This window comes from Dermacentor andersoni, chromosome 1 (assembly GCF_023375885.2).
Source record: "Dermacentor andersoni chromosome 1, qqDerAnde1_hic_scaffold, whole genome shotgun sequence".
Classification (NCBI taxonomy): Eukaryota; Metazoa; Arthropoda; class Arachnida; order Ixodida; family Ixodidae; genus Dermacentor; species Dermacentor andersoni.
The window spans coordinates 119,646,181-119,790,359 of record NC_092814.1 but is presented as its reverse complement, the minus strand read 5'-3'; the positions used below and the strand labels follow the sequence as shown (position 1 = coordinate 119,790,359).

At 45.3% G+C, this 144,179-nt stretch overlaps 3 protein-coding genes across 4 annotated transcripts in view; 2 read left to right on the top strand and 1 right to left on the bottom strand.

Annotated features, from left to right (window-relative positions):
• Positions 1–41,160, top strand: part of alpha-Man-Ib (alpha-Mannosidase class I b) — a 63,160-nt gene extending 22,000 nt beyond the window's left edge. For both annotated transcript variants that reach the window (XM_050193718.3, XM_050193717.3), the window contains exons 5-10: positions 2,520–2,708; positions 9,183–9,370; positions 11,994–12,117; positions 15,734–15,931; positions 29,002–29,133; positions 39,417–41,160. In XM_050193718.3, the coding sequence (XP_050049675.1) occupies positions 2,520–2,708; positions 9,183–9,370; positions 11,994–12,117; positions 15,734–15,931; positions 29,002–29,133; positions 39,417–39,623 (1,038 nt within the window). In that variant the 3' untranslated portion in view covers positions 39,624–41,160. The remainder of the gene's footprint in view (positions 1–2,519; positions 2,709–9,182; positions 9,371–11,993; positions 12,118–15,733; positions 15,932–29,001; positions 29,134–39,416) is intronic.
• Positions 41,161–82,662: 41,502 nt separating this feature from the next.
• LOC126545759 (dorsal root ganglia homeobox protein-like) lies at positions 82,663–138,548 on the bottom strand. Its single transcript, XM_050193732.3, has 3 exons — positions 137,649–138,548; positions 87,744–87,931; positions 82,663–83,067 (listed from the first exon to the last, which is right to left on the bottom strand). The coding sequence occupies exons 1-3, from the start codon at positions 137,749–137,751 to the stop codon at positions 82,861–82,863; spliced, it is 498 nt and encodes a 165-aa protein (XP_050049689.1). The 5' UTR covers positions 137,752–138,548; the 3' UTR covers positions 82,663–82,860.
• LOC140215243 (prenylated Rab acceptor protein 1-like) lies at positions 123,361–124,494 on the top strand. Its single transcript, XM_072285905.1, has one exon. The coding sequence runs from the start codon at positions 123,467–123,469 to the stop codon at positions 124,061–124,063; it is 597 nt and encodes a 198-aa protein (XP_072142006.1). The 5' UTR covers positions 123,361–123,466; the 3' UTR covers positions 124,064–124,494.
• Positions 138,549–144,179: the final 5,631 nt, after the last annotated feature.

Genomic DNA, 144,179 nt, shown 5'->3' with positions numbered 1-144,179 from the left:
GGATGGCACACACTGCACTTTCCCTTATGCATGGGCCACGCGCTCCGCTGTTCACGTTTCATTTGAAGCTGATAGTACATCATTCTGCACATGTGTTTTGTTCTGCTGCAGTGGTTTATAACTAAAAATGTGGCTTTCTGCTGCAGGGCATCACTTCAGAGGCTTCATATCTAAACTTCATCACCATTTTGATTGAGGGTAGGCTGTGGATAGGCCTGTGTACTGACGTTATGGCTCATGTTAAGGAATCTCGGCTGTTTACCTCTCATATCCTGCAGGATTTTGTATGTAAAAATACAATTTAAGGGCATAGTGGGCATGTTGGTCTACTCTTCAGATTTGTTTAGAGTTGGTTGTGAGCTTTCAGTTAGATTTCAGATAAATACAAGTTATGTTTACAAGTTTAACTCTTTTGTTACCGCACCTATAGAAATCGATCAATTTGATCGACTGTTTTTCTACCCATTCTTAAACGTTTCCGTTGGAATTCTTTTACTTGCAATGTCATGCACCGTATGAAATGATGGCTGAACTTGAACTATTTGTCAGATTTTACAGTTTCTGACAGACTAGGGTGTCTGGAAAAATAACATTTTGACTGGAGGTAGTATTGTCGAAACCATCCTCCAGTACTTCTAGCACTTCTTCAATAAAAAGACGCAGAATTTGCGCTTTGGCCTACTTGGCAACATAATCTTTAAATGACAACAGCATTGAAGGCGCAGACGCTTCTCTCTGGTTGTCAGTTTTTCTATCCGATGTATAGGCTGTTTTATTGATGTCTCAAACAATGGTAGATGCTCATGAGTACGTGTTATGTATGCTGATAATTGTGTTAAACTGGCTAATATCAAAGGCAACTTCATTTTCACCACCGTGGGTTGCTTTTATCCACGAGTGCTTTGACAGCATATGTACAAATGATCACAAGCATTCCTTGTCGTCGTGTGGGGTTTTCACTCGCACAAGAGCACGCAGTCGATTTCAGATCAACCTTCGACCGAAGCTTGACTAGCTGTTTAATCTCTTACATTTTGAACACCACTGGTGCAAGTGCCCTCATTGATTTCTGTACAATATTGTGAAACACTCCACATTACTGTACACCACTGTACAGGAACTAAACAAAGCATGTGGAGGCTCCAGTGCCAGTTGAATGCACGCTAGGCCACATTGCTTGCAAAGAAAAGCTGATAAAACGCAATAATTAACTATGAGAAGGGCTTCTGCACGCTCTCTGACTTGACAACCATTGCTTTGCGAGCATCAAGAATGCAGGTAAGAGCAAACCAGGTGCTTGCTTCAGTGACTAAAAGCAAGTGTGCCCTGTACAGTAGCAAGTTACGTGCTTTCACATTTGTGGAGCTACAGCTTTTTCGTTGAGCATGGGCATCGCTATGGCTAGTATTGATGGCCACAAATCTTCTTAATATCTTTTTCGCGTGATCTGACTTAAAAAAGTTGGGAACTAGGAACCAGCTGCATATTTTGTATATTTCATATCTGTTTTACTCTCAGTACTTATACTAAAAACAGTAAATCATTACTTTCATTCGTGTTTCTTGGGGTCTTCTTTGAAGTTTAACATAAGAGTTTTAAAAAATTGTCTGAAATTATTTCTGGTATACATCCATTCAAGGGGGGGGGGGGGGGGGGGGGAGGACTCCAGTGATCAGGCTATAATTTTATGTATAGCAGTACCGTTGTACCGTTGCGACTACTACATCTTGAAATAAAATGTCAAAACATGAATCTACTGAAAATGAGCGCATTTGTAGCGGTAATGAAAGAGTTAAGAGCATGCTTTTATGAGCCACAATGTCGGCAGACTTTTATTAGGAGGCATTCTTGCTTATGTTTCAAGTTGATTGCAGATGGCTTGTATTGTTTGATATTTTCAGCACTAATGCATCACATGAAGATGGTATTGCAGACTACAGGAGCTGCATAGGTGAAAAGATAATCCTGAAGTAGCACTGACAATTAACACAATATGCGTAGGAAGTCTACTATGCAAACAGTTCCATTGCTCTTACAGCTTGAAATTTAATGGAGAGTTTTAGATTAGGGGGACGCAAGTGTTAAGGTCCGCTAGCGCTTAGGGCCACGGTACTGCGCATACGCAGTACCATGGCCCCAAGCACTAGCGGGGCCCAATGATTGCGTCCCCCTAATCAAAAATCCCTACTGGATGTTGAACTAGTGGTGGTGAACTAGTGGCTTTTCTGGACAGGTTCGAGGGGTTGGATTTGACTTTTAATGTGTACTTTTTGACATAGGACTCTTTATTTATTTAGTTATTTTTGACAGGGCTTTGCTCAAACATGTGGCCTGTGGGCTGAGTGATCATCTTGGGTTTTCTGCACTTCCAACCTTATATATTTTCAAGTCCTTAATCTGCATTTTTCTCCTTCTCCCAAACACATATTGTGTTCCACAGGAAGCCGGATACTACATATGTAGCACAGCTGCCTGTAGCATAGTCTCTCTGATGTTGTTCATTGTTTCCTGACTTGTAGCTGGAGCTTGGGCGCCGCCTGCTACCTGGGTTCCGGTCGGCATCGGGGGTACCTTACTCTGACGTGAACCTTGCCTCCGGAGTGGCACATGCCCCTGTCTGGGCTCCAGACAGCAGTGTCTCGGAGGTGGCCACACTGCAGCTCGAGTTTCGTACTCTGAGTCGTGCCTCAGGGGACCCGCAGTTTGAAGTATGTGGCACTTTCTTACGCTGCATACTGCAGACCATTTGCAGCTGCAGTAGTGGAAGTGCTGTTACAATTGTGCCAGTCCGCTTTGCTTTGTCATCCTGCTCCAAAATGGAAGTAACTCAGCCTGTAGATATGTAATTCAAAGGGGACCAGATATACTTGTTCTACTAATACTTTATTCTATAAAATTTTGATAATTTAAACTCAAGCTGATTGATAGTTTGAAGTTATTCTTTGGTCACATCACAGCTGCATGCATTACAATAGAACAGTCTCACCAGGCAGTGAAACCTCGTTACTATAAACACCCCATTAATGAATTTGTCAGATTACGAGACTTTTCGGAAATCCCCTGCTTACTGCTTATAGTTTCAATGTAAAAATATTTCAGTACTACAAACTTCAAAATACGAAACTTTTCATATTCAGTTTTCATGTCAGGTTAACAACGCCTCAGTACTACGAAATAATATTCAGATCTGGGGATTCTTAGATTTCCATGTATCCTTCATAGCAGCCAGAACAGTAGATTAGCAGGCGACAAGGCACAGAAAGCAGCCGCCGCTATGCATGGGTTTGGAGAGCCTGAGACAGCGCCAGAGGAGAAAAATGCAGGAGCGGACTTTTTTTTTCTATTGCGGAAGCAACGACGCATCAGGTTCTGCTAGCGCATGCTCCGCCCAGACAAATGTCACCTAACAATGGAGGCACTTCTCTTTCTTTTTTTTGCCCTTTTTTTCTACACATGCCTCTTCTTTCTTTCATGCTTCTTTCTGTGGCTGTACCAGCTACGTGCGCAGAGATATGTAACCTCCATGTTCGCGGGGATGCCACAGGGTTACACTTTCGAATATTTCAGGTGTTTGCCTTGAGTGAGACAGTTGTGGTGCCCATGGCAAGGAATGTGAAAAAGAAACAATAAGATATGTTGCGCTTTGGAAGCAACATGGAGCTTCCTCGTTGCTGGTTGTTTTCTTGGTGTCCACATCTCTTTTGCGTGCACCACTGTTACTATAAGGGGCTTTAATGGTGCATGATGGCAGAATATATGTTGAAAATAGCAACAGCTATGTTTTCGTTGATAGCTCGTATGGTGCCATTTGATGAACTAATGGGTTGATGGGCGGAATGGTTCATTTTGGGGCGTTCACTATAAGGACCTTTCAGAATAACAAACAGTTTGCACAGTCCCCTGAAGTTCGTTATATGGAGATTTCACTATCAATACTTGCATGAGCTTTCTGGAAGTTGCTCTTCCAACACATTAGTTGTATCCTTCAGCTGATTGCAATAGGGCTCTTTAGTATAGCTGTAGTGAATATCAAAATGTTGAATTACAAATTGAATGCAAAAAGTTAACTTCGAATGTTGAATAATGAAATGCATATGCTGTATTTTTGCGCGTATAACACGTGCCAAAATTTCAAGAAAATTATCCGTAAAGTGGAGGTGCTAGTTATGTATATGCAAAGTTCACCTCGAAGTGTGTCTTCACGGCAACGCCAGTCATACTGCCGTGAAGCCACACCTCAAGGCAAGTTTCTCAGCCAGTCAAAGTTTCATTATCTCCTAAGTAACCCCACCCTCTCCCCACTCCTGCATGTTAAATCTCCCTTCTCCCCTCGTTGATGGTCACCAATTCTCCTCCCCGTTACAGGTAGGCATGTTGCATTTAGTAGTTAGCGAATAGCGCACATGGTGCCGGCAAACTCATGCGTGCAAGCTCATACGTTCTCACGGCGTTCCCTTGGCTCGCACAAAGCTCTTTGCAATACGGCAGTGAGCCAAACCACTGGTGGGATTTTCGGCTCGGTTGTGTTTGCTTCCTCGCCATTGCCCATGTGAGGGCTTCTCCATCCGCACTGTCATCCGCTGTCATGTAAGTGCTAGTTGCGAAGCACTCCGAATCATGTCACATGTCATGCGACTGATTCGTCCGTGAGAATGTCCGACGTGTGAATCCAGCTTTCACAGTATCGCGGAAGAATGGGATACTGAGCTACTGACCAGATATGACGTGGATGAGTCATGCATCCGCTAGTGGAGACTGATTTTGCAAAAATGTGAGCATTGTTGTATTCAGCTGTTTCCACAGATTATGCGTGAGAATATTTTTTTTCTTTCCGGGCTGTTGTAATTGGGGGTGCAGGTTATACACGGTGGCAGGCTATACGCACAAAAATATGCTGCATTCATTAGCAAGTTTCGTTATGTTAACATGTTGGAACATCGAAATTATGCTGTCAACGGTAAAAAAATTAGACTAGTGAGACGTTATACTAAAAGATTGTGTATTTGACTCATGCTAACTTGGAAAATTGGGTAATTCCCACTAGTTGTCTTTTCTCGCCAACGTGTGTCTTATTTACAGCTTCAAATGCCCATAAACTCAGAGGCATTTGACGCTGTGCCAGCTGTCAGTCATCAAATTTGCTATCAAGCAATAAGCTCAAGATAGCGGGCGGCGCTGCAAAACTAATAAATTGCAAGCTAAAAGTTGCGCTCACACCCAACTAAAACAGAGTGGTGTTGTACTGTTTGCTATGACCGTTGTTTAGAAATAAACTGCAAGAACATTGTCTTTACTTTTCGTATGTTTTATGCCACTGCAAGCAGGACTTTTGCAGCACAGCTTGTGCAGCAAGCCCCTACTGTTGTTTTTCGTCACCTGACTGACTCACTGTTGTCAAGGTACTGCAGTTGCAAGAATATAGCATAACCACTGATATCATGTTAGTTGTACTACATTATACTGCAGGAAGTAGGGAGAGAGCACCTTTGATTGCATGAAATAAAAAGGTCGTAGTTTCACCGGAAAGGCGAAGCATAGATTGCAATACCAAATTAGTATACAGCTATACAAAGTAAGGATAGTAGCTTTATCAGCCTTGTAAACATTTGCTTACTAATGAAATTAACAAGCATGGTGTTACGCGCTCGCAGGCAAACATGAACACATCTCACTCGATGACCGCGTACACTCGCTCTCAAAATGCTGGGGTGAGGAAGCATGGCATCAGCAGCCAGCAAATTGACTTTCATGCTACCTCTTGCTTCAACACAAACTAAGCGGCAAGAACACAGTGCACACGAAGCTATCAGCATTCGGTGCACACTGTCCCTATCACAGATAATTTTCAAGATAGGGCCACGTCATACGCAGTTTCCACCGGTGTAAAACGCCTCCCCCCTCCCTTTCTGCCCTCCCCCCCATGCCTTGCATGCAATGGAAGATGGTGCGATACCTTCCTTTGCACGCGCGAGATGGAGCCACCATTGTCAGTTCACCCCCACACACTTTCACTCGCAGATACAGCATAAGCATGGGGCGACGATGTTATCGCTCTTGGACTTTATGTGGAATGTCACGGCAATGCCGACGGCAGCAGTGGAAATCCGCCTGGAGTGTCCATATAATTGCTATTGCAATAAGAAATGTTTTGATTATAAAATCAAGTAAGCACGTATAATGCACCCATACTCGTTCAGAACAATACCTTTTAGCATACCGTGATGCATGCAGGCATCGTGTTGATCATGTTCATGGAACGCCCATAGCCTGCGAGATCTGTACTGCAAGTCTCGGCTCTAGCTAGGGCGCATATTACGGTAGAGAATTGGCCATTTTTCTATCCTAAAATGTTGTAACAGCATGTGATATGCTGCACAGAGACTCGGCATGGGCATACGGTGGGGAGCTGGCACATTTGCATAGTGAGGCCACACACATAGACAGGAATCGCTGCTGAGGTTTGGCCCGTGCAACCTACACTCGCACATATAGCATTCTTATTGCAGTTGGATTCTTTTATGCAGTTTCCCCCATCCACTTTCATTGCACTCTAAGTGAACCCTTGCTGTCTGCAAACCCACGCCCCTTGCTGCTGGGATGCTGGCTTTTTGCCAAATCTTGGGTGTCTAGTGGCTGAGCTCTTTTTATAGATGAAATTCCGCCAGCAGCACGAATTTGTTGCAATATCCAGCACGAAATCAGACACATATTCTTAGATTACACAGAAACAAGCGCTAAGAACTGTGTTTGCTCCTGCACAGCCTGCAGTATATTCGGTTTGTTTTGGATATTCGTATCCAGCTGCGTAGTCACAAATTTTCGAATATCTAGTCTTCGAATCAAATACAAATATGAAAAATATAATATTCAATGGTATTTTAAATTTTTTAATATTTGCACACCCCTACTTTTTAATCATCTGAGGTTTCTTGCATGTATCACCGATTAGGATGGCCACCAAGCTTGGTTGAAATCATTGCTCACATTTCTGATGTATGTTTATCAGCGTAATGCATTGAATAAAATTGTTTCCATCCATTTGTGACAGTGTATTTATATAAGGAAATAAGTATTGAAATTTGCTTGTTCTTACTTTCTTTCACAGAATCAAACCGCTAGCAGAAATAGAGCTTCCAGGAAGCGTGTTTCCTTGTTCTACCTTAAAGCACACACATTCAACTTTAGTGAATGGCTACTTTAGTCAGGTACAACAGGCGGCGAACAAGTTCTGTCAGCTAAAGATAGCTGTGTGATACAACATGGAGCTTTCTTCGTGATATTCAAATGAATACTTTCATTTTACTCAAGTGCAAAACTTGTAAAGTCCTCTATCCTGCTCAAAGGCCTGCTGCATGAGCCAGTTTTGTTGATGTATTTCATACACCTGAACCTTTGGTTCTTTCGGAAAGGTGCAAAGCCGGAGGCCTTTTCTTACATGCTGCTGGTGCTATTTTTGCATATTGATGCACTTAGAGTGTTTTTGTCTATTGAATGTAATCAAGAGGAACAGAATAAGTCAGACAGATTCTTTAATTATTCTGCTCTCACATTTCTCAGCTCAGAAACAAAGCGACGGCAATCAGGGAAATACAACTGCAGCATCAATGGTGCAGCACAACTCCTGGCAAAATCAATATATTGGATTACAAGACTGCTAGTAATTCAAACAAGATGCAGGACAGCCAATTTTTACAAGGTTCTCCTGTTATGCTCACTGCTTAGCACAAAAATCTGACTCCTGAATGCAAATTTAAAATGCCGCATTATTTTGTTGTACAGCCTGGCATATGCAGTACTGGCATGTTTTCTCCACACTGTGTGCACTCTAGCTGATGTATCATGTATCTTTTCTTAGCTTGACTTTTCTTAACAAAACAGACTATCAGCTCCTTTAAAAAAATCAAGAAAGCTTATCTGTACAATGAAAAGTCCTCTGCAATGAAATATTCTTTATTATGGCAGCATGGGCCGTCTTCAGAGCCACAATTAGTTGCAGCGTATTGGGGTCTGACATGCAGTCACTTTCTGCAAGAACCTGTTTGAATTAAAAAATGCTGTGCAGGCTTGCCTTTCAGGCAAAGATGAAACGGGCCCTGAAACACTTTTTGAACATTGTAAAAAAACTTTCCCAACCTGTTAGCCAGGCTCCTGGGAATATGTAAGCTAAATATTATTGCACTGCATGCAGCAGAGAATTTACAATCTCGTGTAAAAAATAATGAACAGATGCTTTCTCTCGCCTCCGCAGTGTCGTCGTCAAAAGCTGATTAAAAGCATTTGGCCCACCAACGCTGGTTGCTGATTTCATTATCGCGAGAACATTCTCAATAATACATAATTTCTAATTTTGTGTTAAATGAATGAAAACTATATGTGTCTGTGATCTCAAAAACTGAAGAATAATTTCATCTTTGCACTGCGCGTAGCTGCATCTGCTGCACATGGCCTCTGCGATGGCAGCGGCCTCCAAGTTCAGCAGGCACTGTTGTACTCAAATTGAGCCTGAACTTCTTCACCATAGTGCCTGTGAAAAGGATTACCGCTGTGCAGGGCAGCTGACTTGGTACAAAGCTTTGCATAGGGTGAATTTTTTTCTTTGCACAGTGTTGGCATTGTTCTAGTCGTAGAAATTGTGTCTTTTTCTGTAGAAGAAAACTTATTGTGTAAATAAATGTATTTTTTAACCATGAGTGAAAGTTTTGTGCGTTTACAAGCAGGCTGCTCCTAGTAGATAAACAGTTTGCACGAATTTATGTGCAAACATACTATCATGAATAGTTCCAAGATTCTAAGAAAGGAGGGACCTTATTTAGAGAAAACCTACTGTTCATACTCAGACTTGAGCCCTTTCTTTAAGTGAAATGTAGCATTATTCTTGATAGACATCATGTAAGAAGAACTTTATTATAACTTTTATGGTCCCTGCTCTAGTTTATACCATGAGAATGGCATGTTCGTTTATTTGTGCACAGACTTTCATACTATGCCAAAGTTCAGTATTTTTACAGGTTTACATTTTACCCTTGACTGCAATTGCTAGCTCCAGGGCTGTTCAGAATTTTGACCTGTGGATTTGTTGCAGTAAGCACCTAGACAAGCATTTATGACACACCAGGCACACACCTGTGGGATGTGTACGTGGTAGCTTAGTACATATCGCCATGGTAACGTTTCTTTTGCAGAAAAAGGCCTTTGCCGTGTCAGAGCTGTTGCACCAGTTGCCTAAAAAGGAAGGCCTAGTGCCCATGTTCATCAATGCGGAGACTGGCCGCTTCAATGCTGATTCTACATTGACCTTGGGGGCTCGAGCTGACAGCTACTATGAGTACCTCCTGAAGCAATGGCTCCAGACAGGAAAGACCATTGACTGGTGAGCAGCTAGATGCTGTCCTAGATGCTGTAATGGCCTACCTTAAAAAACAGTCATTCTGTGAGGCGCAAGGGCTCATATTTATAACACTAATCGCAGAGTGGACATCCTGGAGTGCTCTGAAGGTCTACAAAAGTACTGATTGTTTGGTTGCACAAGTAGACACTCTGTTACATTCATTTCCGCCCCATCATTATCACATATCCTTGCAAACACTGCCGATAGGTGTACAGCTAAACCCGGATGTAACAAAATTGAAAAAATTCAAAATCTTTCTTTATATCCAGGTTTTCGTTGCATGCAGTTTTTGAGTAAAGACTAGCATAGATCATGCAAAAACAAAATGTGACGGATGCTAATCCTGATTAACTCCCTCTGAAACATTTATTTAGCAGAAAAAAACTGTGTGATTTTTGCTTGCTGTTTCCGCACAAGGAATGACATGACGCGGTGCTCCAATGAAACTGAACCATCCAAGGTTGCCTCATTGTCCTCTGAGCAGACGTGGCGGTGGAAAACTTTCATAACCTCCTTCGTGGTAGGCATCGCAAACAGTGCATCTGCCTCTGACAAACCATCACCGCAATCTTTGGTTTCTACAAGTGCCGCTTCTGAGACCTCTTCCATAGATACAGCACCACTGTCTGCCCACAAAAAGTCAGGAAGTCGGATATCGTTGGCAGCTCCACCACTCGCGTGTAATGCATCCCACGCTTCGGCGACATCAGGTGGGTTTGAAGGTACCTCTTCATCTTCGCAGACTCCAGCTTGGGTGACCGTACATATCTGGGCCTTCACAAAGCATTTAGAGACTGTCTCTGCTCTAACTTCTTACCAGGACGCAGCAAGCATCTTGATCACATGATAGATATCAATTTTCATCTGCTGTTCAAAATGGATATCCAGTAGAATCTTGTCCATCAAGCGACAGCGATAGCAGCACTTAAAGCTGTTAATGACCCCTTTGTCTAAGGGCTGAAGTAGGGATGGGCAGTTTGCACGAAAATACTGCAGCTCGATGTTCGAGTGCTGAAGGCCTTATGCGTGGTGCACAGAGCAATTGTCAAGCAGAAGGCAGGTTTGGCAGCCCTGTCGCTTGACGTCTTCGTTGACTGCTTCAACCAGTCAAGAGAAAATTTCCCATGTCATCCAGGCTCTCAAATTAGCCGGACATTTCACCAAATAGGGACTCTCTTATCACTATCATCACTATTGGTGCAAAGCAAAACCGTCATGTGGAGTTTGCTTTGTTTTCCGCCGCGACAGTCGTCTCCTTTGAGCGCCAGCTTGCGATTTGGCAACATCTGATAGAACAAAACCATCTCACTGGCATTTTACAAGTCCGCGCCTCATAGCGGCTGATGATGTCAGGCAGCTTCTTGGTCATCTACGAAGCAGAGGCTTTACAGTGTGCAGAGGCACACTCAACGCTAATAACTCTACCGATGACATCGTTCCGGCTCTTGAATCCTTGTAACCAGCCCTTACTTGTCTTCAAGTCATCATGGCCAAGGATGCACGCAAGATCCCTAGCTTTCTGCTGCAGGATCGTGCCACTTGTGGGCACGTTTCGTGCCCATGTGTCCAGAAACCATGTAAAAACAGCCTTTTCCGCATCAATGTACATAGACGGCTTCAGCCTTCTTTTCTTGCAACTTGTACCCTTTTTGTACTTGTACTTGTAACTTTTTTCTTGCAACTTGCATTGCGGGTCCTGTCTCTTGAGCTCAAAATTGTCAATACGCAGGTGGCTGGGATGTAAACCGGGCAGTGACATTCTTCTTCTTCTTGCCTGCGGAAATCGCATTCACAGTGGCAAGTTTGTCTTCAGGAGACAAAGCTTTGCGTTTTCTGATTACAGAACTCATATTCGCAGCGAACCGACATGGCCAACAATGAATGCATGCCCAGTGCCACGCTGAGACAGGAGTAAGCCTAACACAGATAAGCGCCAAACTGAGCAGGCATGGTAGTGCCACGTGATGTCACAATTACATAAGCAAAAGCTGCAGAGCATAGCCTTTGAGATGGTCCGCCGGCCCCGACGCCCGACGCAGCAATGACACGCCGGTTGACAATCTCGAAGGCCACGTGAGAAGGTTGCTCTGCTTACCGCTGAGCGGTGCTAGCTGTTCTAGCGGCTGTTGTGTTATTATCACAGTGAGCAATCATTCGTGATCGTATGCATTCCTCTCGCAGCCTGCCCATTATCTTACATATCTTTAATTACAAATGCACGTTGTGCATACAAATTTTCAGTAAAGTTGCGGCTGTAAATAATAAATGATCGTTGTCGCAAATTCGTTAGATCAGGGTCAGTCACCGCAACGCCTTCGTTACATGGAAGTCACAAATACATGAGCTTCTATGGGAATAGCATTGGGGATTGAGAAAAATGCGTAAAATACAGGAATTCGTTACATAGAGGTTCATTACATCCGGGGTTTACTGTAGTAAGTATAAGTAATCAGTTGCCTGAAGGTTAATGCTACATTATCCATTACTGTAAATCTGTTATTCATGATGAGTGGGGGGCTACAGGTGTACGTTTAAAGTTATGCTTCATTTTATTTGCACTCTCCCTTTTTTTTTTGCTAATTGAAAATTTTAATATTCAATGCAGGCTAAAAGACGACTACCTGGCTGCTGTGGAAGGTGTGCAGAAGCATTTGGTTAGGCGTTCAGAGCCTAACAAATTGCTTTTTATTGGAGAACTTGTGCGTGGTCGGACCTTCTACCCCAAAATGGTATGGTTAATTAAAGTTACTTTTCAGGGAGCATAGCACAAGGGAGCATAGCACATATTGGAAGCTTCAGCGTGAATTACATATACAGTTGAAACCCCCAATAACAAAATCAGTGTGTCAAGCGAAAAAATTTTATTTCGTGAGAATTTCATTGTGAAATTAGACAACGCAGACATCAAGATGTGCTGAGAAATTAAAGTTCACTGTGAAAAACCGCACTGCCAACAGCATAAAGTATGCCCCATGCATAAGTTAGCGATGGCAGCTGAGGCGTGGAGTGGTATCTCCATCATATAGAACCACACTGCCAACAGCAGAAAGTATGCATCGCGCATCAATTAGTGATGGCGGCAGTGGCATGGAGTGGTATTCTCCATCACTTTCGGGGATATAATCACTTTTGTGAAAGCTCCACGATTCGACACCATACATATCAAGGTCTATGAGCAACAGCATTCCCGCATTGCTAAGCACACCGTCTTGGCATGCTGTTAGGAATGCCAAGAACAGCAGGAATGCTGTTACCCATGTGCATGAAACTCTCCCGTAGACACCTACGCATAAGGTGCAGAGACACGGAATACATTGAATCCTATAAGCGTTTACTGCGGATACGAAAATATTTCATTTGAGAATTTTGTTCTCTCTGGCTTTCATTATCACAGGGTTTGACTGTAATCTATTTTCATCATTTTTGTTTGGAGCAAGTGTGTGGAATCCACAATCTGATATACATTATCAGTTAATCGCCAGTCTGATGTACGTCAGTTGATGCCATTATTGAGAAGGTCCCACAGTAGCCGACTGATTTTCTGAACCTTGCGGGGACTGAAATATAGTCCTAAATATCGAACAGTCAGAAAAACTCGGTTCACCGAAAGAAATGAAATTTTTTAAGGCTTAGAGCGGCTTAAGAAAATCCCTAATAATACCCTGCCATGGAAGGCAGGGCATCGCTTGGAGGCGATCAGATGTGCTTAGATTTGCGCAAGAGTTATGCCGTCTCCGTATACAGTCAACAAGAGCGTCACCACATTGGCAATCTCCGTTGGCGGAGATCGCCATGGAGATAGAAGAAACGAGCCATGTTTCTTCACACCACTTGGCCCTTGCAAAGGCACAGGAGGTGGCGCTGATCACACAAACATGAAGCCACACAAGCACGCACAAAGATGTGACGTCTCCAAGACACGAAGAAACGAGCATGTTTCTTCGCACCACTTGGCTCTTGCAAAGGCACAGGAGGTGGCGCTGATCACGCAAACATGAAGCTGCACAAGCACGCACAAAGATGTGACGTCTCCGAGACACGAAGAAATGAGCATGTTTCTTCGCACCACTTGGCTCTTGCAAAGGCACAGGAGGTGGCGCTGTTCACACAAATGCGAAGCCGCACAAAGATGCGCAATGCCTCTGAGACACACCTGCTCTGTGGACACCGCATGCAAAATAGCAATTGAAACTTAAAAAAAGAAAGAAAGGAAAAAAAAAACGGATGCCAAGCCTGGCCAAGCTAGCAGAAAAACCAACATGGCGGCCTTTAAGATCAGGTAGCGTGGCTTGGAATGAGTGATTTAGTCTGGAAAATCAAACTTTGGCACCTAAATTCGTCTGAAAAATTCGTCGCAAAAATGCAATAACTCATGGGAACCCTGGAAGTGCATATACGAAGTCTGGAATATCCAACAAGTCCGAATTTTTGGAGTCCGAAAAATTCGTCGGCTACTGTAAACTCCCGTTAAGACGAACCCGGTTAAGCCTAATTTGCGTATATACAGTGAAAGCTCGTTAATTCGAACTTCAATAATTCGAATTTATGGATAATTCGAACTGTACGATTTGGTCCGGCCAAGGTCCACAGAAGTCTATGTATAAAAAAGCCTGTTAATTCGAACGCGAGAAGGTTCCGCCACGGATAATTCGAACTACGCGCCACGGTGCCGGCAGCTTGGTGCCTGGCACACGGTTAGAGAAACGCGCCTACTGCCTACACGCAAGGCTCGGTCGCCTCCGGAACGGAGACAATGGCGAGAGAATGCAAAATCGGAAAAAATCTAACTGGCGTGGGGTCGGCCAGAAGGCAGCGGCTGCTGCCTCCTCTCCGTTCTACATGGCCTCCGATACTTCTTGCCCGTCGGGAATCTCGGGGGCTTTGCAAATCTTGTGTAGCTGCTAATGTTGTGCGGCAGATGGTGCGGCAAGCACCAAAACACAGTGAATCAAGTGCGTCGCAGCTGCGCTTGCAATCAAGAACTGACGAATCGGGGCCTTCGCCACATTCACATGTTCAGCGTCTTTTGTATCAGCAGCCTTCATCGGTTGTGCACGTCTGTTTTCAGCTTAGGATGTTCCGGCCGTCGCGATTCTTTATGATGGTGTTAAACCTCGGCTAATGTTTGTTTCGGTGGACGTCGGTGGTGTGGCACAGTCGGGCCCAGAGCTGCGACTTGAAGATGGCGTGTGCCCGCAGCACATGCCATCACTTTCTGGCACGCCAAATTTCTGACATGCCCTACTGCTTCCAAATCGCAGTGTACTGTTCTCCTTCACTTTCGTTAGTTCGAACTTTCGTTAATTTGAACTGAAGCGGCTTCCCCTTGCGGTTCAAGTTAACGAGTTTTTGCTGTATAAGGAACACTGTGTGAACGCTTGGTTGGTTCCCCATAGGTACAGTGCAAAATAAATGCGCTAAATACAAACCACTAAGTCGGCTAAGCTGAACTTTTGCTGCCATCACAGATGCCTGCTACTTGTCTCAGTTAGAAGGGCTTGGGTTGTCAGACTTTGATGAGGCAACTGTGATAGCTACATGAGGAGAAAATGATGTTTCTGTGCACTTAAACAGCTGCGCCAGCATTGACGACAGCATGGAAACCCACAGGGTTTACCATGCAGACAATTGGGAAGGTTTTTAAGTTTCTTTTGCAGGCTGATCACTTATGGTCACGACACTGTCCAGTAGCCATAAGAACCAGCGGTGTTCTCACATGATGCAGCTGCAATCTTTTTCTGCATTTTTTTGTCAATGTGAAGGTCTTAAATTATGTTTAGCTAGATAGGTGAAATGTCAACTTTTGTGACAGCGCACAGGTTTGCACAGTACTACTGACAAACAACAATTACTCAATAGAATAAGAGTGCATAATGTCTTGATCATTGTGCTGAGCACAAAAAATTATCAGGAAAAGAGACTCCATGCCAACAGAACAAAAGCAAAGCAATTGTTTTGCAATATGCACATCTAATAAATCTTTCTTTTCTTACATCTGCCTTTTGGTTTTAATGATGTTTCGTTGATATTTTTGTATCATTAATATGTGGGTTCACCAAGAATAATACATTTTGACATGTTTAGATAGCTTTTAAGGTGAAGTTCTGGTTATGTGAGCAGATTTTTACTGTTCCTACAAGAGCATCTTAACGGAAGTCTACTGTACTTAAAGAAATAGAAGCGATAAATAAATCTTGAAAATGATGCTTAGACAGTCTTAAAGGAACTCTGACAGTGATTGTTAGGCAAAGTTACATTGCTAAAGTGTTATGTTGTTTGGTGTCATGTTTGTAGAGTGGATCAGAGAGCACATTTGCTCCCTTTATGATGTATTGGTAATTGCAGGACCACTTGGTGTGCTATTTTCCTGGGACGTTGATGCTGGGCCACGTTGTTGGAGGAATGCCACAAGGTCACATGGAACTTGCTTTAGACCTTATGGACACTTGTATACGCATGTATTCAATCAACCCAACATTCTTGTCACCTGAGATTGCCCACTTCAACCTGAAACCACAGGGCACTCGTGATATCTTGATAAAGGTGAGTTGGTGGCTGTTCCCCTTTCTCTGCTGCATAAGGTCTGTTTCTTTCTTGAATCTTTCCATGTTGTATACAACACTTTAGATTAGGTGGTTACACTGAAGACAATATCCTGCTTTGTATAATGGCATCCAAAAATTCGAGTTCAGTGTGTCTTGCATCATGCTTCATGAGTTCAAGGATCATTTAAATGCATTTTTTTTAAAGAAAAGACGTTAAAGGGACTCTGAAACAATTTTGGCAATTTTGTACAAACTTACTGAGTCGTTAGAGTAGGTCCTTCTGATCATTAATTGATGCATCTAAGTGCTCCGCATAAAGCTTGTAATTCATTATAATGTTTTAAAAATGTACATCGCTGCCGGTCGCAGCACACCGCTCGGCTGAATTTTTAGCCAGCCCCTAACCATTTGACGTAAATTGTCCTAATCACGCTAGTAGGGCAAGCAAATGTTTATCGTAATAACTGGAATGTTAGTTAATTTGTTTTTATAAAAAGAAAGTAACAGAAAGAGAATGCACAAGAAAAATTTCTCACTACATTTAAGCGCATTTCCGGCACTCAGCAATTGTGGTCTGCTTGTGCTACAACGTGCTCCGTGTTGACGAAAGCTCCGCGGTCACTGTCTGTCTCAGTCTTTTTGCGAGCACCGTGATTCGCCTTTGTTGCATTGTGGGCTGCAAACGTAGCGACTGGCAATATATCAGGCTGCAACATTGTGTCCCTCTGCAAGGCAGCAGACGAGTGGAGTGGCTGCAGCACACCGGACCGTCGCTATCCGATAGGAGCCAGGACTTGCACGTTTGCGGCCGTCACTTTACACCAAAATATTACTACCACAATAACGTTTCGCGAGTCAGGTATTCGGATAAATGCAAGCGTAAGGGGACAGGGCCTGTCCGTTTGACTGTGCCATTTAACAGGATGAGCAGAAGCACAAACGTAAATGGTCTGCACGGTGCAGCCACCTGGTGGCACAGAGCTCAACCAAACACAGTACAGTCGAATCCGGCTATATCGAACTCGCAAAAAAACACCGATCAGTTCGATATAGAGCATAATTCGATATTAGCCTGCTGAATAATTGGATGTCATAAAAGCACATACCATATATAAAATCACTTTATTGATGAAACTAGCTTAATTTCACATGAAATAGTCCTGCATTTCTTTCTTCTTGGACAATTTCGCTGCCTGCAACACACGCACTTCTCCACATTGTCTAAGGAGTCGGGAGCAGCTGAGGCCGCAACATTCCGCATTCGCGCAGAAGCACTGGACTAGTGCGAGCGCACCAATCACTTCAGAGGATGTAGGCAAAGGACCGTCGTTGATTTCCTCATTGTGCCCACTTTCACTTGTGCTCGGTACGATGTCGGCAATGTAGTCTTCGTTTTCGGGCTCTCCCGTGGTCGCGACACTATCATTTGCACTCACAAACTCGTCCACTGTTGATTCATCAACAGCTTCCGGAAATTTTGACAGCTCGCTCCAAGTTTTGGCAACACCGGCAACGGCTGCGTCGCATTCACCAGAATTTACAGTCATCACCGAGCACGCGGAAGCTGGCACGGCTGAAGCAATTTCGGATGAACCACTTGTACACGGCCGTGTGTACGCGTTGGGTGCCATGGGCACCGGGGCGAGAGTTTGGCCGCTTTAGCCCTAATTTCCCCCTTATTCTTCAAGATCGTCCTGAGAGTTCCTCGGAATCATTCACGCTGCGGGGACACATCCGACTTCTCACCGCGTTCAACCCGATTTATGATTTCGAGCTTCACGACGAAAGGCAAATTCTGCCGCTTCATCACGGCAACACTGTGGTGTAAGGCCCACAAGGCACAAACACAATGGAGCAGAAAAGGGCAGAGACAACTCGCACTTTCGCCATTTTGCACGACGAAGGCACAAGAGCCTCTGATTGGCTGTCTGAGCAAGCACTGCGGGCGGGCCAGGATAATTATTTGCAGGGGGGTGTCGATGGCTCGTCCGAAGCAATGCGGTCACGGTAGGGAGAGCGGTTGGATGGAGCCGCGCCGTCGGGTTTCCATGCAACCGCGAGGGAAAGCCAACTTCTGGGGGCACTTTTCCGCCGCTCAACGTTCGATATATCGGGAGTCGCTGCTATTTTTGTTCGATGTAAACATAATTTTTGCTATATATACTCATTGTAACTATACCGTGCCCAGAAATTGTTCGATATATAGAATAATTCGATGTAAACGGGTTCGATATAGTCGGGTTCGACTGTAGCAGTAACGAAGTGTATTCTTCTTTGCTGCTGGTTAAATTTTTCTCAGGAGCGTAATCGTTAACTCATTGTTTTTGTAAATGTTTAAAATGTTTTATACTTGGTTAGAGCAATATTAGCTCTTTGTTTGGCTGGTTAAAGGGACACTAAAGGCAAATACTAAGTCGGCATGGACTGTTTACATACCATTCCAGAAACATCGCAACACTTGTTTCGTGCCAAGAAAATACTTATTTTACGAGAAAATTGCATCTGAAGGGTCCGAATACCTTTTTCGAAATTAAGATCTCCCACCACCTAACCGGGGAAGTGATGACGTTGCATACACCATCACCACCCTTTGCTGCCGTCAGTGAGTAAAACAGCACTCGACAGACGGCGGTACTGAGCCAAGAAAGAGTGGCGAATTCGCCGCTGCAGCTGCTTTTTGGTCAAGTGGCATGGACCGTTCGCGCATCCCGCGACATCACTTGAAAGTTGAATTCTCTGCTACTTGCAGTTTGTGCGAGTTTCGCGAGTCAGCAAAACCAGCGCAGCACTATGCAATCAGGAAAGTAGTGAAACACGAAAGCACGGGCGACTCAGGGTCGAGCAAAAACGAAACCTGTCGACCGCCTCCGTCGTTGTCAAGAGTAATTTCAATTAGTCCTTTTTTCTAAAAATGAAATCAAACTGGACAGGTAGCATTTTATTTCATCTTATAATACAAGGATGTTTTTTTCAACAAGTAGTAGAGTACTAGTGACAGAATTTAACTGAGGAGTGCTTTTGTCATCGGGAAGTGCTTGAATGTCCCGGGGGAGTCTCTAATCATGTCCTGCATTTACCTCAATTTCTCTATTAGTAATGCTCTGTTTGCGATAATATTGGCATCTTAGAGATTCTCGAGCACTAATCTATCACTTTAGCTTGACTTAGTATTTGCCTTTAGAGTCCCTTTAAGCTCTGCACCACCAGGTGGCTGGACCGTGCAGACCGATCAGGCCGCTCACGTACGTGGACGCTAAAGTTCCTTCATCAGCTTGAGTTTATGCCTCTGCCCATCGGTTGAAACGCCAAGCTCGCCTTTGTTTACCCGAATACCAGACCCGTTCAGCACTGCGACAGAATGCTCGCAACGCACGCTGCTTCAATAGCTCTCGCTTGGGGTCGACTGCCAAGTAGCTGGCGGAGAGGTTGGAGAGGCTTCACGCACGCGCTCCTAGACAACCGGAAGTAGACGACATGATGTGCCATCATGACGCAGAGCCAGTGAAGGCGGAGCTTAGCCCCAATCACTCGGCGAACTAGTTGAAGAGAAAATGCATGGCTCTGGAGAAGGGTAACTTGTAATCCTCCGTAACTCTCTTAATATGACACGCTTCACACAAATTGCGGGGCAACTGATTAACTTTAGCTGTACCCTACACGTCTACAAAATTTGTCTGAACTGTTTCAGGGGCCCTTTAAATGTTGTTATCTGTGGCACCCCGATAATGTGTGATAACTACAAGGGTAGTGCAAATATATAAATTGGTTTGAAGCGAAGTCATGACAAATAGTAATTAGTGTCTAATAATTTCAAAGTGAACAGTTTTAATATTTGTGGATTTGGCATAAAACCTTGACAAGTGCCATAAGGTGACAAAGCTAAAAAAAAGGTACCGTATTTCCACGATTGTAAGTCGACTCGGATGCAAGTTGACCCCCCCATATCGCATGTGACAGGGGAAAAAAGAAGAGCATACCCGAGGGCGCATTCCATAACGAAAATTTATTAGTAGCTGGCATGGTCACTGGACTACTTGTCTTCACTTGTGCCATCATCCTCACTAGTGCTACCATTTTCATTGCTGCAACGGTCCCGTAGCGCATCGTCTTCCAGCGAAATTCCACATTTGGCAAACGACCGCACCATGACATCTTGTGGAACAGCAGCCCACGCTGAATGCACCCAACCACAAGCACCCGTCAGGAAAGCTCTTTTGACAGGTCCGGTTGGCATAAGTTCGCGGTCTTCTGCCGCCAGCTACTCGTACTCACGGCGGAGCAGGTCTTTAAAACGCGAAGATCCGGGCTTGTTTCATGACCATGTCGCACTTCACTGGCAGGGACCGATCACTCATACCGAGCAGGGACCGATCACGTACACCACAAGCTTGGCCTACAGCTCCGGAAAGCGTCCCGACTTCGGCTCGTGGGAAATTCTTCGCTTGCCATCACAGATGAAAATTTTGCTTCGCTGCAGTTGCCACTCTCGCACCACCCGTTCAGAAATATCGCACTTGCTCCGCGCTGCGCAGTGATTTTTTTCTTCGGCGTAAAGGATGGCAGCCCTCTTGAACGCTGCATGTTTATGGGCCTGGAGCACTCATGACACGAGTCATGACGACCGAGGAAGCGTGGAAGTAGCACGTAGCCAGCAGTCAAGTCGAACACGTCAAACTAAGAGCTACAGGGAAAGAGAAACACAGGAGCGGTATCTGCTCTTCCACGAACTATCAACACTCCAAGCAAGCGCCACCGTTCTGAGGGTGCCGCCGCAAATGGAACAGCGGCACTTCCATCAACTATCAACACCCGCCTCCCCATGAGTGTTGCGTGCGCTGTAAAACTCTCGAAAATGTTGAAAAACCCTTCCAAAAGCGAACAAACGCGCAGGATAGTAAAAAGCTATGGGTAGGGCCATAGAGCAAACATAAAATTGTAACTACGTTGTAGCTCCCCTGATATCTCATTGGTCTTGCTTTTTTGGCGGTGCCATGTTTTGGTTTCGTTTGTAAGTCGACCCCCCTCTTCAGATTTTCAAATTAAAAAAAAAAAGGTCGACTTACAATCATGGAAATACGGCACTTTTCTTGCAAAGAATAAAACAGTTTCATCCCTGGAATCAGTTCAGTTTCAAAGTACTGCTATTCAGATGTTTTCATGCATTACAATACGAACAGCACAGAAAATTCATTTAGTCTTTTTCTCCATGTTGTCCTTCAGTCTGAAATTTCGCGATGATTGAGGCTGCAAAAGTGTTTTCCATTTGGCCGACGCGATACAGGCGATGGCGCCAAGTGTGACCTTGACTATGCAGTGCCAGCAGTAAGCAAATTCAGGGGCGGTATTCTTGGGCGATCACTCTCAGAGGTCACTTTTGTGAGATTTCGCGTGACTCGGCACAGGATGTGTCGAGCAAACCAGTCGGCCAAAAGTGTTCCTTTCACAGAGAGTGAGTGAGCTTGGCACAGCAGCTGAAATGCTGGCAGGCGTAAACAGCACCACGTCCAGTGCCAAGTTGTGCTAAATCCTGCGAAAGCATCTCCGAAAGTATCTATGACAGTATCTCTGAAAGTACTCGCCCGCCTACTTGCGAGCTTATCCCATTATATCTAGTGAGCAGACAGAAAAACTTGCTGGGCACTCTCGCTGCTTATCAGCCTAGCCTGTGTGCATGATTTCGGGCCCAATCACCGATTTGCGCCAAATGACCCCGACATTGTGCTGCCCACTGCCACGCCAGCCCCAGCCATTAGGTCCACTCAGCGCTGCTTCACCGAATGTTGGCGACCAAGGTTACTGTTTCACGCTGAGTCGATGCAAGTTTATTCCTAGTTGCCGTATTGCTCTTGGGAAGCTGAGAAACCATCTCATCAGCAAAACGGGAGTATGGGGGACAGCCTGAATAATGCAAGGTTTCTTCATGGCTGCTATTTTCAGAGACATTGTTACATGCAGGTCATATCCAAAAAATCGAGTTGGAGAATTTTAAGCGCTCAGGACATTGGTTGCTGTCGTGCATTGATTCAAGAGAGAAGGCGGTGGTGCCACGAGATCGATATTTGAATAATCGATCAGCCGCAAAAGTCAGTCAGCAACTGTAAACGAATTCTTGTCTTAGCTTGTCATAACTATGAGCGATGTTATGGCAATGAAACTTGCTCACTGAAACCTACCAGGTTTTTAAATCTATATTTATTAGTTTCAAATACTTCAAAAAATGAAATTTGAGCAGAAGTTAATGTTGAATACATTAATACAGTCAAATATCGATATAATGAACTTCAGTATAACAAAATTGTCTATATAAGAAAGTATTTAACTTTTCATAACCTCTTGTCCATAGAACATGTGGGATTCTCTCCCGCGCTCTTGGGACAAAGGAACGACATCACAGTAGTGCGAACAATCGCAAGGGCATTTATTGCACCTTTCATAGATCAATGCCTGCTAGCCGAGTTGCTATACACAAAACATGCCGATGGGCGCGCGACAAATCTAGAAGTACGACTCACCGCGACCAAATTTAGTGAGCGAATATGTTCGCCCCATGCTGGATCCCAACGCCTGGTCATTCGCGCGTACGGTCACGCGAACGGTGGCGCGTTCGAACGAGGCCGACTCACCGCGACCAGATAACGAGCAAATATGTTCGCCCCATGCTGGATCCTAACGCCTGGTCGTTCGCGCGTACGGTCACACGAACGGTGGCGCGTTCGATGGATGCCACGCGAGACGGTCTCGCAGAAGCATGGATTGGTGCACGCGCGGGACGTCCACGTCGTACACCGACCCGCAGCCAAAGAGAGAGCGCCTTGTCTTTCCCGCACCCAAGTAACCCCGCCGTGAGGCGGCGTTAGCAGCACAACACTCGCGCCATCTCTCGCACTGTGCTTCAACCACTCCGACCGTTGCGGGTGCCAGGAGACGGGAGCTATGCGGGAAAACAAGATATCAGGGGACGCGTGAGAGTCATGCATCCCCACAAACACCATGTATTTAGAACCTCGATATTACAAAGTGTCTTTGTGTGCGCTTTCAATATAATGATATTTCACTGCTGCCGCAAAGGAGTGCCAAGACAATAAATAGCAACTCCCACAGACACAGATGGTCAACTGATTGAATTACAAGCGATCGTTTGCAAACACTCCTCTCAAATCCCCTCTCCCCCCCTGTGCGCGACAAGAACGTCCCATGAAGTGGAGCCGCATCATGTTCCGTATAAAGTACAAGTGCGATAAGATGTTATCGTACCCGCCACACAGTGTGCTTTAGACACGAGTGAAAGTGTGAGGGTGAGACAAGAATTTACGGTGGCTTTACGAGTGCCTCCTTGCCGCGCGAGCAAAGGGAAAGAGGGGAGGGGAGCCAGCTCGTGGTAACGCGATCAAGTGCACGCGAGGGGACGGAGTGAAGGTTTAAGTTGGTGTGCGTCTTGATTTGTGGCATGCATCTGGGCTGTGGCTGCACATGGCTGTAAGCGCGTCTGAGCACATATGCAGCCGCGCACCCTGCTTCAGAGGTAATCTGTGGCATGTGCAAAGAGTGGGCGTGCTGAGATGGCGTGGCACCATGTAACCTGTCTTACTGTGCATTTAGGATTGGAGATTGCGTAATGTCGAGTTTCGGTGACCCATTGGAGCGAGAGGCAGACGAAGCATCTACTCCCCGCTGCCGGCACTTTTCTTGATAGCTGCTGGGGCAGAGTGCACACGAAAGCATGGCTGGCTTCACTTAATTTTTACCGCCGAGAAGATATCGTCGACATACATAGCATGAAACCATATCACTCGTCGCCAACTCCCAAATTCATCAAAATTAATTGTTTTCTCATTCAAATTTGCTTTTTTTGATTGCCCGATAATCTGGAAAATTCTGCAGCCCTTTTCCGTGGAAGAAAAATCGATCGGCGACCATACTTATTTGCATAAAAGGTCGAATTTTAATACAACTAAATTTTGATATAGTGAAGCAAACTGCCGATTTACCAACTTTGTTATATCGAGGTTTAACTGTATTTGATCAAATATTCGCACAAGCCTAATAACTACCAATCGGGAGGGAGGCACCAGTACAGTAGGCTTCTGTTAAGACTCTAATTAATTTGAATTTTTTGGTTAATTCGATCCTGACCAAAGGCCCCAACCAGTGCCCATGTATTTCTATGTGCCTAAACTTTCGTTATTTCTGTCCTAAAATTGGCCTTCACCGGATAGTTCAAACTTGTCCACTCAGAATTCATATGCCTGGCCCCTATCGTTACCACAATAGCGGCCTCTTTAGTGGCAGCATGTCTCTGCGGAGCTTAGGGCACAGTGAATGTGTTGAACACACATCGAAATTTCTTGTGGAAAACTCCTTTTTTTTGCCTGCCCTATCATCATCTTTCAGAAATAACGATAGCTTGCAATTTCTCATTATGGTATTTACCGAATTTCTAATGCCCAATATGTTTTTTAGGAAGAAAATTGCGCCGTAATTTGCCTGCACGGTTGTGCAACACATATTAGACCCTTACATATTTTTCTTGCGACAAAATCACGTGCACCTTAGATTTCTACTTTGTTTAGGAGGTTTAATATTATTTTCCTACTTTGGACACATAGAAAGTGGGGGGCGCATTTGATTGGGGGTCATGTTAGCATTGGGCAAATACAGCCAAATGAATCAGCAGTGTGTTTTGGCATTTTTTCTGCATCTTGGTATAACTCGACCCGCCGGATATTTCGATCACTTTTGTTAAACCTGTCAGAGTTGAATCATCGGAATTCGACTGTATTACTGTACCCGCTGCAGTGGCTATTCTTTTGCTGATTACAAAATTGTGGGTTTGGTTCACGGCCACAGCGGCTGCATTCTGATAAGGGCGGAACACATGTGTACCTAAAGAGGCACTAAAGGAAAATTTTAAGTTGAGCTAGTTTGAGAGAATAATCTTCTGTAATAACACGTTCATCATTTGTAATGAAAACACAGCTTTTGTAAGCGAGAAAATGATGAAAATAGGAAATCGAAGTCATGCCACCTGCTATAGACTATGGCACCTCTCATATGTGACACCAGATGGCTGATTCACACAGAGTGGCTGCTGTGTCTCACCACTGTGGGTCGTATGGCTTTTTCGGAGCAACTTACGCAAGCAGAACACGTGCAGCCACAAAGCAGTGCGATAAAGAGTTTCTAAAAGACATAGAAGCGACATAGAGGGAGGTCATGTGGAGGTTATGTGAACTCCTCCGTCATGGCGTGGGTAGTTCAAATTGAGGAGCACCAGTGGGACCTTCGGCGGCAATTTTCTGCATAACAAAGTTTCCTTTGTAACAATTGCTACGATTGGGTGGATGTCTAACTTTCCCATTACTAATTCTGGTTGCTGGTTTCCACAGAACTATTAGGTAAAAGTTATATACAGTCGAATCCACTTATAGTGATCCCAGATATAAGGATCTTTCGGTTATAATGACCACATTTCAAGGCACTTACGATTTACATCTTAGTAAAAATTCATCCTGGGGCCGTATTATGAAACGTTCACCTTCCGCGATAGTTTCGCCGCCGCGATAGTCATGTTCAATAGATCAAGCATCTGCTTATCCGTGACGTTAACGTGCACTACCAACACGCGCTGTCGAGTGCTTCACATCGCATGAGAGAGCGCACCGTGCGAGTGCAGAGCGGCTGGGTGTGTTGTTTTCGAGTGTAGTGGCCGCAGTACGGGTTCTGCGCACTGACTATGTTTGGTTACGGCCTCTTTAGGTAAAATAAATTGAAGAAGGAAGTGTGAAATGTTTTATTTTATGTGAATCAACAAATATCGCCGCGAAACAACGCGTGTAAGACACCAACAAAAAGGCTACTATAAACTACCACCTATCTTATCTCTACTGCACTCCACCACCAACCGAAGGCCAAGAGATGCCAAAAGACAAGTTCATTTATTCAATATATGTTGAGAGGACCCATCGACACCATGACGTTAAAATGAGGTAGGCCAGAACTACTAGATGGCGCTGTTTATTTTCCGCTTTTGCTAAAACGGCCACTCAGCGAGTGCCGTTGACGGAGGCGTGGTCAAGGCGATAGTTTCGCGGAAGGCGAACGTTTCGGAATACGGGCCCTGGGCCAGGCCAGGACGGATTTTTCCTCGACTGGGAAACTTTGTTCATGAGGAATCCATGTGGGTTTCCTCTATAGCTTCATGCTGAATTTGGGAAGATGAAAGTTTTCTTTCTTTACTTTTTGTTCCAGATTGCAGGATTCCGCAGAACTAATTTGCCATAAAATATATCACAAGCTCTTGCAAAAAAAATGGCGGCGGATGCGCTCGTAGTTTCAAAATTCTTTAAGTGACGTTTTTAATGGAAACTTGCATTTAGGTTTCGAAAAGTGCCGGAAACAAAAATGAAGGTACTCAGAAACCTATTGTGGAATGAAGTGGTGACGAATTGTAAATGCCGACTCCAGCTACGGTATTGTTAATTTTTGTCTGTTCCTAAAGGCTTTTTTTTTCTTATTTATTTGAAAGTTTACTCTGCGGAATAAAACATTTTGTGAATGGGAGTCCACATAGACGAACTAATGATGCAATGACCACTTTGCGCGGAACTGTCAAGTTCGTTATAAACAGTTTTGGCTGCATTGGCACACAGAAAACACTGATAGACTAAACGAAAACTCAATAAATCTAGCTCAAAGTATATTTTTTTAATGGCTCTTTAAATGTAGGCACACATTAAAGAGGGCCATGTGGTTAAAATTATCCCTGAGCACTCCTCCACATGTCCCTCATAACCCACTGTGCAGTTTTGGGACGTTAAGCCCTGCAATTAAATTTCAACTGGTATTATTGTAGGTGCCACTGGAGCTACAAAAAATGCTTTTGGTTTGGCTAAGCTATGTCTGTAGGCTTGGCTAGCTAGAATTAGCGTAGATGAGGCGGAAAAGGAAATGTTTGCATGCTAATCAAGGGTCTCATTTTGAGGAGCACTGGACACAAGGCTTTTGTTGTGGACTTGGCACATGGATTTTTTTCTTTAGAGTACTGTCCCAAGATACAAAAAGAGACAGGAGGCTGCCATTTGGAGATTTCAGGATGCATGAACTAGGCAGTCCCCATGCTGCAATCTTTGGGTTCTTGTTACCTGGTTTCAAATTCACCTCCTGTGTTGATTTGTGGTGTCATCTTGTAGTGCGTGTATTGTACACCATGTGAGGCATTACTGAAAGGGTGTCGGGCCAGGTATCACGTAAAGCTGCTGATAGGGGCACCACTTCAGAGAACTGGCGTCATGATCTGTCTATTTTCGTTTTTTTAAGCATCATGCTTACATATGTTGAAATGAGAATTCATTTTATAAAAATACCATTGAAGCACTGTTGCAACAAGTTTTGGTATAGTCAGTAAAGATACTTGGATGTCAGCCCATCACATGCATGCTTTTACTTGCAGCGCACAGTGTTTCAAGTTAGTGAAGATGGTGTCGCCAGATTGTGATATGTTGACTCTATTTTTGCGCTTTATAAATAAATTGTAACTCTGAAAAGCAGTAGAACTGTGCTGTGTTGACCTATATAGTTTAGTCTACAGCATACATTTAAAATTAAGTTCACTTAGAGTATGCTTAGAGAAAATGTTAAAATATGCTGTAATGGTGTTATGTAGAGTCTCGTTGATACGATCCTGTTTTGTACGATTCCCTGGTGCCAACGTTCGCCATCGATAACACAGAAAACAACCCACTACAGTTGCACCTCGTTAATACGTTCCCGGAAGACATGATCTTTCGGCACCAACCTTCAGTGCACTGCCAAACTGCGATCGTATGTTACTTTTTCGGGGCCGCTAGATCCCATGTAAACAAGGAAAGTCGCAAGGTGCACACGTTCGCGAACAGTAGCCTCTTGCTGTAGCAGCTTCCCCGCAACTCGCCCACCCGTCTCACATGAAAATGCCGGTGCACGCTCAGTTTCCTCTTTCGGTACCAACGAATCGTCACATCGCACATCTCCATTCACGTGCTTCATGCTTCGCTGCCAACCCTATCGCAAGAAATATCTTCATTTATGTTTGACAGGGCATGTGGCATAGTACTATCAGTGCCGTTGGAAGCGTGCTGCATGCGGTAACCCAAACGTGCTGCCATTCCCTGCTGCAGGCGGCACGAAGTCGGGTTTTGTTCTGGCAACATCGTATCCCGGTGTTGCTCACTAAGTCGATTTCGTTTAGATTTTTCGTCGCCGTCTTCAAACACTACTAAATGGGAAAACAACAAAGCGCATCTCGTGTTGCTCAGGCCCTACAGCCTGAAGCGCGTCGGCGTCTTGTGCCTTAACGATGCTCACTGAGTGGGCACATCAAAACTTCCCGCCAATACCCCTCGCCCGAGGAAGCTACTGACGCAGGCCAAATTCTTAGGTACACAATCGTAACCGTAAAAAACAACTGCGTGTCTGGGTACCACTCGGGACACCATCAGTTCAGCGTGTATCAGCGTCTCATGCTGCAGTGATTTGCGCAACACTTCGCATTACGTGTATTTCAACTATAATTGAGTCTTCCAAATTTTTTAGTGACTTTGGATCGTACGTTTTCCCGGTTAGTATGTTTTTTTTTATTTTTTTTTTTCATAGCATATGAATGGGGTACTACAATATGTAGTATAATGGTATTCTGTATTGGTAAATTATTAGTAAAAAACAGGTGTCATAAGAAGAGTATTCCTGCAAGAACTGCTAGTAAGACTTTCACATCGTGTTCACCATGTGAATGTTGAATGTGTTGTAGTGCTTATTTCTTTCACAGCTTAAGATTTAGCAATATTGCCTGTATATCAATGACCTTTATAAATCTATATAGGCATTTTTCCATTGTTGTACATTCACAAATCAGAATTAGATACTTTTCTTTTTTAACCTTTAAAAAGGCTTTTACTGGTCACTCAACTTGATTTATTTTTTCTGTTTATACAAAATATTGTTATTTCTGGCTTTGTGTGTGTCCGTGTGTGTGCATACAGTTATGCAACTCAATAGCCACAATGCTGATATAGCATTGTTTGCTTTTTGCAGGGCAATGATGCACACAATCTTCTTCGGCCAGAGACATTGGAAAGCCTCTGGTACATGTACTACTTTACACGCAACGAGACTTACCGGGATTTGGCTTGGCGTATTTTCCAGGGGTTTGAGAAGCACTGCAAGGTTTGTGAGCATTTAACAGCTGCCCGTTTTTTATGTGGAGAAAAGCTGGCTGTTCACTCAGTGCATATAAATCCTTGTGATCTTTGGAGGAGTACCGACAATACAGCAGTGGTGTGGGAACTGTGCCAATTGTGCTGTTTGGATATCCATGGAAACCTTTTCACCAAGTTGTGCGAAAAGGACAAATTTGTGCCATAATGGCATCTAAAAGGCTCGCTTATATTCTATTGCTCAGTGCACCCTACGCCGACCACTAAAGAATATGAACTAAAGATATGAACTGACAACTAAAGAGTATGCTATGTAATGGTTGCCAGCATCTGACAGGGCACCAAACAATCGCTTAAAAGAACATTCTTGTCAACATGGGATTTGTTACTTCTGCTCGCCCAGTGTGATGTGCACTGAGGTAAAACATCTTCTGTCACTGTGAAAGTTGCTAATGTGCTTAATGCATTGGCAGCACCCAAGTGCCAGTGTAGTTTGCAAGAGTATAAGTATATCTAGTGATTGCTGTGTATTATGGTATTTTGGCTAGGAGTGTGCAAATGTCAACATTGTTGTGTACAAATCGAATACGAATACTTGGCATTGAATATCGAATAATAATATGCACATGCATTTATTAGCAAGTTGGTTTATTTTAACATGTTGGAACATTGCAATTACATTGTCATTGGTAAAAAAATTAAACTAGTAAGCAGTTATGCTAAAAGATTGTGTATTTGGCTCATGTTAGCTTTGGAAAATTGAGTAATTTCCACTAGTCTGTTCTTGCCAACCTGTTCCTTTTTATACCACATCGATTACCTGTAAACTCGGAGGCATTTGACCTTGTACCAGTCATCACTCATCGCATTTGCTGTCAAGCAATAAGCTCAGGATTGGGGGTGGAACCTGCAAAAGAGCGCACTGTCGCTGTTCGCAAACCCGTGCCCCTTGCTACTGAGAGGCTGGCTTTCCTGCAAAGCTTAGCCATCTAGTGGCTAAGTGTTTTACAGGTGAAATTTCACCAGCAGCATGAAATTGTCGCAAAATTCAGCACAAGATCAGACACACTTTCTTAGATTAGATAAAAATAAACACTAATAACCATGTTTTCTCTTGTGCAGCCAGCAATATATTCAATTTGTTTCAAATAATCATATCCAATCGAATATTTGAAAATTTTCGAATACCTAGTTTGTGAATCGAATACAAATATTAAAAATATAGTATTCAATAATATTCGAAATTATTGAATATTTGCATACCCCTAATTTTGACTGCTGCCAGGGTGTAAACGAGCTCAAAGAGTAGCTGTAGACTGTGGCTGTACGATTGTGCTTTGTGAGATGCTTAGCTCATAAATGGTGTCCGAAGAAGGCGTGGCTAACTTTTTGTGTGTTTTGTGTTGTAGTCACAGGGTGGCTACCAACCGGAAAAAACGGGAAAAACAGGAATTCTCACGGAATTTGAATAGTCTGGAAATACTCAGGGAGAACTTGGGGAATTTCCGCTTCTATCAGGGAAAATTAGCTGTCATTTTATTGAAAGAGAACGAAAGTCATGTTGATGCTAGCTCTAGTAACAGAGGAATCGCCACAAATCGTCATTGATGCCGCGTCATCATCTCGGGGTATTGCCAGAGTAATTAACGATCGATTTTCCTGACGCCCGATTTTTCAGGCATGCCCGATAATTTGGACACCTTCACGGCACCACCACGTACCCCATAGAGTCAGTGTATATTGCCCTGACTGCAGGTCTCAAATGACATTAATTAAAGCCACCACTGCCGCCTCGAACCGGCCTTCTTGCATGCAGATCCGCTGGCAGCCGTAGCCACCACCGCGGCAACGCTAGGCCTAGTTGCTTCTACGCTCGCTATTAAGCTTCTTGACGTGCGGTGCCGTGTTTTTCATTGAAAGAATTCGCCGCTGTCAGCAATGGCACCGACTTCGCCTTTTTAATCCTCGAGATTGGCTTCGAAGCTCGCAAAGCACAGCGAATTGCGTAATGCCAGTCTCCAAAAGTTAGCCTATACAGAAATGTTACACGGTGAAGCACAACAAGCGTGGGAAGGGGCAATTGTCATGGGACACAGTATTTATTCCTTAATTATAAACGCATGCACACCCGTCTCCTGTCACAGTACGAGCACCGATATGCCGAATAAGTGTACTGGCAGGTCTTAAGAGCTTTTTCGGACATTCCTGTGGCAATTTAAGTCCGTAACTCTTTCGTTACTGGAGAAAATGGAGAAAATAATATTCCTGCATACATTGCAGCATTGTGCATAAAGAAATTTTCTTTCCAAAACCATATGTTGCCAAACAAAAAAATTCTTTTAGGTAAAACAAAAATTCTAGAAATTGCCATTTTTGCTGCCAGTTGATAAAAACAATAAAGAAACATATCTGCAAAAACATTAATATCAAAGGAAATTACAAATATACATTTCAAAGATAAATACCCAGGAATAGTGTCTGCAAGAATAAATGCTCAGTACATTGCCATTCTTCGGATACAACAATGAAACTAAGGCAAGTTCATCGCTCATGCCATGCAGTGAAGCAGTTCCTAGATTCTGTGAAGCATAGGTGCACTCCACACTTTTCCCACAAAATGTCTGGTGTTTGTTCATCTTTGCAGTCCTCGTAGCACATTTTGCAGTTCTGTCTTTTCGGCATCTTCTGAGGATGGTCCTATCAGAAGTCCAAGTAACGTACTTCAGTTCGTCTAGAGTTGTGCACCTCATCCAGAACTGGTTGCTCTTAGCGTAGCTGAGCAACTACAAGATTATGCATTTAAGCCTATTTGTTTGCATTTTTGCAGATTGTCTTAATCACTTCTGCAGAGAAGAAGAGTAGAAAGAAATTCCACGCCATTGTAAGCTGTCTTGCGCTGATCCGCAGTGCTGGGCCAAGATGTGCTATGGGCAGCCTTCTTGGCGTGAACGAAAGTTTCTTTGCTGCCGATGGCAGGACACTATAACCAAGTGAAGTATGCACCCTGAAGATAATCAATAGAGCTCTCAGGTCGTACAAAAAATGTCGGCATATAAGTGTGCACAAAGAAAGAGACCGCTTAAGGCCGTAATGGAAACTTGCAGGTGAACAGCTGTGGATGTCCCATGGTGACTCAAAACATCATCACCGTCAAAGCTGGAATCTGCTTTGCTGTCATATTCAGATTCATAACTCGACTCCTCATTACTAAATTGAAGTGAGGGTGCAGCATAGTTTTGAGCACGACGCTTTTCTCGCCAGACAATGCCATGGGAGTGACTTTCGATAACTGCGCAGTGACACTGGCAGCGCCCCTTGCCCAAATTTTACGAGAGAAGCAAAACCGATACTCTTGGAAACTGGTTGAAAATGCCAGGTCCACATGCTGGACATGTGTTGGACCTTCAGAAATGCACTTTGGCGGAATAAAACGACCCGGACTTCAAACTAAAGCTCACTAGTGAACAGCTGGCGTCATTTATGGTTAATTATCACCGCTCAGCACTGTTGGACAGCAAAGCCGGCAATATAATTTAATTCTTGACTTACTGGAAGTCATTTCGTTACAACATTTTGATGCTAGTGCAGTGTAATCGGGAGCGGCATGATTTTTTCTCAAGCGCAGCAGAAGGTGACAGCCACGCCTCTTTTCGCTGCAGCATAAGCGCATTAGTTCGCAAAAAGGTCCATCAAAAATCACATCACCGGAACACAAAAATTTAAACTGATTTTGAAAAGTTAAATGCCTGTACTAACTGCTGAATGGCATTCAGTGGATATGAAACGGCCCCGACATGTCGAAATCGGTGATCTAAAGTATGGATCACGAGTGATCGATTTTAATAGGCATGGTAACGAAAGAGTTAAGGGCAGGTAAAGACATGCATTCACATTTTTCGGACTGCCCAATCTTTCGGACGTTTTTGCAGCCCCTAGGGAGTCCGAAAAATTAAACCTTGACTGCACAACTGACCAAGAGGATACTTGAAATAGGCCGTGGGGCGAACGCATGGCGAAAGGAGGATGAGGAATGCACTGAGGAATTAATGGGAAAGGAAGCGTGCTGCCGCCTCTTTGAAGGAGCTTGAGCTCAAAAAACAGTGTTGGCTGACGCTGAGATGCAGGTGTCCCTTATCCGAACCAAAATAAACTCTTTAAAGCAATGAAACCCAATGCTGACACATTGTGTATAGGCTGAGAGTATGTCAGGACAGTTGAGGTTGACTTCCCAGCTGCTGAGAGAGAATCTTAGTTGTGACAAAGTTCAGGCCTCATACTGATGAGCTTGCTATCAGTTGATAGAAATAGCTAATATTCGAAAATATTTACTTCTGTATGCATCTCCTTTTCATTCGTGTTTCAAAATGTTTGACTTGATTTGGAATGGGTTTTACCATTTTTTTTCCGGATATATTTTATTCGCTGTGCATTTTACTAACACCTTCCTTCTATTTTCTTTTTGAATAAAATAGATATTACTCCATGCTATGCAAAGTGGATTAAGTCATTTTTTGTTTCAACATGCTTACTAGTGAGTGACAGCATCGGGCAACATTGTGTCAGCCTGTCTTGACATAAAACAAAGTTCTGGCTCATTCAGGAAATTTTGCAAAGCTGTGCAGGGAAAACCTGGAAAACTCGCGGAATTTGAAAATGTCAACTTAGTAGACACCCTGAGCAGTCACTTCACTCTGTGTCCACAAACTGCAGGCCTCCTCGGAGACATAGCACAAAGTCATGGCCTCCAGTTTCATAACACCAAGATTCTTAACATTGGCGAGACAATTTGCAGGACAATATCAGATACAGTCGACTTATCTTAATTCTATCCTTATGGAACCAATGAAATTGGTCGAATTATCCAGTGGGCCGAATTAGACAAGATGCAAAAACAACGACAAAACACATTGCTCATACATTTGACAGTATTTGCCCAAGTCTAATACCTACCTGCCCCCCCCCCCCCCCTGCCCACTTTCTATGTGTCGAAAGTATAAAACTAACGTAGAAATGACATTAAAGCTAAACAAAGTATAGATCTAACACGTGCCCAGTCTTGAAAACCAGCAAAAAAGATTGAGATGCAGACGTGATGGAATGAAGAGGTACCACAAGGCTGGACTAGCAACTGACATATACAGGGAAACCTCGTTAAACTGTAGTTGGCCAGAGCTCGGAAAAAGTACATACTAAACAGTAGTACTGCTTAACCGAAATAGCATGAGATCACCCACTTACCTGTCAAAAATGGAACTCGGAGAGAGTCGATGAAAGGGGAAAAAAAGCATGTAGTATTTATTCACTTCGCGCGACAAGTGTTATTTACGTTTGATGCAGCTGCGGCCTAGCAGTGACGACAGTGGCCCAAACTTACTGAAGCTGCGAACCAGCTTTTCAGCCAGCCCTCTCATCTGGGGCAAACATTCGCATGGCAGATTTCTCGTTGGCGTTGCATGTTCTCCATGCACGCGGGCGGTAGCACTGCAAAGGTCGCGGGCGCCTTTTTAATTGCGGGGTGCTGTTCTTGTCACGACAATTGCATTCATGAGGCTGATGTAACACGCAGCTTACGACGCACGCACTTCTCCACATTGTCTAAAGAGTCAGAGCAGCTGAGGCCGCAACCCTCCATATTCACGCAGAAGCACCGGACTAGTGCGAGTGCACCAGTACCTCAGAGGATGTGGGCAAAGGGTCATTGTTGCTTTCCTCATTGTGCCCGCTTTCACTTGTGCTCGGTACGATGTTGGCAATGTAGTTTTCGGGCTCTCCCGTGGTCACGACACTGTCATGTGTACTCACAAACTCGTCGATTGTTGACTCGTCAATGGCTTCTGGAAATTCTGACAGCTCGCTCCAAACTTTGGCAGCACCGGCAACGGCTTCATCGCACTCATCAGAATTTATAGTCATCACCGGGCACGCGGAAGCAGGTGCGTGTGAAGCAATTTCGGATGAACCACTTGTACACAGCCGTGCGTACGCGTCGCACGCCACAGGCACCGAGTCGCGAGTTTGTCCGCTTTAGCCCTAATCTCCCCCTTATTCTTCAAGATCGTGCTGAGAGTGTTCCTCGCAGTCTTGCATGCTGTGGAGACATCCAACGTCTCACTGCGTTCGACCCGATTTACAATTTCAAGCTTCATGACGAAAGGTAAATTATGCCGCTTCATCACGGCAACATTGCGGGAGAAGGCCCACAAGGCGCAAATACAATGAACCTGAAAAACAGCGAGACAACTCACACTTGGGCCATCTTGCACAACGAGGGCACAGGAGCCTCTGATTGGCTGTCTGAACAAGTGCTGCGGGCGAGCCAGGATAATTTTCTTTGCAGGGGGATCGGGGGATGTCGATGGCTCTCCTGACACAGCGCGGTCACGGTGGGGAAGAGCGGTTAGATGGAGCTGCGCCGCCGCGAGATAAAGCCAACTTTTGGGAGCACTTTCGTGCTGCTTGTCGTTCGATATATCGGGAGTCTCTGCTATTATATATTGTTCGATGTAAGTGTAATTTTTGCTATATAATGTGTTATAACTATATATATATGTTATAACTCAACTGTTATGACTGCTATCAGGTGGGAACGGCATCCGGCCGGACGGCCAGGAGCATAATAACGCTCACACAAGAACAGGAACACTGCGCCCGTTTATTCAGTGACAGCCCTTTTGTCCAGACGTTCTGAAGCCGCTCCGGCGCGTATGATGACGTCAGTCTCTCTCCACGACGAACGTGGTTTTTCTGTCTTCGTTGTCGTTTTCACTTTGCAGCACTCTTCCCTCCTTAAAGTGAGTACTGCTGTACGGATTTTCTTGTATGGGTCGATCTACGAAGCACAGCTGGTTCAGCCTCTTCTGGTAGCGTCGACACACCAGCTGGTTGATCTTGCGAAGGTTGTGCCGGCACAGGACTGTATCGAGGACGGCCTTGATCCATGTGACGCTGAAGCTCACCTTCCGCCGTTTCAACGGTGATCATTCGGAATCCTCTTGTTTCTTTCACTGTGGCTGGCAGCCACTTTTCTCCCTCTCCGAAGTTGCGAGCCCAAACAGGAGTGCCCGGGTTCAGCTTGCTTCCTTGATCTGCCTGTGGACAGATAGGAAAGGTTACGGGCGGTGGAAGACACATGTCCAACCGAGAATGGATCTCGTATCCCAAAAGTAATTGAGACGGTGATCGTCCATCGTCCAGGGGCGTTCTACAGTAGCTGAAGAGCAGTTTAGCCAATTGCTCAGACAAGTCACCTGACTGAACCTTCTTGAGGCCATCTTTCAGTGTCTGCACGGCGCGTTCAGCAAACCCCTTCAATTGGGGGTGATATGGTTCCGTACGAAAGTGCTTTAGGTTATTTCCTGTCAGAAACTTCGTGAAAGTCTCTGACATGAACTGAGTTACATTGTCTGTCACAATGGTTCTTGGTATGCTCGGCCTGCTGAAGATTTCACGCAAGAATGTAACTGTCGATTGTGCTGTGGCATGATGCACTGGAATTGCTTCGATCCATTTCGAATGTGAATCTATGGCCACTAGGATCATGGTGCTATTCACTGGACCGGCATAATCCAAATGTACACTTGACGAATTTTCATGCATTAGTGGCCAGCTTACTGGTATTTTCGCCGGTGGCATTGAGCTTGCTTGTATGCTTGTAATACAGTTCCTACTGATTTGTTCGATAGCTCCGTTGATGCCAGGCCACCACACGACCGTACGGGCCAATGCCTTCATTGCAGACATTCCCTGGTGCGTCTCGTGCAGGAATTGCAGCATGTCACCACGAGCAGCCTCGGGAATCACGACTCTGTGGCCCCAGTAAATGAGACCTTCGTAAACGGTTAGCTCACTCTTCCATGCGAAGTATGATTCCAACTGCAGATCGGGTGCTTTGCGCTCCTTTGGTCAACCATGAAGCACGTAGGACTTGACATTTCTAAGTACTTGTTCTTTCTCGGTCAACTGTCTCATTGCTTGTGACGAAAGAGGCGTGTCATCCAGCTGCTGCAGCGAGTGCACGTACTCGGGTAGCTCCTCTGATGTGTCCTCTATCTTGTACTGGCATGCTCCCAGCAGCAAGGACCAACGTTGAATTATTGCGGCAGCCATGATGGGCGTGGGGCGATCTGCGCGAAATAGACCCACCAGCGGCTTGTAATCTGTGATCAAGGTGAATGTTCTTCCCAGTAGGTAATCCCTATACTTTGATACCCTGAAAACTAGGGCCAACGCTTCATGCTCCAGTTGGGAATAATTTCTTTCCGCTTTGGTAAGTCTTCGAGAGCAAAAACCTATAGGCTTGTCAACATTGCCAATGCGATGGGACAGTACCGCTCCAATTCCGTTCGGTGACGCATCGCACTCCAAGCGCAGCGGCAGTGAGGGATCGAAGTGAGTGAGCATTTTGGCATTGCATAAAGCGTTTTTTGACTTCACGGTACAGACCTTACCACACTTCAACAGGATTTTGTAGGTAACATGCATTGCACACATGCACATGCATATTTGTTCACATGCTTGGTTTTGCAGGCCTCTTTCTTCTTTCCAGCATTTTCAATGCGCATGCACAGTCCTGACAGCTTACATGGAGTGGAAAACACTAATTGTACATCATGCCAACCAGCAACTTTCTTGCTATTGTGCAACATTCTTTATGAATGTAAGGCATCACATGAACTTTTCTTTTTTCTTTGTTTTTGTTGGATTTTAGGTCACCTTTGTTTTGTCTTTTAAGCTTTACACGTAGGCTCTCAGCTACCGCCTTAGGTACTTGTGTAGGAAAACCTGCTGCAGGTACCCTCTGAACTTGATGGTCGAGGCTCTCCTGGATGACCTGGCAACAGCTTTTCTGTATCTGTATCTCTCTGAGCGATAAAGAGATAGCATTCCTAAAGGGCTGAGCTTTAAACATAAGGAAGTAGAAATAGATTCGGCGAAATGGTATGTTCATCAATTTAAAGAATTTTGTATGTTACTAAGAGCATTGTGCATGCGTTGGCGGTGTGGTGTTCGAGGTTTGATACATCTTTTCAAATATATGTCAGTGCAAGTCTAGCGTTGTGGTGTCTCTTCTTTCAGTAGTGTTTGTGAATCAATTTTTGTCGCTGGTTTTCTCAAGTTGCAGTATGAACTAACTTGTCTAGCAAGCAGCACTTATACAACACTGCCTGATTTTTTAGAATGGCGGTCGGTTTCCTAAAGTCAGCTTCACCGCATGGTTCTTGAAGTTAGCTTCGCCACTATGCGGTTGTGTTATGCGGTAAAGCGTACGAACGCTGCGAAGGTGGTTTCGGTTTTGTATCCGATTGCACCACGCAGGCAATCTTCATCTCAATTTCCTTGGAAAACAAAAGGCGCACATTATAATCGGGTAAATACTGTAATTAGACATTGTGAGCTACCGTTATTGCTTGAAAATCTTCGTAGGGCAGGCCAAAAATAGGCATTTTCGATGGGAGATGATGTGCGTTCAACTCATTCACTGTTCCCTGAGCTCCGCCAAGGCAGATGCTGGCAGTAAAGGGTTTTTTTGAAAAAACGGCTGTCAAAATCGGATTGGATGCTATGGCCTCCCAAAACACGCGGGGTTGACCTCCTCTGGCGGTTGCTACAGGTTGTGTGCGCGCCATGGGGGTACCGGATTCTTGTCATGATTGAGTTGCCGAGTGCAGTGCGAGAAGGATGTAGTAGCAACACAAGTGGCGGCAGGTCACGATTCGACCGACTCTGCAGGTCGCTTTCAAGATACGGCACAAATACGGTGTACCACTGCGCAAACTACGCAGTTGCTACCAAAGCACAAGGCCCCCTCCCTCCCGCGCTGCCTTCTTGCTTTCCCCCCTTCTGCAATTCGGCTCACCGTCGCATGCTTTCACTTGCACATACAGCATATGCGGCACGCGTGGACAATGTTATTGCCCTTGGACTTTATACAGTACATTGCGGCGACCACGACGGCAGAAATGCGCCTGGATTGTCCATATCATTGCTTGTGCGTGACCTGCGTTCACGAAGTGAAACGTCACTGTATTCTTTTAAAGTCACTGAACGAATGAACAAGTGTGTCTTATACACCGATGCGACTTATATGCACTCTTTTTTTTTTTTCTCGGAAGAATTGTCGTACTGAGGGGGGTGCGAGTTATACACCGGAAAATACGGTATTCCTTTTCGACAGTTGGCGTCAGTGAGATGCCAGTGGTTTAAAATATTGTGATAAGGATTTACTGCTGACAAAACAAGCTTAGTTTGGTGGGGCCCAGAAACCTTGTGACATGTCTTTCTTGGGTTGTGCAGGTGCCTGGTGGTGGGTACACAACTATCGGGAGTGTGCTGAACACGAAGCAAACTGGCCCACGAGATATGATGGAAAGTTTCTTCCTGGCAGAAACGCTGAAATACCTCTTCCTGCTCTTTAGTGAAGAGGACGTTCTGGAGCGGTATTCTCCGACCAGATACCTGTTTAATACCGAAGCCCATCTGCTGCCCTTGTACACATCCTGACACCACACTTCCACTATAATTAGCATTCACCATCTTGGCGCTCGTTAACTTGAAGAAGTCCTCCATCTTCAGTGTCACTGTTGGTTTCTGCTACTGCATAGGCTGTTGGCTATTGGCTCACAACTTGCAATGCAGAGTACCCCATGGTTTAGGCTGTGTTTACACAGGCCATGTCACTCCATGCACAACTGCCTTGACAAAATTTTATTTGAGTAAAAATTATGTGATCCTTCGTTCTTGCGATCATGAACATGCACCTTCCAGAGTGGTTCATTAGGTCAGCATTAGGTCAGCCATTAGTTGCAACAGTGATCATTTTTACTGATGTACAGTGCTTGGCCAGGTCTTGGGCACAGCTCTACCACTAGTGCTCTGTTACTTACCTGAACAGGAATAATGATGCCTGTAAGAGGTCATAAACCAAGAATATCCCACCTAACTGATTGTTTGGATATTAACGATAAGACAGATTACATTTCTGTCTGTAAAAACTTTCTCCTCCATATGAGGTTTTCATTACATGCACCATGCTCAAAGCAGCCCTTCAGTAAGCACTGATTGCCGGTCACTTTTGCTCTGGCTCACTAATTTCATTTCTGTAAATCTAAACAGACAGTCATTGCTGGAGAAGAAGAAAGTGGGGGCTTTGCTTTGTCTTTAGGTGTTTGTAGTTAATTGCAGAGTTTATTACTATATTGATTGTTGACGAGTATCTACAGGCTTGTATATCAGATAGCAAGGTTTTCAGTTGCAGTCTATCAAATGTGACCTATCAAAATCTTCAGGGAAAATGCAAGCACTGAAGATAAAGCACAAGCATTGATCTTGAGTACAGGCATGAGTTGACAGGGCTCACTGAAGCATACCTATTGAGGTGTCGGCAGACAGTGAATGAGGGCAGTCATTTTGTTGAATTTCCAAGCTGGTGTTGCCTGCTGTAGTGGCTGTTTGAGTTGGTGGAATATTTAATTACAATGATCTTGGCACTCCATGTTAGTACACCGTTTCAAAACTTCTTTTTACACTGACAGCTTGCTACTATTTTTTATCAGGGAACTTAAATCATTTTAATATTTAATATTTTGAGGTGCATTTGGTTCATTTCTTGGGATGGAAAACTATTTACTGTGATTCAGATAACTTTAAGTGTTGTCTAATGGGGTAGTTTTTATTTCTTATTTAAGGAGGAACTATAAATTTGAAGTATTTTTATTTTGTTTTTACTTTGTCTCAGTATATGCTAGTGAAGCTGAAAAAGGGCACATTTGCTTGGTTGTTTAAAAATAGCTGATTAGTTTGTTTATTCGATTGCTGACATGCTGCATTCACATTGCAGAAGCTTCGTTTCAACATTATTTAATAGAACAAAACATGCTGCTCATTCCAGGCTTTTGGCCACAAACATTCAAGCACAAGGGATATCTTGCATTAGGGGATGGGAGATTGTGCCTGTCTTTGCACTGAAGATGACTTACATGCTTATTGGTTAGAACCTGTATGCCATCACGGACATAAAATGCTGAGTGTTTTCCTTTTATTCTATGTAGAATGCAAAATTATCATACAATCAAATCCTTTAGAAACATGTGGAGGCACCTTTTGTTCTCAATATACTCTTTTCTTACTGCTTTTTGGGAGTTGCTGCGGAGCATAGACAGTAATTAAAGAAGGGCAAACATGGCTTATAAGCACAAAGTTAAGATACTATGGTTAAACAGCTATTTAAGTAAATAAGTGCATCGTTTAATGTAAGGGTTAAAACTAAGGAGGGGCTTGTTGGCCAGGTGGATAAAGGAAGCATTGCCACATGGTTCATGTAGCACCGAAAAGTTATGAATAGGGCCCATTTTGTGATGTTTTCTTGTTGCCCATTGTGCATCATAAGCATGGTGTGGGAAAACTTTATTATTGTTTACACAACATAATGTTTTCTCTGTTGTGTAAGTTAAGTTCGTGAAACAAGGCAAATGCAGACCAAGTCTGTGAGCCATGAGAGCACAGTTATGATATATAGGGGCCTAGCCCCACTTGTCAAGGTCACTCATCTTAGGCAAACTCATCGTAGGTAAACTTGTCGGGAAGGCCAACTTTTTATCGGGCATGTTGTACGAGGATTTCTCGTATGACATATCGTTTGACAAAACACAAGTTAAGATCTGGGTTTACGATGTGACAAGCAATTTGTTTTGCCTACCACTCATCAGCTTTATAACAAGAAAAGTAATATGGAAGGCCTCATTTAAGTGATTGCTCATCAGAGTTTGAGATGCTTGAAGTGAGGAAAATATAATATACCTGCACACAGGTTGCAGGCAATTTTAGCAGCGAAAATGCGCAAGACACGCCGACATTATAAATGGCACATTGAACAGCTTTTATACAATGAAAAATACTGTTTATTCAACATGCTTGATAAATAAGCTAAAAAGCAGATGTTCTGATCAATCTTGCCAAGTGTATTGACTGCTGTTCCACTGACATGTTGAACCAGGTTCCTTGTAATGCGGTCATTAACATCTTGGTATTTGCATGCAAGGCAGGGAGTGTGCTGTCTGACATTTGATTGTGCCATCTAAGTTCTTGTAGTTCTTGCTCATCCTTCAGGCACCTCAAGAATACCCAGTGATTCAGGAAGGAGCACTCAACTTTAGACTGCAATACAACAGTAACAATTTAAATTAGCTTAGATTTTTTTAATAAGCAGACTCAAATAATAAACCAACATATAAACAAGTGAAGATATTGGAGGTAGAATTCATAACAGACCTGAAAGCCGCATTGCCAGGGTTCTGCAGAATTATTTGTGCATGGCATATCTCGCAGCATGATGTCATGAACAGACAGGACAGCAAGGAACACAAAAATGATGTGGACAGGCACTGCCTTCCAACTGTTTATTACCAGAATCATCAGTCAGCTTTTATATATACCAACACATGGTTAAATCATGAGCAAAAAGAACAAAAAGACGTCCAGAGATGATCTTCCAAGAACTGCAGGTCTTTATCACTAATGTTAATACTGGGAGCACTGACACACAGATCGCCGAATTTCTTGGATGTGGGCTACCTCGACAATTTCTGTTTTTGTTTTAACGCACTTTAGAATGGTGACCTTATTTAAGTAGGGGGTGCACCCACATCTGCTGCAATGATCCACTAAATGACCCCCCCAGATTTGTTTATAACTTTCAGTTCATGTTCACGTGCTCTGACATTGAAATATCGCTTTAATCGACCGATATACACCGGTCACAACTCAGCAGAATCCTGTGTGCTACCCACGTTGTGCACTCTGTGTAACGGTGCGCATGCTTCTTGGCGCATGAATCATGCTTTTGCTTAGTTAAGAGGGGCATATTTGAACTAGTTTACAAGCCACCAAAAAAAAAAAAAAAAAAAAAACTCGGACGTCAAATCTTTTTGCCATCTTTATGTTGAGCGATAGCTTGTGTAAATATGAAATCACCTGAAGCCTTTGCTTGCCCTTTTTTTAGCCACCATATTTAAAGCATGCTAACACAAAAACAGAAAAAGACATTGTCAAGGCAGCCCACATCAAGAAATTTGGCGATCTGTGTATTAGTGCTCCCAGTATCAACATTTGTGATATGGGCAAATCAAATCAACAAAAAGGCACCCTCCCATCTCGAGATGGCCTCAAACCAGACGGCTGGTGTGACCAGTTTCCCTATGACAAGTTTTCCAGTAACGAGTGGGATTGTGACGTATGGGCTTAATCCCGATATATAGTACTGCCTGCTCCAGAAGCTTAAAGTGCACATGACAGGAATTCATTGTGAAGCTTGTGCAGCACTTATGGGGCCGTGAAAACTGAGCAGGAGTCCCAAAACTACTTTTCTGGCAACACAAGGTTCCGTGTCGGTGTTTGATTGCAATAGCAGTTATACGGACACTCGAGGTGCATTTTTGCTGCCACTGAGATCACGTGATCTGCAATGCTTGTTTAGTTAGTAAGTGGATGTTTACTGCAATTTATACTGCCCATAAAACTATGGGCCTTACTTTGTGTAACAGTTTTAATACTTTGCTATCACTATCAATGCCTTGTTTTTTGTGGAAAACTGTGACTTTTTGGGTTTTGTGATAACCCAAATTTTCCTACCCTCTTTTCACACCTCCTAAATTTGATAGACTGAGCGACAAGCTGTCTCCTTCTGCTACATAACCCAAATTTTCCTACCCTCTTTTCACAGCTCTTAAATTTCATAGACTTAGCGACATGCTGTGTCTTTCTGCTACAGCAGGTTTTTGTCAGCATGTGATCTCAGCCGCGGCGTAACCAGCCTTAAGTAGATGTTGAAATGAGTGCTGACTGCACATCTCTGAGCCAGACGCCCATTGACTCTCTACTTATAACAGGTACAGCCCTGCATTAGCATGTGTGTTCTTTTAATTTTTCTTTCCTTCTAATCAGTCCTGTGTAACTATTTGAGTGTTTTAGCATGGACATTCACTTAGGTGCTATGCATCTGTGCCCTTAAGTGCATGCGTAGGTTAAAAAGAAAGAACACAAGGGATTCTCTGTGCATCTTGAAGTTTGGCGATTTTCCCTGATGCTGAGGAATGTATGCTTTAAAGTGTGAGAAAAAGTGCTCCTTGTTTTACTTTCACAGTACTGAGAGGATTATAGAGAGCCTACCATTGTGGGCCCTTGAGTGTTTTCTGCTGTTGGTCCAGCCTGTGAACTAGTTTAATAGTTCTGATGACATGGCTGTCTGAGCTCTTGGTATTCTAGTCAAAAAATCAAAAGCATGCAACACTTCTTGTATCAGTTACAAGAGCCGTACCATGACATAGGTAATGAATGGCTTGCATAACACCTGCTTGACCTGTGCTTACAAAATAGCAACTGCACAAGTACTAAAGCACATACCAACTGTCATCTAGACAACATGAATGAATTAATAAATGAAAGAATCGTCATTGGGAAAAGACACGGCCCTTTGGCCTAAAGTGGGAAAGGCTGGGCAAAATGTTAGTTTTTTTCTTCTTTTTGTTGATGCAGTGTGCACTGTCATATTGGATAGGACTCTTAATACCAATGCAGCAACTTTAACCAAGTCAAGGGGGTTTAAATGAGTCTTATATGAGAAATGCTTTCATTAGTAAGTTTAACCAACATTTGTTCTGTTTCACGGCTAGCACAGTAAAAAGTTGTAGGAGCCACACATTGCAGAATGGAGTGCGGCAGTCACATGTACTGAGATGGAGTCTCTCCATTTTAAGATTTTTAGGGGGTGATGGCACTTGGCTTGGCCTAGCCCCTTGTGTTTTCATTTCCATGGGACCAGAGTAGTGGCAGGTATTGTTCTTTTGTCAGGAAATTTGTTGAATCGCATAAATTAGCTATCTGCTCATTGTGTGGATATATGGGGGAGACTTGACAGGTATGAAAGCTTGTGCATGGGTTTTCAATATATGTCCAAGAATCCTGCAGAAAAATTCCACCTCATTTATTAGCATTGAGGAGTGCTTTGTGTTTTCGCTTCTTTGACTTCTAATGTTACATGCTGTTTCAGTCATCAGTAATAAAACAGCAACTCTAGGTTCTGAACCTTGAAGCTGGCCATTGCTACAAAAAAGAAAATGATGAGGAAAGCAGGACGAAGGGACCATTTCCAGCTATATAACTACCCTGCCTTGCTTGGTGACACCATAATGTCAATGTTTGTTTTACACATGCTATGAAAAGAGGTGCAATTTATGCAGGATGGAAATTGTGTACACAGCAAGGCTATTACACCAGCCAGCAGGCTTCTGGCCTACATAACTGTTCTGTTATCCTTTTAATAGGCAGCAGTGAACTTCCCACAATCCCACTTCAGTGCTGAGCTCGCAGTAAACATTCTCCCCCATACTGGACAGTGTTGCCATTAGCAAAAGCTATGGAAAAATACGACATTTTGTGTGCTATACTATGAGCTTCACTGGGGCCACTTTTCCATGCAGTGTGCAAGTTGTAGCAGTGCATCATCACCACGTAAACTTGCCTCATGTTATTTTACACGTACTCATAAAGGTGCCTAAAGTGCTTCAAAACATTCACGGTATGCACAAATAGGTGTGGAATCAATGTGAACATGCGTGGGAATACAGCTTTCTACTTGCTATACACGGAGCAGGTTGCCTTGGCTAGGATTTGGTAACAGTTCATATTATTTCACACATTTTGTTGCAAATAAGCACCAGTGCCAGATACAATCAGACTCCTTAGAGTGGATGCGCACCTGCTGGAAACAGGTGACAAGGAAGGTGTTGGAACTAGAGTGTGAAGACAGCAAAATAAAGCAGGCCTGCAAGGCTTGTGTGTTGGCCACATGTGTATTGAGTCATACTTTACAAAGTGCTGTGTAAATATTAATTGCATTTCTTTACGACTTGTGATAAAATTTTTACAGAAGAAAAGTGTCCTAGGCTTTTTCGTTCATTTCATGCCTGAAGTTTGAATAATTTTTCACTTAGTGCTATTGTACTTGGAAGTGAAAAACAAGCTTCTCAGTCTCCATTTGCTGCTTCAGAAATTTAGGAATTTTGCAAAGGAACTTTTGATAGCTTTTTCTTTTGAAATACAGCAAAAAAATTTTCATGATTCCGACGAAAAATTTGCCTGCTAAAAGGTTAATGGAAGCCTTTTGTTATCACTACAGAAAACTTATAGTAAAAGTAGCCACACCGGGGCTTTTCGATTTGTTGTTCCAGACTGCCCAGGACTGCAAAAGGCAGTGCTTTCAGCCAACTAGCATTATGTATGCTATGTCTCTACCTGTGCAGGACTCCAGGGGACTGCATAATCAAAGAATCCCATTAATCGCCAGTCAAGCACTCAATGGTGTTTATTCTACCAGGTGTTTCAGTGATGACTGTCTCTTAACATTAAAAAAATAGGGGATTCAAGAGACAATTATGCATTTTGCAGGTCAAGGTTAACAACAAAGACTGACAAAATAAAACTCCCTGTCAGGCGATTTAGCAACCTAGTTAACTAATATTTGCTAATGAATCCTTTAGTTGTCAACTTTATTCCGCTAATGTCAATTGGATGGTTGTAGGTAATGATGAGTGCACCAGGAGCGCACTTAACCATGCCTTAAAATTATGTTGAATAGCAAAAGCCATGCCGAGAAACAAAAACAAGAAGCCCTTGCGCCGACTAGATGTTGTTGGCTGAAAAATTTGGCATTCGATGGTCGGCAATAGATGCACAGCCGTGTTAATCTGCAATTGACCAGTACCATTGACTGTTAGTTTTCTTTTTTCAAGTGACAAGCACAAACCAAATGGAAGCCGCCAGCTGAAATTGCCTTGAATAGATTGTCTTGGCACTCCAATCAGACCCATGGCATGTCACATGTCTCGTCATGTCGCCACATGATATAATAACTCTTTCCCTACCATGGGGAAAATGGGCATTTTTTGCACGTTATGCCATATTTTGTTTTCTTGCAGAACTACTGCATTTAATATTTTATGTAAGACATAAACAAAAAGCAGAATGAATGCACTTTTCACACTTAAAGATTTTATTAACGAGGTATATTAATAAAAAAGACATAAATTCCCAGAATCAAAAATGTGGAATAAAGTTAACAAAGTTTGCAAAGACACACTTGTACCTACTAAGAAAAAAATGTAACAAGAATTTTGATATGTACAAAATTTATTGTTGTCTAATAGGCACTATCTCCAAAAAAATCAAAATGTTTCATTGAACGGGTAATCCACTACAAAAATTTTGCTGCAAGCACTACAGTTGGCCTGCTGGGCTTGTTTGCACTGTCGTCGCTCTCAGAGTCAAAGTACGACGAAAAGGCAGCATCCTCAGACTCGCTGCTGCTCAGTCTATCGGTGAAATCAGCCGTAAACACAGCGGAATTGGGAGATATGCGATCTTTCGAAGCACGCGCGCTGCTCCCAGAGGCGGCCATTTTTGTTTTCTACTTTGACGATCATGAAACTTCGGAGGACGTTAAAAAGTTACCACCTGATGGGAAAAAAAGCGAACTGCTTAGAAAACAAAATGTAGTTCTCCTCTTTCACGTCCGATGGCACAGAGCGTCCATGAGCAGTAAAGCCCCTTAGTGAGTGGTGCGGAAGGTCTCAAAAGCGGCGTTTCATACCGTCGATACCAGCACCCATTTTTGCTTTCTGCTTCGACGATCGGAGCACATTCAAAAATCACCACCTTGCAAGAAAAAAGCGAACTGCATAGAAAAAAAAAATAGTTCTCCTTCTTTATGTCCGATAGCGCAGTGTGTCTGTCAGCAGTGCGGAAGGTATCAAAAGCGGTGTTTCAAACCATCTATAGCGGCCTAACGATGCCCAATGGGCGTAGTAGGGAAAGAGTTAACGCATGGTTACACACGCCCCTGACATGCTCGGTTTCGGTTTCACACTGAAAATAAGTGGGAACTCTTCATGCGAGCATGCTTTAAATAAATGCTTTTGATCAGTTTTAAAAGCTGATTCGATGTGAGTTTGCCATTAGTGATATATGTACAATTGGCATTGGTTCACTCTCATTGTGAATGTTTTCCTGTAAAGAGTAATATTGTGTCTCGAATTCCTGATTTTCTATAAAGGAGAGTCGTCACTGAAAAACCCAGTATGATATCTGTAAGCATATAGGATAAAACCTGCAATCATGTCCAGTGCATGCCAAGGCATATTCTGCTGGCCAATTGTAACAGAACTTTAACTGTGTGCTCAGAGTGGTTTGCAGCTGTTACTGATGTGATGGGATTGTAGCGAAAGCAGGAATTTTTTATGTACATACCAGCAGAACACAGGTTGACCTGCGAATGCTTAGAACACATGCTGTTCTTGGCATGCAACAGCATGTATGCCTGACACAGTAATGAAACACCTTGGTAGAGAAAGCTCGCCAGCAAAAATGCGGCACATATTGGTGTCACACCAATGTTGTTCTACTTGTTTAGCTATGCCATTTATTATTTCAAGCAGAAAAAAAACAAAAGTAGCAATTTGGATGGCTGCAAATTTTTAAAGGTTGAATTCACATGGGCATGAAAAATGTGCGAGGCCAGCCATAGACTGCAAAGTTGCAAACATAATGTCAAATGGAAAATCGGGAGTGGTGAATGTCCATGTATTCGTTGTGCACAGTCTGCAGCCTAGAGAGGACCTATGCTAGCACAGTGTAACCTGCAATTTGGCATAGTGCTGCCTGAATTTTTAAGTATATCACACGGTCGGTAGCCTTTCATTCCTTCACATGGTATAAGACATAGACTCATTCTGTGTAGACAGCGTGCCTTATGGAACAGATATCCTCCAGTTCAAAGTGCTACCAGTTGACTTGCATTCCATAAGGCTATGGTGCGAGATTAAAGAGTGCTTTTATATAAAAAATGGTCACCATTTTGGCACAATTTACTCTTGTATGCTTTCTTGTGTAAGGAATGCAATTACCTTTGCTTTATTAATTCCTCAGACTTTTGTTGTCAAGCTAGGTTCATGCCCTTGTGACTGTATGCATATGCCTGGTGTGGTCGATTTTGAAGGCAATAAGACATACATATTTTTTGCAGCATGCTACCGTATTTACTCGATTCTAAGCACCCCCTTTTTTTCACGATCGCAATGCCCAAAGTGAGGGGGGTGGCTTAGATTCGAAAAATCTAGAATGACCCCCCCTCCCTCTTTTCGCTGCGACATCACGACGAGACGGGTGCGAGAAATAACATTTTATTTTGCAAACATCCAAAAGAAAAATTGGTGCACACAGTGAACCCACCGCTTGTGTCGGATGCTCAGTTACTATCACTGCCACTCGAGTTCGTCGCACCGTTTGAACCGCCGCTCTCGGTATCCCACAGCAGGTCGTCTTCCCTTCCGTTGAAGTAGTTTGTGGTCGAGCAGTTCTTAAATGATTTGACCACAACTTCCACTTGGGCCCGCTTCCAAGCGTGCGAGCGAAATCCAATTCGCGATGGTTGATGGGGACGCTTTCTGTAGCTTTCGCCATACATCCGTACAATCCGGCTGTACGGTGCACTCGCGCCGCGGACGCCGTGCCACCTCGGGACTCCGACGGCTCCGGCTCGATGACAAAGTGAGCAAGTGCGCTTGGCGGCCTTGGTTACGCGCGCTTCCTAACAAATGGGGGGGTGCTTAGATTCGCATGCAAACTTTTTTCCAAATTTTTTTGCGAAAATAGAGGGGGGTGCTTAGAATCGGGGGGTGCTTAGAATCACGAAAATACGGTATTTTCACATCTTTTGTGAATACCTCAACATTTTGTTTAAGAAGCATCCTATTGCCTTGTAGTCATGTTTTTTTTCTGACAACAGTTCCTCGGAAGTGCACATAATTGCTGCAGTTTTTCTTCAAAGAGCTAAAATAAAAGATTATTTGTTTTCCTTTAATTCAACCGACCTTTACCAGTAGGTGGCCATGCTTTTTATATGCTACTTTTATTTCAAGCATCAAATAATCCCCACTATTTTTTTTTCACATTGCGCAGTGATTGTCAATTAACAGAAGTCAACTGCATTAAGCATAGAATGCCAACATTTCGATAGTAGTTGTACAAAATATGCCTAATCGTCCTGATGTACTGAGCCACTTGCAGCTTCATTTATATATGTATATGTGCACATAATTGTTATTAATCAGCTTCTTTATGTAAAAATTAAAATTATGAATTTATTACACAGAGTTCTGCGATTTGTATTTCTTAAGCTCATAAAGTTTCACTCAATGCTGACATGCTTCTTATACCTCATGTAAGAACATTAGTTTGCTTTCTTTGGCATAAACAGATATTCGTTACAGACACCCAGCTTATGGTGTCCAGCACCGGCTCATCACCACTCTACACTCAAGCAGTGAAGTTTGACTCTTTTGTGCACATGCTGTGGCATCACATTCATGAAGCGTAGCGTATTGGGACATGATCCCTGGTCTGCTAAAATTTCAGCGAAATGCTGTGGTGGGGGTGAAAACGGAGCTGAACGAGAAATGCCTGCTATAAAGAAGGGTCCTTTTTTTTTCTGAGTGAAACATTTATTATTGTTACTTGGAAGGCCTGCACACTGTACTCAGTTCGCTATCTTACTTTTAAATTTGTGCCAGCAGCCAGCACCACTACCAACAACAAAACTTCTCCTGAGAGAACAAGCAGGGATGTGCAAGTTCATTGTTGAACAGCACTGGCTACCCCATTTCGTTTATCAATTTTTTGTAACCGAGCACTTGGGCTGCTCTACCATAAGTCTGTTTTGGAGCTCCTTGAGAGGAAATTCCAACGGCGTTTGCAGCATTATTCAACATGCTATGTCCACACATTAAGAATATGTCTTACACTGTGGTTGTTAAGTTCCTGATGATAGTGAGATGAGTGAGAGAGTGAGGTTAAGCACATGCGATGAAAGCATGTGAAAGTGGGAGCATCATCTGTTGCACTACGCATGCTTTTAACCTTACTCATTTCGCTTTCTCGCACTGTTGTGAGGCACTGAAAAGATGGCACCCACGTGTTATTAAATGATCTGGCCAGCATTGCACACTGCACAAGATGTAAATGATGCCAGGACTTGTGCCAGGCAAGGAAAACCCAGGTCAATGTAAGAAACCATGATATTGTAGACTCCCTGCTGCGCTGTTACTTGAGCATGAAAGAGCTTTTTATATGCAGTACTTGGTTACTTCAATTTGCCGCAAGAATTCTTTATCCACAGTATTGTTAAGGAAGCAGTTGTGTCATAGCCACCATTTTTTTTTTAAATGCCATTTTACTAAATCTAAATCTTCATTTATTTGTGGAAAGCCAAATGGTAATCAAGCATGTAGTCATGGGCACCAAGCCCATGATGAAATGCCCAAGATCGCTCAAGTGCTGGTCTGCTAGTCCTAATAATCATTTGCAGACATGCTTCAAGTGTACTACAGGTGACTACACCAACAATCCTCAGCCTTCCAGTTGAAATCACAATGGCCTCTAGTATATGTGTATATCATCAATATAGTTTTTCATTGCACCTTTGGTGATTGCCTTATGGACTGTTGTGATGGACATAGGATTAAGAGCTGGCAGCATATGCAGAGGGCTTGCTATGCCTATCCAGTGACTTAGACAAATATATGGTTGTGCTTTTCGTCTTGGTATGTGTTGCCAGTGAGGATGTACAAGGCTTCAATTTGTTAAAAGCGACAGTGCTGTCTTCTGATAGCCATTGCAGCTCTCGTCAAGGGTATGAGCCGGCCCTTCTAAGATCAGACACCTGTTCTTAGGTCGCATTTTTGTCCACATTTGAAGGATGTGAGTCATGATTTTTGCATGTGCTGGCTTGATATTGGTCCATGGGCAGGCACAGGTGACTCAGCTGTGTCAGCTGGAGGCTCAACTAGCCACACTGGTGAGCGCTCTACCATCAGTGTCTGCCAAGCCAGTGCATGCCAAAACCATGGTTCATGTTGGATTGAAGAGGGTGTGCTGCTCAAAAATGCCGCGCACCCTCCTATGGTTCGCAATAGTGCCCGTGGTTAATAGCAGATGGTGCTGATGGTATTGTCAACCGTGTGCTTGCCTGTTGCTATTAACACATCTGAGCTTTGTAATACATCTCAGGCCAACTAGTCCTGTTTCCTAAAAGAAAAAAAATGGCTATAATTTAATAAATAGAAGGTTTTGTGTCGTATAATAAAAATCATTAGACTTTCGGCCTTATGTATGTGTGCTACTGTTCACAACGTGCTGGCGGGGTAGTTGAGAAGAGCACTGTTGGTAGTGGCATCCTTTTGACACATTTATCAATCATAATACGTGAGAAATGTGTTGTGCACTGCTTCTCATTGAAGTAAAAAAAAAATTTAGGGAATATGATCTCACTGCTGATGCCTTTACGCCAGCAGCCAAGTGAACGTGGCTGCTATTGCTCTAAGAATTCTGTGCTGTTTGGCTAAACACAGCATCAGTAGATGTTGCAGCAGTGCTGTTCTGTGCTATTCTCAGCTATATCTTTCGATATCCCACGAATGGTAAAACTTATACATAAGGCTCTTTCGTGTCACTTTTGGAGATATCTCTTTAAGGTAATAATGCTAAGATGTGAAAGATCTGTTCAATTCTCCAGATTTTAGAAGCTTGCATGTCTTCACTAGCTTTTTAGTGCATGCCTTTCATATATATGGTAAAGCATGCTAATTCTTGCTTTTGACATAATGTCTATCATAAGATCTTGGCACAATCAAGTGCTGGCTAAAAATGAGACTGGCAACCTTGCAAGAAGTGTGTAGCAAAAATTGCATTGCGAGAAGCCACCTTGAGACTCTGAGGCTGAGAGAAGAATCCTGGGTTAGCTGCCACTCGTAATTATTCTGTGAACAGCCTTAGAAAGTAGATGTAAACAGGAGAACATTAAACTGAATTTTCCAGTGAAATTGAAAAAAATTGCCAGCTGAGCACATGACACTGTAACTTGAATTGTAAAGTGTAAAGCAATAATGCAATGTCATGTACTGACTCGTTGATCATTTCAAACAATGGAATTACATGGAATCCACATTTTCTTGCTCCGTTACAAGGTGACCTGATCTTTTGTCAATGTATTTGTGTCCATCACCGTAGTTTTCATGCCCCTTGTACATTTCCAGCAACAGTTTCATGCAGTCACCTGACAATTTCTTTAGTTTCACCAGCAATTTCTTATGTGCTGCCTGAGTTTCATGCTTATTACTTGGTGCTGCTTGCTGGATGAGCACAGACTTTACAGTCTACTGCACAAAAATTTCTTAGCAGAACAAAACTTGAAGGACATATCATGCTTTAATTTTTGTGGACTAGGAACATCAGGCTATAGAAAATAAAGCCTCAATTTGCGTTTTGTCTTGCCTAGTAAGACATATTTTGTCATGACCTTACTTCACCATAAAGTCATGTGGACTGCTTGTCATTTTGTATGTTTATTGTACACTGTTGACTGTGGTTAAATGTGCCATGTGGAGGCTCCTGTGACCTCTCATCCACCTGGGGCATGCTGGCTTGCTTGAAAGATGCTGTGATTTTAACAAAAGTGGTTTGTTGGGACACATGCACACCATTTTAATACCAACACTGGCATGTTTAGTTATGTTCAGGCATCATGTTGTGATGTTAAATATCTGTCATTGTTAATCTTCTTCAACATTCAGCACATCCAGCTCCTCAATGCATTGAAGCATGTTCATAACTTCTGGAGAACTTCTTATTTAAAAAATTAGGTGAAATTCTAGTTTTGTATTTTGATCCAAAGCTTCAATGTAAAATGTTGAATGCTAAATTTTGTGAAAGCAAGCTAGCAGAGCACAACATAAGAAAGTACTATGATCTGCCTGTTCCAAGTTTCCTTTTAGTCATATTGCAGCTCTCGTATTATATTAAAATATGTGGGATTTCTTTTTCTGGCACTTGTGTGTTTTCACGGTCATTATTTGCCTGCCTGGAGATTTTAAGTGATGATGACACAGAACATGACTGACCCAAGCTAATAAGCAACAGGGCTGTGCCTAAGCGTACGAGTGCAATGTAGAACGAAAGTGTCATCTTTGGTTGTACAATGGCAGTACAAAGTACATCTGACGTTCCCACTTGCTGCCATTAAGACATGTAGGGGAAAAGTGCAGTTTTGATGGCAGTTGCCTTTTGACAGCTGTGTTGTTTGTGGAAATGTTGCAGTGGGTTGGTTGTTTTTGGTGGAGTACAATAGGTGATGGATAGCAAGTCTGGCCATTAGGTAATGAGAGTGAATGAACTTTTTTTTTCTTTGCTATTGAATGTGATTCTAGTTCGGGAATGTGCAAGCCATATGTATAGGTGTAGGTGCAATTCTGCACTGCTGTTGCCATCCTTCTTTTGTAAATAAAGTTTTTTTCCACGATGGCCATGCTGTTGGTTGTCTTGTTATATTGACCTTGGGTACCAAAGCTACCATAGAATTTTTTGTGCATATGCGAGAGAGCAATAACAATAAGCATCATACACAGAGGTGAGCCAACCAAGAATTGGTTGGCCTGAGCTTAGGAATTGACGGTCTCACGTTGGCTGACTAGCATGGTGCCTATATTGTGCCAACAGTGCGCTTTGCATGTTGCAACATAAATTCTTGGGTGGCTCCGATCTGTCCGAAGTCAAAATAATGGGCTTACGAGTAGACTTGTTGTTTTGGTGCGAATTCAATCCTAGCATTGACATGCGCTCTGCATTTCATATACGATTATTATTTACTAATTTCTCGCGTGGTATGTTTACCATGAATAACGTTAACTGTGGCCTTTGTAATTACATACGTGTATTGAAGAAGGCCACGAAATATTGGATCGAGCTGTCTGAAGAATAGATGTATGCATGCAGCTTACGAAGTGTAACAAGCGTTCATCTCTCTCCTCTTGAACTGCCGCAATTCCACAGTAATGCGATATAATGAATCAGTGTTTGTGGCGACGGTTTAAAATTTTTTTTTTATTTTATTGCGATAAAGACTTGCCCTTAAGGCATAATTCTTGGTGTGTATATGTGTATTATATGTGTGCTGTGAGGCCTGTGTTGTGTATGAATTGAAGCAGTGTTTTGTGTCATGTATCCAGCGGTCATAGCTGGTTGTCACACTGTAGCGGAGGCCGGCTTGCAGTAGGAGACGCGAGCGTTCCGATTTAAAATAATTACGCAAGATATATTGTGATATAGAAACTATGCGACGTACCACTATCCAGCTTGGCATTCCGAATGTTCTGTTAGGACATTGGGAAATGGTCTTGATGCGTTTTTCGGCCAGTTTGTACCAGCGTAGTTGGCCCCCAAGTGTGGCCCGATTGCGGTTCTCATGTTTGATGTGGCGTCATGAACGCAGCTTGCACTGCGCTGGTACCCAACATGGCAGCCACGAAAACTCCGGCGGAGGCTCTGTATGGTGCGGCTGAGTGCTGCCGCGCGGGCCCTATGTCGAAGGCGATATGCGATAGGTAGAGTCTATGCGCACTGAGCGCTGATAGCTTCATGTGCGCTGTGTTCTTGCCGCTTAGTTTGCACCCAAGTGAGAGGCAGCACGAAGGTCAATTCGCTCACTGTTGCTTCCACTCTTTCTCATGCCAGCATCATACATACCAGCGTTTTGACAGCGAATGTCCGCGGTCATCAAGTGAGATGTGTTTGCCTGTGCACGCGTGACAACATGCTTGTAAATTTAGTTAGCGAATGATTACAAGTTTATACAGCCGATTAAATTAGTATGTGACTTCTAAAGGAATGAAAAGGGAACAGAAAGTGCAGCGCCTGAACTGTCTCGCTGCGGGGACACCTCAACAGTACTGCACAGGGGAGGGATGAGGGGAATAAACAAAGGGAGGCCTTTCCAGTAGGGCGAAATGCAAAACACCCGACCCGTGACCCGGGTGCACGTTAAAGAACCCCATGTGGTGCCTCATAATCAGATCGTGGCTTCGGCACATAAAACCCAAGGATTTCATTTTTTTCGTTTATTTTTTTAATGTTTTGCCACTACACCTGTCACAGAGGATTCCTGCCAAGAAGAACGAAGCGATCAATCCACGCGAATAGGTATTGACACGTGTACTTATTTATCATTCTCTCGGGGACTGCATTTCACCCGCTAACAACTTGGTGTTATCGTTCAGCGCAAAACACGCCTGCATGATTTGGAACTTACTCGAAGTGTTGATTCTACCTGTTATGTATTTTCTCACCGAATCTTGTGTAATCGGACTATGCGCGACACAAATTGTGTAGTAATTTCTGGAAGGCACGCGGGCTGGTGATTACCCTGAAACCTTCGAAGAGTCGTATAAAAGCCGACGCACTTGAATCGCTGATCAGATTTCGACGATCGCGGACTGTTCTTGCTGCTACCATTGTACTTCAAGCATCATTTTGTGGGCAGAAGGTCGCCCGATAAAAAGTTAGTTTCGTCATTCACAGTTTTTTCATCATCATCATCAACCTATTTGAAGTCCACTGCATGACGAAGGCCTCTCCCTCCGATCTCCAATTACCCCTGTGCTGCGCCAACCGATTCCAACTTGCGCCTGCGACTTTCTTAATTTCATCACCCCACCTAGTCTTTTGCTGTCCTCGACAGCGTTTCCCTTCTCTTGGCACCCATTCTGTAATCCTAATGGTTTGCCGCTTATCTAACCTACGCATTACGTACATGACCTGCCCAGCTCCATTTCTTTCTCTTAAAGGCGATTAGAATATCGGCTATGCCCGTTTGCTCTCAGATCCACACCGCTCTCTTCCTGTCTCTTAATGTTACGCCTATGATTCTTCATTCTATTGATTTTGTGCGGTCCTTAACTTGTTTTCGAGCTTCTTTGTCACTCTCCAAGTTTCTGCCCCTATGTTAGCACCGGTAGAATGCATTGATTGTACACCTTTCTCTTTAGTGATAATGGTAGGCTTCCAGTAAGGATCTGAGTATGTCTGCCGTATGCTCTCCAATCCAATTTTATTCTTCTGTAAATTCCCTTCTCATGATCAGGGTCCCCTGTGAGTAATTGTTCTAGATAAACGTATTATTTCGCATACTCTAGAGGCTGACTTGCGATCCTGAACTCTTGTTCCCTTGCCAGGTTATTGATTATTATCTTTGTTTTCTGCATATTAATCTTCAAACCCACCCTTACACTCTCTGTTAAGGTCCTCAATCACTTGTTGTAACTCGTCCCCAGTGTTGTTGAATAGGAAAATGTCATCTGCAAACCGAAGGTTGCTAAGATATTCGCCGTTGATCCTTACCTCTAAACCGTCCCAATTTAATAGCGTGAATAATTCTTCCAAGCACACAGTGAATAACATTGGAGAGATTGTGTCTCCTTGTCCCGACTACTTTCTTTATAGGTATCTTCCTACTTGTGGAGAATTAGGGTAGCTGTGGAATCTTTGTAGATATTTTCCAAAATATTTACGTAAGCCTCCTCTACTCCTTGATTACGCAGTGCCTCTGTGACTGCTGGTATCTCTACTGAATCAAATGCCTTTTCGTAATCTATGAAAGCCATATAGAGAGGTGGATTGTACTCTGCAGATTTCTCGATTACCTGATTGATTACCCATTGTCCTTAAGAGTGTGGAAATTGTAATGATTAAATGATTACCCATTGTACAGTATCCCTTCCTGAAGCCAGCCTGTTTCCTTCGTTGACTGAAGTCAAGTGCTGCCCTTATTCTATTGGAAATTATCTTGGTGAATATTTTATACAATACTGGAAGTAAGCTAATGGACCTATAATTTTTCAATTCTTTAACGTCTCCCTTATTGTGGATTAGTATAATGTTGGCATTCTTCCAGTTCTGCCAAGAGAATTCTGCCAAAGAATGCCAACATTATTCTGGGAAGTTTTTCAACTGTGTTCTTATTATATTGTTAGTCGGACACTGCGCTGGACAAAAGCGAGGTAGACGCAAGCGGACAAGCTGGAAGAATGGACGTTTATTTTAAGTTCACGTCGTAATATAAAGACAGATGCAGGAAGGAGAAGAAGGGAATCAACCAAGGTGAAGGAAACAAGATAGGCAGCCAGAATGGCAGGTGTAGTCGTCGGTTTCAGTTGAGCCAAGAAATGGCAAGAAGAATATTGCAGTTACAACAGTTCTTGACCATCACTACAACGTGACAGGTATAGATGCGGCTTTAGCGGCCGTAGACCAATGAAATGATACGTTGTCACTGCGAATTCGCTTAGTGTTATAAAAAAAATCACCGACGATTACCATACTTCCTAATGCGAAATTTCAGCGCCGCTTTGTACTTGTTTTGGCTGACGCGGACAATCTGGCTCGTGCGGCACGTTGCAAATGCAGCAAAGTGTGGCGCGACTGCCTTGCTAATCGGGAGGTCACGAGAGGCAGCGCATGTTTGACGCGTGGGCGCGATTCACAGCAGCCACCGCAGACAGATCTCCACTCATGCAAGGATTTGTATCCATACAGACGACGGGCACCGCTGGCGCCATCTCGTAGCCATCGTCGCCAGAAAGCCCGTCTTGCGCGGCACTACGCTTTTCCGTTCACACGTTCGCCATACCCTCACTTTCCGCCTCATGGTTCCGCTGCACCCTCCTCTGCTTTCCTCCTCGCGCCCTCTTCGTTCTTGCCGTCCTTGATCTCCCGCTGCGCTCCGCGTTCGCTTTCATCCTTCGCTGTGCTCATTTCATGGCTGGGCGGCGCACACGCAGAGCCGTGCGCATGTGACACGCGCGTACTCCTCCCGTCGCCGACGACCGTGCCACTGGCAGAGAGAGAGAGCCCGAGACGCACTGCGAAGCGGCAAATAACCTTATGTTACGTGCGCCTCAGTGTCACGGGTCATCCACTGACCAAAAGCTGATGCTTCGCCATTACAGTCTGTATCCGCCAATATGATCCCGTTTGGACAGAAGTTTAGGCGGCCTCCTCAGTTTTTGCCACGTACGGAGTGCTATTTACGCAAAGGTACATTTTGAGGCGCAAGAGAGGCAAAATTCCCCTGAAAAAAAAAAAAAATATTTCCACAGAGGTAAAATTACCAACAAAAAGTCCCATATTTCTCGTGTGAACTATTTGAGTTGCGCAATTAAACGCGAGAAAGCAGTCCTCGTTCTGACATATATGGCTTACCGCGAAAAGTGGCAGCCACTTGTTTCCCATTGTTTCGCCAATCAACAGCTAGTGCTGCTTGGGTCGTTCCGCACACCTATTTTTCCGTAAAGCGCGTGGAAAAATTTAACCACCAAGCGCGCAACCGCAAGGATGAAGATTTCATTAAAACCCTTTAGGCCAAATATGTGAGCCAGCTTATTCATCATTCACCGCTGCTCTGTGGCTCGCGCACGTTACAAGACCCCTGGCGTCAGCTAATTGAAAAGAAAACTAGCAACATAATAAACAAAACAACTGAACAAGCAATTAAAGTTAACTCATCCTTTTCTCGCTGCGCGAGCTATGGCTCGCGACGCTGCACGGATTTAGCAAATGGCTGCTTCTGCGCGCCGTTCTGTAGCGCTCGGAGACTGGTTTTCTTATTCCTTTTCTTTTCCTTTTTTCCCCTCCTTTTGACAGCGCGGCTCTTCCATATATGGCCATGTTAAGTGTCTGCATGTCTATTCGACAGAGCTTGTCAACGTGGACCTTTTTAACTGGGGCGCCGCCGATTATCATGATTAATATCACAGCCCATTGAAACGGGGCGTCAACAAATAGTCACCTAGCCTGGTTGAGCTAATCAAGTTTTAATACATTGGGCAGTCTAGCATTTTGCCTATCTCTACTTTATATTCTTTACTTTCATTAAAACCTTTTTCTCTTTAATGTAAAGGTGTACAGAGGTGTAATAGAGAGGTGTACCTCTCTATTACTTCCCCGCAGGGGCGTCTGCGTTAGCAGGCGTTTGGTGTGTTGTGTGTTGTGACACCACGTACCCGAGCACATGAAGGTTGGACCATGTTGCGTACTCCAGGGTAGCGTATCGTACTGCTCCCGAGTTGTAGCGACGCCTGCCTATTGAAGCTCGACCGACGTTACGTAGTGGGTAGCGTGGCGTTGTCGGCGGGCTGCAGGCATCCGGTAGACCATGGCGACCTAAAGCCCCTGCATCCACGCGCCTGGTCGGCGGAAACGTGTATGGAGGGGCTTTATGGCGACCAAGCAAGGGCGAGACGATTTCTAGTGCGAGACTTGCACGGTTTATTCAAAGGTAGATGAAATAAAATGAGAAGAGCAAGAAGTGTTTAAAAGTACATTTCGGAGCAGGCGAAGTCACGCCTCATTTCGACGAGGCAGGGTGAGATGGTCGGTTGAAATTCTCTGCACGTGGTGCCAGACGCCAACCCTAACAACCCTCCCGCGTGTCGCCGTGCGCGACTTGGCCGTGTCTGGGGAAAGGGGTATCCTGGGGGTTGAGCCGATGCCGAGTGTTCGGACGTTTAAGGCCCCCAGGCGGAGGCAACACACCTATTTCGGTCTCTGCTTCACATAGAAGGCACATCCAGACTGACCCACCTGGAGGAAATCGGCAGTCGCCTTTTCCTGTCCTCCTTTTCAATTTGTTGCTTTCTCTCTTGCTGTCTTTTTTCTTTCCTGTCTTCTTTTCACTACTTCTCAGTTCCGAATTTCCGGGCGGCAAGGGTTAACTTGGTGTAGTAATCCAACCTTGGGTATTTTATATTAGGTTATAGCGGCAATGCATGGCTGGCGTCTGCAGGTATTCTTTCTAGAGTTACTGTATATGCTACCAAAGGTGGTAGCATATACAGTAACTCTAATTCTTTCAACCTTGTAGCGCCCCCTTGTTAGGCTCGGTGGTGGGTGGCCACCATTGCCCACGAACTTCCCAAGGATTAGATGGCAAACGCTCCCCCCCCCCCCCCCCCCCCCTTCTTCAATATCGTTCTCTGAAAAGATGTGTGCATCTAAGCAACTCGGCGCCTGGCTCTCGATCGTCCAGCGCCTCGGATAAGGCGATGGAGGTCGACCCGAAATACCCGGTGTCATCGACGCCGAAAGATCCGCGCTTTTTGGAGTGTATCAAGAAGAAGAAACTTCTTGTAACTGCGCCGAAAAGGGACAGGTAGCCTGAACGAATACCGCCATTGATGAAAGCAACCAAGTTTTTAATACATGTCGCCTACAAGGTCTAAGCTCACACACACAAGTAAATATTTTCAATTCTATTAAAATGGATTGCATCATTCATCTGAAGTGCAGAGGCCTAATCCACAATCTAGGCGATGTCAAAGCCATCATAAATAAGTTATCGCCAGTAGCATTACGCCTTCAAGAAATGAACTTAGGCCCCAAAAATACACATTTTCTTGAAGGTTTTACTGTCGTAGGAAAGGATCGCGAACACTCCAGCCGTCTATCAGGAGGATCTGTCGCTATTTTTGTGCAAGGCTGTATAGCCATCACCGTTTTATCATACAAAACTGTCATCATCTGTTCACTTTACATTCCACCCCATACCCATTTCGCAACCCGAGACCTGGAAAATTTAACAGACCAATTGTCGGAGCCTTTTGTTTTAGTAGGAGATTTTAATGATCATTGCCCTCTTTAGGGCAGCGATAAAACTGACCAAAAAGGGCAACTTATTGAAGATTTCATTTTAACAAATAACATTTGTCTGTTGAACTTAGGTGCTCCAACATAATTTTCACCCAGCTCCCGTAATTTTAGTTGCCTTGATTAAGCCGTTTGCTCACCTTCTGTCTTTACCGATTTTAAATGGCAAGTACTGGACGCCTCATATGGCAGTGATCATTTACCTGCCATAAACTCCCATCACCGCTACCAAAAATACCCTAAAAACCGCGCCGTTGGAAACTGCAAATGGCAGACTGGTCTGTTTTCTCGGAAAATGCCACGCTGGAAGAACTCACTTTAACGGAACTAAGGATTGATGAAATCAATAAAAAGTTTACTCAGTGCGTAATTGCCGCAGCTGAAAAGGCTATTTCTCAACCCCTTCTGGCGTTGTTCGGAAAAGGCTGAATCCCTGGTGGATACAAGAATGCACGGAAGCAAAAAAAAAAAGAAAAGAGCAGCAAAAGAAGGCCTGGGGCATCTTGCGTAGATACCCTATGCATTGCTACTTGCTGAACTTCGAACAAGCCAAAATGAAAGTCCAATACACCGGAGGCAAGCCGAAAAATTGTCATGGCAGAAATACGTATCCGCAATCAATAGCACGATCACATCCAAAAGGATGCGGGAACAGATCAGGAAATTTAGGGGGGACTACTCATCATACACGATACCCTTACTTACACCTTCAGGCACCCAGACAACACTACAGGAACAAGCGAATACACTTGGGGAGCACTTCTATAACGTCTCAAGCTGGGCGAACTACTCAAACACGTTCTTAAAATACAAACAGTCAGCAGAAAAACACCCGTGTACTTAGATTTAGGTGCACGTTAAAGAGCCCCAGGTGGCCGAAATTTCCGGAGTCCTCCGCTACGGCGTGCCTCATAATCAGAAAGTGGTTTTGGCACGTAAAACCCCATAACAAGAATAAGAATTTCTTCAATAAGATAATTGAATCTGGAATGATGCCAAAAGATTGGAAAAATGCAATAGTTGTGCCTTCTTTAAAAACAGGTAAATCCCCCACATCCCCAAGCAGCTTTCGACCCATTGCCCTGACAAGCTGTTTGGCTAAATCGTACGAAAGTGTCGTAAATGCGAGATTAAAGGGACACTAAAGGTTAACATTAAGACAACGTGGACTGTTGAAATACCATCCCAGAAACCTTGAAACGCTTGTTTCGTGCGAAGAAGAGACTTATTTTAAGAGAAAATGCGTTCTGAAGCGTCCGCGTACCTCTAGCGCAGTTCAAATCGCCCGCTCTGCGATAGAGGAGTGGTGACGTCATGGTCTCATAGTGACGTTGCGCCGACGGTGAGTAAAACGGCGCCCGCAGACGGCGCTACGGCTTTACTGCGCGAAATGCAAAAGCGCGGCCAGAAACAGAGCCAAGACAGAGCCGACAGCAGCGCGAAAGCGGAACTATGGTGGCTAGCGGAAGGGAAAGCGCGCGATGATAAGCTGGTTCTTTCTTTTATGACGCCAACTTCAACGCTCGTTGCAATGGACGACCCTGACAACGACACATTGGCTCGCGATGCTGCGCTCGACTTCAGCGATTTAAGCACTGATGAACGTGACCTGCTGCTGGGGGCTCGCGCTGCCAGCGTCGTTGCGTACTACTACGACGGCAACTGCATGTCATGGCTGTCCATATTCGCATATTTGTAGCTTTTCCTTCGTGAAAACCAAATGCCGCACTCACCGCCTCTTCGACCTGCAGTTGTTCTTGCGCTTCGGAGAATGCAGGCAAGACCGACGGAACAGCGCTACGGGAAAGCATTGCTTTGAAAGGCACTCCACACGACTTCAGTAAGTCGGCGTTGAACTCGTAATCCTCTGGCCGAAAGTGCAGCGAGCACACTATGCGATTTTTCGGCTCTTTGCCAACGCGCTGTGGCAGAGGTGCGGCACTTAACCACTTCGAACGGGGAGAGGTTCACTCGTTGGCACACAGTTGGCCAACGTTGGCCACACAGTTGCAACTGCCCTTGGCCAAGTTCCGCGGACCGTTCGCGCATCCCACGACAACACATGGACGTGGCATTCTCGCTGCTTGTTCCAAATGCATGTTTCGCGGGCCAGCAGAACCAGCGCAGCACGACGCGATAACGAAACAACTGAAACTCCAAAGCGCGCGCGGCGCAGAGTGGAGAGCGCAGAGTCGAGCGAAAACGAAACCTTTCGACCACCCATACTATACTGAGCGGTAACGTCAAAATGTTATTTTTTCGTGGAATTGAACAGAAGTAGACAAGTAGCATTTTCTTCCGTCTTATAACCTAATGAAATGATCTTTTTAATACGAGTAGTTGAGTACTAGTGACATAAATTATGATGAGGAGTGCCTTCCTCATCGGACTAGTACCGGAATGTCACTGGGGGGTCTCAAATCGTGTCGTGTATTTACCTCAATTTCTCGGTTACTAAAGCTCTGTTCGCGATTATATTGACGCCTTAGACGTTCTAGGGCATTGCTTTATCAATTTAGCTTGACTTCATAGTAACCGTTAGTGCCTCTTTAATTAACATTCACTCTTGACATACGGAACTTAATTGTTTTTCATCAGTGCGGGTATAAAAAAGGCTGTTCAATGACTGACCACCTCGTGCGACTTGAACATGGAATACGTGAAGCATTCTTGCACAAACAACACTTTCTAGCGGTTTTCTTTAATATCGAAAAAGCGTATGTCGCTAGTAAGATCTTGATGAGGGCTAGTTGGTTCATATTTAGAACTGAGGTTAAACAGCGCGAATAAAACAAGGAGACGAGGAAACAAATACCACGGACAAGCGCTGACTGCCAACTGGAAGTTTATTTGAAATTCTTCAGCCATAATTATGCTGGAGAATTTGCTAAATAAGGTATAAAATGGCTGGAGAATTTCAAATAAACTTCCAGTTGGCAGTCAGCGCTTGTCCGTGGTATTTGTTTCCTCGTCTCCTTGTTTTATTCGCGCTGTTTAACCTCAGTTCTACGTATGACACTACTTGGAGATTTAGAATCTTACGTGACCTCGCTGTTTTAGGAATCCGTGGCAAAATGCTAAACTGTCTCGCAGATTTCATGTCCAACAGCACATTCCAAATCCGTCTAGTCACTGTGCTCTCGCACATATTTGTCCAGGAAAACGGCGTGCCACAAGGTTGCATACTTAGCACAACATTATTTATTATACAGATGAACTCCATTAACAATGTAGTTCCCTCGCCTAACTGTTATGTACTCCATATACGTCAACGATCTCCAAATAGCGTACCGCGCCTCAAATCTGCCCATGTGTGAAAGGCAGCTCCCCCAGATTACAATAAACTATTACAATGGGCTGACAAAAATGGCTCCACGCAAATAACAGTTGCAGCGCTATTTTCGCAAAAACGAGGATTACACTTGGACCCGATCCTAAAAGCTTAATGATGTGACGCTGCCGGTGAAACTAGAATTCAAATTCCTTGGAGTGTTTGTCGATAAGAAACAAAATTTCCTAGCCCACATTAATACTACAAAAATTAAGGCAAATAGAGCGCTGAACATTCTGAAAGCGTTCTCTCATAAGCACTGTGGTTGCGACCGAACGTGCCTCTTACGTGTTTACCGGTCTTTGGGCGTAGCCTTTTGGACTACGGTTGCGTAGTTTATGGCTCAACCAGACAGTCATACATTCGACGACTTGACCCAGTCCATAATCTAGGACTGAGACTGGCAAGTGGGGCTTACAGAACATCACCTGTCCAAAGTTTATACGTTGGCTGTAATGAATCTCCCTTACAGCAGCGAAGAGCTTTGCTCACCCTTTCCTATATGTATTAAGAATTCAATCATCACCACAGCACTTATGCCACAGCATCGTCACTCAATGCAACTCATGCCTTACACTCCACAAATAAACTGAACAGGATTAGACCACTTGACTTATGAGGAATGCTGTCGGGATTTTGACATTCCTCACGATGTCCGTCGGGTTACTAAAAAGCCAGAACGATTGCCCCCGTGGTGTGACTTTACAAAGTTATGTGATTGGACATTGACATATATAAAGAAAAGAGACACCCCAAAAGAACACATTATACAAGATTTCTGCGCTCTTCAGGACAAATATTAAGATTACATAAAATTTTACACAGATGGTTCTAAAACACATGAATACGTGGGTGCGGGGGCCGTAACGAAAAATTGGGAAACAAGTATTCGAATACCACAACAGGCCTCTGTTTTCACTTCTGAAGTTTATCCTGTATGGACTGTAGTTAAAGAAATCATCACCAACAAGCAAGAAAATACAATCGCATACGCTGATTCGTTTCAGATTTAGAGCCCTGAAGGCTCTAAATCTGAAATCCGAGTGTGAATCCCTTGCAGGGGTTATTTTGCGCATGGTGACTCGCAACAAATACGGTAGATCAATTCGTTTCTACTGGATCCCAAGCCATGTTTGGATACCATGCAATGAAGCAGCAGATAGATGCGCATCCATGGCAGCGTACAAAGGTACAACGAACACGACGCTTCCTTACAACGATCGTATCCGAGTGATTCGGAAGGCCTTTACGTTAAAATGGCAGCACGAATGAGACTCTTGCAAGAACAAGCTACATCTCACAAACCCGTGCTTGGCGAGTGGAAGTCTTGTAACCACCAGGGACAGTTTGTTGAAGTAATTTTGTGCCGACTACGGATTGAGCAGACACGCATCATACACACAATTTTTTACTTACAAAAGAAGACCCACCAACGTGCGAGAAGTGTCAAGAACCGCTAATAGTAATGCACATCTCACTGACATATACACATTTTGAAACATACAGACGAAAACTGTTGTACAATTTATATAAATTACACGTACCTTTACACCCTGCCTTAGTTTTAGGAGATGATACACCAGTGCCGTTACCTGAGCTGCTTAAATTTCTAGATGACACCGGCTATTTATACAAGGTATAGAACAACACAGCTTTTGCTGTTTTTCAATTGGATTTTATAACCCCTAGTGTTTGGCGCAGCATAGCCTTGGTCGCTTTTGTGCCACTAAACTCCATTTACTTACTTACTCTCTGGTGCTTATCTCGACCGTTGAACAGTTAACGCTCCCATAACATTTGACCCCAGCGTTTCTGGAAGGTGAACGTTCCATACGGTCATGGCTGGGCGAATATCTTGGCATTCCGTTGGGATGTGCTGAGTCGTATCCGGTCTTTTCGTGCAACTACACGTATGCCTCATCCTATTGCGAGTACTTGCTCCTATATTTTTCAGTCCTCGGACAACCAGCTCGAGCTTGAAGTAGCAAAACACTTCTCCTTTGTATTATCGTACAAATTTTCTCCCCCGTTTTCTTTGTTGCCGTCTTTGTAATCTCCATGGACTTTTTTGTCTCCAACCTTTGCACTCAATGTACCGTCTCTTTTTATCTCATCATTTTGAGGACTGCGGGTTGTCTATGATGATAATTATGATGATGATGATGATTATAAGGATGATGGCCTTATTGAATGGCATAAACCCACTGTCGGGGACAGGCCACGAATCGGGTGGTGATATGATAAAAAAAAAACGAAAAATGGGAAAAATAAAGGAATAATCGAAGATGAGAAAGAAATCGTAAAAAAAATGAAATAATATAGTGTATATATAATAAGGTACTCAGCCTTGCATAGACAAGAATAGTAATTTAAATTAATATTAAAAATACCTATAGTAAAAGGTAGACATAAAGAATGTGTAAGGTAAATTTTGAATAATAATATTAATAATTCGTGTGAACTTCTGTTCTTGCTATTTGAATTTTCGAAATTTGTAATTTATCGAAGGAGAAATAAAATATTAATAGAAATTGGGAAATATTAATAAGGCACTCTTTTTTGTGTCACAGAGGTAATTGTAAATGACTCGGCAAACATTCCTGTGGCTGTATCCCAATGCCGTTGCTCCAAATGAGAGTAGAACAGTACTGCATGAGGGCAGTCCTAGATTATGCAGCGGAATTTCAAAACATCGTTTTCGTTGTAAAAAGTGCTTGGTGAATTCCGTCTCATTAATTGCAGAGGTAGCCTAAAGGGAATACCTCCAGACCACATCTGTGCAAGTAAAAATTAAGTGGCGGAATACGGCGACGCAGCCTTGTAAATGATACTTCGAATTGTCGGTTAGGACAACACTGTCAGTTCCAAGAATAATTCAGATGCATAAAGTCTGCAGATTTTTCTAATGAGATGCTTTTTTTTTTCGGTCAAAGAAAACTGCCTATATCTAGCTGCAGTGATATGCGCAGTTGCCGGCAGCGCAAATATATCACCGGACCATTTAAAGAAGGTCGTGCTAGAGAATCAGTTATTTAATTAAGACGAATGTCTCGGTCACCTGGTACCCATACTAAGTTAACTAAACTCAAGAGGGCCGGAGCTAATGCATAAAACGTCTTCAGAGCTGTCGAATTTGTAGACGCATTAAGCGCACTGCACGGAGAAGGATAATCTTTGACGATAACAACTCTTATAGCATTAAGGGATAACTTTCGCAAACCAAGAACTATTGCCAGGAGTTCGGCCTGAAAACTTGATGTATGATCTGACAGGCGAAGTGAAAAAGACCAATAGAGGGAGGGTCAGTAGGTTCCCAAGCCTGCATTCTCTTCACACGAGGAAGCATCAGCCGCCATTGCACTTACTGGGAAATGACCAAATAGTCTTGCAAAAGGGCATTCAAATACGTTGGGGGCAGCAATTTAGCGTTATGAGGGAAAATGTCTGCAAATTCGATTTCGAGCGACAACGTGGACCTATCAAGCGGAAAGATTTCGCTAATACCAACATATAAAGGTGCTAATTGTGGCTGCACAAATACTACCAGCGGTGTATGCAACTGTGGCCACGTGTCTCAAAAAAATGAATTTGATTCCCAGATAAATGCATATTGTGTACGTCGTAAAGGATATTCATAAGGTCTTAAGTAGATCTGAACCACAAGCATGCGCAATCTCGTGTGAAGAGAAGGTGGGCGCGCTTCCTTGTATAACACATTGTTAGCAAGGAATTTAGGAAGACCTATACATAGCCGAGGAGCTCCTCTCTCTAGAAGAACAAGTAGTCTTATTTTATAGTTTGCATTTCCGGAAACACAAAACACAGCCAAATTCTAGAATAGGTCGCACATACATGCGGTAAACCATGATTAGTGGGTCACTTCGCATACTAGAACGCTGGTTACTTATTCTACGTGGTATACTTACGGCTCGTGTCCCTTATTTGTCATTTCAATTACCCCTTGGTTAACAGCTTTCTTGACCTCCTCCTCCATTCCGTATTCCCGCTTTTGAGGCACAGGTATTTCGTACACTCTACCCCCCCCCCCCCTTTTTCTTTTTGCTTGGTTTTGTCAGTTTTCCTGGGTCTTTCTTCGACACTTGTTTTGCTCTGTTCTTCTCTGACTTCAAAAGAAGCCCAACCCATGCAGGCGTTCATCCTGGTTTCTTTTTTTCTTTTTGAGGGAGGGTGGTGGTGGTACCAAAACGTGGAATATATATATATATATATATATATATATATATATATATATATATACATATATATATATATATATGAGGGTGTCCGAGCTATAATGCATCATTGTTTAAAGATATGCGAATACCACGTAGCTGGACGAAACCAAGGTAATGTTTGCCGTTGCTTGGAGATACTCAGATGATTTTCTTCAGGCTGCTGCCGAGCATGAGGTCGCGGGCTCGATTCCAGGCCGCGGCGTCTGCATCCAATGGGGGTGGTGTGCAAAAAAGATAAATAAACAAATAACGGTTCTGTATCGTGCTTTGGGTGGAGGCTAAAGAACCTCACGCGGTCGACAATAGTGCGGAGCCCTTATCCTCTTAAAATCTATTCGCTATGCTAAATTGCAAACTATAGGCAACAACACTTCGTTTGGTTTCTTAGCGTTTCTTATTTCTTCTTCTTGTTTCCGTTTTTTCCCTTTTATTTATTTATTCATTTATTTATTCAATTTCAGTATTTCCTTTTTTTTTTCCGAGCACCTACCGTTCCATCTATTATCTCTGTCAGAGATACGATAACCCACGACCACCAGCGAAACAGGTAATAGAGGGCTGCTGTGCACGTCGTTGACACGCCGGCTGACACACGGGCGTTGACACGTGATTGACAAACGGCCGTGTCCCTGGCCTTGTGCACAGCACTCCTTTATTCTCAATTCGACACCCTCGCAGCTAACACACCTTCGCTCGTTGACGCACCCACCCTCCTTACGCCCTCTCTCCTTTAGAAGAACCCCACCTATATATACTGTGGCGAGGAAAGCGTATGTCGCCTTGAAGAAGACGAGTCCACTTGTCGAAACGTTGGCTCCTGCTTTCGCTCGTTTTGCTCATCGTCTTGAATTTCCATCTCCCGCCTTCCCTGTCTTATCCTCTTTGTCACTTTGGGATGTTAAACTGCGTGAATAAATCAGATAGACTTCTTGCGTACCGAATAGTGTGTGCATGACTGACATGGTGCGTTGAACGAAGGTGGAAATTGTGCAGATACGGAGGCGTGCATGCCTGGGCGCTGTGGCAGTCGCGGAAGACAACGGTGCTGCAGCTGTTGAGCGTCAGAGAATGGATGGCTTCCCGGCGCTTGGCGTTTTCACGGACGTCTTCGAGGCACACATACGACTGCGCGTCACAGGCCGCCCTCATCACGCTCGGTCTGGAGCCCACGCGCTCTTCTCGCTTTAAGGAGCGCGTACTCGCAGGCCGCGGCCGTGTCCTCTTCAGCCGACTGCAAAGTATGGGCGTCAGAAGGCGCATTCTGTGCTTCGCTTAAACGCTTCTATATTGTCGGTTGATCACCACGTTCTTGCTCAACAGGGAGGCACTGTAAGCGATGAAATCTGTATAACTGCAGACAAATATATCTCTCGCTGCTTGATACCTTCACCGCATGCTAGCCTCTCGCTTTATTGAGATCAACGCCAGAGGAAATGTTTATATATCTATGTAGATTATATCTAGTTCTGGCTCTCTGCTTGGGTACCAGCGCCACTGTCTGGCAAGCAGACATCGCACTGTGCTATCTAAGGCTGCTCGTATAAACGCATGGTTTCTCGCTATCGGCAGAAAAATCATCGTTAGTTCGCTTTCCCGGGAGGAGGCGAAAATTTATGTATACGCATTCGAAGCTACAACCTTGGGACGTAACCCGACTAGGTGCCAACGTTCAGTTTTTGGGTGTTGCTCTATGCAGGAAGCTAATGGGGGCGTTGCGCTGTGGATCGTGTTACGGTATAATTTTCTCAAAGGCTCCATGGCGCGTGCCGCGGGCGAATCACCGTTGGACAGCCAGGGTGATTGGTTGGAAACAGTGCCCAGGAAGGGTCCTGTAGGCTGTCCCACGGGCGGTACAAATTCACCATAAAACTGCAGCGCTCAAACATATACATGACAAAAGGAAATACATAGACAACACACACGTCTCTATTGCCCTGTTTTTTAGCGCTGCTGTTGTGCGATCATAAACCAACTAGCCTGACAGTCTATTCTCGTTGCCAAGTTAGCTTCGAACACGGAAGCGCTGGATGAAGCTGTCTGGCCTGTCTGGCCTCCCAAGCTCAGATAAGTCGCCTCATTCGATTGAGTAACTGTCCCCCGTCAATTGAGGCTCTCCTCTGACAAATAAGCTGTAGACCTCATTCACACACATCCATGCGGCACTGCATGCAGTGCTTAAAGTCAGAAGGCGGGGAGGGGTCACCCCTCCACTATTTTAATGCGTAAGCATTCTTTGGCGGGTACCCCGGAGAAAACGTGGCTGTCCGTAACGCTTTGTAAATGGGAAATAAGTGCGCAACTGGTCAAGATAATCGTTATAGTAGTGTAACTGCAGATGCTTGGTAGCTTTAGAGTCGTTAAAAAAGATGTGGTCACGTTGCCATCGTCTCGACATAGTCATTTGATGTAATAAAGTATAAAATGATAAGAATAACTGATTGGCAGATGTGGTTTGGCAAAATACGCCTTGTGGTAACGGTTAGTTCGTACGATCACTTTGAAGCGGTTGGATGTGCCAAGATGAGTTCTTGCAGTGGCACCAAAGAAACGTTACCTTGGTGAAACGGAGAAGTGGCGTATGGGAATGCTGAACGACGAGAATATAGTAGTCGACAAAAGGAAGAACGAGAACAGCGACATGAACTCGGACACAATCAACAGACAGAGAGAAGATGAAAGGAGGTGTTCAGAAGCGGATCGGAAACGACCTTATAGAGCCACGCTCGATAAAAATATGCAACAGAAAATCTGAGAATTGTCTACTAATGCGCAAGCATTACTTCAACGCCGAAAAAAAATCATCACGCAGCACGTACGTTGCCACAAAAAATTGGATCGGTCGTTTCTGAACCCCCTCTACAACACAACGAAACGCACTTGGCCCTAAAGGGAATATTAAAAATTTTGAATAAATGATCTCAGTTAATTCGGTAATTCAGCGGAATATTAAAAATAATTTGAGGAGTGCCGCATGACGGCAAACCATATATCGTTGGTTTCACCCAGCTGCTGTTAAGCACTTTTTTTTTTTTAAATCCTTGGTTCAATAAGTTACGTGAAACACCCTGTATACCAGTTTTCTAAGTGATATAAACATGCACTATCTTATGAAAAGCTGAAACTTTCTTCGACTACACACCCTTATTCCAGTGCTGTCTTTATTTTTTCTCAGTACTTTCACCTGGAGCGGTAGTGTGAATCAATGAATATTTGAAGCTACCATCGTGTGCACAACAAAACGATACAGTGAACATAGGTGAATGATACTCAGCGTTGGACAAGATTGAAAGGCTCAGTTGATTGAAAGGAAGATCATTAAATATAGTTGCGAGAAAAATAATCTTACGTGTAGTGCATTGCAGATTAAAGTATTTTTTTCTCTTCCATAGGGAAAGCGTCGTGTACGTTAGGGGAGGGAGAAGCGGTCGCCCTATCGCCACACCGTGAGTTCGCCATGATCGAACCACTTCTGTTACGGCATGGATTAGTAGTTTGTTTGTGAATAATGCGGTCTAGAAGGCCCAGGAAGGTAGGACACGAATACAGAACGCCGTAACCATTTCAACACTTCGCAATGCAAAAATACAAACTCATAGCAGACAAAACACAAAAGTGCCAAAAATCAGTGTACAGTTTTTAAAACAAAGTAGTTAGGGAAACATAAAAGTTAGAGGAATTTCTCTTTATAGGCTTTTGCCGTGAGAGCGTGTGTCTTGAGCAAGGAAAATCAGTTTCCTTGTTGTTTCTGCATTCTTAAAGGTTTTGTGTGCAGGTGTGTCCTACCTATATATCACACCCGAGAGTGTTTAATAAATGCTCGCGAGTGCTGACGGAATGGTTTCATTGCCTCTTTACAACGACAGACCTCCCGCAGGGAACAAACTACCTTTTTTCAAGTTCCTCGAAAGCTCACTCTTGAACCTCGCTGATTCCGGGTTGCCTTTTGTAATAATGGGTGATATTAACATTAACCTCATGCACGATGATCACAGTACGCGCAAATTTAATAGCCTTATAGCATCTTATGGTTGTTTAAATACTATAAACATGCCTACTAGAATTAGCGTTGCCACAGCTTCCCTGCTGGATGGTTGTGTTACAAATATGGTGTCTCCAGAAGCGGAGTCTGGCCTGTTATCTTCTGAAATCAGTGACCAAATCCCGATGTTTTGTTTTCTTCCTCTCAAACGCATCAAGTCAGTATCCAAAAATGCCTCCAGGGTAACTAGGGTCTTTTCCGATGAAAATCTCGCCAAATTTATTACTCTTATTCAGAATATGTGTTGGGAGAACGTATACAGCATATCTGAAGTCAACTCGGCGTATACTGCTTTTCTTGCCAAGTTCATGGAATGTTATAATGCTGCGTTTCCGGCAATCGAGGTAAAACACAACTTCCGAAAATCTAGAAAGCCGTGGGTAGATAAAGTGTTATATAACATAATACGTATTAAAAATAAAATGTATCATGACTTTGTACGTACTCGCGATGCAGCCCTTTTTAAAGAGTTCAAAAGATTTAGGAACAAACTAAATAAAGACCTCAAGTCTGCAAAATCAGCTTACTATACAAAACGGTTCTCGATAATTTATCATGACCGCAAGAAAGTTTGGAATGAGATAAACGAACTATTAAACAAACACAAGTGCAGGAACCACCCAGAAATCGCTGCATCCAATTCCCAAGCTAGCGGAACTCAATTAGCTAACACCATAAACGACTTCTTCATTGATCAAGCTCTCTCTAATGCTCCCGTATGCAACCTCATTATCACTCTACCTAACTCTATTTCGTTGCTGCCTGTGGTCCCACAAGAAGTAGCTACCTACATTTGGAAAATAAAAAACAATGTCTGAGCAGGCCATGACGACATCAAAGCGATACCATTGAAATATGTGTCTGCATTAATATGCGAGGTTCTAGCGTATATTATACATCTGATGTTCACAAGTGGTACGTTCCCAGATGAACTGAAGATTGCTCGTGTTTGTCCTATATATAAAGGAGGAAATAGAAATGAAATCACAAACTATCGTCCCATCTCCGTGTTATCAGTGTTATCGAAGGTAGTCGAAGGAGCCATTAATAGTAGATTAGAAAAGTTCTTTAGCGCTCATAACATAATTAACCCCTCTCAGTATGGCTTTTTGAAAAATAAATCGTCTGAGCAAGCTTTACTCGCCGTTAAAGAAAAGATCATAGACAACATTGAATCCAGAGCATACACTCTCGGTCTGTTCTTAGACCTCCGGAAAGCTTTTGACTGCGTACAGCACGAAATTCTTTTGAGTAAACTGAACAGTTACGGAATACGCGGAATAGCTCTGAACCTGCTGAAGAGTTACCTAAATAACAGAATTCAATACGGTAAATGGAATAATTTTGTTTCGAACCGTTTGCGCATTACCCAAGGGGCTCCGCAGGGATCTATATTAGGTCCACTTTTGTTTTTATTGTATATAAACGACATCTGTAACATACCTGATTCTCCAGATTTGGTTATGTATGCTGACGATACAAATATTTTTTTCACATCACGTACTCTGCCGGAATTAGAAACTATCGTGAACGCTTATTTAGTAAAATTATACGCTTGGATGCAGGCGAATAAGTTTAGTTTAAACTTGTTAAAAACCAGGTACATAATTTTCAGACCTATTAGTGCCTCTGTTCATTACACACTTAACCTAATATACGCCAACACAAAACTGCAACAGGTAGCAACTCAGAAGTTTCTTGGTGTCTGGTTTAATGAACATTTATCATGGAACACGCATATTTCAAAACTTCTCACGGACCTTAGTAACACTGTTGGTTGTCTTTACCGGATCAGCGATCTCTTGCCCGTTTCCCTAAAAGTGTCCATATACTACGCAGTATTTCTTTCCAAACTGTCCTATTATGCACTGGTCTGGGGCACTACAACAATAAGTATTTTTCAGAAGTTATTGCTTTTGCAAAAGAAGACATAGCGGGCTATTGAGGGTTACCATGGTAGGCCGGAAAACCTACCAACATTACCACTCTATCATAAGCATAATTTACTTAAAACAAACCATGTTTACATATTTCGCCTGTTACAGTACATCCATCGTAATCGTTTGTATTCTATTGCTCCAAACCGACCTCCTACTAAATACCCCCTTCGGCAACACAGAAACTTGGTCCCTAAAACGAGGACAAATTACGGCAAACAAAAACTCGATTACCAGATTCCAGTCGTTCTCAATAACCCATCTTTAAGTGTCATGTTTGATCTCCCTAAGAACAAATTTAAAGAAGACATCAAAAAGTTACTAATCAGCACTGACTCAATATAACTTGTTTTTTACTTAGCGAAACATCTCTTGTTTTTGTGTCAAGTTGTTTGTGTGTGTGTTTTCTTTAGCGACCTCATGCCATGTTTATACACTGCCTTTGATTTATGGAACCCTGTCTTTGTATCGAAAGTAATATTTCTCATGGTAATACTGTCGTTTGATGCAATGTATTTTGTTCACTATCATACTATGTTAATATTTATTTCTGTGTTGCTCACTGCTGTATCGACTGTTTTGGGGAACTGTGACCTCGTCAGGCTTACCGCCTTTTGTCGCAGTTCCCTCTTTCATCTTTGAACGAAAATAAACTTCAACCTTAAACCTTCAAACAACGGGCTGTGTAGATCATGCAAGCATAACTTTGTCAAAATTTACCTATTATTCACACAACGCCTGACTGGAGCCAGCTGTTGTTAGGTGGTGGGTTGGGGCTCTTGTGAAACTTTTTGCGTTCATACGCTCTTTAGGGCGAAGACGATATTTTTCATTTTTTGCTCTGAAGTACATTTAATGGATGGAGATTTAGTAATAATAATAATAATAATAATAATAATAATAATAATAATAATAATAATAATAATAATAACTCATGAACGATGTATAGGAGAAAGTTCCAGCCCGCATAAGCCTTATGGCTTGTGTACATACACCGTGAACGTACATGGCTTACATATTTTCGAGCAATCCTCATTCGCAGAGAAGCGAAATAGTAACTATAGAATGCGCGGCGCAGCACAATTGATATGAAATCTGCTAGGCTGGAAAATAAATCTGGTTGTTTTATTGGGGGTTCAAAAGAAGCAAAGCAGGAGGATAGGCCGCGGTATTTGTAAGTCTTACCTGTAGGTGGACACATGAACAGTCCCACGACCAAGGAGTTAGGTGTAATAAGAGGAAAGGAAAGAGAGAAATGCGATACCAAGGAAGAGACGCAAGAGTTCGATATTGAATAAAACGCCAGGAGGGGTTCGGCCGTACCAGAGACAGCAGCTTAGATGTGCGGCGGAAGAAGACGTTCGCGTCATTGAAGTCAGGATGATGTACCTACAATCATAGTGACATGCCTCGTAGTGACCGTCAGCAGGAAAGAGCGAAAACAACAACAACAAAAAACTGAAGGTCGTTTTTTCGGCGCGGTGAGTCGAGGAGACGGAACCTACAAACTGGGGCAGAAACGGGGTCTCCATACCCGCAGCTTCGAACATAAGTCGGAAGGACCGCGGGCACAGTGTCGGAGTGGCACACTAAATGGGTAATAAACAAGTAACACCTTGCAGGTGCTCATTTGCCGATCAACCGCACCCCTAAGACGCTGCGAAAATAACGCCGCAGTTATGCTCGTTATGCGTGAGTGGCCTCGGGATGAGTTTATTACTATTACTTTCTTTTTTTTAATGCGAGAGCATCACTTGGCTCATTGTGCCACCCCGCCGTCATCAGAAAGCCGCGGCAGAAAAACGGCACACAAATTACATCATCTTCAACTAACTAAAATATGCACGCTGAACCTCCTCTGCAAGTTCTCTAAGTATGCGTAAACATTGTGACCCGTGCTCATCTCCCCGCAGCCCGGTGTCGTTATCAATGTTATTAAACTTGATCCTACCAGTATAAACGACAGCGCTGCGGCGACACAAACTGCTGCGGACGGCGGCGCAATGTGAATCGATGACGCAAACTAACTACTGCAGGTGGCGGCGCGAGGTGCGCTGATGACGTTCGAATCGTTATAAGTTGTCATCGCTCGTGAGCGCCTCATCCATCCGCGTCGAGCCATTATCAACCGTGATCAGCCGTATTCGGGCCGCGGTTGCGTATGGCGCGGCCGCGCGGGCCCTATATCGAAAGCGACCTGCGATGGGGACAGAGTGCGCCGAGTTCTGATAGCTTCGTGTGCGCTGTGTTCTCGCCGCTTAGCCTGCGTTGAAGTGAGAGGCAGCACGAAGGTCAATTCGCTCGCTGCTGTGGGCCCTACCTTAAAAGCGATCGTCTTACGTGACGGACGGACGGATGGGTTTCCTGGTTGGGTAGACATAAAAGTGCTTACGCATTTAAAAGCAGTGACCACGGTAAAGGTTCGACCCTCTGCCACAACGCTCTGTAGCCGAGCGCGCTAACCACTGCGGCACCGTTGCAACAGGCAACGGTGCCGCAGTGTCAACGGTGATGAATATCTTCGAGCCTGTGCATGGGGTTGGGCTCTGCCTGGCGGGCTATTTACTAGATGGCAGAGCGAGCTGCAGCCGCTCGCTCTGCGTTGCACGTTGTCGGGGACCCGCAGTTGCTGTTGTCGGAACCCACGGACGACGACGACGAATAAGGTGCAACGCGCTTCAGATGCCCGTCGGACGACGACTACGACAGCCTCCAGAGTATGAGCTGGAGTTTGCCTACGAATCCGATGAAGAAATGTAGTGTTAACACTATGGTACCGCTCGGAAAAGTACTGTCATCGCTCGGCAAAGTGGTGTCATCGTGCTGAAAAGTGGTGTCATCGAGAAAGAACATCCAACGCAATGTGCGTGAAACACTCCTAAAAAAAAAAAAAAAAAAAACTCAGCTGAGAGATCGCAATATGGCCGGTTTATCGTCTTGTGTTACTGCGACCTCATAAGCTGCAACATTACACTCGGAAACATAACGCAGCAGCACTAAATTCAGCAACATTTCGCCCCAACACAACTCGGCGACATAACTCAGCGACACACTCAGCGACAAGTAATGCACTCGCATTTACACATCATAAAAATTTAGTAGCCCCCATAGCTTTTTTTTGCACAATACGCTGTTCTTCTGTCGACATCGCGACGGATGAATGCAGAATGGGCTCAGAACAGCGTATCGTACTTTTGTCTCGCCGTTATCTTCACCATCGTGCTGTGTTTCATCTACCTTTTTGCTCTACCTATATCGTTCCCCCTTCCCCCAGTGTACTGCAGAGTAGCACGTCAAAGAAGTTTCCCTCTGGCCGACCTCCCCACTTTGTTTAGAGCACAGCTCTTGGGCGCCTGCTCCTGCGTTTCGTGTCGTCGTCGTCCCTCGGCGTCCTCCGTCGGCGTAACCGAGCGAACGAGCACAGTGAAGGATGAAAGAGCAAACGCGGAGCGCAGCAGGTGATGAAAGACGGCGATAGTGAAGAGGGCGCGAGGAGCAAAGCGGAGGAGGAGGGTGCGGCGAAAGCGTGAGAAGTGTAGTAACGCGCAGGATGGGCTATGCGGCTACGATCTCTACGAGATGGCGCCAGAGTAGCGCGCTGTCGTCTGTTCACCGATGGCATGCGGCGAGGGCGTCGACCGATAACGTATATCGAAGCAAAGCGCTGCGTGAGCCGAGGTCTTCGGCGGTTGCTGTGAATCGCGTCACCCTCGCGCTGCTTCTCACAATCTCCCGATTAGCGAGGCAGTCGCACCACACTTCGCTCCGTTTGCAATGTGCAACATGAGACAGACTGTCCGCATCAGCCAATATATCGCGAAATGAAAACTCCTATAGAGCTGCCCTCAAATTTCGCATTAGGGAGTACCATAATCGTCAGTGAATTTTTTTCTTGCCACATTAATGTCTCTCTCCTAAGTTGAGCGAGCGAATTAATTTTCGACTAGAAGAAAAGGGAGGTTAATTTAGCGCGGGGAGCGCAACGCATACTGCATGAAACACTCAGGGTGAGCGTGGGGTTCTGTGTTAGCCGTGACTCGCGCTTTTGGCGCTACACTACTATCTATCATTGACGAACGTCCGCGCGTTTTGCACGCGGGCGCGGAGAAGCGAGAATAGCGCGTAGATGCGCCGGTTCCCCTCAAAAGCAGCCGCAGGTGCTCGCGAGGTTGCGAAGGGCTTCCCCGAACGACGTGTATCCATCACCCACGGGTCCCTGCTTTGGCAGGAGCGCGACGTTTGCGCGGCGCGGCCGCTTGCACGGGCAGGCGGCAGCCGCGTCAGCAGCAACGGAGGCCGCGGCAGCCGCGCTGTCAGCGGTGCAACCCGCGCTCATCGCTTGTGTCACGCGCAATTTCCCTCGTGCGGCCGCACTTTTGGCTCCGTACCAGATGCACGCGCGCGGCCCACCTCTTTTTCAGACATCGATCAGGCGACCACTCGTCACCGTTTCGCGCGCCCCGCGAGGAGCACGTGTTGGCGCCTCCTGCGCAAACTGCGTTCCCTGGCACGGCATCCACAGGACGCATATATCTCGCAGATATACGAGATATTTGCCACTATACCCGCGCCCGCCTGCTGGAACCGCAAGGACACGTCTCCGCCTGGTCTCTGCTGGCGGAAGGCGTCAGCACCGTCCCTGTATATAGCTGCGACGCTTCTAACTCGAAACACTAATATTGGTTGACATACCGTAGCACTGCTCGCGCTAATGTCACTGTGACTATTCCTACACGCTTTTTTATGTACGCCATTAACATTTTTTTGACCACGCACTTTCCAACTATAATCGGCTCCGTTTTGCTCTCTCCTGTAGATATAAAAGATCTGATATGTATATTTCGGTAGGTGCTGGGAAGTATCTCAAGCACTGGTTTTATTTTACTTTAAGGTCTGGTAATGTTTTGGAAAATTGTAAGAAACGAACAATAATTTAAATATAACTGATCGAACCTGTAATATTAGCAAGAAACATGTTAACATCGCTTGCGCGTAATTCTAAATGAGAAGCGTCCTTTTTTCTTAAAAAAGGAATAAAGAAAGAAAGGGTGTCAACTGTCATACCTTCAAAGGTCACCTGTATATGCACATACGCTTAATAAATATCAACTACGCTGGTCTTGATCCGATTTCATATGAGCTTTCTCTGTGTATTTTGGTCTACGTCATGTTAAAAATTCATCAGGAGCACAAACCATCATAGTGCTGCAATATACAGCGGTACAGACAATAGACAAACACAGAAATGATGAATACGCAGAGGCCGTTTGTTCTGACTATTCACCCAGGAGTCTTTTGCACGAAGCAGTTTATCTGCAGGTAAGTTTACCCACGGGTTAAAAGCTTTGCGGAAGTGCCAGTAAGTTGCCTCAAAGTGTGGAGTGGAAGTAATGGTTTACCTCCATTGCCACTCGACTACCCTTGTACACGTACATTACAGAAAAAAAGTAAGCGATTACAATTACTTCAATCAAAAATGTAATTGATTACAGTTACCAATTTCAGCCTTACAAAATTAACTGGCAATTACTAAAAAGTGATCGATCAATTTTATGTTACTTTCCTTTCAACATTTATGAATATTGCACGAACACAGTAACTATATAAAACAAGCTGGCATGGATCTTTCAGTGCGTCGTTGCAGCTGCACTTTAACTTCACTAACAACTGTTTTTGAAAATTTCCATTTCTCAACTTCCATCTTTTCTTTCTAAGGACACCAGCAGCGGCACTGAGAACTCGGTCGATCTGCGTGCCCGAAGGAATGGCGGTGTTGCGTCGTACAAACACCTTGCACACGAGATCACGGTTGCACGATGCCGCAATACTCGCGTCGGGATCATCTGTGAAGCGTACCGTTTCATTGTTGTTGGCGCTCGAGTACACGCTCCTGGCATAGGGAAAATCTGAAATATCGCCCTTAGATGGTTAGTTCCCAAGTGGGCATCGGCGTGGAATCATAGCAACGCCTGTTAAAATTGTCGGCCAACATCTGGTGGAGCTCTTGCCGGCCCCCTTCACTCGTTGGACGCCAGTAGAAGTTCTTGTTCCTCGAAAAGGTGGCTGAAGCTGTCATGTAACTGTAAGTGTTTAAGACTCTTATAAATAACTGTTTATCATTAGGCCCACAAAATACGGTTTGTGTTACAATCACAAAATAAGTGCTTTTGAGTCGCTTATCATGTGCCGACAGGCAGGAACATTTACGATTACTGGACAAAAAACTTGTCTATATGTGAAAAATGATAGACTGCGCTAAGCGAAGGACTGCAGCTCTTACCACCTGTATGGATGCAGCTCAAAAGCGCCTCCGAGAGGGGTGTGCAAAACTCGGCTTGTCTGTCTGAACCTGTGCATCCACGAAGCTGCCACGTAAGTTGGACGACCAGGGGCATCCTACTGTGATTCTTGCCAAAACACGGTGCCAAAATTCTGCGTCTCCTCCTACAGCTTGTACTGTCAATAAAGTTACCGGTTACATGTAATTGGGTACTGAAAAATGTAATTACCACGACCGTTACTCAGTAAAAAAAAGTAATCGTTAAAATACAACATTACCAAGAAATGTAATTGATTGCAAGTAATTAATTACATGTAATTCGTTACGTACAAGTCTGCACTCGACAACTCGTACCGTGCGACAACGTCGAGTGTCATTTGTGCGAAGTTTCTTACCCTGCATAAATTTACCTGCGTGTAAGAAAGCATCACGCAAGTGACGTTACGTTGCAGAGGTAATACGTTTTTAAGAGGCAATTTAACTGCGGGTAAAATGCTTTGTGTGAGCTGCCGCAGGAGTAATAATTTTGACTGTACCGCAACGGCATTGGGCTGGTGTCGCGCTCTTTGTTTTTGACTTGCCTTTTGTCATTTCGATGAAGCTGTACTGTATCTTTTCTGTTTTTCAGATATGATCTCATGATGACACAATGACTAAAACTCGTCATTCAGCAACAACTCGTAACGCTTTCGTCGTAAAAACAACTACAAATAAGCTGGCTGACTGTATCGCTTTTTGGCCAGGAGTCAATATTACGAACGGCGTTGCATGCATTGAGATCTAGCTGAGTGCTAAGGTACACATAGGTATACGCATATAGCTGTTTACTATACCGTACATAGCTATAGGTATACCAAGAGTCGTATATAGTGTATAGACTTGACCATCGGTCATTTGATACCTAAATACTCCTGGCTCTCGTGAGATCATCGAGGCTGAGCAGTACTGAACTTGGAGGGTGCACGCGGATGGTAAACCGCGCTGCAGAGCTCTCTTGCTGACCGCAGCAAGGGCAAACGATGAAACGAAATGCACGGCTTACTGTCCTACGAAGGAAGACACCCCAACGACAAACGCTCCTTACACGTGCGGCCCTTTCGTGGGCCATTTCCGCTGGTGTCGTAAGCTTTTCGCGTCGCAGAGTCCACTCTCAAGCATCCTTTATTGAAAACGCAGCTGTCCGCCTAAACGCGAACTTCTCCGCTTCCCGGCACCTCAGCTGATGGCCCCGCGCGCGACCGTCACGTCCCAAGTCAGTGAGCACTCTTTCGCAGTCCCGGGTGTGTACAGCGCGCACCGGGCTTGGACGGTCGGGGGAACCGTCGGTGCCGCCGTCGTCCACTAGCACCAGCGGGCCGGCCCGTGCAGGGGCTGAGGCAGCAGCGAGGCGGCGCAGTGCCAGGGCGCCTGTGGCGGCAGTCGCGCCAGCTGAGCGACCGGCGGGGGCGGCGCGGCCAGCACCGGCTGCTCGCTGGCCTCGCCGCGGGCCACGCGCTGCGCGCTGCGCTCGTTGCGACGGAACTTGGCTCGCCGGTTCTGGAACCAGACCTGCGACACGGCGGGCATCGCCAGGCGGCCCAGCATGAAAGCCGTGCGCGGTGCCCAACTGGGCTCTGTTTCGAGATCCTTCAATACACCTGGCACGAGCCGTTTTCTTGAAAACATTCTTATTGCGTTTCTCACTGCTACCTTATTCCGGTGTGTAATCTTCCTTTGGCTAGGTTTTTCTCTGGATATACGGGGTGATCATGTGAAAGTTTTCCGCAATTTCTAAAAAAAGATCGCCTGTGTGGCAGGTAGCATAATTGTAGTACTTGAGTTGAACGATTCGAAGAGACGGACATTACTAGCCCTAGAAATCGAAACGCTTATTCAGCTAACTACAGAATATGCACTAATTAATTTGCCGATTAGTTACTTTACTTACATGTTGCAATTTACGAATTGTAGCGGGCGAGTTTTCATGACGTATCCGATTGAAATGAATCTTCAGGACGGCACCAGTTTCGAGATATTATTTCCCAGTGTGGGACAAACTACATCACCGTTCCAGTTACTTTCGTGCTTCAATACATAAAAGAGCGTTTTGTTAAAAAAAAGAACGTGAGTAGAACAGTGCATTTTTTACGGCGAGTTTGGTGGAGCATATCTCGAAACTGGTGTCATCCTGGAAGTGCATTCCAAGTGGATACGCACCGCAGACTCAACGGCTACAATTCGTAAGCTGCAATATGTGGCATAATGTAATCAATTAAGAAGTTAATTAATATTGTTTTCATTAGTTGGATATATGTTTTTTATTTCTTGTACAAGTAATCTCCGCTGTTCTGAATAATCCAGCTCAAGGACTAGAATTGTGTTATCTGTAACAGATAACACATTTTTAAACATTTCTTTATTTATCGGGAAAATTAGAAATGATCACCCCGTATATTATTGATTTGTTGTTGTTGCCCTTGTAACGGGTGATGGGAGTTGGTCGACGCACCTTTGACTCTCATCATCCCTCATGCATCATACGCGAAAATAAATACATGAAAAATATTATTGCTTTATTGGTACGCAAATATACTGGGTGTCCCAACTATCATACACCAAGATTTAAAAAAATATATGCAAATGCCCCGTAGGTAGACAGAACCAAGGTAATGTTGTTTGCCGTAGCTTGGAGATACCCAGATTATTTTTCGCATTCCGCCTAATTACATAATCAGCCATAATTAATTGATCAACTTCTCAAATATTACAGTTAGACGAAAAGTGACAATGAGATAATTGTAGAGCAGCACGAAAAAATTCCGGTACAGCTTTCTGTTGCTAAATACGTACTACATAAAAGTGTTTTTCCGACTGTGACCGAAGCCCGCGAATACACGCAAAATTGCCGCGCGACTGGCCGCTTGAGGCACTTTGCGTGTATATTGGTGCATGATAGTTGGGATACCCTGTATATGCAAAGGCAACGGAAAAGTGAAATAAAGACACGCTAACAATTGTATGCCTGAAAGCGATACCACGTTCACCTGTTTCAAGAAAAAAAAAAAAAAAACGAAGGCAAAGATATAAGTGGAAGCACTATACGCACCAATCACAGAGAGGGTGCACCCACCATCACCCTTGTCCACTCGTACTTCTGTTGTCTCTGTTAAAAGTGCGTAGGTCACTTTGAGCGCGATAATGCTGTCCGACTCCTACTGACTAGTTCTTTGTTTTCTAGCTGCACCAGATAAAAAAAAAATGCCTGTGGCAGATTGCACAGTTCTAACCCTTGAGCTAAATTACTCGATGAGGCGGCCATTACTTCTACGAGAAATCAATATGCTTAATTGGATAATTAGCATATTTACACTGAATAACGTTTAAATGTAGATGTTCCATGTAGCTTCGCTAGGCAGATGATACGTGGAACACCCGTGAATTTCGGCAAAAGTTTCGAGACGGATATATCGAAACTGAGGGCATTCTCACAATTTTCCAAAGTGCTCACGCCATCAACACTGATCAGGTTCAATTGCACAATCGCAACATGTGTGCTACAGTTGCTACATAAAATTTATTTTAAATAATCCGATCAATAATATATCTCATTGGCGATTACGGTCCAATCTTAGACGATTGCAGCTGCAGACCAGCGAAAATGATAATTTACTCTCGCATACCATATAGTTATTAACTGGAGGTCACTGAATCCCACAACGTACCACACCTTTTGAATCCGAAGAGCCAAATTCTTTTTTCAGACAGTGAAGTTGAGAAATTTGTGTTATTTATTGGCAACACATAATGAGCAGCATTGGATATTAGTAAATGTGCGATATTCTGTGATTAACTAAATGGTTAGCTAAATTTCGCTAAAACCTATAAGTAATATGACTTTAAGAAGACTACAGTCGCAGGACTGGAGCCGGCGAGTCCTCAAGACACGTCTCTTAATAGAAATCATGAGGCTAGCGATTTCGAGATATCCGTCCTAAAAATGTGGCATAGTATAGACTGGTGAAGAGTTAAGTGCTGGGCTAGTTGGTGATCTTGCATACTGAAAAGATTTTGCGCCAAAAAACAACACACACAAGAAAGACGACGATAACAGTGTGGCTTCGCTAGACTGGTGTTCCACTTAGTTTTGTTTTTGGGTGCTCTGAAAATCTGGGTATGCGTATGCGGCGAAGGCATACGGTGGATATCGGATGCGCCTCGTACACGTAGAATGAGGGACAGCACTGTGTGCTCCGCATAGCTTGACGCATTATAGCTTGACTGCCGGCGCTCAATCCGCGTTTTGCATGGTCGTATACAACGCATGCGCAGAACCCCAGCAACGAGCGTAGAAAACAATTTGTACGGCGTCGGACGCGCACTCAAGCGTAATTGTCTTTTTCATCATGAAAAAAGGATGGCATCATCTTTCATGCGGAAACTGGCATGATAACTCTTGAGAGCGCCCTTGAGAGCGCTTCTGTGCGTTTCTTCTCGTTCACTGGACGGCACCATGAAGCGGAAGTATGATGCTTACTTAGATGCTCCCCTGATGAGTCATTTTTTTGTGCAGAGCCCAGATACAGACTGAGTTCCGAAAGAGTTGCCTTCCAGAAATATACACTTGTCCCTCCAAGGTTAGTAGTTGGCGTCGGGCGCCCCACGCCTCGTCCACAAGGCTAAAACAATTTTTTGTCAGCTCTATATTACTTGTGCCCTTTATCATTTAGAGACAAATCAATCACTTATGCAGATAACAGTGTGGCTTCTTGTTCGCTAATTCAGTACAAGTGGCACAGGGATTCAGCACTTTTCCAGGTGCGTTGTGCTTGGGTGTCACCCAGCAAACGCGCCCACAGCTTCCGCGTTACTCAGTCTGAACTGATTCAACGCGTCCCTCCCGCCGAAAATTCGCTCCGTTGGCTCGCTTTTACCCCTAGTCACGAGACAGTGATATCCGGGTGCTCGTGTTTCTTAAATCTCTTTTTCTTTTTTCCCCGCAATGCAAACTCGTGAATCACAAGCCACATATATATATGCCCTGCATGTGTTCGGCCAGAATCAGAGGTCGCTGTGTAGACAGCGTTTTACTGCTCTAATGATCCCACCAGACGTCGCTCTTAAAACCAACAGGCGCAACTTCTGCAGGCTGCGCCCCACAGCTTCGTACAACGGGTCGACGACGCCCGGAGACTTCCGGCGGCCGCGCGCGGAGCGCAAGCCCGCAATGCTCCCCCCCCCCCCCCCCCTCCTTCTGAAATCTCCGCTCGACCCCGCGAGTGCAGCCAAAAGTTCCCGCCAGCTGATGGGGCGGGCGAGCTGCGGAAGAGCGCGCGCCAGGGCGTCGGCGATGCTTATCTCCCCGCCGGGAGGACCGACACTCGGCGACAACGAGGCGTCGGCAGCCGCAGTTCGGGGCCCCGACGGCGGGCCCGTCTGCGTCGCGCGGATCGCGTTACAGGCACGCAAGGCGAAGGAAAAGCGAAACCGTACTCCCGCGCATTTTACGCTACGCGCGGATAAGCGTGGCTGACTCCAGGAAAAACTGTTGTGTCAACGACGCTCAACCTCCCGTGCCACAGCTCGTTTCCGTTTTCCCCGGCGAAACGCGTTCGGAAGCGCGGTGAATTGAATTCGCGCAAGAGGCAGAAGCAAATGGTGCGCCCATCGACGCACAAAAACAAAAATGCGGCCACCGCGGCGGGCGTATAAATCCATACTGAAAACGAATGTTACTCTAAGTATACTTTAGCACAACGGAAAATTGAGCGAGTTGGCTGACCACATTTTAATGTAGCCTAAAAAGACGGAGAGCAAGTAGTAAAAGTAGCGATCGTGTATCTTCGTACTGTAACTGTACTTCGTCGTTTTGCGCTACAGGTAAATGTTATTACTCTAGATATGAATTTCGTAGCCAAGAGAACGATCGAGACTAGATGCTATGCAGATAACGCCCAGACTGCTCGTGCAAACGCTTGGAGTAAAATATCCTGGGTCGCTCCACGAAAACAAACAATAAATTGCGTTAAAGCATTTGTTTACAACGTCTATAGAATGCTTATTATTGTGCTACTGAAAGTTGTGCGAATTTATTATCACTACCAATAGCGACGCAGTCATAATGTACCTCACCATCGTACGCTTACTCACGGCAGTATCTGGATTTGCTGAAATGGATCGGCTGCATACAAAAACGAGCTGGTCGAACAAGAGCGGACCGGCTCGTTCTTTTGCAAACGCCGGCTCACCTGTACGCGTGCCTCGCTGAGGTTCACCCTGGCGGCCAGCTCTTCGCGGGCGAAGGCATCCGGGTAGTGGCTGCGCTCGAACGCCTTCTCCAGGGCGCTCAGCTGCTGGGCGCTGAACGCGGTGCGGCTGCGTCGGGCGGCGTCGGACGCGCGGCTCTCGGCAGGCTCAACGTTGCTCCGGCTGGGCGCTGCGGGAAGAGGCAACGGGCGCGAGCCGCTAACCGCTGCTCCCACGGGCCACGCGGCAGCAGGCGACAACTGATCGCCACCGGCGACAGAGTTCGAACCGTGACACCGTCGAATGCTGCCAGCCCTTTTGCTCACTCTTTCTCTCTCTGAACACGCTTGTTGATTATTGGGTTTATAACGTCCCGAAGGAGCACGGGGCAATGAGAGACCGAGGTGGGGAGGGGCGTGTGTGTGTGTCTATAAAAACGTTCTTCCTTAAATTGCATTCTGAAACAATATTGGCTGTCAGGACTTTGGGTACACGTTCAATAGACATTTTCGCGACATCCATTAATTGTCGCTCCTGTGATGCACCCGAAATAATTTGTTTTATAGGCTGCCGAGATGCCGTTTTAATTCGGGATGTGCATCAGAGACTTTGATCTGAATCATCATTCCGTGCGATATATCGTGCCAACTAGCTGCGACGATGTACCCTTCGATATGTTTATGTTCATTGAAATGCATACAGCTTGTGGAAAAGACGCATTTTGAATCGAAATGTCGAACCTATGATTTCATCTGCAACTAATTTGATTCAAAGAATCTTCCAACTGAAACATCTATAGGAACGAACTGAATTTCGCCCAGAGTGTTATCCTGTATTGTTAAGGTATTTATCCTTACCACCATTTGAGTGTTTCTTGTGAAAATCAACCCTCACATGAGCAGCAACTCCATGGTGCTCTGTGTATGCCTTCCTCGTAGCGCACGTCGAAGAGAATTCTTAGCTCTTAATCTGTTTGCTTCTCGCAAGTGCCTTAAGTGCCTTAAATAAATACCACGAAAAGAAAAGGTGATTGGGGCCGAATGGTAGAGCATCAGGCTGCATTGTTGGATGTCCGCGGTTCGTTCCCATCATCGGGCACGTAATTATTTTTTTTTTTGTTTTCCTTAGGTGTGCGCTATTCGACAAAACAGCAACTTCACCCAGCAGCTACGATCAGGAAAGTCCGGGAGGCTTCGCCGAGAAAGCTTCGCTTAAAAATAGAGGAAGTATCAATGCAGGCGAGAGATCAACACAATCACTCTAAAGTAGTTGGCGACGAATGAGAAAGGTTTAAATTAAAGATCGGTTGAAATACTGCACTCAGAACAATATAAATGTGTCGTTCTCGCTATAACGCAGCGTTTGGTACCAAAGCGCAGATATCACGTTTCAGTGAATAGTGTTATTTTAATGCGATTAACATTCTTAGGATACTTCACGTGCTTTCCGGAAAACTACACTTGAAGTCCGCTAACATGCACTATTCTTTTGTTTTTATGAATTTCGTGAAACCCGCTGAGAAATTTCAACGAGAAAAATCCGCTATTTCTTTATGTGAATTCCGTGAAACCTGCTGAGAAACTTCAACTTGAAAGATCAAACACTATTAAGATACCTTTTATTCAATCTCTCTCAGCTTCTGGTAGTACTTCACATTTCCTCATAAAAAGCAAGGACGACAAAATAAAAAAAAGAAAGAATGAAAATAACCCGATGCAAATGGAAAGGTTTGTAAAAGAGGTCCCACAGCAGGAGCTTCTTCGGGAGTCTCTTTCGACTCTTTCAAATGCTTTGCTGTGGCTTTGTTTTGAAATCTCCTGGTGTCAGCCTCGTCAAATGCAATGCTGACGGCGAGAAAATTCCACATGTCAAACTGTTCACCACTCTAGCAGGGCCTCGTGCTCTTAGTAAAAAAAAAAAAAAAGAATGAAAACGCACACCGACACATTATTAAAAAAAAACAGTGAACAAAATGTCCTGAACTGAGAAAATGGAAATGTCACTCAAATGGGACCCATGATATCAGCTTTTTCGGGATCGAATGTGCGGCACCTTTTTGGCGACTGACTTGTTTGGTGAGCCAAGCTCGGCATATAAAGTGGCATGGACCATGATAATCACGGCTATGGCACCGAAGGACCACACAACCGCGGACATGATGTTTGCGGCGCAGAGAAGAGGCATCGCCACCAATGTGGCCGCAATCAGCCTGTGGTTCCTGGTGAGTGCCAGCCTCGTGCCCCACACGAGCGCAGTCTCGCCGCGGTGATGTAGCTTGAACGCGGCGCACACGGCACCAATCGCTGCGGTGGTCGCCACTAGTGCCACGCTGGACATGTCACAGCCCGCCATGATGCCGACGAAAATGACGCAGTAGTTGCTGCGGAAGCGGTCCATGTTCGATCGGATCCGGTTGGTGAGCTCCTGGGCCGACTTCGGAATGGAAAACTTGGTGGTGTCCGCGAAATCTTTCCACGGCTGTGCGCGGTTGAGCGTTCGCTGGACCAGGACACGATGGCACGGCGAACGTCAAGCTCATCCTGTCTGGGAGTCGAATAGAGGCGCCTGCGCTGCAACACGCGGAAGGTGACTGGGGCATCACCTGAAGACTTCGGCCTGTGGTTCAGGAACTCCTGGACTTCGCCTTGCTCACAGTTAATGTCTTCGAGGTACTTATAATCAGCCGCTGTGCTGGGAGTTGATGTATGGATGGAAGCGGTCGCTGTCCTTGACGAGCTCGGCAGCAGATTGACGTGGCGCTAGCACTGCTCAGAGCTTGCGTGTCACGTGTCACGGCACGTTCACTGAAGAATTCTCGAAGATGAAGATGCAGAATCCGGTAGAGAAAGGATGAAAAAGACAAATTGTGCGCTACCAAAATTTTAAAGCAAAGCTTTCTTTTAGGCCTGACATACGGGCAAAGTCCATTCGAAGTAAACCTCTTTCCTTTACCGAACCCCCTACTAAAAGCAGTTTCGCCAAGTTTCGCCGCTGATACAGAGTACGGCGCAATATGCGTTATAAGGACGCAGGAGTTCACATGGCGCTGCTTCTTTAAACCGAAACTGACAAAACGGTAAAAAAGTAGTGTATTGGGTGAACGGAAAGTCAAAGAAAAAAGAAAAGAAAAGGTAAACTATCTTTAGTTCTGTCAAATGCATTAAAATTTTTAAGGCGAGCATCGCATACGGTCCACTCTGCTCGCATTTCATTTGTTCAGCCGTTGCGAAGAATTGCCACCGATTTCACTAATGTATTAGCGCGCCTGTCAGACGCCAAACGCACGCAGTCAGCTTGGCTGCAATTGCTCAGTCGGCTTGGTAGCAGGTTGAGAGAGCGTTTTGGAATGCTGACCTAGCCGTCCCACGCCGGAATGAGCGTTGTGCGAACACGTACCGTGGCGAACACGCCCTATAGCGTTCCTGTAGTGCAGCTGCGTGAGAGTTGTTAGCAGAGGTTTGTCTGAATGGAAATGTGCATGGAGCTTCCCAACCCTGACAACATTTGGACTGTGAGAACCGCGATTCCACATTTAAGCCGCATGGGAACGAAGCTATAGAGCGAAGAAACTGCCGGAGGCTAACATGATGCGACAGTGGCGACAGCGCCTGCCACGGTTTGAGATTAGCACTGCAGTAAAATTGCGCCACTGCTAAGTATAAAACTGTTAAGGAAGCAGTAGACTTATTGATAAGTCACCATTGTGTTTAAAGCGAAGCTTTGCGAACCTCGCCGGGTTTCGTGATCGTGGGAGCTGCAGCCTGGCTGTTCGCTTCGCGATTAGGCCAACCAATCACAGCGGAGGACGCGCGGCGCGCGCACGGCTGGGTTCCTTGCAGCACCACCAGATGGCGCTCGCCTCCGCGCGTCCGGGATGAGATGGAAAGGGATGAGAAGCGAAGAGCAAGTTGATATCAACAAGGGACTGAGACAGGGTTGCCCTCTATCCCCGCTGCTGTTTATGATGTACATGGTAAGGATGGAAAGAGCGCTTGAGTGGCTTTGATCTCTCATACAGACAGGCGGGTACAGTAGTAGAGCAGCAGCTTCCAGGTTTGTTTTATGCGGACGACATTGTGTTGCTAGCTAACAAGCAAAGTGATATGCAACGCCTGGCTAATACCTGCGGACAGGAAGGCGATAATTTAGGCCTGAAATTTAGCGTTAAAAAACCAAGTGTTATGGTATTCAATGAAAACAGTTAAAAGACAATGTCAGTGCAGGGCCAGGAAATACCTCGGGTAAAACACTATATATACCTTGGTATATGGATAAAAGAAGGCAATAGATATATGGAAACACAGGAAAAAACAATAATAGCAAAGGGGAAGAGTCCCGGCCACGGCGGCCGCATTTCGATAGGGGCGAAATGCGAAAACACCCGTGGGTACTTAGAATTAACTGCACGTTAAAGAACCCCAGGTGGTCCAAATTTCCGGAGTCCCATACTACGGCGTGCCTCCTAATCATATCGTGGTTTTGGCACATAAAACCCCATAATTTAATTTTAATTTTTAAAGGGGAAGAAAAATGAGGCCATAATGAAACACAGAGCGCTATGGGGATACAATAGGTACGAGGTGCTCTGCGGTATGTGGAAAGGTGTAATGGTTCCAGGACTTACATTTGGAAATGTGCTTGTTTGCTTGAAGTCAGGAGTACCATCAGGACACGATGGCAACCAAAGGTCAGTGAGACGCCTCACAGTGGGCACTCACAGGAAGACTACAAATGAAGCTGTGCAGGGTGATACGGGCTGGACAAGTTTTGAAGTTAGGGAAGCTCAGAGTAAAATTGATTATGAAGAACGACTGAGGAATATGGAAGAAAGTAAGCGGAAAGCGGAAAGTCAGAGAGGCTGAAATAGTCTCATGGGTGGTGGCAATGGAAAAGAAACTTTGCTATGAGTAAGTACATAAAAGGAAAAAAAAAACGAAATCGGGAAAGAAGCAATTTATGATAACTCAAAAGGAAGCTTATTACTTTTTGAAGCGAGATCAGGATGCCTTAGAACACGCACTTATGAAGTGAGATACAACAAGGAAGAAGAAGCATGTGCTTGCTACGGTAAAGCTAGGGAAACGAGGGAGCATGTTTTATTAAAATGTGAAGATGTCTGCCCAGTGGTCGATTTGGGCACCTCTGACCTCTTTGAATCCCTTCGGTTCAGCGAGAGCAAGGGGAAAGTGAACATGTCCGCAATAGAGATAAGAGGCTATTGGAATATTGGAATATTGGAATATTGGAATATTGGAATATTGGAATATTGAAATAGGCTATTGGAGATGCGAGCTAGGTAGTGCAATAAATTACGGAACCGCATCCACTGAAGCTTTATCGCAGTTGTCGCGTCCCCCTTTGCCCTCGGAAATGTACAGCAACGGAAATGCTCTGACGATAACGCCTGGTGGTCACTGGCCGCATCACAGAGAGAGACGCAGCTTCGGTGGAAGAACGCAAGACGTGGACGACTGGCTGACCCACTACCAACGGGTGAAGAGACACAACAGATGGGACACAACTGCTCAGCTCACGAATGTCGTGTTCTTTTTGACTAACACAGGGACAGCCATAAGCGTCAATTACGGAGTCGGGGGGGGGGGGCGCAGTGGTATTCTCGACCCTCCCCCTCCTCCCCCGACTATTCGTTTTATTAAAGGAATAGTGCGCTTGAAGGCGTATATTTGTCGCAGTGAGGATATTTTGGCAGCGTTTGTTGTTCCATTGAATAATTCCGTTGTGAACAGAACCTCTGATCAGCATATTGCACCGGTGCCGGAGTAGCCGCCACAGGAGGAGAGGGCAGCGAGAAAAGAGGAGGGCAATCATTCCCGAGGGCTGCAAAACAGCACCTAAACCTGCAGACGCCACAAAGCTCTCGTGCCACAGCAGATGCCGCCAGGCCCGGCTTTTCGCTTACGCACAAAGGTCTACTAAGGCATGTTTTTAACAGAGTTTTTTTTTTTTTTTTGCTCAACGTTTGCATTGTCGCCTATTGCCTACCTCCACAAACCCCAGAATAGCTCTGGACACCTTTAAAAATTTGATAACATATTTATTTTGTCGTTGCAAATGTCATGTTTATAACTGATCAGTTTGTGAGAAGTACGTTCGTACCGAAGGTCTTATAATCTGTTATAGTATTTACTGTTGGAGTGTGGTGACTAACGCGCCTCGCAACTCGGTTGCGCGACCGCACGCGCACTTTGCATCGGCGGTGAAAGTCCGACCGCCAACCACCGACCGCGAAATCGGGAGCCAAAGAAAGCTTTTCCATTTTAAAAATGCTTTGGTGGCAGCCACAGAGAAAAAAAAAATTTTTGGTCAAAGACACTGAAGAATGCTTACGTGTGGGAATGCGAAAGTATTGTAGTCGCTTTATGGAAATGTTTTCGCTTAGGTATTCATCCGCATGTAGTCGTGCACGTTGTAAACTTGCATGGCAGTCCTCTTTTTTTGTGTTCCTTTGTTTCATGTTCTGCGGCGTGCTTCCGTGGGCGACCAGGTTGCACAGATACCGCTGAGGTAGACGCCTCGGAGTGCATCCCAGTAGACACACCGCCGATAAAATCGGAAGAGCAAGCGTGGGAGGCAGCGACGTGACGTGTGCAATGGTGCACGCACTAGGCACACCTAGTTTTATACACTCGTGATTTGGCGCCGAGAGTGCATCGCAGTAGGCACAGCACCGATGAAATCGGAAGAGCAAGTGACACGTGGGAAACAGTGACGGAGGCAGTGACGTGAAGTGTGCAATGATACACGCACTAAGCACAACATTCGTCAGGCATGGCCGTGGGTCCACCGTGGCGTCGGGAAGCGTCCTCCTCTCGCGCCCTAGTGTCCTGGGTTCGATTCCTACCCAGATAGAAACGTACGAAGTTTTCATTTCCATTAAGGGACTTTGTTTACCTGGCTGACAAATTTGGCGTCAATCCGAGAATTTCTGATGTGTTTTTTTTTTCACTCATCGCGCCGTCGGCCATTTTTGGTACTAAATTTCGGTCACGCCGCCGAGGACAACGTCGGATTTTCGCGTAATGGGGCACATAAGGCTTTCGCATTAAAAGAATAAGCGCATCCCACGAATAGTATGAATTGATTTAAGCGAAGCTTTCACCGCTGTTTGTGCGAATCGCAGTTTTTGTTTAGCGAACATTTGTAAGTAAGAGCGCACGACAAAGTTGGACACATCTTGAACGGGAAGCGCCTAGCTCAATACATACTTGTGGTACTCGAACAAGCAGATTCTACCCATGACGACGAAGGGCAGACGGCGATGGCACGACGACACTTGACGGACAACGACGCAATGACAACGACTGCATGACGACGACGCAATGGCGACGATGGATTGACGCAGAAGGAATGACGACGACATCACGACAATGAGATGACAAACCTGGCATGGCTACGACAAAATGGAGACGATACAACGACCACGACGTCGCCACGACGTCGCCACGACACTATTAACACGAATGCATGACGGCGATTGGATGACGACGGCAGAGCGGAAAATATATAATGAGTACGAAGGCATAATGACGACACTATGACCACAACATTTATTCCTAATGAAGTGGGCTGACTTCCTCGTAGGGTAGAGCCCTTAGTTCAGGGCCTCATTGGCTCGCGCCACTCCGCGTGCCCGCTGGATCAGCCGTCGGTGCTCCTGTACGTGGGTCTAAGGTGGTCAGCGCAACCTCCCCAGGAGGAAGGTGTGGAAGGAATAGGGGAGTAACACGGAGGGTGTGCGCATTCCCAAGTGTAGTGATATACTGTGGACTTTGCTCCACAGTAGGGACAGTATGAGGAAGTCGTGAAGATAAAAGAGACAAGGGAATGAATTAGTTTCCAGCTGTCGCCGCGCGACAGCATCTTCTCGGTCAAGGGAATGATGTGGTGGGGGGAAGTGTCTCCTGTTATCTCCGTCATGTTGTAGAGTTTCTGTGTAGTTTAGTGGTGCTGTCGGTGCGTCGTCTGGGTTGGACAGCTCTTCCGATGGCGCCCGGTTAGCGAGCTCTCATTAGCGCGTTCATTACCATGGAGAGAGGCGTGTCCAGGTTCCTAGAAGATACGCACCCTGTGTAACGCTGTGGTATGTAATGATCTAAGGATGCAGTGTGTGTAGAGTGTCCCCATCCCTTGTGCCAAAGTCCTGCAGGCGGTTTGTGAATCAGTGGCCACTGTGATGGGTTGATCCGGTGTCAGCATGGTTGAAGCGTGGACGATGGCTAGAGTGATAGCAGCCTCTTCCGCTGTGCCACTGTCCACAATTTTCAGCATCGCCGAAGCCCTAAGAGTATCTGTGCTATGTAGTACGACTATAGACACAGGGCAGGTCTCTGTGGGTACCGGGGCACGTCGATGTATAGGACCGGTGTATCCGATGTGTCATCGCCAAAGAGTCCACTCAGGGCTTGAGCTCTTGCCTGTCTCCGGCCTTTACGACGGTCAGGGTGCATATTCCGGGAGAATTGGGGCCACGTGAATATTGTTTCGAATGCTAAGGGCAAAAAATGTGGGGTTTCCTTGGTGTTTGGTATCCTTAGCCGGGATAGAATGAGGCACCCCTGCCTTGTTCGTTGGAGGCGTTATAAATGGCAGCCCACGAAGGTCACCACGTATACCAAAAGCTGCGTTTCGGATACGAAAGAAAGCTGAGCAGAAAGGAATCGGGTGCCCGTGTCGACTTCGTAACTTGCGCAGCAGTTGTTCCGTTACGGCGAGTGTAACGGGATTGCACGGAACTTTATGGTTTTCGTGCCCTTTCGTGTTTTTCATGCACCTAAATCAGCCCTTTTAAGTACTCGGGGCCGCGAAAAGAGAAAGCAGCATATGACTAGAATGCGCAGGAACAGGGTTGTGCATGCGTCAGTGCTTCACTTGTTTCTTCGTTTTGCTTTTTGCGCGCAATGTCGGGGTGCTTGAATTGCTATAATTGTGCGAAGCTCACACTCAGGTACGCGATGAGCAGGTTTAGTCGTTCCTAACAGAGCTGGGAGGCGGGTGGGGGTGTATTTTCTAAGTGTCCACCTAGTGGACATGTCCATTTCGTATGCTGCTGAAGTACTTGTTGGCTGGGGGCACCTGTCTCATCACGCGTAGCCCAGCCCAGCCAAAGAGAACTTCAATAGCATCCGAAATGGCCGTGTCACTAGGTAGCCACTTACAGAATAACCCATCCCCCCTCCCCCGTGAATCCTTCAGCAATATTAATGACGGATATGCAAATTATTGCGTCTTCTCTATTCACTGCAAATAATAAATCAATACGAATAAAAAAAAATAAAGCTTCTGTCACTGGCAGCACACGCGACTTAATATGCAATGCTTGTATCTCGGACACTGCAATTTTGGTTATGCTGCTGAGTGTGTTGGTTGTCAGTGTGAACAGAGCTTATACAGACCATGCTGCTCATAGTTCGTGTCTTAAAAGTTGCCTGACCTACATAAACATGTAAGCGGTAGACCTTCCCGTGCGACTGCGTGCAGAGTCCAACAATAGAAATTCCATTTATTGTACTGCTGTGTGGTGTATTGCATTGACAAACCAAGGTAAAGATGCAGCAAACCATGACAATGCCCCGAAGCTACAACATGCTACTCGCCTCTTAAAAAGCGAAGTACACGCCCACTAGATGGTGTCTGGTCCCTTTAAGAAACTGCCTCCGGCCCCAAAGACGGGTATATATACGCCGCTCATAGAGAAAAAAAGCTTCGCCAACAACACGACTGCAGTGAAGCGGACGACGTTGCAGGGTGCTTCTCGCTAAATTACCTTCGCGGCATAATTTTGTCATCTTAAATGGGATCGACGCATTTACCGTACTCCGGAGACGCCATGACGGTTGCGGTGCTTTCGGAACTCGCCATCGCGGGCGACTGACAACTGCGAACACCCTGGGGCCTGTTGTACCTCGCGCATTGCCCGCATGGTTCCGGCAGTCCCAAGGCAGCGCTCACAGTAAAATCATGATAATAATAATTTTAAAAAAACATGGCGGCAGCCTTCAAGCGCTGTATATCATGGTCTATAAATGTTAAATAAACGTGCCTTCAGAAATGCAGGGTGTCACTACATTGCTCAAATGCTAATCGCTTACCATCGACAGTCGTCGTGAGATGAATTCTGCCGCAGTTTGCTTTTTCTTTAAGAGATAGATTCCTTTATAACTATGCACTAAATTGAATACCATCCGCTAAACTTTTTCTTTGTACACGCTGAAAAAATTTCAACGAGAACTAAGAACAAGCAATGTCACGGCACGTTTTTATTCACGCTCTTTCAGCATCTAGCAGTCATTCACACATACCACAACAAGTGCCAAGTCTAAACATAAAAAAAAAGTGCAAATGGAAAAGTCTCTCAATGGGTATGCCACAGCACGAGGCCATTCGGCAGTATCTGGCGACTCTTTCGGATTCGTTGGTGGACCTGTATTTTGAAAACTCCTAGTGTCCACCGAGTAAAATGTAATGCACACTGCGAGAAAACTTGACTAGATATGTCCACCTGTTCAACACACGCCGCACTTCAAGTTCATTGTAAAAAGTAGAAAGAAAGAAAAATAGAGAGAAACCGCTCACCAACCCATTTGCGAAAAAAAAAAGTCACGAACAAAATGCCTTGAAGAACTGAATAGACAGAATTGTCACTCACAGATGAACACTGATATCATCTCTTTCGGGAATGTCCCGTACCTTTATTGGCTCGGTGAGCCAAGCTTGGCATGCAAAGTGGCATGGACCATGACAATCACGGCGATGGCACCGAAGGAGCACACAACGGCGGACATGATGTCGGCGGCGTAGAGAAGAGGCATCGCCACCAATGTGGCGGCGATCCTCCTGTGGTTCTTGGTGAGCGCCAGCCTCGTGCCCCACACGACCGCAGTCTCGCCGCGGTGGTGTAGCTTGAACACGGCGCACACGGCACCAACCGCCACGATGCTCGCCACTAGTGCCACGATCGACATATCACAGCACGCCAGGATGCCGAAGAAGATGGTGACGTAGTTGCAGCGGAAGCGGTCCACGTTCGATCGGATCCGGTTGATGACCTCTTGGGCCGACTTTGGAATGGAAAACTTGGTCGTGTCCGCGAAATCTTTCCACGGCTGTTCGCGGTCGAGCTGTTCGCTGAACCAGGACACGGCGGTTCGGTGAAAGTCAAAGACCTCCTGTATGGGAGTCGAGGAGAGGCGCCTGCGCGCCTTTACACGGAAGGTGGCTGGGGCATCAGCTGAAGACATCGGATTTGGGTTCAGGGACTCCTGGACTTCGTCTTGCTCACGGTTCATCTCTCGATGTAGCTATAATTAGCTGCTGTGCTGGTAGATGATGGCTGGATGGAAGCGTTAGCTGTCCTCCTTGGCGGGCTCGCCAGCAGATTGACGTGTCGCAGAGCTGTCGTGTCACGCGTCACGTGTCGCGGCACATTCGATGATGGATTCTCGAAGACGAAGAAGAAGCGCAATCCGACAGAGAAAGGAAGAGAAAGACGACTAATTCTCTATCAATTTTCTTGTGCTTAAGTTGCACTTTCTACTAGCATGCCGTCGATATCGAAATGAGAGGAAGAAATCCAAATTTTCATTCCGAAAATTGGGTACTCCTTTAACTACTCAAAATGTCGTCTCCTTCGGGAATTCATCATTGGGCTTAAGCTACGGGAACATCTGCGTGGCCATTTGCGACTATCTCTGTCAGACAAGAAGGCTGCCTTGTTAATTCTCGACATCAATAATTCGTTAGCTCATTAAATCATTGATTACGTGTTACAAATTATTCTGATGTCACACAAAAAAAGTTTTGCTGTTAACATATAACTACGATTACTTTTATTTCTGTATATGGAGGTAGATCTATTTCCTAATTATCATAAACGTTATACCTCACCCTGATTTACTTTCTCGTTTAGGTTTTTCTCTCTCTCCCTTCCCTTTAACCTTTAACCGCCGGTTACTTGGCCAATACCCTGTAGAGGGCAGGCGCCACTAGTTAGGAAGATGCAAGCTAGCAAATTGCCCAATGTCTCCTTCAATCTTGATTGAATATTTAATGCGATTAGCACTTCAGGATACTTCACGCACTTTCCGAAATGCTGGTTATTAACCATTCCGCCGCGAATTTGAGTCACTGATTATAGTCGATAGGTATTCTAATGGGTAAAGCATCGGGCTGCTGTGATGAGGGAAGCGGATTCGAAACCAACCGTCGTACTAACTTGGGTCACTGAGTATGCGACACCGGGTGTGTCCCACTGAGTGTGTACCGCACTTCAATGACCCTCTCTGGCGCCATCTTAGGGTCGCTGAGCATGTGCCGCGGTTCAATGAACACTTCGACGCCGACTTGGCGCATTGGGTGTGTTCCACTGGGACTGTGCTTGGTTAGCCTCGTATTCAAGCACCTGCCCAAACGTTTGTCCAATGTATACCGTGTTACAGGACAAAGGGATCTACTCTCTCTGTACAAAGCGATGAGCAAAGCCGACATTTTCCAAGCCGACATGTGCTTTCCTCGCCACTGTATCGGTCTATTCGATTCAGCCAAGTTTCTCTGCACCTTCTGCACCTATTCATGGTGCACTGCACCTAGACCCTCGATTCCCCGGGGTGCAGCAGTGCACCCTGCACCCCCGTGCTCGATTGAACGGTGTGCAAGGCAAGGTGCCGCCGCGGTGCACTGCACCCTTGAACCTTGCAGCGGGTGGGTGCAGCCCGGCACCCACTGCGGTTTTTCGTTTGAGGTGCCGTGCACCTTTTTCTGAATCGAACAAACCTTATATATGGAGGGTTCTTCTAAAGGGGAGAGGGGATAAGGCGGGTCGGTGCGGCAACGACAGAAGGTGTGTTAGCGGCGAGGGTGTAGAAATGAAAATAAAGGAGTGCTGTGCACAAGGCCAGTGACACGGCCGTGTGTCATCCGGCTTGTAAACGGCCGTGTGCACAGCACACCTCTATTACCTGCTTCACTGGTGTTAGTGGGGGATCATGTCTCTGAAAGAGATAATAAAAGGAGAAGGCAGAAAATGGTGCTCTTGAAAAACAAGAATTAAAAAAATCTGAAATGGAATAAATATGTAAATAAAAAAAGAAAAGAAAGAAAGAAAGAAAGAAAGAAAGAAAGAAAGAAAGAAAGGGGGAGGGTAAAAGCACTAAGCAACCAAAATACTTGTTGCCTATAGCTTGAAATTTAGCATAGCGAGTTATTCTAAAGCTCCCTTTGAAACGTTTATGTCTATTGGTTGCAATCTCTTGAACTTATGGATACGGTATGTTTCTCCGTATTTTCTTTCTTGTTCAGAACGGCAATTTGACTGTAAGATGTACAGATTAAGTTCATCAAAGTTATGACCTGGTTTGTTGAAATGCTCGGCGATGGCTTTGGGAAGCTTTTTAGCTGTGTCCACGTGATGTCCGTTTAATCTGACGCTCATTTATTGTCCCGTTTCACCGATATATTATTTATTACAGAAGGAACATTCAAGCATATAAATCACATCCGAACTTGTACAACTAAAGCTTGTTTTCACTTTTTTTTTTTTTTAATGCGAGGATAAATGCCTCAGGGCATACAAGGGTATGTGATGGGGGTGAATAAGGATGATTAAATGAATGAAAAAAGATTTGCTGACTTAATGAAGTCCAAGAGGGACCGATAATGCGGTCCCTGCGTCCAAGCAGTGTAATGGCTCAGATTATGCGGCGAGAGTCCCGCTGCTGCGAGGTGCCGGAGCCTCGTCGGTTTGAGTGCAGGGCAAACCCACAGCAGGTGGTGGATGTCGGCTTCAACATTTCGCGACTTGCAGAGTGGACACTCAGGACGAGGATATAGCGGGCGAAAGTGCGGCCACTTCCTAGTCACGGCAGGAGTGAGGGCTACCCCGACCCGGATCCTCCGAAGCGCAACCTCCTCTGCACGGGTAAGACCGCGGGGGAGGTTTACCGCACACGGAGGTATGAGAGCACGTGTGCGGCGCCGGAGGTGCTCCTTTCTTGTTAAAAGGAGGGTGGCATCATCTAGGTGAAAGAGTTGAGGCAGTGACGATGGAGAGGTCGCTAGACGGGTCGCAGAATCCGCACGGCTTTGGAAGCTTAGAAGGTCGCGTGGGATCCACTCGACAGATATTGGCTGCGGGATGCGTGCCGCCAGAAGATGGATCTCTTGGCATATGTCAGGGCTGCGACTGACGCGTCGCAGAAGCCGCGTCGCCTGGAGGGCATCAGTGCGGATGACGATGCGGGCCGTGGGGACCATGGGAAAGGCGGCTACAGAGCACAACGCTTCTCGGATAGCAAGGAGCTCAGCACAAAAGGAGGAAGGAGGTTCTTGGACTTGAAACCGGGTCGTCTTATTAAGGGCAGGTGCGCATGGGCAATAAATTGCAGTGGTTGTTTCACAGCCCTTAATGCTTGCATCCACGTAAAGGACGATGGAGCCAAGCGGCAGGTGGGCATCTTGAGCTACAATTCGGTCACGAAGCGACGCCGCCGCGTGAGTTGATGTCGGGCGATGTATATCAGTTGGCTTGTTATCACTCAGTTGTACAAAACTCCAGGGAGGAAGAACTGGCGATGGTGGTGGTAGAAGCGAGTTCGAGAAAGCGTAAGCCCTGAGAGCACACGGTGCGTGTGAAAGGCTGGTCTTAAGCTTGCGAGCATCACGTCGCTGCTGCACCAGCTCATCTAGTGTGTTGAGCTGTGCATTTTCTTGGAGAGCCACGATAGGGGTGATGCGGGGAAGGCAAGTGATGACCCTCATTGCCTCGCGATTAACAGCCTCAAGGCGATCCCATTGTGCCCTCGTCAAATGCTGGAATTGGGCTTGATAAATAAGGCGTGGTTGCACTACCGCCTTCACCAATTGTCGCGCAACATATGAGCGGGCGCCGCCCATTTTAGGAGCAATGCGCCTAATCAGACCCAACGTCTGAATTGCCTGCTTTTTAGCGCTGGAGAGCCAAGCAGTTCCGTTTCCCGACTCGTGTACCATCAGACCCAGAATTTTTATAGTTGAACATTGTTGAAGAGGGGTTCCGGACAGATGAAGACGAATGGGTGTTCCAGAGAGTTTACGCCGGCCCCAGCGATTGGCGACTGACATGTAAGCAGATTTGCTGACGGAAAGCCTAAGGCCGACCGAAGAGGCGTAAGTCGCCGTGATATCTAAAGCTGATTGAAGGGCAGCGGCTTGAGTCGGCAGGTCCTGATGAGTGCTCCATACCGTGATGTCATCAGCGTACAACAAGAACTTTATGTCGGGTACATCGTGCAAGCGCCATGCAAGCGGGATGAAAGCAATATTGAATAACGTAGGTGACAATACAGATCCCTGGGGTACGCCACGAAGAGGGACAAATGAGCCGACGGCGTTACCACTGAGGCGAATCGCAAAATGTCGGTCTTCAAGGAAAGATTTCACAAAATTCCGTACTCTAGGGGGAAAATGCAGCATGTCAATTGAAGCCAAGATGGCAGCATGACTGATGTTATCGTACGCCTTTTCGACGTCCATAGCGAGGACAGTACGGACACTGTGGCTACGAGTTGACGATAAAACCGAGGATGCCAAGACAGCCAGCCCATCTTCAGTACCTATGGATGGACGGAAGCCAATTTGAGCAGGGTGGTAGAAACCGTGGTGCTCTAGCCACCACGACATTCGTGTGGCTAGCATTTTCTCAGCAAGCTTGCACAACGTTGACGTTAGGGAAATGGGTCGGAAGTTGCCAAGGTCAGTCGGCGGCTTGCTTGGTTTCGGAATCGGGATCACAATAGCTGACTTCCAGCCTGGAGGGACAACACCATCTAGCCATACCTTGTTAATGGTGTCGAGGAGTTGAGGCAGCACAGCGGAACTCAGGTTCTTGTAGGCCTCATAAGTTATAGAGTCTGGACCTGGTGCTGTCTTGCGACTGGTACCATCTATCGCTGCAAGCAACTCAGGCATGGTGAAAGAGCTTGCAATCCCCTCGGAGTCTGCTGTAGATGGTAACCTGTCGATATGTGTCGGAATGCCTGCCAAGGGAGCACCATTGGCTGTTTGAGGCAACACGTCGTACTGCGGGAAAAACTTCCGGGCTGCTTCTCTGGCGAAATCATCCGGCGACAAGCCAGCAGCGAAGCAGGCTGTGGCTGCCGCGTCTGGACGGCGGCCACCGTGTTCCATGGCATGGAAGGTTCGCCAGAGAGAAGCATTCGATGTCTTGGATGAAAACCGCTCACACCACGTATGCCAGTGCCTCCGCGAGAGGTCGCGTTCATATCTGCGGGCCTTAGCAGTAAGGAAATTCAGTCTTGTACGTGCTTGTGCAGACGTGGGGTCTCGGGATGCTGCCAGCTCAGCTTGTCTGCGAGCAGCCCACAAGTTGAGCAGGCCGATATCCGGTGCCGGTCGATCGACGTCTACCCAGCTGATGGTTGTAGCTTCATTGAGCGCGCTTTGTATGCGGTCAACAAGTAGTGGTGACGAGTCCACAGAGGTATCTTGGAGAACGGTGCGAAATTTGTCCCAGTTGACCACAGAACACTTGCGGCGCAATCGGCGGGCCTGCGACGGATGAAGGCCGATGATGATAGGGTGATGGTCACTACCCCAGCAGTCGGGCTCCAGGTGCCAAGTGGGAGAGCCGGAACCCGACCACCACGTAAGATCCGGTGCGTATGTTGTACGTCGAGCTTGAGGCACAGCTCGCGTTGCTGAATCGGGATGGTTCAGTAGTACAAACAACGCATCCGCGAAGGCGTCCCGCACACGCCTACCTCGAGGGCTAGAAGTAGGGTACCCCCAATCTGGGTGAGGGGCGTTGAAATCACCACCAACTAAAATAGGACACGCTGGGTATTGGCGACGGACATTCACCAACCAGCCCAGATTAATTCTTGAAGAAGAGCCACCGGCTGGTCTTATGTAGTATGACACTACCACAACAGTTGCCTTGGGTAACTTCACAGCTACTGCCACTACCTCCTGATATGAGTTACACCAGTTTTCAAGAGAAAGGCAGACCTGAGGATAGCGCGTATCCACATACACTGCCGCCTTTCCTGGAGGAGCAGCTGTGTGCACGCGATGGTCACTCATCGAAGGAGACACGTATCCACTGAAGCCCGGAATGGCAGGCAAGGCGTTGGTCTCCTGTAGTAACAGGGCCCACACCTGCAACTTGTTCATACGTAGACGGGATTTAAGCTCCCCCACTTTCGTGGAGAGCCCTCTACAGTTCCATTGAAGCACGCCACAAACACCTGTGCCCGCCATTTTGATTACGAGTCCAGACGTTGCAAAATCACAGATGTCAGGTTGGATAACTGGCTGACCATGAACCGCAAAAGGGATGTTGTAGAGTTATCCGGCAACGGAGCTGAAGATCTGGTAGACTCTGCGACCGATACAGCGGGGCGTGACAGAGACGATGATGCAGCGGAATCGATACTTGTAGTGGTGTGAGATTCCACTGCACGTCGCCGACGCGCAAGTAGTTCACGGTGTTGTCGGAGCTTGGATACCTCCGCTAAAAGGCGGGCAATTTGATTGTCAACTGCTGCCATATCATCACGCGGATGTTCCGGCCCGCTCTGCTTCTGTATAACCAGCGGGCGACGGCGGTCTTTGCGAACTTTGTCGCTGTAAGTCTGTTGGGAATGGGGTGCAGGCGGGTCGGGCTCGGAAAGCTCTGGCCAGTCGTCGTCATCCCACTGGAGCGCCGCAAATCTGTTAGATATCAGCACTGGTTGTGTTGCAGCATGCTGAGGCCATTGCTTAGGAATCCCGCGACGAACCTTCTGAGTGGCCTTTTGCTTTGTGGGGCAAGTTGGAGAAGTGATCTCGTGGTCGTCGGTCTTGCAGAGTCCACATCGATAAGACACTGCGCCAGCTAATACAGCTTCATCTGGCGCTGTAAATGGACAGGATCGGCGCATGTGGCCCGGTCGGAAACATTTGTAACAATAGACGACACTGGGTTTATATGGCCGAGGTCGTAGAATGCAGCCATAGTAGTACAGGCGGGCTGGGGGAGTTGGTGGGCCCTGCAAGGTGACGATGCAAGAGCGCCCCTTTCCCATGTAACGCGCTTGAATGACACGGTGAGTAGGACAATAGAGCTCACGCTGGAGAGCAGTCTGGTCCTCGCCAACGTCAACGTTGTAAACCACACAGCGCTGTAGATCCGAGCCCTCTACCAGGTACACCTGGACCGGCACGGTGACCTCGCTCGTTATCGAGATACGTTGAAGCGTTTGCAAACGCTCGACAGCAGCCAATGTCGGCAGCCACACAGCGATGGTATTTGACTTCTTCCGGGCCGTGAAGCCGCGGAAGCCTGTGGTGCCAAGACAAGCGTCTAGGTTCGCCTGAATAATCCTGTTCGGAATCTCCGTGAGGCTTGTGGGGGCCAGAGCTTTAATGGTTGCTTTATAGCAAACTGAGCCCGGTGTCGACACAACTGGGTGGTCAGTCGTTAGACAGGAACGCTTGCCTTGGGAGCCGCTGTTGGCCGAACACGAATCTGGTGCAGATTGCTCCGAAGGACGCTTCTGAGAACCACGGGGGGCCGACGGCACAGATGGTAGCGCAGAAGACAAGTCCATAGGAGTACTCGTTTCATCATGCACAACAACTGGAGTCCCATTCCCGATCGGTGTCTGGGAAGCCATCGCCGGGCTCCGCCCTGAGGGCAGATCACTCACGGTCTGATGTGCATTTTGGGAAGGCGATGGGTGGGCTGTAGCCGAAGGACTTGGAGCAGGAACCAGGAGCTGGGATCCAGGCTCAGGTGTCAATTGTGCGGCCGGTAACGCCGTCGTGACGAGCGGCGCCGGCGAATCTACCGCCGCCAGCGCGTCACCGGAGGCACTAGGCCTAGTCCCAGTGTACAACTCAGCTGCAGGGCCGATGGGGTGACATTCGCTGAATGTCAAAAAACCGGACTGCGCATGAGCATCCGGGGCGTCCTCAGATGTCTTGGGGTCCAATCTCTTGATGTATGGAACGTATTTACGCGGAAGGCGAGATTTTTCACAGGAGCGGTGAGCAGCCACCTTAGCAGGGAAACTTCGTCGTCCTCTCCAATCTTGTTTTCACTTCGTGTGTGTAAGTATTTGCGGTGATTTCAACTTTAATGTCACTTTGAAGGTGCCTGAAGGTTTCGCACCTGGGGCGACAACATGCTTTTATTACGGGGTTATGATTTTCGGTGACTTTTGCGTGCACTAAGATGTCTTTAAAGTTTCTGTTGCGGCAATAGCTAACCCTTGGTACATTCGGAAACCCTGTATAGCACCTTCACATCTAAAGTTTCTGCTCTGCCATGCAAACGTTACGGATCTTGGGATATCGGAAGCCCCAGCATGGTGGACAGAGAGAGAAAGAGAGGAAAGAAAAGACAGCGAGGTTATACAGAAAATAGCTCCGGCACACAATTATATTCAGTGTATGCTGGAGCATTGTAATCAATATTCCAGCTAACACTGCAGCCACTGCGGCAGCACGATATGCACGTGCGAGGAACGTGGTGTGAATGCTCATTGCGCAAAAGCACCCGCCGTGGCTGCTTAGTGGCGATGGCGTTGGGCTGCTAAGCACGAGGTCGCGGGATTGAATCCCGGCCATTGCGGCCCCCTCTTGATGGGGGCAAAAACACCCATGTACTTAGATTTAGGCGCACGTTTAAAGGATCCCAGGAGGATCCCAGGCGTGCCTCATAATCAGATCGTGGTTTTGGCACGCAAAACTTCATAATTTAATTGCACAAAAGAGCTAGAATATTTTTTATTGCGCTACAGCGTAAAGATTTCGAATTAGTAAAACTCAGACTAAGCGTTCCCATTATCAAAACCATGTACTGGACAAGATCACACACCGGAACTAACACGTGTAAAACCAACATAAGTTAACAAGTAAATAAGGAAAGGAGAAATGAAGTAACCATATGCCTGTTGCCCTCGAATCTCTTCACCTCACAGCTCCGTTTAAGCTATATTCCATCTATGACCTTCTGTACCATTTATATACTCGCGAAGATTCGAAGTTTTAAATGCAATAGTTCTTGTTGTTTTGTACGAGAATATATATGTTATAGTGAACATACTCCGCTGATTAGAGGTGTACTGTCATGGAAAGGATCACTTCCGTTCATGCTCCAAGTCCACAGAGTCCTAATTAAACAAAAATGGCATATTTTGTACCTGCATTACACGGCATCAGTCTCCAACGATCCTTAGTAAGAGATTTTCGCATAAGCCTGGGAGTTACCCGCGGTATCTTTGCAGCTTTCTCGCTATTGTTGGGAATCGCTAACCTTCATTTTTAGTCCCGTAAACTACAGCAACGTGTAGGTGTGTTTTTAGACGTCAGCATGAAAAGAACCCATCGGTCGTAGATCTAATGAAAAGGGACAGCAATCACATCCATGGATCATTTCAAGAATGCACCGATATCTGGGTATATCAATTCATGGGTTTTGGATACCACACTTTCAATATTTTACACGGCCAATTAAAACATAAAAATAAAGTTGTAAAGCGTATGCATGGCTCTAAAACGAGACCTGTTTATCAAACATGCACAATAGCTAGCTAGACCTTTCCAGATATACATATATATACAATATCCAAGAAACACGTCTATAAAGATATATGGTTGTAGTCTAACCAACTATTATAATTCAGCACTTGTATACTTCAATTGAATAAACAATGAGCAGTTAAGTTTTCTAGCGCGAGATCGTCAACAACAGCTGAACCATTCGTTATCCCGTGAGCGTTTCAGTTCGTAACTGCCGAACGAGAGGCGCCAAAATGGGTAATTTTGAACCTCTCTCAGGCGATACTCATGTCGTCTTAGCAGTACATGTATTAAAGCAGTGAACGCAATGATGACACCTTCGAAGAGTTCACAAAGGCCAGCCAAGCGCAGTGCACAATAACTTTCAGTGGATGCTGGAAAACTGTAATATTGCAGCAAACACTGCGGCCGATGCTGCAGCACCAGCAGCGCGCGAGAGGCAGACGAGGCGCATTCCTTTCTTTTTCCGGACACCCTTCTGCCTATGATGGCGACAGATATTTATTTATTTATTCAATACTGTCAATCCCGTCAGGGATCGTAACAGAAAAGGCATTCAAAAAAGTACACTGACATACAAACATGACAATAATAACGGTTTAGAAATACACATTAATACACAGAATAAACTTATACATCAGTAGCAGTAAAAAATATATAATCAGGTTCACGCTGCAAGATTTGGGTTGGACAGATAATTGTGTTAAAATGCAAAACAAAGGTAGTAACAAAGTGATACTGACAGTAAACAAAAATAATTACTGAGATGTAAGTAGATCGTTTTCAACAAGCGTGATAAAAGCAGTTAGTGATGAACTATTAACAGAGCCCACGTTCAAAGCGTTCCAATCGCGTATAGTCTGTGGAAAGAATGAATACCTGAAAGTGTCAGTGCGGAATGAATACTCGTTTAGTGTGTGTGTGGGGGGGGGGGGGGGGGGGGGGGGTATGACGTGTTTTCCTCGTTTGAGATTTCGTTATGTATCGTGAGGTATCCAGATTTAATTGATTATTTATGAGTTGGTAAATGGTTTTAAGGCGCGCTAGTTTTGCTCTATTTTGGAGGGTTAGCATCCCGGCTTGTTTGAGTAGTTCTGTCGGTGAGTCTGCTAGCCTATGTTTGTTAAAAATGTATCTGAGCTCCTTTCTCTGAAGGCCTTCAAGTTTTTTAATGAGCTTGTTACTGAAAGGAAACCAAACTACATTTGCATACTCTAGTACCGGTCTGACAAATGTTTTATATGCTAGTAACTTTACATCAGATGGTGCTAGTCTGAGGCGTCTATTAATGAAAAATAACTGTTTTAGTGCGGTTGCCGTGACTTTGTTAACGTGAGCATCCCATCTGAGGTCAGAGGTTAGTAATATGCCTAAGTATTTGTATTCACAGACAGAAGCAAGAGGAATGCTGTTTAGTGTGTACTGAAAGAGTGATCTATGTTTCTTCCTAGTTACAGATAATACAACAGATTTATTAACGTTAATAGTCATCTGCCAATCCTCACACAATTTGGTTACTGATGCTATGGCGTTATTTAAAGCTATATGGTCGACGACAGAGTTAATTTCCTGATATAGCACGCAGTCATCGGCAAAAAGTCTAATGTTGTTAAAGATGTTAGCAGGAAGGTCGTTTATAAAAATTAGGAATAACACTGGGGCTAAGACGCTTCCTTGTGGTACACCTGATGTGACATCAGCTGTTACGGATTTCTCGTTGTTAATTTCGACAAACTGAGTACGGTTAGTGAGGTAATCAGTAATCCAGTCTAAAATTGGGCCAGTTCCTAAAGTTAGTTCAAGCTTCTTAATAAGTTTTGGGTGTGACACACGGTCGAAGGCTTCCGAAAAGTCTAGGAAAATAAGGTCAATTTGTTTCTGGTGATCAATAGAGGTGGTTACGTCATGCACGAGTTCAATTAGTTGAGTAACGGTAGAAAGCCCCTTTCGAAAGCCATGCTGGAAAGGTGTTAGAATTTGGTTATATTCTAGATAGGTTGTTATGTGCTTTAAGATGATGTGCTCAAGTAGCTTGCATATTGTGCTGGTTAGTGAGATTGGTCTGAAGTTTGAAGGATCTGATTTGCTTCCTGATTTATGTATTGGTGTTATTTTCGCTGTTTTCCATTCTTTAGGAAGGGTGCAGGATGACAGGGATTTGTTAAAGAGTATTACTAAAAACTTCGCAATCCACTCGGCATATCTGCGCAGGAATGTGTTAGAAATGTTATCAGGCCCCGATCCTTTTTTAGTGTCTAAATTTAGTAGTAGGCTTAAGACTCCATGCAGCTTCAGTCACAGTAAGGGGCCCTAGTTGCTTGCCGGTGCAGAAGCTATAGCGGGGTGCATTTCCATCGTCTGTAGTAAAAATGGAACAAAAGTATATGAAGGTACCCGTGACAGAGGTCTTCGATAATTCGTACAAAAATTCTTAACAAAAGCAGTAGGAGTTGTTATCATAGGTTGATGTCTTAGTAAGCGCGCCAGTAAAGCTATGTAACATACTGTTAAAACAAAGTCACATAAAATGTATGATATTGTAAAAAAAAAACAGCCACCTCTCTCTCTGCCCCTCCCCTTCTGTTCGTATATGTTTGTACTACCCGCCTGCAACGTTGAAAACACAAGGCGCAGATATTTAAAGGGGCATAGAATCTGGATGAACAAATGTTATATGATTATCAACTCTCGAAAGTGCTAGAAGTTATAGCGTACACTGCTGTTTCTAACGCGACCTTTAAAGTGAGATTACTAAGCACCAGGAGGTGCATGTGACTACATACGTACGTATACCGGGTGTTTTTTACGGAGTGCAAAATTTAACAATACCACCTGTGGCAGATAGCACAATTCTAACCTTTGATCTAAATTACTTGATGAGGCGGCCATTAGTTGTACGAGAAACGAAAATGTATCGTTAAATAACTAGCATAATTACGCTAATTTAATTTTTAATTTATTATGTTACGGCACATACTTAGATCTATGAATTATAGCAGGTGAGCACTTCTAAGTAAACATTGTTTTATGCATCGAAGTACAAAAGTAACGGGAACACTGATGTATTTCGTCGGCATCATTTGAAATTATTTCGAAACTGGTGCAGTCCAGAGAATTCCAAGTGGATACACCTTGCGAACTCACCGGCCATTATTCGTCAATTTATATACGTGCCGTAAAATAATGAAACGAAAAGTTAGTTAGGGTAATTACGTTAATTATTCAAATGAACATTTTGATTTCTCGTAGGAGTAATAGCCGCCTCATCGAGTAATTTAGATCAAGGGTCAGAATGGTGCTATCTGGCAATTTCGAAAGGTTTCCGACCTTCTAAACAATATATATATATATATATATATATACACACACGACGGGCCAACGATGGAAAGCACTCTAGCTGTGATTGAATCCGGTATCAGACTGGGGTTGCCTACACATCTGTTCGAGCTAGGCACAATCAGATGTGCGTATGCCGTGCAGGTAGCCGAAAGTGCGTCGAGAAAAGCAGCGCAGCACTCTGCACTCGAATATAATTCGCCGAGATGAAAAAAAAAAAAAAAAAACATTTGAAGGAATTGCGGTAAGGGCGATGTCGTTGAGTTCACGAGTAGTTTTCTTATTTCATCGTTAGGCAAACTAGAGAGAGCAGACAGCGAGACGCTGGAGCACTCATAAAATATTAAAACAAATTCTAGAAGAAAGGGGGTTGTCCGAGGGGCCCGATTTTTATTAATCATATCATAATAAGCCAACAAACAAAGGCATCAAGGACAACATAGGGGAAATTACTCGTACTTACTAATTGAATTAAGGAAATGATAAATAAATGGCAATAAAAGTGGATGAAAAAAAGAACTTGTCGCAGGTGGGGAACGATCCGACGTCTTCGCTTTACGCGCGCGATCATCGCACGCGTAATGCTTCCAATTAGTAAATACATGTAATTTCCCCTATGTTGTCCTTGATGTCTTTGTTTGTTGGCTTCTTATGATATGATTAATAAGAAAAATTCTGTAGCTTTACGTGCCAAGACGACGATCTGATTATGAGGCACGCCGTAGTGGGGGACTCCGGATTAATTTGACCGCCTGGGGCACCCAATGCCCGTTGCGTACGAGCGTTCTTGCAATGCGTCCCCATCGAAAGGCGGCCGCCGGGATTTGATCCCGCGACCGCGTGCGTAGCAGCAGAACGCCGTAAGAAATTGAGCTACCCCAGCGGGTGACTCGTAAAAAAAAAAAAGAAAGATGTTTCGCTGAAAGAGGGATCAGAAAGGTCGTGAACGCGGGTTAATCCGGCGAGGCCATTCCGTGCTGCTGGCGTTGTCACCGAGCCGCGACAGGTTTCTCGCTGCTCCGCGTCACCGGAAATCTCGCCGAGCGCTGGTTTGTACGTTCTTTCCTGTTCCGCGTAATGGAGATACATTGTTGTTTAACTGAGCAGGCACGCAAGCAGGGCGGCGCAACAGAATGCTGTCGCCTCGCCGTGGGCCGCCGGGAGAGTCCCGACGTCCTGGAAACAAGGTGGCTTCGCGTGCGTCACCCCTTCGGCGACTGTGTGCGCGTCGTTTTTCTTTCCTCATTTCGGCGCCGTCGTGCAAGCATCGTAAAAGCTACCGACGCGAGCCCGCTGAGATTGCGTGTCGGCTGCTTCTGGAAGCTCGCTGCGGAAACCGAGAGCCCCAGCCGCGTTGGCTCGCTGGGATTGCCACGACCTGCCGACGGTTTTGGCGAAGCCGAAACACGTACTACGTGAACCATGACGTCGCGTGTACGCCGTATGTTTACTGTACAGAAGTGGCAGGCACATGCTGCGGCTTGCTTCTGCGCACGATTACTACAAGACGCTGAACGCGTCTTCATTCACAGTCCTGGTCGGGCTGTAGGAAAAAAAGCTTACGCGCTCCCACGAGGGAGAAATGGCTATGGCGACGGCCAGAAAATGCGCTACAAAGGCGTTTAGTCGGACCTTTAAAAAGAACTCCTTTAGGGAGCCAAAGTAGCGGCAAGGTCTTGGATACATGCTGCACACGAAAAATGGGCTGATACGCTGAAAAATAAAATAACGACGTACAGAGAAATCGTGCGTCACCGTAACTATTACGCGCTCTAACATTTATTTTTTTAGCACAGTAAACTTTTGTTACACAAGCATGTGCACAGCGAAGCCAACTTCGCCACTCCTGCAATTTTCATGGTGTCATATATCTTTTACATAGCGGACAGAAGAGCCGAAGAACAGAACCCCAAAGACGACATAATATATCCTTCACATACAAAGAAAAGAACAATTAACGGACATAACGCTTAACGAACATAACGAAGAGTGTTCGCTAATTACTTGTTGTCGGCGGACGGTAGCTGTGCTGATGTCCAAGAAAAAGCAACGTTCTGAAGGACGAGATAGAAAGAACCAGACGCTAGACATGCTACGCAGAGCGCTTAGGTTGATTCATCTCAAAACGTGCGGCGTGTTTTGTTCTTATTCTGTTGAAATATATGAATAGCTTGACAATAATGAACGAAAATTCTTGGGATTCAATAAATAACTGTGAGAGACGTCGCAGTGCAGGGCCCCGCCATTATTTTGACCGCCCGTGGTTCTTTTGAGCATGCACTAGAATCTAGGCACGAAGGTGTCAGTGCGCAACTGTCCACTTAACGTATGCAGTCTGGATTCGATCCTGCGACTTCGTGCACTCAATAGCCGAAAGGTTATTAAGTGAGTTACCGCGGCAGGTATACAATAATGAACCAGAGACATGTGCCTTAGATTAATTACCGTGAGGATGAAATGCAGTCATTGGAAGTTTTCAGTGAAACACGTCGGTGAGGTCAAGGAACAATGATCGGAGTCTTGTTGCCTTTACCGCAAAGAAATCGCTCGTGCAAACTGTGCAGCATGCTTTCCAATCTTTTGCGCAAAACTGTTCGTGTATGGCAGGTAAAAATAAATGATATAATATTCAGTTCTCCTGCGAGGTCTCCCGCACGAATTCGGTGTTCACTCGTCAGAGGTCTGACGACCGAACTCTGTAGGTATTAAAATCGTATCTTCCACGGTGGTATCTAAATCTTTTCTTTTTCTTTGAACAGCTTCGTTAGTAGCATATATAGTGTGGACTTGAGAAAGGGGCACCAACAAAACACAAAGGACGCGCACACAAGGAAAAGGCGTTAGACAGGGACGCTCGCTGGACTTTCAACTGTACTTTATTGGAATTCACATTGCCGGGCACATAACCTCCGACGCATGCGCATGTTGAATTACACCCGAGACATGTGCCAGGTTGTTTGAACATGGAGCATTTTCATTTCTCGTATAACTAATGGCCGCCTCATCAAGTAATTTAGATCAAAGGTTAGAATTGCGCTATCTGCCACAGATGGTATTGTTAAATTTTGGACTCTGTAAAAAACACCCGGTATACATACGTATGTAGTCACATGCACCTCCTGGTGCTTAGTAATCTCAGTTTAAAGGTCGCGTTTGGAACAGCAGTGTACGCGATAACTTCTATCACTTTCGAGAGTTGATAATCATATAACATTTGTTCATCCAGATTCTATGCCCCTTTAAATATCTGCGCCTTGTGTTTTCAACGTTGCAGGCGGGTAGTACAAACATATACGAACAGAAGGGGAGGGGCAGAGAGAGAGGTGGGTGTTTTTTTTTTACAATATCATACATTTTATGTGACTTTGTTTTAACAGTATGTTACATAGCTTTACTGGCGCGCTTACTAAGACATCAACCTATGATAACAACTCCTACTGCTTTTGTTAAGAATTTTTGTACGAATTATCGAATACCTCTGTCGCGGGCACCTTCATATCTGTCGCCATCCTTGGCAGAAGGGTGTCCGGAAAAAGAAAGGAATGCGCCTCGTCTGCCTCTCGCGCGCTGCTCGTGCTGCAGGGTTTGCTGCAATATTACAGTTTTCCAGCATCCACTGAAAGTTATTGTGCACTGCGCTTGGCTGGCCTTTGTGAACTCTTCGAAGGTGTCATAAATTATCATTGCGTTCACTGCTTTAATACATGTACTGCTAAGACGATATGAGTATCTCCTGAGAGAGGTTCAAAATCTGCCCATTTTGGCGGCTCTCGTTCGGCAGTTACGAACTGAAACGCTCACGGGATAACGAATGGTTCAGCTGTTGTTGACGATCTCATTGTTTATTCAATTGAAGTATACAAGTGCTGAATTATAATAGTTCGTTAGACTACAACCGTCTTTATAGACGTTTTTCTTGGATATTGTATATTTATGTATATCTGGAAAGTTCTAGCTAGCTATTGTGCATGTTTGATAAACATGTCTCGTTTTAGAGCCATACATACACTTTACAACTTTATTTTTATGTTTTAATTGGCCGTGGAAAATATTGAAAGTGTGGTATCCAAAACCCATGAATTGATATACCCAGATATCGGTGCATTCTTGAAATGATCCATGGATGTGATTGCTGTCCCTTTTCATTAGATCTACGGCCAATGGGTTATTTTCATGCTGACGTCTAAACACACACCTACACGTTGCTGTAGTTCCCGGGACTAAAAATGAAGGTTAGCGATTCCCAACAATAGCGACAAAGCTGCAAACATAGCGCGGGTAACACCCAGGCTTATGCGAAAATCTCTTACTAAGGATCGTTAGAGACTGATGCCGTGTAATGCAGGTGCAAAATATGCCATTTTTGTTTAATGAAGACTCTGTGAACTTGGAGCATGAATGGAAGTGATCCGTTCCATGACAGTGCACCTCTAATCAGCGGAGTATGTTCACTATAACATATATATTCTCGTACAAAACAACAAGAACTATTGCATTTAAAACTTCGAATCTTCGCGAGCATATAAATGGTACATAAGGTCATAGATGGAATATAGGTTTAACGGAGCTGTCAGGTGAAGAGATTCGAGGGCAACAGGCATTCGGTTACTTCATTTCTCCTTTCCTTATTTACTTGTTAACTTATGTTGGTTTTACACGTGTTAGTTCCGGTGTGTGATCTTGTCCAGTACATGGTTTTGATAATGGGGCCGCTTAGTGTGAGTTTCACTAATTCGAAATCTCTACCCTGTAGCGCAATAAAGATATTCTAGCTCTTTTGTGCAATTAAATTATGGGGCTTTGCGTGCCAAAACCACGATCTGATTATGAGGCACGCCTGGGATCCTCCTGGGATCCTTTAAACGTGCGCCTAAATCTAAGTACACGGGTGTTTTCACCCCCATCAAAAGGCCACCGCCGTGGCCGGGATTCGATCCCGCGACCTCGTGCTCGTGCTTACCAGCCAAACACTATCGCCACTAAGCAACCGCGGCGAGTGCTTTTGCGCAATGAGCATTCACACCACGTTCCTCGCACGTGCATATCGTGCTGCCGCAGTGGCAGCAGTGTTTGCTGGAATATTGATTACAATGCTCCAGCATACACTGAAAAGTATTGTGTGCCGGATGTATTTTCTGTATAACCTCGCTGTCTTTCCTTTCCTCTCTTTCTCTCTCTGTCCACCATGCTGGGGCTTCCCATATACCAAGATCCGTAACGTTTGCATGGCAGAGCAGAAACTTTAGATGTGAAGGCGCTATACAGGGTTTCCGAATGTACCAATGGTTACCTATCGCCGCAACAGAAACATTAAAGACATCTTAGTGAACGCAAAAGTCAGCGAAAATCATTCCCCCGTAATAAAAGCACGTTGTCGCCTCAGTTGCGAAACCTTCAGGCACCTTCAAAGTGACATTAAAGTTGAAATCACCGCAAATACTTATACACACGAAGTGAAAACGAGCTTTAGTTGTACAAGTTCGGATGTGATTTATATGCTTGAACGTTCCTTCTGTAATAGATAATATATCGGTGAAACGGGGCAATAAATGAACGTCAGATTAAACGGACATCACGTGGACACAGAGCTTCCCAAAGCCGTCGCCGAGGATTTCAACCAACCAGGTCATAACTTTGATGAACTTACACTCTACATCTTACCGTCAAATTGCAGTACTGAACAAGAAAGAAAATACGGAGAAACATACCTTATCCATAAGTTCAATACATTGCAACCAATAGGCATAAACGTTTCAAAGGGAGCTTTAGAATCACTCGCTATGCTAAATTTCAAGCTATAGGCAACAACAAGTATTTTGGTTGCTTAGTGTTTTTACCCTCCCCCTTTCTTTCTTTCTTTCTTTCTTTCTTTCCTTTTTTATTTACATATTTATTCCATTTCAGTTTCTTTTTAATTTTTGTTTTTCAAGAGCACCGTTTTCTGCCTTCTCCTTTTATTATCTCTTTCAGAGACATGATCACCCACGACCACCAGCGAAGCAGGCAATAAAGGTGTGCTGTGCACACGACCGTTGACACGCCGGATGACACACGGCCGTGTCACTGGCCTTGTGCACAGCACTCCTTTATTTTCAATTCTACACCCTCGCCGCTAACACACCTTCTGTCGTTGCCGCACCGACCCGCCTTATCCCCTCTCCCCTTTAGAAGAACCCTACTTATATACAGTGGCGAGGAAAGCACATGTCGGCTTGGAAACGACAAGTCCTCTTGTCGAAACGTTGGCTCCCGTCTTCACCTTGTTCTCGTTTTGCTCATCGCTTTGTAGAGAGAGTAGATCCCTCTGTCCTGTAACACGGTATACATTTTGAAAACGTTTGGGCAGGTGCTTGAATACGAGGCTAACTGAGCACAATTATCACTGCACGGCTAAAGATCCAGGTCATTTAGCCTTTAATTGCAGGGATTGTGGCTGCAAATCCGTCCTGAAAGATACTTAATTTGCGCGCAGGGAATACAAAAAAAAAAAAAAGAAGAAAGGAAATTCCTGAAGCAATAGAAATTGACAAATGGAAAGACAGCTGTATCAGTTGGCCCTCGGTATCATTCTCTGACAAAGCGCAGCGCGCGGCTATCCTGGACTTGGATTATTGCTAGAGTGGGAATCCAAAAAAATATCATCTTTGATTTTTGTGTTTTACTCTGGGTCTTGTTCACGCCTCCCTGCCGTCAGAGCATGTGCGCTTCTCAAGGGACACTACAAAATGCGGTTCTTTGAGCAATAAAGCATTGCAGTCCAGCGCATGTGTATGTCCCTTCTATGTGTACGTGTACGTGTCAGATGCAAGTGCGCTGCTTCGATTACAACGTTGTGTACTTCTATAACAACCAAATAACAATTTGGTTGTGGGCAGCTAATGTTGCGAATGTGTAAAAATACTACATCGCAGAGCATCTTTTGCAAGGGGGTATAATAGTACAAACACTTCTTTATTTTCCACTTTTTACAAAACCACCACCCAAACACGCGCAACCACTTGTGCGTATCATCATCATCGTTATCAGCATATTTTATCTCCACTACACAGAACGGAGACCACTCTCAGCTATGCTCAATTAATCCTGTTTTGCGTTAGCTGACACCATCCTATGCCTGCAAATTTCCTCATTTCATCATGCCGTCTAGTTCTCTGCGGTTCTTGACTGTGTTTCCCCATCTTTTAGTACCCATTCTGTAACTGACCACTAGTGATCTGCTGTACGTATCACATGGCTTACTCAACACCATTTCTTCCTATTAATCTCAACTATTGCCATTTGTTGGGCGTGCTGGTAAACTGAAAGCATATTTAGCGCCAGCAAACAAGGGCGGAAGGGAGACGACACCACAATGCGCTAACTTCAACAACTTGATTTTCAGGAAATACACCTATATAACCCATGCACAGTGGCGCCACCTCATCCAAATCTTAACCATCCAAAAAGGCCGTCTCCTTATCTAACAAGTCGACCGAAGGGGCACTAACACACGTATCACTATTCCGCCTGATAGTCTGAGCCTCAATAATCTCTCGCACGTCTTTATCTTTGTGCTTCGCAAGAACGCGGCAGGATCCATACACCGGCGCACAGCCGCATTCCTGACAGTGGGTTGACAGATGACCGTATTGCTTACTGTTCACATTTAGGCTATGTACCGTAATCGGTCATTGAGACATCTCCCTGTCTGTCCAATGTATTTTTTCCCACAGGACAGCGGAAGCTCACACACAACAGCTTCTACGCAACCCACTGGCGCTTTTCGATGATTCGTAGAGCATCCAGCAGCTGGCTTACGGTACGGGTCCGTTAATCGACATATTTTTGCCAGCTTTTCTGGTGCTGAAAATATCACTTTTGTGTCCACCCGACTAGCCATTTTCTTAAGATTATGAGCCGTTCTATGCAGGTAGGGCACTACCGCTACCTTCCTTCTGCGTTCCGTCCGTTCATTTGCCGCGTCGCGAATTGTGCTATCTGACCTGCACCTCTTTAGCAGCCCCTCTACGACCGAAACTTGCACTGATTCCGGAAACCCTGCTGCTGATAACCTTCCCGACTGATCCATAAGACTCGTATAGATCTTATGGTGACAAGACTTCTTTAAAGCATTTCCAAAGCATAAGTTGGCAATGCTCCTCTTGACGAGCTTCGAGTGGGCTGACTGATACTATAACAGGGGCTTATTAGCTCTAGGTTTGTATTCCCAACACGTGTGCCGTTCCATGAACTCGAGCTGAATATATAGGAAACGCAGTACGTTATCGGTGGGCTCTTCAATCGTGAAAGTTAGTTGGCTAAGGCCTGCAGAAAAAAACTTCGTAAAGCTTGCCTACTGTAAACCGTGCGTTTGGTTCACAAAGGACGAGATAGTCGTCAACGTATCTGACAACTTTAACCACCCTGTGCTCCGACAAGGTACGGGACAGGTTTTTGTTATGGTGAGCTAGAAAAATGTCACTTAGTATGGGCGCCAAACATGAACCGATGTAAACCCCTTGCTTTTGAATGAATATGTCATCATTCCATGCTGCATATGTAGAGTGAAGTTAGCAACTAAGCATATCTAAAAAGCCCTGAACGGACAAACCGGCTGAATTTTGGAACGAAACCACGCCATACTCGTCTATGCACTCTTCTACGCAAGTTATTAGTTTCTTTTGAGGCAAGGAGTAGTACAAGTCCTTTATATCAAAGGAGCAAGCTGATAAGCTTTTGTCAGAATTTTCTTTCAGGCAATCTACGATTTCTGCATTGCTCCTAACCAAAATGGGTCCTCAATATTACGAATTCTGAGCTTTTCTTGCAAGAAAAGAGCGAACTTTTTCTGCCATGACTCTGTTTCTGAAACTATTACCCTTAATGGGTAATCGGGTTTGTGCGTCTTCGCACTAAACATAATTTGAAGGCAACCAGACTTCGCGTTGTCAATTTCACGAACCAACTGACTAAGGTCTTCCTTCTTACAAAGACGCTTTGCTTCTAGCTTGATTTTTCTGAGAGATACATTACTACACTGGTCGAAAACAGAGGCAATCGCCGAGCAGGCTTTCGTATTAAAATCACCTTCCTTGAGGACAACAAAGCCACCTTCCTCGTCCGCTGGCAAAACACACAGTCCGTTCTGCCTCAAAAACGAAGTTGCGCGCTTAACCGGTACACGTGAGACCATCGGTTTGTTGCGCGAGACCACATCGACCCCTTCAGAGATACATCGGTTCGCTTCACCTTGTGGGGCGCACTTTGAAATCCTTCACACAATGCTTAGGAGTTCCGGCGCGCTCAACCTTGGTTCTACGGCGAACTTGGGGCCAAGTTCAAGAACACCTTCAACGCAGTCTGGAAGACTAACCTCGCCGGAGGTTCTGACGCCATAAGGTCCGGTAGGTTTCTTCTTAGGGATGCTGTCGCGCAGGCCGGGTAAGGTCCTCTGCCACAGAAATTCGGTGCCGCTACTGATGATCGCCAGGAAGTCGCTCCACTTCCCGCAGGCACCTTGCGGTCTCCCTGGAGCGTCCAGCGTCGCTCTCAGCAAACCTTTCACCACCCGCGCTTGCCTTTGCCACTCGTTTCTCATTATCTTTAGGACTCGGATGCCATGGCCAACGGCAGGAGCAAGGCCACCAAACAAACGCAGGACTTCGTTGGGCAAATGCTTGCAACGAATGTAGAAGGAAAGTGACCGAGCTTGGCAATTGGCGTAGATGAGGAGGGGGGCCACTGAACATGGATTTAACGATGAACACAGAAAAGAGCCCGATGTACTAGAAATAAATTTCAGCATTGCCATTTGTTGGGCGTGTTGGTAAACTGAAAGCATATTTAGCGCCAGCAAACAAGGGCGGAAGGGAGACGACACCACAATGCGCTAACTTCAACAACTTGATTTTCAGGAAATACACCTATATAATCCATTTGGGGTCCTTTCCAGGCCATCGTATTTCTCTTGGGACGTTGTCTTTGATAAAAAATAATCGGAAAATTGTTTTGACCGACAAAAATTTTGGTTTTAGTTACATGACGGTTCGACATTTTATTCCGGAATTGTGGCGTAAAGAAACAAGGAGGAAGAAAAAACGTGGGAGGGCAGTATAGCTGCTGATAAAGCGGTGTTAAGGGAGCGCCATTAGCGAGTGGTACATCTTTTTTCGATGCTTCTCCATTGTACACACAAAACACTGCGAGCAGATGAGCCTTTAGCCCAAATATCCATTTTAGACTGAAACAGTTGTGAATCCACTAGCTATAAGAAGCAGCCTTACTCAATCACATACACGTATATCATATTTAGCAGATTTTTTTTATGTGTGCGGTTTAGTGTCACAGCAGGTTATCAAACCTCACAGTAGGTTATCAGTGACGTGGTTGAACTGGGACTCCGCACTCATTTCTACCATGTGGCGTTCCTTAACTAGCACCTAAATCTAAGTGCGGGAAGGTTTTTTGCATTCCACCCCTCTCGGAGCGCGCCCGCCGCGACAGAGAATCGAACCGCATCGAAGGCGACGCGGCGAGTCTAGAGGCAACAAATGACTAGGGATCCTAAATGCAAGCTGCATTTAGGCTCACTAGACTATGTTCGGCGCAAGCGCCATCTATCTATAGTGATCCGGTGAAAATGGTTTATGTTCAGACAAGAGTATCTCAATATCAGTGACGCGGGTTCGATTCCGCCCAGCTCGGGAGAAATTTCAAAGAATTTATTTTTCTCATTTGAAGAGCAGCACATACCCAGTGGAACATACCCAATGTGCCAAGTAGGCGTCGAAGTGTTCATTGAACCGCGGCACATGCTCAGCGACCCGAAGATGGCGCCAGAGAGGGTAATCGAAATGCGGTGCACACTCAGTGGCACACACCCAGTGTCGCATACTCAGTGACCCAAGTTAGTACGACGGTTGGTTTCGTATCCACTTCCCTCAACACAGCAGCCCGATGCCTTACCCATTAGAATACCTATCGACTATACCCAGTGACTCAAATTCGCGGTGGAACGGTTAATAACGAGCATTTCGGAAAGTGCGTGAAGTATCCTGAACTGCTAATTGCATTGAAGACTCAATCAAGGTTGAAGGAGACATTGGGCAACTCGCTAGCTTTCTTCTTCCTCACTTGTGGCGCCTGCCCTCTACGGGGTATTGGCCAAGTAGCCGGCGGTTCAAGGTTAAAGGGAAGGGAGAGACAGAAAAACCTAAACGAGAAAGTAAATCAGGGTGAGGTATAACGTTTATGATAATTAGGAAATAGATTTACCTGCATATGCAGAAGTAAAATAATCGTAGATATATGTAAACAGCAAAACTTTTCTTGTGTGTGGCATTAGAATAATTCCTAACACGTAATAAACGATTTAATGAGCTATTGAATTATTGATTGCGAGAATTAACAAGGCAGCCTTCTTGTCTCACAGAGGTAGACGCAAATGGCCACGCAGATGTTCCCGTGGCTTAAGCCCAATGATGAATTCCCGAAGGAGACGACATTTTGAGTAGTTAAAGAAGTACCCAATTTTCGGAATGAAAACTTGAATTTCTTCCTCTGATTTGGAAATCGACGGCATGCTAGTAGAAAGTGCGACTTAAGCACAAGAAAATTGATAGAGAGTGAGTCGTCTTTCTCTTGCTTTCTCTGTCGGATTGCGCTTCTTCTTCGTCTTCGAAAATTCATCATCGAATGTGCCGCGACACGTGACGCGTGACACGACAGCTCTGCGACGCGTCAATCTGCTGGCGAGCCCGCCAAGGAGGACAGCTATAGCTTCCATCCAGCCATCATCTACCAGCACAGCGGCTGATTATAGCTACATCGAGAGATGAACCGTGAGCAAGACGAAGTGCAGGAGTCCCTGAACCCAAATCCGATGTCTTCAGCTGATGCCCCAGCCACCTTCCGTGTAAAGGCGCGCAGGCGCCTCTCCTCGACTCCCATACAGGAGGTCTTTGACTTTCACCGAACCGCCGTGTCCTGGTTCAGCGAACAGCTCGACCGCGAACAGCCGTGGAAAGATTTCGCGGACACGACCAAGTTTTCCATTCCAAAGTCGGCCCAAGAGGTCACCAACCGGATCCGATCGAACGTGCACCGCTTCCGCCGCAACTACGTCACCATCTTCCTCGGCATCCTGGCGTGCTGTGACATGTCGATCGTGGCACTAGTGGCGAGCATCGTGGCGGTTGGTGCCGTGTGCGCCGTTTTCAAGCTACACCACCGCGGCGAGACTGCGGTCGTGTGGGGCACGAGGCTGGCGCTCACCAAGAACCACAGGAGGATGGCCGCCACATTGGTGGCGATGCCTCTTCTCTACGCCGCCGACATCATGTCCGCCGTTGTGTGCTCCTTCGGTGCCATAGCCGTGATTGTCATGGTCCATGCCACTTTGTATGCCAAGCTTGGCTCACCGAGCCAATAAAGTTACGGGACATTCCCGAAAGAGATGATATCAGTGTTCATCTGTGAGTGACAATTCTGTCTATTCAGTTCAAGGCATTTTGTTCGTGACTTTTTTTTTTCACCAATGGGTGGGTGGGCGGTTTCTCTCCATTTTTCTTTCTTTCTACTTTTTACAATGAACTTGAAGTGCGGCGTGTGTTGAACAGGTGGACATATCTAGTCAAGTTTTCTCGCAGTGTGCATTACATTTTACTCGGTGGACACTAGGAGTTTTCAAAATACAGGTCCACCAACGAATCCGAAAGAGTCGCCAGATACTGACGAATGGCCTCGTGCTGCGGCATACCCATTGAGAGACTTTTCCATTTACACTTTTTTTATGTTTAGACTTGGCACTTTTTGTGGTATGTGTGAATGACTGCTAGATGCTGAAAGAGCGTGAATAAAAACGTGCCGTGACATTGCTTGTTCTTAGTTCTCGTTGAAATTTTTTCGGCGTGTCTGACAGAATTCATAAAGAAAAAGTTTAGCGGACTGTATTCGATTTGGTGCATAGTTATAAAGGAATCTATCTCTTAAAGAAAAAGCAAATTGCGGCAGAATTCATCTCACGACGACTGTCGATGGTAAGCGATTAGCATTTGAGCAATGTAGTGACACACTGCATTTGTGAAGGCACGTTTGTTTAACATTTATAGACCATAATATACAGCGCCTGAAGGCGGCCGCCATGTTTTTTTAAGATTATTATTATCATGATTTTACTGTGAGCGCTGCCTTGGGACTGCCGGAACCATGCGGGCAATGCGCGAGCTACAACAGGCCCCAGGGTGTTCGCAGTTGTCAGTCGCCTGCGATGGCACGTTTCGAAAGCACCGCAACCGTCATGGCATCTCCGGAGTACGGTAAGTGCGTCAATCCCATTTAAGATGACAAAATTATGCCGCGGAGGTAATTTAGCGAGAAGCACCCTGCAACGTCGTCCGCTTCACTGCAGTCGTGTAGTTGGCGAAGCTTTTTTTCTCTATGAGCTGCGTATATATACCCGTCTTTGGGGCTGGAGGCAGTTTCTTAAAGGGACCAGACGCCATCTAGTGGGCGTGTACTTCGCTTTTTAAGAGGCGAGTAGCACGTTGTAGCTGCGGGGCATTGTCATGCTTTGCTGCATCTTTACCTTGGTTTGTCAATGCAATACACCACAGAGCAGTACAATAAATGGAATTTCTATTGTTGGACGCTGCACGCAGTCGCACGGAAAGGTCTAGCGCTTACATGTTTATGTAGGTCACGCAATTTTACTCGTTAAGACACGAACTATGAGCAGCATGGTCTGTATAAGCTCTGTTCACACTGACAACCAACACACTCAGCAGCATAACCAACAGTGCAGTGTGCCCGAGATACAAGCATTGCATTTGAAGTCACGTGTGCTGCCAGTGACAGGAGCTATGTTTTTTTATTCGTATTGATTTATTATTTGCAGTGAATAGAGAACACGCAAAAATTTGCACGTCCGTCATTAATATTGCTGAAGGATTCACGGGGGAGGGGGGATGGGTTATTCTGTAAGTGGCTACCTAGTGACACGTCCATTTCGGATGCTATTGAAGTTCTCTTTGGCTGGGCTGGGCTACGCGTGATGAGACAGGCGCCCCCAGCCAACAAGTACTTCAGCAGCATTCGAAATGGACATGTCCACTAGGTGGACCCTTACAAAATACACCCCCACCCGCCTCCCAGCTCTGTTAGGAACAACTAAACCTGCTCATCGCGTAGCTGAGTGTGAGCTTCGCACAATTACAGCAGTTCAAGCACCCCGACATTGCGCGCAAAAAGCAAAACGAAGAAACAAGTGAAGCACTGACGCATGCACAACACTGTTCCTGCGCATTCTAGTCATATGCTGCTTTCTCTTTTCGTGGCCCCGAGTACTTAAAAGGGCTGATTTAGGTGCATGAAAAACACGAAAGGGCACGAAAACCGTCAAGTTCCGTGAAATCCCGTTACACTCGCCGTAACGGAATAACTGCTGCGCAAGTTACGAAGTCGACACGGGCACCCGATTCCTTTCTGCTCAGCTTTCTTTCGTATCCGAAGCGCAGCTTTTGGGATACGTGGTGACCTCCGTGGGCTGCCATTTATAACGCCTCCAACGAACAAGGCAGGGGTGCCTCATTCTATCCCGGCTAAGTATACCAAACACCAAGGAAACCACACATTTTTTGCCCTTAGCATTCGAAACAATATTCACGTGGCCACAATTCTCCCGGAATATGCACCCTGACCGTCGTAAAGGCCGGAGACACGCAAGAGCTCAAGCCCTGAGTGGACTCTTTGGCGATGACACATCGGGTACACCGGTCCTATAAATCGACGTGCCCCGGTACCCACAGAGACCTGGCCTGTGTCTATAGTCGTACTACATAGCACAGATACTCTTAGGCCTTCGGCCACGCTGAAAATTGTGGACAGTGCCACAGAGGAAGAGGCTGCTATCGCCCTAGCTATCGTACATGCTTCAACTATACTGACACCGGATCAACCCATCACAGTGGTCACTGACTCACAAACCACCTGCAGGACTTTAGCACAAGGGATCGTGACATCCTACACACACTGCATCTTTACATCATTACGAACCACAGCGTTACACAAGGTGCTTATCTTTTAGGCACATGGACACGCCTCTCTTCGTGGTAATGAACGCGCTAATGAGAGCTCGCTTACCGGGCGCCATTGGAAGAGCTGTCAAACCCAGAAGACGCACCGACAGTACCACTAAACTATACAGAAACTCTACAACATTACAGAGATAACAGGAGACACTTCCCCCCACCACATCATTCCCTTAACCGAGAAGATGCCGTCGCGCGGCGACAGCTGCGAACGAATTCGTTCCCTTGTATATTTTACCTTCCACACTTCCACCCCACACAATGTCCCTCATACTGTCCCTACTGTGGAGCAAAGTCCACAGTATATCACTACACTTGGGAATGCCCACACCCTCCGTATTACTACCCTATTCCTTCAACACCTTCCTCCTGGGAGGCTGCGCTGACCATCTTAGAACCACAGGAACAGCGACGGCTGATCCAGCGGGCACGCGGAGTGGCGCGAGCCAATGCGTGCCCGCTAAGGGCTCCACCCTACGAGGAAGTCAGCCCACCTCATTAAGAATAAATGTTGTGGTCATAGTGTCGTCCTTATGTCGTCGTACTCATTATATATTTTCCGCTCTGCCGTCGTCATCTAATCGCCGTCATGCATTCGTGTTAATAGTGTCGTCGTGGCGACGTCGTGATCGTTCTATCGTCTCCATTTTGTCGTATCCATGCCAGGTTTGTTCATCTCAATGTGGTGATGTCGTCGGCATTCCCTCTTCATCAATCCATCGTCGCCATTGCGTCGTCGTCATGCAGTCGTTGTCATTGCGTCGTAGTCCTTCAAGTGACGTCATGTCATCGCCGTCTGCCCTTCGTCGTCATGTGTAGAATCCGCTTGTTCGAGTACCACAAGTATATATTGAGCTAGGTGTTTCCCGTTCAAGATGTTCCAACTTAGTCGTGCGCTCTTACTTACAAATGTTCGCTAAACAAAAACGGCGCTTTGCACAAACAGCGGTGAAAGCTTCGCTTAAACCGATTGATACTATTCGTGGGATGCGCATATTCTTTTAATGCGAAAGCCTTATGTGACCCATTACGAGAAAATCCGGCGTTGTCCTCGGCAGCGTGACCGAAAGATGGTACCAAAAATGGCCGACGGTGCGACGAGTAAAAACACATCAGAAATGCTCGGATGGATGTCATATTTGTAAGGCAGCTTCTGTACCCTCGTGCGCTTCTGCTGTTTTTCCGCCGACCTACCGCATAACTGCATGTGTGCTGTTAGCATAGGCCAATGACTACATATGGGGACCAGAGTCTAAACTGACAAGGTGACACGTACATAAAGAGAGGTATCAGTCAGTTGGGCGCAATTCAGGAAAAAAATGTGCTACGCGCTACGTATCAGCAGACTGCGCAGTTCGTAAACGCGAATAGCAAGTAAGGAGCCCCGGAAGCGTGGCACAATGCATCAGCGACCGCGGAAATTTTGGCATTTACACCACCACTACTAAAGCAGTAGTGGTAGTGGTCCCTTGACAGCTCTGCGCGTGCAAGCGAAGCCGAGCCCTGATTGTGTAGCGCTACATGACGGCTTAGATACCACGTGCAAAAGTGACACGTAACGTTAACGTAATGTTAGCCATGTGCTAAAAAATATTGGCGTAACGTTACGGTTTCAGCTGCTACGCAACCAAATGCGTGTCGAATCCGTTCGGCAGGCACAGATGACGTTTCACAGGGCCAGGCCGAGACCGAAACAGAAATCGGAAACAGCATGCTTCACCTCTATTACTGAAGCACTCACGTCGCCCGAGCACCGTCCACAAACGGAACTAAATGACAGCGCAGAAAACTTTGCGCAACACCGTTCGGGGATCGTACGTTTTACTTGCACCTATCGCGCTCAGGTCTCGCGCTCACTTTTATAGGATCACGCTATACCACATGTCGGATGCAAGTGTCATCATTTTCTCTATAATAAGCTGGAAAAATGAGAAAGCATATTAACCTCGAACTTGACGGCGTATGCCTCCAGGTTTACATGGGCCTGTCGCACGCATCGCCCTTTCGAAACACTCAGTCGCACATCCGCGCTTTCTTCTGTCACGTCGAAAACATGATTGCTTCGGTATAATTTATGTTCTTTCTCTTCGTTTGAGGCCCTAAAAATACTGCACTGCTAACTTTCTTGAAACCCATCCGTTTTATCACACTGTCACCATAGCGCACACGCATTTCTATGCAGTGCCGGCGTACCAGACGGAGAGACGGCAGTTCGTAACACGCAGGTGGAAACTGAAGCGGTCGTTCGTGGCGCTGGCGCACTGAATTGTTGCGCCACCTGTAGGTGTTGCACGTTCCCCATAGCACTTTCAAGCTCTATCTCTTCGCCTGCAGCCATTGCTCGTGAACAGGCGCGATCGAGACCCTTGTCATCGCTCTTTTTGTCGTGCATATGTGCAGGCACGTATACCCAGGATTTCTTTTCGGGGGGGGGGGGGGGGGCAATCCAAGGTAACTTTTCTATGCAAATGAGGGGGGGGGGGGTAGGAGGTACCTTTACTAGCACAAATGTCAATAATGCCCACCATTCGCCATAAAGACGCGTAAACCCGCAAAAGAGAATTGAAATGAGGTGTATCTCACAGGTACGCCCAGCGAGATACATCGCTCCTTGCACTTGGCAAACAAGGAGCCACATCAAATGGTCTCGTGCTTAAAAGAAGCACAGGAGGAACACTGCCAAGAACAAGTAAACAAGCGAAAGTGTAAAATAAAGATTTCTAGTAGCGCGTTTTTTAATTAGCTCTGGAAGAATTGTGGATAATATATATTTGCGGAACAATCACCGTTCTTTTGGATTTCTCGTTTGCTGCTCTATCAAGGGGCAAAACCGACTCGTATTGTTATTCGGAAAGTTCCGTAACATGCGTGGTCACCAGTCCCGTACAACCGCGTAGAGCGCATGACGCTGCGGTTGTAGACATAGTGCGCCCACCGCGGAAGGTTAGAAAAATTCTGATATTAGCACAGCAGAGAAGTGGCTACATCAAGCGGCTCGACTGATAACTGTAATAGCGCCATTCAAAACACACGGAATTATTCTCCACTTCCGGCGGCGTTTTGTCTACTTCCTTTTTAAATAAAAAGAAGTTGATCGATAAATATTTTCACAAACAACAGTTAAATTTGTTCATTTTTGCTTTTCCTTGCTGTTTTGCAGTTGCCTTGGCTCTCTACCTTTGTAGGTCGCTTAATTTCTCAACTCCTTGTGACTCTTGTTTCCAGCTGCCAATTTTGCACGAAAAGTTCTGCACAATTAGGGCAAAGCCAAACAAGGTAACGGGTGACAGTCATATTGCTTATGGGCTGAACGGTTATTGCAGGGTCTGATGATGGACGCTGTTTCGCATTATTTTATTTTCCACCTTATCTAGCCGATATCGCGGGTATATGGTTCCGAGGATCTGCCCGGGCCCCACGTACCCCGGCCCCCGCCCTGGGTACGTGCCTGCATATGTGGTTACCTCTATTTCGAGAGGCTGTATCCTGTGTCCAGGTTGCTGCGCTAACATTCGAAACTTTGTAGAGACAACGTAGAAAAAATTCAGAGCCATTCCACTCTGCGAAGGTGGATGACCAGCGGAGCTGTATATATGGTGATAAATATGTTTATAATAAATATATTGCTTGAAAGTAAGACCTATCACAATGAATTTCGTTTTTTATAACTTTTTGTTGTTTTATTAAATTGCATACTCGATGCCTCTTTTTTATTTTTAACCGTGTTTTGTTTGCTTTATTGGATGTATTATTTGGTCCCCAAGGTGACTATCACTTGATGATCGCTATGATATACGGCCAGTGGCTCTTTGGCGACACTGGAAACGTTCATTGGCCAATGTGAGGCCTATACAGGACCGACGACGCGTCGTGGGCACGCTGTTGTTTGTGTAACATTGTGCAACATTGAATGCCGAACCTTTCCAAGAGAAATGCCACGAACCACTTTCCGTCTGGCCGAGACACGTCTATGTTGAAATCACCCACAATTACGATGGGAGTGGAGTCGGTAGGGGTGGATCCAACCGAAGGTGCATGCGTCTGGCGTTTCGTTCACGACGGGGTCCTTCGTAGATGCGCTGTTCTTCCGCGGTCCTCACCGCACGCGGCCTTCCCATTGCACGGGTGGAAGGGAACTGCGATAAGGTTACGTGGTTTGCCTATAGAGCCCGTGAGGTCAAACCGCAATCCAAACTAAACAGTGTCTATTCCGGTTTTGCTTTTTTTACTACGATATTGTTTTATCACGATACGTTTTGACAGTTCTCGCGATTAAACGCAGCTGGGGCATACACGGCGATGCGCGTTTGCTTTATGCTTTAGCTCTTTGAGCTCTGGGGTGGACGCCATCTTTTTTGCATATGCGTATACGCACACAAACCGCCAGAACCTAGCGTACAGAAGCTCCGCAGTAAAACTTGGGCAATTTGTAGCATGTGAGACGCCTGCATGCTTTTAAGAACAAACTCGGTCATGCTCTCATATACCTCTATGCGACTCCATCTGAAAGTATTGTCAACGGCGCGAGTTAAGGCCCCTGAGCAAGCTCGTGCGCCTTAACTCACGCCGTTGACAATGTCAACTCGACGTGCTCTTGCATCAAAAGAGGCTTTTAAAAGTGACTGCATTACATGTGCCATAGATACAAGGTTAGTGCTTATAGAGCGTGTAAAATTCACGAAAAATGGCATTCGCAAGCGCAAAAAAAAAAAAAAAAGTAAAGTAGTGTGGTGAAAGCAAGCCGAACTTACAGTTATAGTAAATACCTGCAATACGGCCAACACCACGTAAAGTGCACTTTTTAGCTTTAGCATATAATATCGGCTTGCTAAATTGGCGAAGGTTCTATGCCGGATGCCAGAAACTTTCTTTTTCTTTTTGTTGCTCAGCTGCAATTTGTATGACGTGACAAAATGCATTTTATGTCACTTTCATCTTATATGGAGAACGTGGAAGTTAGCGAGCTCCCTGAAACGGAAACGCTTCGATTTTTATCAGTTTCCGGCAGCAGGATTCGCGAGTTTGCCGTAGGGTTGACGAACATTGTATAAGTGGTGCCTCGTGGAACTAGCCTTTGGCGAAAACATACTCCTTTAAAGCTATACTCAAAATCGACTATAAGATCCGCAAAGCCTTCCCTTTATGATTTACGTTAAAACCGCTGAGAAATTTAAAATTGAATTAGGGGGTTTTACGAGCCAAAACCACTTTCTGATTATGAAGCACGCCGTAGTGGAGGACTCTGGAAATTTCGACCACCTGGGGTTCGTTAACGTGCACCTAAATTAAGTACACGGATGTTTTCGCATTTCGCCCCCATCGAAATGCGGCCGCCGTGGCCGGGATTCGTTCCCGCGACCTCGTGCTCAGCAGCCCAACACCATAGAAATTGACCAACCACGGCGGGTCGCAGAGACATTTCAATGAGAACTGAGATCAAGCAGTGCCACGACACGTTTTATTCCAGAAATTTAACATCTAGCAGTTCTTCAAACTTCCTAAAAAAAGAAAAAAAAAACAAGACAGAGAGAGAGAAGAGAGAGAAACGGTGCAAATGGAAAAGTCTCCCAAGTGGGGTCCCGCAGCGGGAGCTTTTTCGGCAGTCTCTGGCGACTCGTTTGGATTCCTTGGTGGAGCCATCTGTCGAAAACTACTGGTGTGAACAGTGTGAAATGGAGTGCTCACCGCGAGAAATTTTGAGATGTCGAACTGTTCGCCCCACTAGCCGCACTTCGTGGTCGGCGTAGAAGAAAATGAAATAAATGAGAGAGAGAAAGAGAGAGAACCTGCTCATCGAAACATTCGCGAATAAAAAAAATGTCCCGAGAAAAATGTCTTGAACGGAAAAGACGACAATGTCCCTCAAAGATGACCCATGATGTCACCTTTTTCAGGAATGTCCGGTACCCTTTTGGCGACTGACTTGCTCGGTGAGCCAAGCATGGCATACAAAGTGGCATGTACCACGGCAATCGCCACGATGGCACCGAAGGACCACACAACAGCGGGCACGATGTCGGCGGCGTAGAGAAGAGGCATCGCCACCAATGTGGCCGCGACCAGCCTGTGGTTCTTGGTGAGCGCCATGCCTGGTGCCCCACACGACCGCAGTCTCGCCGCGGTGGTGTAGCTTGAACGCGGCGCACACGGCACTAATCGCTGCGATGCTCGCCACTAGTGCCATGATGGACACGACACAGCCCGCCAGGAGTGCGAAGAAGATGATGCCGTAGTTGCAGCGGAAGCGGTTCACGTTCGATTGGATCCGGTTGGTGATCTCCTGGGCCGACTTTGGAACGGAAAACTTGGTGGTGTCTGCGAAATCTTTCCACGGCTCTGCGCGGTTGAGCTGTTCGCCGAACCAGGACACCGCGGCGCGATGAAAGTCAATTCCTCCTGTATGGGAGTCGAGGAGAGATGCTTGCGCGCCTTTACGCGGAAGGTGGCAGGAGCATCGCCTGAAGACAACGAATTTGGGTTCAGGGACTCCTGGACTTCGCCTTGCTCAGGATTCATGTCTTCGAGGTATCTATAATGAGCCGCTGTATATGATGGCTGGATGGAAGCGATAGCTGTCCTCCTTGGTGGGCTCGCGAGCAGATTGACGTGGCTCAGAGCTGTTGTGTCACGCGTCACGTGTCGCGGCACATTCGATGATGGATTCTCGAAGACGAAGAAGAAACGCAATCCGATAGAGAAAGGAAGAGAAAGGGGATTCATTCTCTATCAATTTACTTGTGCTTAAGTTGCGCAATGTCTCCTGCGACCGTGATTGATTCTTTTTTTGTTATTGTTGTTGCCTATCACGCGTGTGGCTCCTACCCACGGTGGGGGATTGGCCAAGAAATGGGTGGATTATTCCAAATTAGTATCGAGCATAAATTGCCGAATATCTATGGTATTAGCATTGAATAGCGTAGAATTATCGGTTAAAATAAAACCAGGAAAGTCATGTCGAATGAGTAATAATTAATTTAGAAGTACAAAAAAATACAGAATTTAGCAGCGCATTCGTTTGGATTCTGTAAGAAATGTTCGGACAGCGAAGCAAGCATCCCTGTGACTGAATCCCAAAGTCGACGCCCCGAACGAAAGAATAGCAGGTTCTGTTAAGTCCAGGCCAATTCTTCAAAAAGGTATTTCCAACTATCTTTTTCTTGCCGCAGTAAAGCGGCGACAAGATAGAAGAAAGTCATGTATCGTCTCCTCCTCATTACAAAACGAGCAGAGGGGGGAGGGAGCCATACCCGACCTCTGCAAGTATAAATTAAGGGAAGGAATCCGGCAACGTAATTTGGTGAGAGAGACCTCAAGCATCTTTGTGTTACAGGATTCGCTACGCCAGGGAATCGCCAGGTGCTTGTAATCTGGAGAAGCAGTCACAACTGATTCTTTAATGCGATTAGTATTTTAGGATGCATCACGCACTTTCCGGAATGTTCGTCGCTAACCGTTATACCGCCGATTTGCATGAGTCATTGGGTATAGTCGATGGGTAGTCTGATGGGTGGAGAATCGGGCTGCTGTGATGAGCGAAGCGGATTCGAAACCACTTGGGTCACTGAGTATGCGACACTGGGTGTGTCCCACTGAGTGTGTACCGCACTTTAATGACCCTCTTTGGCGCCATCTTAGGGTCGCTGAGCATGTGCCGCGGTTCAATGAACACTTCAACACCTACTTGGCACATTGGGTGTGTTCCTCTGGGTATGTGCTGCTCTTCAAATGAGAAAAATAAATTCTTTGAAACTTCTCCCGTGCTGGGCGGAATCGAACCCGCGTCACTGATATTGAGACAGTCTTGTCTGAACATAAACCATTTTCACCGGCTAGTTCGCTCCCTATAAATAGATGGCGCTTGCGCCGAACCTAGTCGACCTAGTCTAGTGAGCCTAAATGCAGCTTGTATTTAGGCTCCCTAACCTAGTAATTTCTTGGCTCGAAACGCCTTCGCGGTTGGCGTGTTCCGAGAGGGGTGGAATGCAAAAGCGCACTAGTGACTTAGATTTAGGTGCATGTTAATGACAGGATGGTAAAAATGAATCCGGAGCCCTAGTACAACCCCGTCCCTGATAACCTACTGCGCAGTTTGGGGTTGCTGAACCCTTTGTTGCGTTGGCTCTGTCATAAGACCTTGCAGCGCGGAGGAGGCCTTCAAGCATCAGGGAACGTACGAGCAACGCAAATGGTCATGTTTTCAACGACGCAGACTTCTACGTATGGCATTCTATGCTATAGTAGTGTCGTTAGGGAATATAGTTGGTCCGACGCACCTGCGTAATCGTGTGTGTATATATATATATCGTACCAAATGTCTCATAGCATATACTACATTGTTCATCGATTGAAGCGCGCTGACGCAAAGTGCTCATCGCTGTGTATGTCTGTGCGTGTGTTCTCGTTTGCTAATTTTCCCACGTAATTTCTGTATATCCAATCACATCAAATAAATAATCGTTCTACCCGCCGTGGTTGTTTAATTGCTGTGGTGTTGGGCTGCTAAGCACGAGGTCACGGTATCAAATGGGCGAAATGCGAAAACACCTGTGTACTTAGATTTTGGTGCACATTAAAGAACCCCAGGTGGTCCAAATTTCCCAAGTCCCCCACTACAGCGTGCCTCACAATCAGATCGTGGTTTCGGCGCGTAAAACCCCATTAAAAATAATAGTTGTTCTGTTTACTGCGCTATGCTGATCACACAAAGGACAAAATACATGAAACTTGCACACATGTGTGACACTCAGTGCAGCTTACACTTGTTGGGAGTACAAAGCGAGGAGCGAAAAATGTCGGCTCTCTGACGATTCAGGGCATTCGAAGTTAGTTAAAAGAGCAATCGCCTTCTCAAGCATGAACCAAGCTATCAGACATTCATGTGACCATAGGGTCAACATTAGTATGCAGTGGCAGGTCACGAAGCTTAAGGACAGTGGTTATCCTACCACACTTATAACGTCCATTGCCGAACATGTTTTTAGAGGCTTAGTCAACAAAAAGAAGGCAGCTACACAGGACAATGAGCACAAGAGGTAAGTAACCGTGATTCCTTACATGCGTAAGCTATTACATGACCTCAAAAAGATTGGCGAAAGACACGATGCGAAAGTATTTTTTTTCAGCTCCTTTAAAGATGAAATGTATATGCCAAAAATTAAATAACGCTACAGAAAAATTTGCCAGAAACAAATGCAAAATAAAGCACGCAAACATGTATTAGGAACGTGTAGACAACCTTGTCTACAAGAACCCTTTCACATGTGCAAAATGATACATAGGGCAGACAGGTCACTGTGTTAATATCAGGTTAAGAGAGCATATGTACGCGACAGAAATGCTCCTGTCACCAGAACATTTGACGGCACACTGGGCACGATGCGGCGGCAAGCATGTCTTCATCGAAATTAACGCTTTCGCTTGCTGTAGCTCTAAAAAGCACCTGGAATTTGGGAAGCTTATTTCATGCTAAAAAATTACTCGGGAAACTACGTTAGCACACCTTCTGTGGCGCTGGCAGAAACATCTTTTAAATTCATGGACGAACATTCAATCAGGTGTACTTAAATGACATTTATTTTGGTCTTTCATTTCATGTTTTGCATTAGCTTTTTGTCCCCTTGTCTTGTAGTATATATCTGAGATGTGCCAGCGAATAATAAACAGTAGAAAGTTTGCGCACGTGTGTGCCAATTTCGCTTATTTTATCCTGTTTGTGGACAGTATAGCGAAGTAAACAGAACGATGTCATACCATCTAGTCCCAGTCGAAGCCTTATTCAAATAAGTCAATCGATCGACAAATAATTGTGCCGCATATAAACACAAAAGTGAGCCTTCTTAGCATATTTTTAGTGGTGTAGCGGATAAAAAGTGGGGCAAGGCTTTTTTAGCGCTTTTATGTTACCAACCTTCAGAATACCTTGTGTTTCGACTGTAGAGTGCTGGAACTTCAAACTAGCTGCGTCTCTCTGCTCAGTGTTGAAGTATACTTGCGCAACGTGAATGGACGTTGCACACCAGGTACGGATTGCTATCTGGCAGGTATCTGTAATTCAAATGTGACGTAGTAGTGTGTACCGTACTGCGCTACGTCGTTTTATTGAATATCCTTGCCAGAATGGTACCAGAAGCGGCCGTACACAATCGGCAAGAGGCAGTGTCTATTGGACTTGCAGAGAAAGAGACGTCGGCTATATTGGCCACAGAATATGTTAGCTTGGCCGCAGGCCTGGCATGCTATTCTAGATAAATGGTCAGGATTGACGCGACATGTACACAGACATTGAAAGTGCACAAATAATGGGAACACATATGCACACACTCAAATCTGTATGCAGTCTCATAAGAAAACCTAGTTTCTTTTTTTTTATCGTATAGTATAACGGTGGTTGGTAGGCAGATTCTGTGGTGTTCAGGAAAAAGATGACACTTTGGTGAAAGAAGTCGGGTAACCTGAGCGAAGCCTCTGAAGCTTTGCCGGTAATTGGGTTATTTTTCACTGACACTGAGAGGAGTATAGTAGAAATTAGGAGGCGCGTGACAACTAATCACAATCCCAGCTCACGCTGTTGATTCTTGTTATACTTGCCCAATAAACATGATCTTTATGCCCTTTTATGTCCTGGATAAGTTCTGCGGCAATCGGAGAGGCGCGAGGGAGCTGGCCACTCCTCAGCCCTTCAGTGCCTACTAATTCACGTTGTTTTCTATAAATACTCGAGGAGGACCGGCGAACTTGCGTCGAACGCGCCTTTCACGGAGCGCTTGATCGGCCTTGACAAAACAGAGCGCTGCCCAGACGCCAACCGGACTAATAAAGTGCGGATGGCAGACCGCCGTTCTCATCTCGGACAAGCGCGCGATGCCTGTATGCCACACAGCGCGAGTTGCCCCAGTCAGCGAGCAAGTGACTCTCGGGCTGAGCGCTCACCTGTGGACCTGGCGCGCTGTGCGCTGGCTGCGGCGGGCGCCTGGTCGAGCAGGCGCTGCACGGAGAAGCCCTGCGCCGAGGCGGCCTGGTGCTCGGGTCCCATGGAGGCGCTCTGGCCCACGGCGGCCCAGCGCCAAGGCGGCCCCGCCCGCTTCCGCGACACGGCCGGCCACGGAGGAGGGGCCTGTCCGGGCGCCGCCGCCAGCACGGCGCCCCCTCGGCCGGGGCGCGGGCTCGGGGGCGCCTATGGTACCGCGCCTCCTCCTTCCGAGGGCCCCCGCGACGCAACCCTTGGAGGAACACTTCTGCAGCGCTTAGACGTCCCCCCTCACACACACACACACACACACACACACACACACACACACACCGCGGCACCCTGGCGAAACGAGTGCTGCAGGGCCGTCCCTTGACCGTACCACTTCACGTGACACGGTTTAGTGGCATGCAGTAAATTTAGCCTCTAAACTGTCGCCGTTTTAACGGTGCATTTAATCGCCTTTTTGTTTTTTAGAACCGCTAGATGTGCGGTTCCGCTTCGTCCGGGCAGAGATGTACGCCTCAATACTCCATATGGGCATACTCATTATTGTTAAACTGGCGAGTGATCAAACTTCCGGCACAGCCATAAGAGCTGTGCGGCCTTATGTAGAGCTGCTGCCCTAATGCCTGCAGTTGACTCCCACTAAGTTCACGGTTCAGGTAGGACCTTCCATTTTGCAAAATGGTGCCATCGTATGCGACCGTTTCACGGATGCCACTTTCGTAAGGGCTGCTCAGCCACTTTCACAGCGTTGCCGTCGTTTGGTGTAGCAGGCAGAATGCCCCCTGAAAACTTATGAATTTATTAATTTCACGAACACAAAAAAATATATATTCTGTCGTTCTCGCTTCTTCGTTTTAGCAAAAAATAAGCCAAAGTGCATACAGCGAAGACAAAAAGCTTTGTCACTATTGTATGTTCTCCTCATTTCTATGATGTCATGAAGAAATACTGGAGCAAAGAAGGCTCAGACTCAGAAATCTTTTACATGCTGAAGTCACTTACAGAACAAAGCAGTTAATAGCCCCACGACGACCCTGAACCAACGACGACTATTTTACGGCGACGACAGCGATGACGACGACAACAGCATGATGGCGACACTTTAAGCTCTGACACCTAAGACAGCTTCTGTTTGAGAGGAATTTTGAATATGACTGCCACGCCTCACTTGGCTTTGATTTCGCCCATTTTTACCAATCCATTCTGATTACGCTAACTACTTTACGACATTTAAATTTTGTAGATTTAATTTGTAGGTATTTGCGTCTATCTGTCTCTCTATGTCAAATATTATATTCGTCTCTCTTTTTATGAGAATGAGAACGGCTTTAAACGTGAACTGACTGTGACTTTACGAACGCTCATATTTCCGGAACGATTTGGGCAGCAACGATAGTCACGCACCCTTGCATGAAGAAAGCGAACTAACTTCCGATGCCTCTGTAGTCTTTGTTCGGAGTATACATTAACACAAGTTAGTTGTTTCGAGCAAAAAGTTTCGTTTCATACATTTTCAAGGAATCAGCTGCACCGAAGGGCCGCGGGCCGGGATTGGACCGGGCCTGGACCGGGCCTGGACCAAATGTCTTCGCATTTGGACTGACCTGCGACATGGTGGACTTCAGCCTGAGAAGGACATACGCAGGTTGTTCAGATGGCGCCGGAAATTTTTGCTATAAGTAATACTGAGCAAAACACTACGAGTTTGACTTCACGTAATATGGCGTTAGCAATACTTGCCAATACTTGGCACGTCGGGAAGTATATGCGATTTTTTTTATGGACTTGTAACACTTATTATATAGCGCACAGTAGGAGGATGAGGAAATAAAGAGAGAAGGCAGGGACGTTAACCACAAATGCGTCTGGTTGGCTACGTTGCTCTGGGTGCCAAGAAAGAGGGAATAGAAAGATAAAATAGAGAGAGGGAGGGGACCTGCAAGCCGCTTCAAATATACTATATATATGCGAAATATCTTTCAGGACGAAATGTATAGCGGGGTCAGTGTCTTGTGAGTTGTCGCAGACAAACGAACATGGCCCACCACAGAGTTTGTGGTCTATAACGAACGGCAGCTTTCGGACACACAAATGTGTCGGTTACACGGAGAGCCTCTTGCACATGCACCGCCACCGCACCACTAAACATATCATAACTACGCTCATGGTGGAAAGCTTTGTAAAGATAGAGCAAGACAAGAATATGAATGGAAGCTTCTTGCGGTCGAACCGGTCAATGGTCCCGCTTACTCCAGCTCTCTTCTACTTACGAAAGAAAAAAAAGGGGGGAGGGGAGAGGGGAGAGGGATGGTGCATCAGACAAAACCTAAATTAAACTCTGGGCTTTTAGGCGCCAAAACCACGATCTGGTTTTGAGGCACGCCGTAGTGGGGCACTCTGTATTAATTTTGACCACCTGGGGTTCTTTAACGTGCACGGGACACGGTCGTTTTTGCTTCTCGCCCCCACGAAATGCGGCCGCCGCGGCCGCGATTTGATCCAGCGACTTGTGCTTTGCGGCGCAACAGCATAGCCACGAAGCCACCATAGTGTATGCGACAAAACTTGCTGTATTTATGTGTTCTAACACGATTTCAGATTGACCATGTAGAAAGTTCTTGAACGTGGAACTGGTGGAAATTTAGCGTAGAGTGCAGTACTGGTCCAGAGCCTAATTAACCGTGGCAATTACAAAGTGTGTCTTGCTGATTGCAGTATTTTCAGAACACACAATTTCATGCTCGTGATTCGTCGAATGGGGTAATCATGGATTGTTCTTCGACTTCTAGGAGGCACGTGACAACGTTGAGGACAAGCTTACCATTAAGACAAATAGTAGTGAGTTTCCACTTCCACATTTAAGAAAGTTATTTTGACTGGAATCCAGCGAAAGTGATGTGTGTCACGCAAAAACCCACGTGATGCCGGCCTCGCGAAGCTCTAAAGCGTATCATTGCCCGAACTCTGCTGTAGTCCTACCATATACGCTACGTTTTCTGGGCTACAAACGCATCGGCATGTGATCAACGCGTAAGTATTTTTAATTCGGACTAGTAGCACGAACACGTGCCGTCCGTAGTTCTACAACCTGCATACCAAATCTATAAGTAGGATCTTGTGTGACTCCATCACACATAAGCCGAAAGGCTTCGTTTAAGGCTTTACTAGATTACTGTTTAGCTTGTGCGGCAGAAACAGCGCGATCAGCCTATGCTAGAGAAAAGCCTCTGGCAACCAGTCCAGGACCGTATTTTGTAAGGATAATTTTCCTCCGATTATAATTATTTCTTGTCCGTCCCACCGAGTGGACGATCTCGTTGACAACAAGGGCGCGGCTTTGCACGAACCTGTGACGATCGGCAGAAACCATGGGAAACTGAAAGAAACGTTACAAAATACGATCCCGACATGTCACTGGTATTCAGCCATGCTTCACTGTGGAACTCAGGGAAATGAATAATACCTTCTATACCTGTTATATGTGCGACTGCATATTTCAGCCAGTGGGTCGGCTCCGCTCCTGCAAGAGAGTTCACTGCATACAGCCATTCTCAACGGAAGGAACCGGCAAAGAAGCGCACGTGCGTATATGTTTGAAAGCCCTCGTCCGCTTCCTATGCTGAGACTGCTCCAACAACGATGAGCCTTTATCAAAACATTCTAAGACATTTTCCCATCTGAGTCATTTCTTCTCAAGTACGAATAAAAAGTTTAGCTAGCTGACCTTGAAAGAATTGTAAAACCGAGAAATGCTGGGTACACTCATAGGGCAGGGAGTTTCAAACGTACGCTTTCAAGTCGAAGTATATTCATTCAATATTTTGTATATATGTATATATATATATATATATATATATATATATATATATATATATATATATATATATATATATATATATATATATATCACATAGTTTTGACACATTAGGCGTTCCCAAAGTAACAACTTTCAAAGAGACCTTCCCATAAATTAAGGATGCGGGTTAACAACTTACCCAGCGGGCAATGGCTGTGCGAACGTTAAAAAAAAAGAGAGTACAAAACAAATGCCGCAGGCAAAAATAAAATTACAGTAGTCATCGCATCACCAACAACGTATCATATTTCAGATTTGTAATCAAAATACATGTCATACATTGCGTAAAAATACATAAATGGAGGAGGAGGTCGCTAATTCGTGAGACACAGAGCGAGACCTCCTGTTAGACCTTACATAAGAGAATAACATCGTGATGGACAGCTGTAAACGCGGGAAAACAAATGGTACAAAATGATGACGTTAAGTTGTAAATAAACATACATAGCAATATAAAACACGAAAAGGCAGTTAGCGTGAATAATAATTATGAGTTTATCAAATATAAACGGAAGTCCTTTGTAAACATTTCGATGGATCCCTTTTTTATACCTGGACGTAAACAATTCCAAAGTTACACCGATGGGAAAATTTGCAGTTGACTTGCCGTAATTGTTACTGGGTTTAGGTAAATGAAAGGTATTTAACGTTTCAAAGCGGTTCGATGGCACACGCTGAAAGTGATTCGGGTGTAGTAAAGGAAATGGAAGCTTTGCATCCCCAAATTTATGTATGAGAAAGCCGAGAAAATATCTAGTAAGTGTTCTTTGCACAACACACGCGCGCGCACAAAAGATGAATAGTTTTTTTTTAATACACATATAAATAACCCGCCGCGGTAGCCGAATGGCGTTGCGCTGCTGAGCTCGATGTCGCGGGTTCGATCCCGACCGCGGCAGTCACATTGCGATGGGGGCGGAATGCGAGAAAGCCGCTCGCGTACGTGGATTTCGGTGCGTGTTAAAGAACACGATGTGGTCAAGATTAATCCAAAGTCCACCAATACGGCGTGCCTCATAATCAGATCGCGGTTTTGGCACGTACGAACTTAGAATTTAATTGTTCTTGTAATGCATAAATATAAATTATTACTGAGTTCTCGATAGCGTGCTTTACCGAAACAAGCAAAAAGTTAGGATGATAAACTACCTCGTACCGAACACGTTACGTATACATTCGTTGCGCATAGTCAACAAACAGAAGACAATTCGCACGCACTGAACTTGTGTAACGAAATATGCTGAAGCGAAAAGCCAACTCACTGCAAGGAAGAGTAGCAATATCTAAAACAGCGTCATGGAAATTAAGACAAACGTCTGTTAGGAGGTTATGAAGAGTGATTCATATATTAAGTTCGCTTTCCAGTTTTCGTTCACATGAATACAGAGAAAACTTTTTTTTTTGTATTTATGAGGTGCTCTAAATATAGGCAGCCTATAGTTATGCCCTGATGAAGGAGGCTGAATGTAATGATTGAAAGTTTATAACGAAATCACCGTCGAAGGGGCAAGATGAGAACGTATTGCTAAAGAGGCAATTGTAATGGCAGCGGAAGGAACTGAATGTATAAATTAAATCGTTTGAGTTGCAATACTCTGCTAATTCTTTAGATGCATAATGTGTGCGTCGTTCTACGAAGATAAACAGTATGATAAGTGGCTATGAATATCCGGGTGATTCAACAGCCGAATAATGTGATGTTCAAAATATGCCTCTTAAATATAACGTAAATACCAAATGACACCTTTCGGATTATTGAATTACAATGGCAGCGGTACCTTTGGGAATTATTTAACATTACACCTAGAAAAAATGTGACGTTATCTGATATCGCTATCACACACTTATTTAGCGAGACAGTGAAAGGAGTTGTAAGTAGTGTTTGTGGATAGCGAAACAATGTGAATATTGTTTTCAACGAATTAAAGTGAAGTTGGTTTGTGTGAAACATGAGTGGACACTGTAAAAGTTAATGCTCAGTATATCTCGTAGGAGAGCAACTAATTTCTGGAATGATCGATGCCCTCAGTTTTTTTTTTCTTTCTTTCTTTTCATCTCTCAACCCCCTTTCTCCTCATGCGTTAGGTAGCAAACCAGAGGAGCGTCTAGCCAGGCGTTACGGAAGCAAGTAACCGATTACAACTACACCATTCAACACTGCGACTGATTACAGTGATAAATTACTGCCCCACGAAAGCAACCGAGCAATTACTAAAATCTTAAGGATTACTTTTACGTTACTTTTCTCCCAACCGTTACTGACGTAGCACAAATGCAGTAAATAGAGCCAGCTCGCGTGGATCTTTCAGTGCGCCCACTAGGTCATAGGTGCCGACTACGGGAAAGGGGAAGGGGGGGGGGGGCTCCCGGGCCCGGGCCCGAACCCCATCCGGAGTTCTTCGGAGGGGGCAGTGCTCCTCCCGGCGGTGCCGAAGCCTACCCCCTTACACACACACACACACACACACACACACACACACACACACACACACACACACACACACACACACACACACACACACACACACACACACACACACACACACACACACACACGAAATGTCTAATTTTTTCCGACTGATAAATAAACCCTGCGAAATATGGCGAATACCACGTGACTCCACTCCCA

Coding starts and splice junctions, on each gene's coding strand:
- LOC140215243 (XM_072285905.1), top strand. CDS start 123,467: ATGAACCGTGAGCAAGACGAAGTGCAGGAGTCCCTGAACCCAAATCCG.
- LOC126545759 (XM_050193732.3), bottom strand. CDS start 137,751: ATGGGACCCGAGCACCAGGCCGCCTCGGCGCAGGGCTTCTCCGTGCAG. Junction 87,932..137,648: donor ACAGCGCGCCAGGTCCACAG/GTGAGCGCTCAG, acceptor CTCTTCCCGCAG/CGCCCAGCCGGAGCAACGTT. Junction 83,068..87,743: donor TCAGCGAGGCACGCGTACAG/GTGAGCCGGCGT, acceptor GCCGTGTCGCAG/GTCTGGTTCCAGAACCGGCG.